Source organism: Haemaphysalis longicornis, unplaced genomic scaffold (genome assembly GCF_048455015.1).
Source record: "Haemaphysalis longicornis isolate Haplotype H1 unplaced genomic scaffold, Haemaphysalis longicornis Haplotype H1 scaffold_1, whole genome shotgun sequence".
Lineage (NCBI taxonomy): Eukaryota > Metazoa > Arthropoda > Arachnida > Ixodida > Ixodidae > Haemaphysalis > Haemaphysalis longicornis.
In genome coordinates, this window is record NW_027526203.1 from 165,368,404 (window position 1) to 165,512,582 (window position 144,179).

The window sequence follows — 144,179 nt, forward strand, 5'->3', positions numbered from 1 at the left end:
CTTGGTCACTTCGACCAGCAATTGCCCAGTTCTTTGTTTCTTGGCTTTGTACGCCTCACCAATTATACTCGTCAGGAACTTCGATAATAAGAAGACAGACAATGAAGCGACAGATCTTTCTGTGTCAGTTGACTCAACTACAAGAAAACGGGAATAGTTGTTTACAGTTGTTGGAAAGACAGTTGTTGAAAGAGGTGGAAATGGAACTTCGGTGCGGCCCCTTTTCGGGGGCCGATCACGTCTAGGGGGGGGGGGGGGGGGTTTGAAAATGCCATATAGCATAGTATAAAAGCAGGGAGACGGGGGTACTTTCTTCTCAAACCTTACCCTGATAGCCTGAGAGGTCCCGGAGCTCCCTGCCTGGTAAACAGACAGGGAGCCCATCCGCCGGAGCTTGACCTGGGCTCCGACGGCCACCGTTTGAGGCTTGTACCCTTCACCTTTAAACACATCACCACGGTAGGTTACAGTTTATGTTGGGGGCTCGGGGTCCGCGGTGTCGCCAACACCGTCACCATGAATACTCAAGGTGCCCCGTGCGGGGTCTAGCTCATATGTAAGCCAGCGTTTTATATAGCCCGGTAACCACAAGCAATTTCTAAACAAATCGGCGGAAATAATTTTAATTTGGCAGCAAACTTCCTGAAATCGGAAGGGTGGCGGTTCGTAGTGTCGAAACTTGGCACTACAATATGTGTCCCTGTCACGTGACCTACAAACCTAGCAGCTACTGTAACTGCTGAAACGTTTATTTACGCATTGAAAACCTTTTAACACAAGTATTTGTACAAGGTTAAATTGTATATGTATTTCTAAACATTATTTTGAAAATTCTAAAGACACGCCGCCCGCCGCCGCTGGGTTGCTCTCAGTGTGGCTAACTGAGCCACCATGCCCAGAATCAACGGCAGCGTTCAGCAAACACACCTAGTGAAGGAGCTTTGACGATTCTGCCTGAGGCAGAGGCGTTTGTTCTGCCAAAATATTTGATTTCAGTTCCCAAATACGCCAACGGCAGCTTAAAAAAAAAAAAACGGTGCGCCCGGGGAGAATCGAACTTCCCACCTCCACAACGTGAATCGAGATTCTACCTATCGTCTATCCCAACAGATGGCGCATTCGTGCACAATAGACCGTTGCATTAAAAACACATAACGGAACCGGAAAGCCTGCGATTCAAACTTTTTTAGCTGGGGACAAGTTTTTAAATATCGTTTTTCATTTCGCATACAGACAAAAGTATGTTGCCGAGCTACTGTATGTCATGGTTGCCAGCATCATTTTTGAGAGGGACACATACGGCTCGCAGATCTAAAAATTTCGATTTAAAAAGTTCTAGGGCATTATCAGCAAAACCGTTTCTCGTCAAGGTGCTTTAAGTGATGCCCTTTCATTTGGGATAGAGAATGTATACTCGACAAAAATCAGTTGTCTGTCCCTTGATACACGACTTCATAGGCACACGAAAAGCGAAGCAAATTATTGTCACTTTAGAGAGAACTTCATATTGATGTATATGTCATCATATATGTCTTTGGCATGTTTCTGAAGAGACCGGGTGTTGAGAAGAGAAGAGTCAAGGTGAATTTCACATCTTCTTTAACGTTTTTCTTGTAGATACTATTTAGTGGTGCTGGGAAGTCGACGTTGCTCCAATTTTTTTGAATTTTCGTCAGCCATGCCTCGGTCAATGTTCTCAACGGAATGATAGAATTTGTGATATAGCTCGGAGTCACAAGATACAGTTTATCTATGTTTGTACATCTTCTCAGAGCAACGTATACAAGCTTTTGAAGGTGTTTTTTACTGTAAGCATATATAGACGGGTAAGTTCCTTTTTGGGATCTGTGTACAGTTGCACACTGGTCTGGACTAGGGGCACTGTTTTCTTCGGCATGCAACTCTGGTCTTAATTTCGATCCATGGTTTGTGGGAATCCAGGTGGACTCAAAGGGTCTTGGTCTGAGGACTCCTCCCCAGCTCACTCTGGCCTCCCGGGGAACGAGAAGGCGCATGACGCGGCTAGAAGCTTCACCGACCGGGCCGACGTCACCAACACCCTGGACACACTTTCGCTCCGCCGGTCGGACAGGGACAAACTGGTCACCCACCGGGATGTCTTAAATCACTACAGGCTGGGAAGGGCTAAATACCATGCCGCAGACAAAACTTTGTCACCCTCTACCATATTATGTGGGGCTGTAATAACCCCAACCTACTCCCCCTGCCTTTCCCCTCCCCTGACCACTGGGAGAGAGTACTGTCCAGCTCGGACCCTCACGACCAGCTTTGGCTGGTGAAGAGAGCCCAAGAAGCCGGACGGTCTCAAGCGGTCCTGGAAATAGATGTCTTCCCCAAGACTAACGGCTCCATAGGGACGTTTATTCCTCCTCCTCCTCCTCTGCCAAGATGGCAGGCAGTGGCGTGGCGCCTTCTCCAAACAAACACGTTCCCCAACCCGGTGTTGTGCAACCGCTGCTACCCGGCGCTATATTCCAGCACATGTAAACAGCGGGGGAACTGGGCGGACCTGCAACATATAGTCTGGGCTTGCCCCAGCAAGGGAAACAGAAATCACAGGAATAAAGGTTACAAGTTAGCGTTAAACATTAGAAGCTCTTAGCAGTGGGAGACCGTGTTGCTCAGCTCGGACCCGGGAGAGCAGGTCCGTCTGGTCGGCACAGCGGTGTGCCTTCGCCTGGAGTGACGAGCATCAACGGACGTTGCTATTCCTTAAACAGCTCCGTTGTTAATACTGCTGCGTTTCTTTCATTCAGTGCCAGCAGCCTTGGAAACACACAAAAAAGGAAATTTACTGTTTGCGTCACGATTTTATTTCTACCATCAGAAAACTCGTCTGTTAAAACAATATTTTCGTGATGTTTCCGCGGCCCCTACAGAGTTAATCTGGTTTTTTGCTCTAATTATCATTGCATTGCTAAACTAAGTAGTTGTTTACAAGCCCTGGCCAATCTCCCTCTGTGGGCACGAGCCGCCACATTAAGGTGAAGAAGAAGAAGTGGGCGTTCCGCCATTTTGGATTCCCCCACCGGTTTATCCTTCCACTGCGCAGCATTGTAGAGCTTCTGCGCCTTTCATTATGTTCGTGCCACAGCGAGCCAAACAAGTCGGTCGCGGCCACGTTCCAAAGTGTCGTCGTGTTCTCACCGCGGATTCGTGCCTCTGCTGCGTCGCCTGCTAACGGGAACCGCGCATGCTTTCATCGACCCGACGAGGTTGATCATGGAGGACGGAGAGCCACCGCAGCGCTCCGAGAAAGGGGCTTGCGACGACGGTCCAGGCGAGCCGCTGAAGGAGACGCCGGGCGACAGCAACCCGGAGAGCGGAGAAATGCCCGCGGTGTCCGCCAAATTATCGGAGCTCGAGTCGATACTGCCAGGTGAGGCGGTTGTTTCAGGCACACCGGAAGAGGAGCCTTCGGAGCGTGTGTTGGTGAAACCAGCGGAAGCAGGAAGTCTTACATCGCCATTTCAGCCAACGTCTCTGCCAACCAGAGGCGCAATCACTATGGAAAAGCCAGAACCAGAAAAGCCTTATGATGTTCAGTCGGTGCAGCTGAGGGAAGATCCTTGTAGTGCGTCACCACTGGAAAAGGCAACTACGGATGATACACAACCACCGGAAGACAAAGCTGCTGAACCACAAGCACAGCGGGAATGATTGGAGCCTGTCAAGGATGATACCAATTCTCAAACGGTCACTAGAGACTCAACTCACCCACCTGAAGCGGATGTGGAAACTGCCAAGTCTGCTTCGAAATATCTGGAAAACACCTGGACGCCGGATGTATCTTCACTACAACTTCCTTTGGAATTGCGAGAAGACAGGCCTACATCGCCAGGCAAGAAGAAGGCCTTAGAGGGTAAGTCACCCTTACCGGTGGATGCGACCAGCCATGGCTCCCCAGAAACGGCAGCAGCTTTAGATTCTACGTCGGCAGCATCCACAGATCCTACGTTTCATCCGCCTGGGCCTGTTCAAAGGCATCGAATCCGTCTCCAGCGACAGCTATCGGAGGTGCCAACTCACGAAAACCGACTGCACAGCGAGGACGATTCGGTGAAGCTCAGCTCCTGCGATCACGCAAGCCACCGTCCCCGTGCACAACTGGGCGCTCTTCCATCTTCAATGCCTATGAAGCCTACATGTTGTGGACACACCAGTCCGTCGAGAATCGAGGAACGGGATCACGCCAGCTCGTAGCCCGCCACGGCCATGGGCCCCGTTCCGCACGCCGAACCTGTCGAGGTATTCACCTCGCGCAAGGGACCTTTGCTCACCTTGTCCCTAAACACTGCATCGCTCGCCGCTCCGGCGGAAATTCAGCGACGTGCGTGATCGCGTACTTGGATCCTTCGCAATAGGGAAGAATCCCGTGACATTATGCGTGCGAATATCTTGGAAAACTTGCCTTAGAAGGCAATATCTTATGAAACAATATACCATGTTTGACCGGCTGTATGGCTGCGCTGAGTATTTTAGAATTTCTAATAAGTATAATTGAAAATGTAGCTGTAAACGTCTGGAAATTCCTTCCGCCATCGTTGGGCCGGGCCCGATCTGTCGGTCCACTGAAACTCGTGTTCATCATACATATTCTAGAGCAAATTATTCTAGGTTTGAATGCTCGGACGACTTCGTAACCATGGAGAGGTTTATCTCAGTAGGTATTGTGGTTAATTAGCAGCCGCAGTGTTAATGTTAGCTGCCGCTTCCAATGTTGGCCGTGCGAGCAGCCACGTTGCGAGCAGCCACGTGCGAGCAGCCATCATCAGCACCTCATCGCCTGGGCGCGGAACGCTCGATCATCATCATCGTGGTTTGAAGTCCCTTCTCGGGTTCGGGCTGCTGCTTGCCGAATAAAGGGCCTTCTCGCCTTCAACAAAGCCTTCTCGCCGGAGCCTCTCAAGCGGTGGAGGTGCAGTTCGACCCCGCGACGTCGTCTACAACGTTTCCTTTGGAGCTCCGGTCGGGTCGGCGAATATTTCGGCCAGATTCCGACATGCAAACGGAGAGGATCAACTCCGCTGCTGGCAGTAACCCTGGCGGCCCACCCACGCCATACTGGACGATCAGCAGCAGACCGCGTGACCCACCGGACTTCACTGGCCTCCGCGGCGATGACCTGGAGGACTGGTTGGACACTTACAACCGTGTCAGCGCTTTCAATAGGTGGGACGACTCTTTCAAACTAATCAACGTCGGATGGTCCCTACATAAAGTGGCGAAAACGTGGTTTCTGAACAACGAAGCTAAACTCACTACTTGGTCCGAATTTACTACCGAAATACGCAAGACTTTTGGGACATCGGCAGTCACTTGTTCACTTTGACAATACATGTGTCACATAATTCGTATACCGTGTGTCTGTCATTGAAGCAGCAGTAAGCATGATAATCAAGCTAATAGACAAGCAGGAAAGCTAAGAATAACCAGCTGAACCTTAGCTCACGCTACGTATATCCTGGTATAGCCGAGCTAAGCCACTGCTAATTTTTTTTTTCGGTGCCTGACATGGATAGTTTTTTTTTGTTTTTTACGTTGGCCGAGGCTTCCAACTGAATCTTAAAAATTACCATTTATTTTAAGTAGCGGCTCCTTATTTACTTGAAGGTCGTACATAAGTGGCATTCGAATTCGAACTGCACTTGCATGCACTTTAACGCGTGAGACTGTCGACGTCGTGAATAAATACATGGGAAAGAAATAATATACTCCTCCTTTCAGGAACAAAAACTCTTGCAATAGTAATCTGCCAGTAAAATGTTTCGAGAAGAAAAGAAAAGAGGGGAATTTCGTTTGTACGTTCCGGCAAAATGACTCATTCTTATTGGTCCTCGCGCTTTGGACCGCTTTGGAGCTTCTTAGGTTTTAGAGCCATGATTTGCCAACTTGTGCCAAGGCCCGGGGGTTGGGGGGGGGGGGGATCTGTTGTCAAAAAGAAGGGGCTGAGCCCTTTCCCTCCTCTCCTGGCCTCGGCACAATTTGGCAAATCACGGCTGTAAAACCAAAAAAGCTGGCTGGAGTGGTCCAAAGCGCGAGGACCAATCCGAATGAGTCACTTTGCTAGAACGTATGACCCGTCTGCTAAGGCTAATCGCATGCTTAATTCCCAGTGCGCCTTGTTGCTTTTCTTCTTGCAACTATTTACTGACGCATTACCGCAAGAGCTTTTTTCTGTTCCTGTAGGATTAGTAAATGATTCCCTTCCCCCAATTTTATTCACCATGTCGATTGTAGCACGCGTGGAGGTGCTAGCAAGTGCAGTTCGGGTGTCACGCGCCCGAAGGTACGATTTCAGTTTCCTAACAAATCAAATAATAACCTTAATATTGCATTACGTACGATGTTGAAGGGGATAAAAAGCTTCTAGATTTAATAAATGGTGATTGAAGATTCTGTTGGGAAAGCCAGGGCCGACCTCTGCGAAAAAAAAAAAAAAACTACCCAAATCAGGCCCCGTAAAAGACGCACCTCCACTTTCAAAACACTTCCGAAACCTCTGACAGGGAACGTTCGAACACCCCCCCCCCCCTCCCCCTTCCCCCCTTTCCGGAGCACCCGCTTCACAAAACTGTGAATGCGAAACGCAAAAGTTGTGAACAGTGTGTGCCGCGTGATACACGAACGTGATGACACCTGATCGAGTAGAACAGGTGCACACCACCTGCACAGAACCCTGATTCTACGGAAGCTGTATACGTGCGCGAGATTCCGTTCCCTTGTAGGTACAAGCCTTGCTTTTCCTGTGCCATCTACTGATTCGCTTGGAACATTTCTATTCTTATATGCAACTGCAAGAGAAAGACCGCCGTTCTATCTCAGTAGCCTATAGGATCGTAGGTTTTAGAACGAACGCCCGGGTTGGATCCATAGAAATTGAAATATTTTTTTTAAGGCCCGAGACGTATCCATTGTAAAAGCCCGATTCCGCGCATTCCTTTCGTAAATAAAAGTGGTTCGGTATCTTTTAGGCCAGTTAGGGGTGGGGCGTGGCATATAACCACGTTTAATTAACGACCAGTATGTTTCGAGCCTAATTAGTTATGATCTTGAGATCCGCTTCTCTCCACGTGAGCTTTGGTTCGTGTAGAATGCAGCTGGCAAGCGTGTAGGGGCTGATTTTACTCAGGGCTAGGCCACTGCGTGGGCAAATCACCATCTTGCAGTCGTTTTCCGCAAGTGGCGGTGGCTTTGGCTTCCTTGAAACTAGGCTGGAGTTCCTGGTCGGTTTGATCGCCGGCTTGAGTGGGGTTATGCCTTATGATGATGATGATGATCTGGAGTGGGTAGGATTCTGCTTCTTGCGTTGTGCACGTCGGGTGGCTTCTATCTATGGTGCAGTGCGCTTTCATCGTCTTCTTTGGAGCAGGAAAATGGTTCCGAGGACTGCTGGTCCATGTCGTCTACGTCGTCAGCAATGGTATTTGGCTTGGAACGACGAAGTACGAAGCCTCTGGGGCTACCTATTGCGGCGACGTGGCATCTATAGGTGACGCTGAGCCCCGCCGGCGCCGTTAGGGGTAGCGGTGCACCACCGCCTCGAAGCTTCAGAAGACCGTAAAATGGCGAAAGTTTGACTTACTGCCTAAAGTATGATATTCGCACGATCCGCCGGCGGCTTCAAGTGCATGATGGTAACACTTTTAAGTGATACTCAGGGGCATTTCACAAATATGCAAGTTTTTCTGTATAGAGCTGTCGAGAACGGACCAGGGGCGGTATTCTCGTAACTGTCCCTTTTAAAAACGTCCCTTTTGAGTCCCTTTCATCGTGACGTACTTCCGGTTAAGCAGTGGGCGTTGGCAGTAGGTTTGTTGCGCCTGCGTACGTCACTTCCGGTTGTTTGCTTTTAGCCAATCAGGGCTTGCCAAAAGGGGCACTTTTGAAAGGGACGCAAAAGGGACAAAACTCGAGAATACCGCCCAAGCTGTACTCTTCTTCTCTTGTTGCCCTCTTTTTTCCGGGCCCGACCCACTTGAAATGAAATCATCCGTACGCTACTGGCCAGCTCTTTCAAATAAGGCAATCATAAGTGTGGCCATGTATGTTGCCTCCATGGCCCCTTTAAGGTCCTGCAGTGTGTTTTTCGTCCTCAGTATTGGATGTTATAACAATTCGATAGATAATGCAAATACGAAACGAAAAAAAATTGTCTATAATTTCATTCTGAAATTACCTTTAGTTGGTATTTTTTTAGTTTATCACTCTTCGTGTCTTCGCTGTCTTCGCTGAAGAAGACACATTCCGGCCAGTAAGTTTAGAGTCACTTATATTATATCCCCAAGCCGCTGCATGTGCAGCAAAATGAAAGCCCCCGCCCCGTGACCGCCACCTAAGCGTCATACATTTACACCAACTACGATTCAGTGGCCACTGGGCCGATCCTCCTCGAGCCTTTCCGCAGACATTCATTGCTGAAAATGACGATAACCACGGCATTGCCTGACGTACTTACAGAGTGCTTTAGCACAGCGGGTAGCGTACGCTACGCTAAAGGCGGTGGGTACCCGGACCCGAGTGCGCGTATTCGTTCCGGGAAAGGGCGACCGACTGCGCCATGCCCTTGCGCGCATGCGCAGTCGGGTCCCTGTACCCGCCACCGCTAGCGTAGCGTACGCTATCCGCTGTGCTAAGTACATAAATACGGAAAGGGAAAGGCCATTCCGTATACGCAGGTGCTTGATCGCAGTGCCCCATTCTGGCCAACAGGGCTTTCACAGCCGCTCTCGATCAGTTCCAGTCCACGCTGGCAGCGCAAAGCACGCGACTCGGAGTTGGACCATTTGGCGGCTGTCAGTCTGCGGAGGTAAGCGTGGGCGGCAGTCATCGATGGCCGCGCAGGCCCGGGAGCCGCGATTCGATCTCGGCTGTGCACCTGCTTGTCACTCGGCCACGGCGCGAGCTATTTTCAGGCGGAGGTGCTCCTGGGGGGCGCGCCAGCGGCCTTGCCGGAAATAGCTGGGCAACACTGGGCACCTGCCACACACATTCTGTGGGCTCCCCGCTAACGGCCGCGCGATGCGGGATGGCCGGTGGAAGTGCCGCTCTTTTCACATTCCCAAAGCCTGTGCCGAACGTTGTGTGAGTGGCATGTATTCGACGGGAGAAGAACAATCTCGACATCTACCAGCGTCTGTTTGAATCGAGAAATGATCACTTATAAAATACCTTTCTACGTCACGTTGTTTTTGTTTTTGCGCACCACTTACGGAACACCCCCGGCCGGAGTTCTTAAGGCCAGTGAACTGAACTGAACTGCGCAGAATCGAAGTGAACTGAATGGCCGGAAGCCGGGCGAAAATTGGTCACTTTGCTGGCACCCCATTTGAATTAAGTTACCTATTTTATAAGGGCGGGAACGGCGACGAGGGAGGAAGGTGGGTGAAGAGGGCGCGGGGTTAAATTGTTCTGACAGCTGACATCGGACTTGAGTAAAATAAATATTCCAACCAATTTTTTTCTCCGCACCCTGATTACTACAAGTGGTCGCACTTTCCAGAAACAGAAAACAATAAAGAGTGGGAGGCGGAGGAGAATGAGGAGAAAAAGGAGGAGGGGTGCACAGCCGTACGTGTTTTATAACAATTTGGTCGTTCTCTTTAACTGGACTTGTTTCAAAGAAATACAACGATGCGCTCGTATACGGTGCGGACCTGGATAGCATGCGAAAAGTTGTATTAAGAATCTTTGCTTCTTGATGTGTTGCTAGTAACTTTGATGTTTGCTGTTAATTGTCTTCTAAGCACTGAAGAAACCGTAGTGAAGTTGCGTAATTGTTTTGGGGTTAATTTTGGCTCGCACAGCCAAAACGTAATCATCGGAAAACCTGCCGTATCAGAAGAGGCGGAACTTGCCAGCTGATCGCTCTAATGAAAACTCCCTTTACGTTACCTGGGCACGAATAAAAGAGAAGGAAAAAAACGCACACGCGCACACTGCAGGAGATTACAAAGAAAGCATGACTGCCATAATTGCAGCTCGAGAAGGGCCCACTGGTATCCTATCGCACCTGTCTCGAGCCCTGCCGATATAAGCGGTTAGATTGATTTGTTTTTCATCAAAAGTTTCCGCACATCCGGGGACTGTAACTGAAGGCCATGGGACGTACAGGATTTCGGAATTATAGTTACCCTGTTCTCTCCGCTGCACCATTTTGCCGTATTCGTTTCTAGTTTGCTTAAATCCTTCAATGCCACGACGTTTCGAATAGTGCACGCACTTTTTTTTTTTTCGTTATTTGTGAGGGCGACTGCCCTGGACGCAGCGATTCGTCACCAAGGTGCATTGCGACGAAAATATGTCCACGGCGGTTTTGTTAGAGGGTGAACATACGCGGCTCATCACCTCGTGCGTGGCAGTAGCTTCGCATCGCGAACAGTATTTCGGCCCAAAGCGTGCAGCGACGCAGTTTGAGAAGGCGGGCGCGAAAGTTTCTTTCCTCCGTGGCTGCAAATGAGCAGGCGCCATGGGCGGCCGTCCTCGGACCTTCGACTCTACTTCGACGGAGGCACCTCCCCCGGAATGGCGCAACGCTGTGCGTGCACAGGTTTCACGGCGTGGCGCAATCCACTCCCTCTCGCTCTCTCGGGGAAGAAGCTGTGCGCCAGGGGCAGGAACCGAGGTTCGCGTACATCGCCGCTCCGTTGGCTCGCGCGCGCGGCGGCCAAGCGCACTCTGGAACTTAGGGCAGGAGCAAAAGTCGTGCCGGTTCTTCTGGGCAGCGTCACTTCTTTTTGTTGTTGTTTTTTTTTTCTGGCGTGTTGTAGCACGCTAGAAATTTCCCGCCAACATGCTTGCGTACAAGCCGGGGGACCTGATCGTGTCGTCAATGCCGTTCGCGTACGTAGTGGACCCGCTGAGCGGAGCCGGCAGGGTTTGTGATTTCTGCTTCAAGAGGTGAGTGCACGCACTATGCTTGGCAGCGCGCAACCGTGCCTCCTAACGAGTTGCCAGTATCGGTATTTCGTAATTGCTGAAGGCGCAACGAGTTAAACCCGTTTCTTTCACCTGCCAAAAGCGCGCCTATTTCATGCAGTGGGTGCGCCCACTTGTAGTCGCTCTTTTGACGCTTATGTTACCCGCCGTCGCAATACCGGCAGGCGGAAAACGTCAGAACGGACAACGCCGACACAGTTTCGGTTTCTGTTCTGGGCATGATTTCCGCTTGGTGCACGTGAGAGATTAGCGGTCAGATATAGGGGAGACCGCTCTTGTTATCTGATTATTTTTTCTTTATTCTAATCTTGTTATGAAACGAAATGTTCGGTGTATGTCGTTCGACTGTCGCTGTACTCCATAGATTTTTTTCACTAACATTATTTGTTTTCTTTATCGATGAATGGGTTCATGTGTAATGGTGTCAGCTAAAGTTGTCTGAGCTAGCTTGCCGCCGGTCTGCGCACCGTTTCTTCTGCGAACTTTTCTGTGAAATTATCATCACCTCCCATATTAATCTTTTTAACCAAGTGACAAAAAGAAATGAAAAGGTACTGACACAGAGAAGCTGCACGAATGTGAACAAACTGTATTACCACTGGGACGAAGGAAGCGGTACTGAAACGCAACTTCGGCCTCTTACGTACCACATTATGTTCTTATATTGCATGGGCGTATGAGCGGAAGGTTTCATTTTAAGGCGTCAAACATATTTTCCATGAAAGTGTCCCCCAAGAAGTTCCTTAAGTACCAAGTTTTATTCGGACGCTCTATATCTGCACTTACATTGGCGTATGCTCTGCCTCACCGTATTCTTTGTGTTGCCCCTTTTCCCTTCCCCGGAAGAACTATGGTTAAAGCAGATCCTTCAACTTCCCTCACTTTCCTGAAAAAATCCCGGGTCATCTCCAACGTAAAACGTGGGAGAGGCGAAGCATGCAGTGTATAAGTGTATTCTTGGCGCCTTGGCGTTTTTGCCAACGGAGATGAAACCGTTGGGGGGTAGAGGTATACAGCTTGACTGTCTCGTGTCTTCGAAGCACGAAGCGTTCCAGCGCGAGGCGTAAACGAGTTTCGCTGTGTTTTTTTAGTACGCGTTACGAAGCGTTCCAGCGCGAGGCGTTAACGAGTGTCCCGGTGTTTTAGTACCATGACTACATGAGACGACCGTTACGACGACGACATGAGACGCCCACAGCCGAGCCCCTAAGGGGCTTCGATCCTAAAACCGGCTTTTCTTTTGTTCCGCTTAACTAACACCTGTACAGATAGGAAAGAGGACCCTGAAAAAAACAACTGGAAACTGACAATTTCTTTTCTTTTTTCTTTAATTTTTCTTTGCTTTGAAAGAATGGCGACATTTTTAGCTAGAGAAATAGATTGGAAATTTCGTTTGTGTACCATTTTTCACGTGGAAGTCGGAAAGCTGCTTCCATCCCTCGAGCGTTTGATATGCTTGCAAAGTTAACGCTTGAGGTCGCCCACAACGGGCCCTTTCGATTTGTCTGCACCGACTTGCTCCATTCCGCTCTTCGATTTACCAGCGATGCGGGCGAGTGCACAACGAGGGTCGGTCGTCCGCACTCCCGCAACGCCACGTGGAGGAGGCGAGGGAAAGTGCGACGCTTGCTGTGGTTGCTGTCATGAACCGCTGATAACATCACTGTCCTCAATTTGATCACACCCACAAGCATTCGTTGTGCAAGGGCACTAACGATGCTTAATTGTAAAAACAAGTTATTTGCAAGTTCTTTTTTGAACTTTTTAAAAAGAACACTAAATAAAACCGTTTTTTCCTTGTCGATCAAAATTTCTGCAAGTTTTGCTTGTCTTGCTCCCCGCAGAAATTTCAATTTACGTTTCCCGTAAATTTTATTGCAATGTGGCTTTTATATTCTAAATTTAAACGGTTTCTAATAGGTGCTGTCATATGATATAGCTGGGTACCATGATACGGGACTGATGTTACCATAATTATGTTGCGACAGTAAGAAAACGTTGCAGACGTGTATAAACCCGGAGAAGAGTTGGCTCTGCTACATTTTTTGAACAGCGCAATACTGACGGAAACACGAACGTAACAAGATTGGACACGCGCCGTTTTCCAACTATAAAGCAGCGTCTACATATTCCGGCACTGAAATATGCAGTTCCTAAATCCCCCGCTTCGCTGATTGAGTGGGCCTTAAAACTTTTTCAGTGCGACAGCTACTGTAGGGCAATATACACACGACTCCGGATTTACCTGGCAGCATAATTTGAACTCGCAGACGCTTCCGCATTTTCAAGAGGGCGTATCTGTGGCACGGGGCCAAGAGTCGGAGACAGGAGTCCGTAATTGCCAACACGACGTTATCCAAGGCTGCGTACCCGTGCCGAGTGCTGTCACAATTATGGTTAATTCGCATAGACATTACTCATCGCAGTATTTAAGACAACTGGCTTCGTAACCGTGGCGTTGGCTGCCCGATGCTACGTGCAAGAAGCTGCTTGATGAGCCGCAAACACGTGGTGCACACTGTTGACCGAATGACGCCTATAGAATCTCGGAATTGCGGCGACAGTCATGTAACTGCTGGCACGCTCAGCGGAGCAACCTGACTGTCGTCTGGTAACAAAGTAAATGCCTGGAATTCACTGAGAACATGCCGTTCAACGTCCGCGCTCGGGGTTCTCTGCCAGCCAGTTCCATGCCGCGGGTTCAGCGTCCGCACGCCACGAAAGGAAACGAAGAGAACGGGGCGCTCGATGCCGACCGAAAGCATGAAAAAATGACTCGGGGACACGTGAGTGTGCACTCACCCGACGCTCAAGGTAGCAGACGAGAGAGCGCTGCGGCACTATTCGCGGGCTCCTGAAGCACTGACTGCTGTTCCGTCTCCTAAACCAAAATAAACACCCGTTGCCGCAGCGCTGTGTGCGCGCGCGCTTGTTTATTTAGTGCATCCGCGCGGGCGGTGATTTTTCTTGTCCTTGGCACCACGTCAGACAAGCCAGGCTCCTTCGCTGCCCGTCCTGGCGCTGCTTTCAGCCGCTGCCTAATTGCGGACGCGCTTTTAGCGTGGTTTGAGGCGTACCTGACGGTGCTCCGTGGTGACGTCAAAAATAGATGCTGAGCGATGTCCGGGCGTGTCTCTGCAGGGCCCGCACGCGACCTTGATTGCTCGCAACCTTGATGATCGTCGCTGGCCCCGACCTTGCACTCCTGCAGCGGATCACAGGCCCTCAGAACGACGGCGAGCGGCGGGCGGGCGCGAAGATCGAATAAGCGGTCTTCCCTTATCTCGCCGTGTTCTTCACGCTATATAACTCGGGAGGATCGCCTATCATTGACCTTGAATTCGTCACGTAGGCTCTATGGGACGATTTCATTGTGCGGTTTAACGCGCCGAAGCTACACCTGGTCTATGGGGCGCGTCGTAGTGGAGTTCTCCGAATTAATTTTGACCACCTGGGACATTCTGGGGGCTCCATTCCGTCCCAGCAGTTGATATATAGGAGCTCCATCTGACTTTGAAGCGCGCAGTGGTGAAGGTTTCCCATGGCTTCTTGGGAGATATTCATTCTGCGCCGAAATGTCGCGCGCAAGGGTGCTTTCTTTCTTTTTTTTTTTTCAACCTCCATCATAAATGCAGCGGCTGCGACCGAGAAACGAACCTGCGACCCCACTGGAGGGTCATTTGTGCCACTGCGATTGGAAATACGGATAATGTATGATCGCTATGCATGGCTGTTCTTTCCAAAAACAAAGCAAAAAACGCAAGGAAGGAGAGAAAATGATAAATGCATGATTATGCACCGTAAAGTTTAACAAAGAAACAAGGTTGCGGTCATCACGGTTGCGAGAACGGCGTTTTGGCGATTTTCTTGCAGCCAGTTCAAGCCATAGAGGCCGCAACATGCACAATACACCAAGGAACCCCGAACCCACCAAAATGAACAAAGCTAAAGTCATCGACAATTATTGTATCTAAGGAACGTTCAATGCGCAGACTCCACGAAGACGAAGAAGGAGAAGAGACAATGCGCATTGTCTCGTCTCGACAAAAGCGTTGTCTCGTCTCGACATTGTCTCGTCTCGACAAAAGCATGCGCATTGTTTTGTTTTCTTTCTTAGTCTTTGTGTAGTCTGCGCATTGAACGTTCAAGTATGATATACCAACTCGCCCAAACCTATACCTAGTTATGGTTCTAAAGGGAATGCCTGTAGTATACTGCAGGGCCATGAAGACAAAATGCAAGTTTGGTGATTGCCTCCTTAAAATAACACTGACACCGCTTTCAATGTAAACTTCGCTCAAACAAGCTATATAATTAGGAAAATAGAGAATGGCCGTGCGACCCACTAGCTCGCACTAGAACCTATAACGTATAACGGCAGCTTTGGGATTGGTTGAGGCCGGCAAAAGCAAACAAAAGTTAGGCAGGGCTTACAAGTTTGCAGAAGGACCTATTTACGCTTAAATACAATGCAATGTACATTCTTTTAGCAGCAAGAATGGTGGGGTCAACGATGGAAGTTACGAAAGTACACGCTAACATAGAGGCACCAGTGCGTACTGCGCTCACTATATGCCGGTTATAAGCTGCACAGCCGCCCGGCGCGTTGAGCTTACACTGGCCAACTGGCGTAAGCGACATTGTCTTCTGGGACTCTGTTCGTCGAGCATACCCAATGTTTCACGAAACGATTACTATATTCCGTAACAAAAATTAGCCGGGTAAAAATCCGGTCAAAAACAAAGCGAGTGCGGACAGCGGTCCTGAGCAGTATCGTGGCGCCATGTAGGAGGACTGACGGCAAGCAAGCCGTTTCGCCGTTCGCTGCATCCATGGCTGCAGCCCTAGTCACCATACTTACGTGCACAAGGACGCGGGTTCGATTCTCGGCCGCAGCGGCCGCTTTTCTGATGAAGGCGAAAAGCGAAAACGCCCGTGTGTGTGTTCGAGGTTTCGGCGCCCGTTAAAGATCCGCAGATGGTCAAAATTAATCCGGAGCCCTCCAATACGGCGCGCCTCATCGCCTGTGCAGCGTCGCCTAGTTAAACATTACAATCAAAACCATTGTGACGGTCGTGCGTGTGTCCCGACTTCTCCGAGCCACATGGAAAAACTTTGGCCGCAGGAAGTTTTCCCGTGGGAACGCGCCGCAGCATCGGAAAGGACACGTGTTTCTTTTTTGCCTTGGGGCGAGCCAGGCTTCCCTCCGCTGACGCGTCCTTGGCGGGTTCGCGGACAGCCGCGTCGTCCACCGCCGCTTGCAGCCGGCCCTTCTCGCCCTCCTCCCCGCCGCTGCTCGGACGTACGAGGAGGAGGAGATAAAAAATTGGCCGCGTATCTGCTCTTTCCGTTGCAAATGCCGTCAAAAGACGATAGTCTTTATCGGTTTTTGCGAAGTAAATGCCTCCCTTCGCTTTCCTGCTCACCTCTCATGTTGTTCCTCTTGCGTCGCGCTCCTCCCATGGTAAAGACCACGGAGCAAGATATAAAGAGGAGCGCCGACTGTGGCCCAGAAAAAATCTTTTGCTCGGGCCGATAATGTCCACGCGCCGCCGGCCGCCCAGCTTTCCCTTTGCTCTCTTCCTCCTTCGTTCGCCCTCTCGTCGCTGTGCCTCTGTACATGGCTCTTCCCTTCTTCGCTCTCCCCAGAGGCATCTTTTCTTGCGCAGCGACGTCTGTCTTATGCCTGTCCTACTATGCAGGAGGCATGCGTGCACGCGCGGAATTTAAACACCCGTGCGCGGCCGCAATAGACGGCGCAGATAATCGCACGCCGCCGCATACATGGCGATCGCTTATTCCCGGAACGTTTAGTCTGACATTATGAATATCCACTAAAAATATTGTACTAACCCAGCAATGTAAGATGCAACTGAACGACGACGACTTCAGAAGCACCAAAGAATGAGCAAGAGTAATATGGAACGCCACAACATAGTCTAGCGTGATTCTGCTTACGACGAATCGATGCAGCGCAAAGGTTACCCTCTGTTGTTATCCCGCTCTCCGGCCGCGTGCTTAATTATTTATGCTGCGTCTGCGCACGAACAACGCTTACGAGGGTCGCCCGGAGACTCCATCGGCAAACGGCAATGATGCACATTTCTGTGCCAATGACTGAATTGGACGGCTGCCCTGTTGTATCGAGTGTACAAAAACACTGTCAGCTTGATAAGGAACCCAAGAATATCAAACGCATACTTCATTTTAACTCATGCCGCAACTTACCGCCCGATGTTCACTGTCGCTCTACGGTTGTGTTATCTCGTCGATAACACCGCGGTCTCCAAATAAAATGCTGCGATTTGTATGGCTGCAATTTTTTGGCCTACCAGGGTTCCCGGCGTTTGTTTTTTTTCGTTAGGCGGCTGACCAGCAAAACAACCGGCTCGTTAAACCTTTTCTTTCGGCGAGTTATCGCGAAATGAAGGCTTGTGAAAAGACCGCACTGTCAGGGACTTGATCTTGAGCAGATTGCTACGTCGCGGGTGATGTTATCGCATTTCTGTTCTTTTCTGATGAGCGTGTAAGTGCCGGCCCGTGTTCTAGGCACACTCTGTTTTGGACGCAAGTTGCAGAACTGAGAGAAAGCTGAGGGAACTTTTATAATAGCCAGTGATCAGAACCAGTTGCTCCTTTCGCCTTTTGTAAAACCTGTTAAAACACAGCCAAATTGGTATTCCCAAATTTACAAAACGGAGCCACATTTTCGGCAAGCACCGCGCAAGAGGTAGTGTTTGTATAGCAGCCATATGTCTATATGTGGTCTATTTCCCGCCATGCAAACCAATCCTTAACGTATCTTTGCCGTACGGCCACTCAATTCCTTCGGGTCCGGGTTACCCGGGACGTGCTGTCGAACAAGTTAATCAACTGTGCGAAGGAGGCGCGCAATGAAAGCGAAGCGGCGCCAAAGCAGGCCCAAAGCAGTCCGTGCCCAAAACTACCGTCGCCGAAGCAGACGACAGAGCCGACGAAATGCGTTCCGCCAACTCGCCCGCCGGCGCACGGGGAACGCCGGCCGCTTAGCCGCCGGCTAAGGTCCCTTTCGCTGCGCCATCTACATTGTGCTCCGCGAGTTATGGACATTAAGAGCCCGCCGGAGAGAGCGAAGTCGGCGCTCCTGTTTATCTTGCTCCGTGGTAAAGACGCTAAAGGTTTGCTTAAATCATTTTAAATTTCCCGCGTTCCACTGCTCCAAACCGGGTGTCTCGATGCCAACGCTGCCGTACGGCGAAGACGCGCGTTAATCGAGGCGCCCTACTTCAACGTTTGTAGAACCGCGTTTCCCTACTCCACGTGCGTTGCAAGCAGAACGTGGAACCTATCTAGTGGAACCTTGCGTAACTGTTGCCGGTTGATTTCTTAAAATGGCGCCAGAAGCTACAGTGGCGCGGGCGACAGCAGGCGACGGCGGAGTGAATTTTTTTTCTGCAGTTGATGAAGTATTTAATTTCGCAAAAGTCAAGCATGTTTGATTTTTTTATAAAGGAACACTGCAAATATCACTTCTGTATTGATTTGTTGTCTCATATTTGCGTAATGTCTTGTTCTTCTTCAACAATGTTGACAAGTATGAACATTACACCGGACATAGACGGGTAGATTTAGCTGTGACTATATAAGACTATTGCGCAGGCATTGTTTTGCTTTGGCCGGGTGGCTGAATCGAGTCACAGATGGACAGACAGACAGACAGACATACAGACAGACCAAAATTACTCCCACCTCCCCTCGCGGGAACCCCTGTGTAGATGCGACGCATAGAAGGTTCTGTTGTTGTTTCCGTTAGGTTGATTCTCCCATCGCGTGAAACGTGCCGTGAACCCCCTGCCGCGGCTATGACGCAACGTGGCGCGGCTATAACGCAACACAATCCCACACAATCCACTTTAATCAAATCCAAATCCAATCCGATCCAAGCCAAGCCAAGCCAATCCAATCGAATCCAATCCAATGCCCCTCGCGAGAGAGTGTTCGCTATTGGAGAGGAAAGGGTGTGAGTGGCGGAGAGAGCAGCTCGCGCGGCGAGGAGAATGGGGGAGGGGTGTGGGCGGACAACGACAACGACGGATGGAGGGACAAGGCGAGTGAATGAGATGCCGTCGCATCTAAAATTTCTGGGTTTAAGTAGCCCGAGAAAGACTGTCGTCTTTAAAAGGAGCGAACGGAGAGGATCGGCGTTGAACTTGGGGCGACCGTCTTACCATTCGGACGCAGCTGTAGGAGCAATCCGAAAGCGCGCCCCTCCCAGGAGTTCGCGCACTGCCAGCGTTTCCTGACCTGGGGCCGAATTCTCTAAAAAACGGGCATCGCTTTGAAACGACGGGGTAGCGCCATGAAAATGCATGTGTTCTGTGGTTGGGTCCGTCGCTTTGGGGTTCCCTGCAGGTAGAGTCAGCCGCAGAAAAGCGCCGTGGCAAGGGCGCGAAGCGACGAGTGAAACGACGGGGGGGGGGCAGTGGGTGTCGCTTCGCGCCCTTGCCACAGCGCTTTTCTGCGGCTGACTCTACCTGCAGGGAACCCCAAAGCGACGGCCCCAACCCCAGAACTCATGCATTTGCCCCGTCGTTTCAAAGCGACGCCCCGTCGTTTTAGAGAATTCGGCCCCTGGTCTACACCTCGAGCCCCCCGAGCTACCGGTCCTGCCCGGCCTCCCCTTCCTGACCGCGGCCTACAGCTCGAGCTCTCCGAACTACCGGTCCGGTACTGCCTCCCGTTTCTGCCCTCGGATTCACCGCGCAGACCTTTCGAGCCATCGGCCCCGCACTGCCTCCATATCCTGGCCCCGAGACCCATCACTTGGCCCGTCGGCGTCCCGTCGACGTTTGTACCCCACTACATCGATGACGAAGGTACCGTGACTCGGTGCTACATCCACAAGCGAAAACACGAGGTTTGCTCGGCCTGTGGCAAGCTGGGCTATCGAGCCGACGTGTGCCCGTATTCTGACAGAGCTTACTGCGCTGCCTGCGGCCTGGCCAACCCCATGGAAGAGCACGAGTGCATCATCAAGTGCGCACTCTGCGGCCTAGATCATCCCACTGGAGATGCAGTCTGCCAGCAGAGGTACCGCACCCCCTTCGCTCTTCGACAGCGACAGCAACGGAGGGCCCGAAGCCGAAGCCGCAATCGCAAGGGCGACCCGCACCACAACCGTGATCAGACTGGCTCCTTCCCAAGGCTCCCAGGTGACTCATCTATGCCTGCAAGCAAGCCTACCACCCAGTCGACTGTGCAGCGGCGTCGATCCCGGTCGAAGTCCAAGCGCCGTGGTTCCGACCCACCCCCTCCGGCTACGGGTGCATCCAGTGACCAGCGACCGTCGTCTCAGGTGAGCTGGGCAGCAGTAGCCTCCCCTAACCGTGAGCAGCCTTCCCGCTCCCCTGCTTTGCCAGCCCGTCATAGCTCATCCAACCCACCCCCTCCTAGCTCAGAACTTGCCTACCTTCGCACCTTGCTTGAGAGTTTGGTCGCCGCTCAACGTCAGCTTCAGGCTGACGTAAAACAATTGCAACAGGCCATGCGTACTCCTCCCACCTCCCAATGCTCCTCTCAACTCACTGCTCCCAGTGTAATGAGCGCATCTCAGCCTCCCCTCCCGCCCCCCCCCCCCCAAACGTCGATCTGGTGACACCACCACTGAAACCTACTCAACGGTATCCAATATTCGGGCTCTTGAGGAGAAATTCGATGCTGCCAACACTGCCCGTTGTAAGGAGCTTACTGCGCTCGCCAGTCAATTCGCGGACATTAAAGCATCCGTTGCCACCACCCAAAATATGATTGCCACCCTGAACACACAGTTAGCCAATGTCCTTCCCAAAGACGCACCTGTCCGCAACAAAACTGCAGCCCCAGGCCCTACGCGTCACACTCCGTACACTCGCATTCCAGTCACCTTAGTTTCTGGTAATAATGGCGACTCTTCTGCAGTTTCATCCTCCCCGGCTACCCCCTCGCCCTCCAAGCCCGTTTAGGGTCTGGCAGTGGAATTGTCGCGGTTTTCGGTCGAAGCACGGCAATCTCCAACAGCATCTTAATCACCTACGCCAACGATCCCTCCCAACCCCTGACGTGATTGCCCTGCAAGAGACAGAGGTCCCTGCAAAGTTACCCGGCTATCGAGCTTTTCACTGCCAAGTCACAGAAACAGATGCCCTAGCATGGAGAGGTGTGACTATCCTGGTGCGACGTAACATCCCGGCGTGCCAAGAAAACCTCATCGCTTTGGGCCCGGAATATGTTTTCGTCAAAATCTTACCTGCCCTCAAGAAGAAAAAGCAACAATGCCTCCACATACTGAATATTTATAGTGCCGTCAAGCAGTCGCAGAATCTCACGTTACTTCTGCAAAAGGCCTGGTCCTACGCCCAGGGCCAGCCGCTGCTTATTGTCGGCGATTTCAACGCCCCGCACCCTGAATGGGGGTATCCGCATGTGTCACGCAAAGGCCGTGGAGTGCTCTCTACAATCCTCTCGCATCAGATGCGCCTCCTTACAGACCCGGCACACCCCACTCGACAAGGCAACAGCGTCCAGAGAGACACCACTCCTGATCTGACCATCACACATAACATCGCCAACTCAGTCTGGCGCAACACTGGTCATGATTTGGGAAGTGACCACTATGTGGTTGAAACCCTCGTTCAGGACGGACCCCCACAGCCGAGCACCCGTTCCCACAAGCTGGTTGACTGGGACGTCTTCCGATCCCTCTGTGATGCTAACTTACCTGACACCTTAGAAGATTTGGATGACTGGACTGCCAAACTCATCGAACAACGTGATGGTGCAGCCAAAACTGTCCCTGAACAAGCTCACCTTGACGTAGTTGATTCTCGTCTCGTCCACTTATGGGAAGCCAAGGAGGGCCTAGTGCGTCGACTCCAGAGGCAGAAACACAACCGCCCTCTCCGTCGCCGCCTGGCTAAGCTCAACCAGGACATTAGCAGACATGCAACAAACTTGACCACCCAGCATTGGAATGCCCTTTGTGACCGCATGGAGGGCAGCATGAATGTTCCGCAGACCTGGAATATTCTCCGCGGCCTGCTAAATCCGGAGAAGAAAAGAGAGCACACGAAGAATGAGATGATCGCCCTCCTCCACAAGTCGTCGGGTTCTGCGCAGGAGCTTCTTCGACAGCTTCAGGAGCTCTATATTCCGTCCGCTGCCTCCGTTCCTCCCCCGGATTACACCGGCGGCCCCAACGAGACCTTACATCGCCCCATCACGGTTGCCGAAGTAAGGGCTGCCCTTACACGTGTCAACGTTCGATCAGCCCTGGGTCCTGACGGCATCACCAACAAGCTTCTTCGGAACCTCACTGGATCCGCAGAACAGGCGCTCACTGACTACATGAACACAGTGTGGACGTCGGGCCATCTTCCCGCGTCCTGGAAAACAGCGAAGATCTCTCTTATACCCCAACCAGGCAAGGAATTGGCTATTACAAATCTCAGACCCATTTCCCTAACATCTTGTCTGGGTAAGTTACTTGAACACGTCATCCTGGCGCGTCTCCAAGCCTATATGGATGATCAGGGTCTGTTCCCACACACCATGCTGGGCTTTCGTCCCAAACTGTCTGCCCAAGACGTTATGCTGCAGCTTCAGCATCAAATTTTGGATAACCCCTTTATCTCCCGGCAAGACACTAAAGTCATCATGGGCGTCGATTTGACTAAGGTATTCGATAATGTCACTCATCAAAGTATACTGACCGGGCTTAACCAACTTCACGTAGGACCCCGCACCTACCAGTACATCGCCAACTTTCTCACTGGTCGCACAGCATCCCTCTCGGTCCAAGGCCTTGAATCGGACCCCATGCCCTTGGGCAGTAAAGGCACACCTCAGGGGTCAGTCATTTCCCCTTTTCTATTCAACGTGGCTATGCTCCAGCTCCCTCCCCTCTTGGAATGCACCCCGGGCCTGCACCACAGCATCTACGCGGATGACATCACCGTTTGGACAGCTGGGGGCAGCGATGGTGAAATTCAAGACCTCCTTCAGCAAGCTGCCAACATCATCGCCACTTACGCCCATGAACGGGGACTCAGCTGCTCATCACAAAAGTCGGAGCTCTTCTTCTATCACTCGAAGCGTCGCCATCGTGATGCCAGTGCCCATGATATTCAGGTCACGTTACAAGGCAACCTCATTCCGCACGTGCCCTCCATTCGCATTCTCGGACTCCTAATTCAAGAAAATGGGGCTAACACTGAAATTATCCGCAGTCTCGAAAACACCACCGACCAGATTGGCAGACTCATCGCCCGCATAGCCAACCGCAACCATGGTCTCAAAGAAGCCAACCTCCTTCGCTTGGTGCACGCATTCATTACCAGCCGCATCACATACGCCACTCCCTTTCTGAAGTTTACCCAGACCGAAATTGGACGCCTCCAATGCACCATCCGCAAGGCGGTCAAGCTGGCCATGGGTCTCCCTCGTCATACCTCTACTGAAAAGCTTCTCAACACCGGGACATACAACACCTTCGAGGAGCTGGTTGAAGCGCAGCGTGTTGGTCAACTCCACCGTCTGGCCTCTACACCGACGGGTCGCTCCATCCTAACCAGACTGGGCATCTCCTTTGCTACGCAGCATGGAGATAAGGTCAGTTTGAGCGACTCTCTACGATCCCACTACAGTGTGGCCCCCATCCCACGGAATATGAACCCTGCCTTCCATCAAGAACGCCGCCTTGCCCGGGCCAAGGCCTTACACAAAGCCCACGCTTCGCATCCCACTACCCTATACGTCGACGCAGCGGAATATCCCGACCGTGCAGCCTGCGTTGCCGTAGTGATCAACTCCCGAGGAGCTTTGTAGCTTCGTGCTCGGTCTCCACGCCTCACTTTGAAGTTGGTGAAGAAGTCGCCATTGCCCTGGCCCTTACAGCTGCCCCGGCCACCGCAATAATCTCCGACTCGCAGACGGCTCTGCGGAACTTTGCGACGGGTCGTATATCCCCCATCACCGCACGTATCCTGCAGACTGCACAGACTCCGCCTGCACATTGTCCACGCCTGATATGGACTCCGGCCCATACGTCCCTTCCGGGTAACGAGCTGGCTAACGAGGTAGCCCGAGATTTCTGCTGCCGGGATGCTTCGGATGCTGCCTCTCCACGTCGGGCGGGAGGGAGGGATCGCCTGGTTACGTATCGGGAAATAACGCAGCACTACCGCCTTAGTCGGATGCACTTCCCCGGCCCCGCTCCCACTTTAAAACGCAGGCAGTCTGTTCAGTGGCGTCGACTGCAGACTAACACCTTCCCGCATCCCGCATTGTGCCACCTCCACTTCCCCACGCGATACTGCCACAAGTGCACATGGTGCGGCGCGCCTTTTGCTTCCCTCCACCACATAGTAGGCGCTTGCCCCTCGCGACCCACCCTCCATCCTACTCTGTCCCTGCCCCCTTACCACGGTAGAGCAATGGGAGGCTACTCTTCTCAGCCCCGACCACCAAGTTCAAGAGTGTGTGATTCAGCTGGCCGAACTCGCCGCTAGGGCCCACGGGCTCCTAGCCGTCGACTAGGGGACTGTAGTGTGCCGGTGCTCCCAGCCGGTGCCTCTTTCTTCACAGCTCTGGATAAATAAAGTTTTTACCACCACCACCACCCCTGCAACCCGAACGATTCCGCCCAACCTTGTGAGGAAGTCGGCACCACTGAGGCACCCCGTTAAACTAATTGTTAATGTTTTTTCGCCCGCCTCAGTGTGTCTCATTTCCTCCAAGCTCTGCGTGGACCCACCTTAATATAAGTTAGTGACTAACCAATTAACGGGCGTCACACCATACTTACGTTCATTTCAGTACCTGCCCTAAATACGTCATCGCAAACGTCGCGGAACACACGATTCAGCGGGAGATTCAAAATTTTAGCTTAAATCGTGTAATTTATGAGCGAATAAAGCATCGTTTGGTAGCCTCGCGTGACTACCGAACAGTTTCTACATTTCCTGCATTGAAAATTTCTCGTCCATATAAATGTTTCGTTAACGAATTCCTTTAGCTTTGGCCAGGTGGCTGAATCGAGGGACACATTCAGACAGACAGACAGACAGACAGACAGACAGACAGACAGACAGACATGCGGGCAGGCAGGCAGACAGACAGACAGACAGACAGACAGACATGCGGGCAGGCAGGCAGACCAAACGTTTCGCGTTTTGTTTCGTCACACCCACACAGAATCCAATACAACAAGTAAACAAGTAACGTTCAACGGGCGGGTAAAGCAGGAATAAGAAGAGCCTCGCTGAGTCTGTTGAGAAATTTAGACACCCTTACGTTCCTTGCCCCTAACTTTGGAATATGTATTCAAAACAACCGTGTATAACAAATATCTTTAGTGAATTAAGCTCTCGGTATACACAGACGCCTCCCAACATCGAGGGCAGCAGTACGCCATCATCGTGGCTACCACCAAAACCAACCTTCTTGCGTGTACCTCACTCAAGACACAAGACATGACGGCAGCACAAGAGGCAGCCATCGCCTTGGCTCTAACTCAACCAAGGGTTCGGAAGGCACTCACCGATTCCCAACAAGCCTACCGTAATTGCCAGCCGGGGTGGGTGTCCCGAGCTGCACTGCGTGTGTTAAAAGGTCACTCACTAATCGGTCCCATTCTGCAGCTCATCTGGACGCCCGCTACGCTTCCATGGAGGGCAACGAATGCGCTTTTACCCCACAGGCTATGGAGCTGCACGAGGACCCGCTTGTCACGTTCAGGGACATAGCCCATCATTATCGCCTCCGGAGACAGACCCTACCTTCGCCTTACCCTGACCTTTCCGTAGAACAACAAACTACGTACCCTACAGCTCATACAATCCGGCTCCTTTCCACACCCGACGCGTCTTCACTCAATGCGCCCGAATCGCTACGACGCTGAATGTAAATTTTGCCCAGAAGTAGGAACACTCTGCCGCATAATCGGGGTGTGAGACTTCATCGTTGAGCACCCTCCTCTCTACCCGTCAACTACCCAACAAGAGCAATGGGAGATCCTGCTGTCCAGCCCCTCCTACCTACACTGCTTCAGCTGGTGGACAGAGCACAGGCGGCGCGGACTGCATATGGTATCAGGGGAAGAAGGAACCGACCTCGGCTGCCCTCTGTACCGTTCAGAAATCTCAATAGAAGTATTTCCTCCTCCCATTACGACAATTTCATCAGGAACTTAAGTGTGTAACCGGGCTGGTTGGTTGGTTGGAGCCATAACAAATTTGGAACGTACCCCCTCTAGGGGATTGGCCAAGTCTGATTGTGGTCTCATTGTTGAAGAAGCTTACGAATTCAAACTAAGGGAAAATAGAAGTTGGATAGTAGTCGGGATAGTTACCTCATGCCGTGTTTGTAGTTTTCCTCGTCCTTTCCAGCAGCTCTTTCCGCAAATTTTACACTGCAGTTTGACGCAGGAATTAACAAACGGTGCATTGTAAGTTTTACTCAACCCTAATTATTGCAGAGTCGCTGGCCTCAATATTTTGTAAACTCCGCCATACCATTATTACAGTAAATTAGAACTTTCGCGTGGTTCAAACGGACCCGATAAAGTGAGGCCAAAATGGTGTCAAAACCATTTAGGGGCGCTGCGATCGTTACCCCTGATTGCTGTGGAGGGACATGGACTGAACTTTGGCTCCCCAAATAAAGACCTGGCTTCCAAACACGGTCACGCTACAAATTTTTACTTTATATTTATTCTTTTGTGACGTTTAGCATTTTTTAACCATATTATTTTATAGCGGTCCACGCAAGCAACACAAACCAGGGGCGCACCGAGCGCGCAGTGCACGCCTCGCGCGCGCAGTCGCTGGTCGTGCCACGAGCACCCAGCGCGAGATAGAACCAGCGGCTAGTTTCAGCCGCGACCAAGACAGAATCTTGCGTGATTCTGCGCCGATGTAGCGGCTTTATCATTGCCGGTGCACAAATATCCAACCGGTTCACGACGCGCCAGCCGTGTCGAAGCGGAGGGGCTGCTCGAGCAACGCTGCGGTGAAATTCCTGAAGAGGCGAGTGCAGTCGAACCAGGGCATCTCGCTGCAGTAGCTGAACGACCACTTGTCCCGTCTGCCGCCTCGCATGAGGACAAAGTGCGGCAACCCCGCCGAGTCCCTCAAGAAGTTCCTGCGGCAGTTCCCCAAAGTGCTCGTCGTAGGCAAACAGGGCAAGGTGTACGTGCGGCGCAAATAACGCGGGGCGATTTCGACGCTCAACGGCACAGGCGTCATGGGCACCACGTCGCACAGCTGCAAGGACAAGGATGACGTCGCTTGCCAGACCGACCTCACTGGCAAGGTATACCGAATATTCAGCGTCTACGGTTTCATCTCTGTCAAGTATCCCATCCGTACGAGCGTTTACTTCGACGTGAAGGTCTTTGAGAATGCCCAGCGCAGGAGCCTGCGATCCTCCCGGCTGCGGGTGGGCAGCTGCGTCACCCTCATCGCCAAAGTGGGGCCCAAGAAGTGCGAAGCCCGCTGCCGACCCAGCCGGGTCACCCGTGCCCCCGTGACCCCGCCCTCATCGTCACCTTGTCCCTCACTCCACGGCGACAATGACGGAGGACGACGCAACATCGTAACGAGAACTGTCAACCAGCACGGTGTGGTAGGAACGGTCAAGCCCAGCTATGGCTTCATAAAATTCGACCGCAATCACAGGGACCGGGCCACCTTCCATGCGGACACCGTGGACAAGCCACTCGGCCCGTCGATCAACCATCTCGCAGACGTGTTCCCCGTTGGAGATAAGGTCCGCTTTAACGCCAAACGCATCAAAAAGACGTCCGGCAACCTCAGGTGGGAGGCCGCAACAGTGCACCTCTGCCGCAGCGACGACCGCAGTTGTGCCGGCGACTCTGGAGGTCAGCCGAGCGGCAACGAGGTTTTCATGTCCGATGAAAAATGCGACATCCAGGACCTCCGTCAGGCCAAGCTCGATGAATATGAGAGTCGAGAAGCTGACCTTGAGGAGCCTTCTACGGGATGCGCAGAATGGGATGCAATCTCAGTTAACGCGGACTCCAGCATCTCCTCGGTAAAGGGAAAGAGGAGTGCGAGGTGCACATTGCCGCAGTGGGAAGGCAGGCGGAAGTTGGCCGGGGAGTGGGGATTCTTCTACCCCGTGACAGTCGGTCGGTACGGTAAAGTTCGGACACCGCAGTGGCTTGATGGCTACCTTGGCAGTCGAGGTCACGTACCGCGACATGAAGGTAATCGAGAACCTTCTCTAGGAAGTGGCAGATGGCCAGGAAGTACGCTTCGATGCCGTACAAGCGGAAGACGAGAAAAGGATCGCTGCGCTGGTGTGGATCGGGAACAGGCCCCAGAAACCACCTGACGGTGATTGCGAGGACTTTTTTAAAAGAATCCCAAACAAGATCTTCGAGTGTGAAATATCATTGCCAAGAGCCGAACCGGGACCGAGCGATGATTTTAGCGGAGAAAGAGACACCCGAAATGTGGGCCCGGGATCCCCACCTGCCCAGCTTTCCATCTCCATTTACAAATATTGGAAGGAGACCATCGTTAAGACCTGGGAGTGCTCCGGGACTTGCGAGGTTCGGGAACAGACAGCCACGAGACAGATCGAGTTCACGAGCGGGTGTTTCTACAAGAGCGGCACCATGTTCACGAACGACCTCAACGAAGGGCTTCGTTTGGGTGACACTGTGTTTCTCGACTACATGGTTGGCGCCAAAGGAATGAGGGAAGAAATGCGCTGCGACCTCGTCTGGCAGGGCAGGAGACCAAGAGGTGTCTGGCAGATGAGTGCTGAAGAATTTGGGCTCCGGCTTCAGATTGACACGGAGGGCGCGGAGAACTCGCTCTGCTTTGAAGACCTCGAGACAGAAATAGGAGCTCCCGTGGTCCGTTCCGTGTACCCTCGGACAATGAACAGCCAGTGGACACGGTGGCCATTATGGGAATTGTGAGACGAGCAGCTCGGCCTCTGTGGCTGCCGTTCTTGCTACCTTGCCAGCGCCAACGAGCACTCCTGCCCACAGGCGGTCCCCTGAAGCACACAAGGAGCCGTCAGCATGTGGCGGTACTCCGGAGCGGTCGTTCCCTTCTGCTGGTGTAGACGACCATGTGCTCATTCGGCTGGCCAGAATAGTGGCGGCGGAGCTCGTAGCGCAGAAGGAGAGTCCGCGAGTCGTCTCCAGGCTGTTGACGAAGGGCAATCTTCCGGGCAAGACAGCAAGCTTCTTGTCTCTGCCTTCGTGAACGCCAGCACACAGTCCACCTCGACAGGAGAAATCAAGTCGAAGGAACTGTTCATTAACTGATGGCCATGATGCTCTTACTGGACAACTTGGCGCGATTTCATACTGCTCCTGTCATTTCTTTTTTTAAAGACGATAGTCTTTCTTGGGCTACTTAAACCCAGAAATTTTGGTCTGTCTGTCTGTCTGTCTGTCTGTCTGTCTGTGACTCGATTCAGCCACCCGGCCAAAGTAAAATTGATGTTGCGCAATAGTCTTATATACTCACAGTCATGTAAACGTCTAAGGCCGGTTTATATGCTCATACTTGTCAACTTTGTTGAACAAGAACAATACATTACGCAAATATAAGACAGGAAATTAGTACACAAGGGATATTTACAGTGTTCCTTTATTAAAAAATTTATGGATGCTTGGTTTTCCGATAGCAAATGATATTCTACATCTACTGCAAAAAACCGCCGCCTCCTGGCGGCATATGAGAAAGAACGCGGCAACAGCAACGAAAGGTTCCAGTAGCTAGGTTCCACGTTCTGCTTGGAACGCACGTGGAGCACGGCCAGGCGGCTCTATAAACCTTCTAGTCGGCCGCCTCCATTCACGCGCGTCTCCGCCGTACTGCAGCGCTGGCATCGAGGAACCCGGCCTGTAGCAGTGGAACGCGGTAAATTCAAATCGCCTTGCGCAAACCTTTAGTGCGTTTACCTTGGAATGAGCGCGACGGAACAGGAACAGTATGAGAGGTGAGCGGGAAAGCAAAGGGGGGCATTTCCTTGGCAAATGTCTAGAAAGACTATCGTCTTTTGACGACATTTGCAACGAAAGGAGCAGATACGCGGCCAATTTTTTTTGCACTGTGTTTGTTTGACAGAAATGCTATTCAGAAAACGGTTATAAAGAAGGGGCTGGTCTTGAAAAAGCGAATTGATATCTGGTATCTGATAAGCCCTGTAATTTCAGTTTGTGCTATAGATTCTGCAGGCTCCCTATGCCATAAGACTATGTTTCGACGAAGCCTTGAGTCGCGGACGCGGATTATTCTATAAACCCGTGTCCGCGCTGCTCGCGGAGGATATATGTAGCAGATGATGAATGTTCGCCGGAGCTCACCTCAGGACATGATGATGATGGTTTAAGTTTAATGGCGCAAGGCCGACATGAGCAAAGAGCGCCAAATACAAAGTTATTAGATAAGGAGGGAAATCGGATAAAGTCAGTTAAATACTACGAGCACGTCTGGTGTAAAGGGCCAGGGTGAAGAACGTGAGTGGTTAAAAAATAAATACGGTGGCTGGTGTATAGGACCAGGGGTAAAACTATGGGTGATAAGAGATGAGTTGTAAGAAATGAACTTCAGATAGGAACCTTAAGGTTCGCTGAACAGAGAACATGGCTTCATCTCCTAAGAAGTATGACGGGTGTGGTGGAATATGTCGTGTGTGTAGTTCTGGGAAGTGTTTTCGTCGTGTAATGTCGAGTGCCTTACATTGTATGAGGATGTGGATCACGGATAGGGCCTCTCCGCACCTGCTGCACAGAGGTCTTGGAGACCCCGTGAGAAGGTGCGAGTGCGTTGCATGAGTGTGCCCTATCCGTAATCTACCCAAGGCGACTTCAGTGTATCTATTACGTGTGTCGGTGGTGTATGGTCCCAAGTGTGGTTTTATTACGTGTAACTTGTTGTCTGTTTGTTCACTCCAGTGTGTTTGCCATGTTTTACGAAGTTGTTGTCTGATGTGTGGTTTCACGTCGGTGTAGGGTAATGTGGTTATGTCTACTGTATTCGAGAGTGTAGCAGCAGCAGCCATTCGGTCCGCTGCTTCGTTCCCGGCTATACCACTGTGGCCAGGGACCCAGCAAAGAACCAGTTCAAATTTGCGTACATACACCGACATAATACCCTTGACTATTAGATTTACAACGTGATTTTTTGAAGACTTTGTTGACGACAACGCCCGCATGACACTGAGGGAGTCTGTATATATAATGGATTGTGGGATGTGACTTTGAAGGATATGATTAACAACAAGAAGTACACCATAAGCCTCTGCCGTAAAGATACTGGTATTACTGTTAAGAGTTCTAGTGACATTAAGGCCGGGCCCATGCGCCGCGCAGGACACCGAGGTGGCAGTTTTAGAGGCGTCCGTATAAAATTCAGAAAATTGATACTTCTGCTACAAATACAAGAAGTGCTGCAGAATTGCACATGTGGGAGCTCGGTTTTTATCTACATGTGTGAAGGATGTGTCGCATGATACAGGGCGGAGATGCCATGGTGCTATAAAATCTGTTTGAGAACTTTGTATGGTGTCTAAAAATGAGACAGAAAGCTCTGACGCTTCCTCTCTAACTCTGTAAGAGAAGGGCGCAGAGAACGATGGTCGGTTAAGGAGTAGTGCAGTCTGAGACGTATCATAAAAAGCCGATTTAAAAGGATGGTGCGGCATAGATGAAATTTTAAAAGCAAAAAGAAGATCTGTGTATGCTCGCTGACGTTGTAGGTTCCACTTATTACACTTCACATAGAGGCTTTCGACCGGGCTAGTCCGGAAGGCGCCACATGCCAACCGGAGCCCCAGATGAAGCACTGGGTCCAGCATTTTCAGGGATGTCTTACTTGCTGACCCATAAACAACGCTTCCATAGTCTAATCGTGAACCTATCAGGCTGGTAAAAACACGTAAAAGAAGTTGTTTGTCAGCCCCATATGAAGAGTGGGAGAGAACCTTGAGTATATTCATGGCCTTTAAGCATTTATGTTTAAGTTGTTTTATGTGTGGAATGAACGAGAGCTTTTCGTCAAGGACTACACCTAAAAACTTGTGTTCATTTCTGACTGGAATTGAGACACATTTGAGTTTGATGTCTGGATCCGGCCGAATGCCGCGCCTTTTCGAAAACAAAACACAAGTACACTTCACTGGATTAAATTTAAAACCGTTGCTATCTGCCCAGCCAGCTAGCTTGTTAACACCAAGCTGGACTTGGCGCTCGCAGATAGACAGGTTACAAGACTTAAAGGATAATTGCACGTCGTCTACATAGATTGAGCAGGAAATGGTTGGTGGCAGAGCCTTCCGAAGAGAGTTCATTTTTACAATAAACAACGTGCAACTCAAAACTCCACCTTGCGGAACACCGTTTTCCTGCACATGAACTCTAGAGAGTGCAGTTCCAACTCGCACGCGAAACGTTCTTTCAGAGAGGTAACTGGCAAGCGTGTTCCACATGTTACCCGACATACCAAATGACTTCAAATCGCTGAGGATGCCGTACCGCCAAGCAGTGTCGTACGCCTTTTCAAGATCAAAGAATACTGTCATACAGTACTGCTTATAGAGGTAAGCATCTTTAATATATGACTCTAACGCAACGAGTTGATCGTTCGTAGATCGCCCCGCCCTAAAGCCTGCCTGACAGCTCTCGAGAAGACCGTTGTACTCTAAGAAGTACACGAGTCTCCTGTTTATCATCTTCTCGAAGAGCTTACACAGGCAGCTTGTCAGGGCAATGGGGCGATAACTGGCGGGAGAGGAAGGGTCCTTCCCTTCCTTTAGGAAAGCCACTACTATGGCCTCCCTCCAAGAGCGTGGGAAGTGCCCCGAAAGAAATATTTTATTGTAGAGGTGAAGAAGTGTTTCAAGTGTGTCTGCATGTAAGTGTTGTATCATTGTGTATGAAATCCTGTCTGCACCTGGAGCTGACGGTTTACAAGTACCGAGTGCGACCTTCAGCTCATGAAGTGAAAAGGGGGTGTTATAGGATGAGTTCGACTTATTAGTGTCTCGCAAGGACTTCTTCTCACATGATGCTTTGTGTTTAATGAAAGTGTTGGTGTAGTGTGCTGAACTGGACACGTGTTCGAAGTGTTGTGCAAGTGTGTTAGCCTGGTCTTCCAGTGTGTCCCCTGTTGTACTAACCAGGGGCAGGCTGTGTGTCTGTTGTCCTTTTAGTTTTCGTATTCGTGTCCAGACTTTTCGCGTGTCAGTGTATGAGTTGATGGAAGTGAGGAAGGTGCGCCAACTCTCCCTTTTCGCCTCACGACGCACTCGCTTCCCAAAAGCCTTTGCCCGTTTAAAAGAAATGAGGTTATGTGACGTGGGGAACCGGCGAAGGACACCCCACGCCTTGTTCTGGGCCTCTCGCGCCCGCCTGCAGTCCTCGTTCCACCAGGGCCTCCTTGGGGTGCGGGACCCACTGGAGGCCTGGGGAATGGACTTTTCGGCAGCGTCGAGGATGTGCGCCGTGACGAGTTGGGCGGCTTCCTCCACGTGTAGGTGTTTTATGGATGTGTGGTGTAGTTGAGATGTTTGTGTGAATGTGCTCCAGTTTGCTTTTGATTCATTAAACCTTTTATGGGAAGATGGACTGCTCGAGCCTATACCTATATACGTTAATGAAGTGGGGAAGTGGTCACTACCATATGGGTCCGTGCCCACACCCCACTCAAGACATGGAAAGAGAACTGCGGAACCAATAGCCAAGTCAAGATGCGAGTATGTATTGTGTCCTAAGTTATGGTATGTAGGCTGTTTTTTGTTGAAAAGGCATGCTCCTGAAGATGTAAGAAACTTCTCTATAAGGCGACCTCGGGCATCCGTTCTGGAGGAGCCCCAAAGAGAGTTGTGCGCATTAAGGTCGCCTGTTAGTATGTATGGTTCGGGCAGCTGGTCGACCAGCGCCTCGAAATCAGAGCTGGAAAGTGCATGATCAGGAGGAATGTAGATGGAGCATACCGTTATCAACCTATTAAAAATTATTGTGCGTATTGCTACAGCCTCAAGGACGGTGTTGAGAGCGACAGGGTGGCATGCTAGGGATTTCCGGGCTATTATGGCTACACCGCCCGAAGAGTGTGTGCAGCCATCCCTGTCCTTTCTGAAGACCATGTACCTATTTAAGAAATTTGTGTGCCTGGAATTCAAATGCGTCTCCTGAAGACACATCACACTTGGCTGATTAGCATGCAGTATTTCGTATACATCGTCAAGATTTTTAAGAAGGCCTCTACAGCTCCATTGAATTATGTTTTCTCTTCCCATTATTTAGTGTGAGAGCTACTGGAGTGTGTGTGTTTGTTTATGTGTCGTCTTGCGGGGCTGTGACTCTCACCTTTTTTGGCTTGTCGGGAGGCTTTGGCGTCGGGACGCGTTCCTTGCGCTGCGTTGCAGGCAGGAACGGCCCGACATCCATCTCGTCGTCGGATGTCCGAGGGGTGCCCGACGGACCGGGCCCCCTGGACTTGGCCTCCCCTCGGGAGCCCTTCGTTTGAGCCACCACCGCCGAGGGCGTCCGGGGCGCCAGAGGTGGCACGGGCGGTGCGGTGGCGGTGGGAACCGGTGCGGGGCCCGTGGTGTCCATCACCTCTGTACCCTCCAACGCACTGGAGGGCGGGGAGACAGAGGCGGGAGCGGCACCGGTCCCGACGGAAGAGGTTGCCACCACAACCGCTGCTGCCTCAGCAAGCGGCGTGGTGGCGGGTTGGGCTGCCAGAGGCAACCCAGGGGGGGGCGGGCGAGGGACCAGGTCAGACTCGCTGAACTGGGTCCCTGTGGAAACGAGACGCCGCTCCGCCCCCCGGCGAGCTGCGTCGGCGTACCTCCCCAGGGGGAAAGAGGCGAACCTCTTCCGCGCCTCTGGAAAGGTGATGTTCTCGGTTACCTTAATGTTTATGATCTTTTTTTCTAGTTGAAATTTTTCGCACTTGCGGGAGTATGCCGCATGCGGCCCCCCGCAGTTTACACAAGTGAGAGTTTCGGCTGAGCAGTTCTCGCTCGGATGATCGTGCGCCGCGCACTTTGCGCACGTCGTTCGGCCACGGCAAGAGTTCGTACCATGCCCGAACCGCTGGCACTTAAAACAGCGCCGCGGGTTCGGGATGTACGGACGGATGGAGCAACGGATAAAACCTGCATTTATGTATTGTGGAAGAATTGCGCGGTCGAAAGTCAAGATAATGTGTTTGGTGGGAATCTCCTTGTCGTCTCTGCGGATGGTGATGCGTCTCACGGCAGTGACGCCCTGATCCTTCAAGCCGGCAAGGAGATCCGCATCCGTTTCGCTCAAGAGATCCGTCTCGGATATCACACCTTGCGAGCTGTTGAGGCTCCGATGGGGTGTGACCCTGATGTCTAGATCAGCCAGTCTAGTCTGAGCTAGAAGCTTCGTGGACTGCTGCTTGTCATTTACCTCGATTAGTAGTTCACCAGACCTTTGTTTTTTGCACTTATATGATTTTCCTATTATGGCTTCAAGATATTTTGCGATCAAGAAGACTGACTGAGATGCAAGAGGGTGGGTTGGATTGAGGGACTCCATGACAAGAAATCGAGAGTAATGATCTGGTTCAGGAAATGCCAAAGATGGCAATGAAGGAAAAGATACTTCGGTGCGGCCCCTTTTCAGGGACCGATCACGTTTGGGGGGGGGGGGGGGGTACAAATGCCATACAGTATGTATAGAAGCAGGGGACGGGGGTACTTTCTTCCACAACCTTACCCTGATAGCTGAGGAGGTCCCGGAGCTACCTGCCTGATAAACAGACAGGGAGCCCATCCGCCGGAGCTTGACCTGGGCTCCGACGGCCACCGTTCGTGGTTTCTAACCCTCCACCTATAAACACATCGCCACGGTTGGATCCAGCTTATGTTTGGGGGCTCGGGGTCCGCGGTATCGCCAGTACCGTCACCAAGATTGCTCAAGGTTCCCCGTGCGGGGCTCACCTCAGGACAAACTATCGATCCAGCATTAAATTTTTTGCCGTGTGCGTATCCCCGAGTATGATTTTGCATTGCCCATCGTACTTATTTCGTCGAATGTTCGTGAAATCTATGCCACACTGGCTTGTCAATGGTAGTGATGAACATCCGAGGTATGATGGTAGTGATGAACATCCGAGGTATGACATTGGCAAGCGTAACTGGCTCGCTGACAGGTATATGAGCGCTCCGCAAGACTATGCAAGCGCACAAAACCGATTTACAGCATTGTGTATACCGTAGCACGACCATCTGAGATAATGCTGGTTACGGGCACACTGTTAGTAAATTTTAGGGCAGTGGAATTACAATCAGCTCCATGACTACGCCGGTTTCGCGACGCCGGCCTGTGGCGCACAGCTGGCGCTTGTACAGAACGAATTAACCCCTCTAAGATTGCGTGAGAAATATTTATGCCCTCGTATATGTTTTCGAACAGAGTGACTGCTTCACATAAATATGTATTTCTAGCGCATACAAACGGTAAATCTCAGTCGTGAACATGCCGCAAAAGCAGCGGCGAGAGTGGGGAGCGGGCCGGAGTCTCCCGCGGCTGCTTTCGAAACGGGGCGCTAGGGGGATTTCAGTGGTGCCCCTACAGGCAGCGCTCGAGTCGTATAAAACACAACATCTTTCGAATAGACTAAACTTGTATTTAGTCTCCATGACCTATTTCACAAAAAGAATATGTTCAAATACACAATCCGCAGAACTATAAGCAATGAGAACATTCTGCTATGCTGATATGTCTGTATGCCCGGTGGTGATTTCAAATAAATACTTTGATCGATTGGTAACTAAATGATGGGGACTGATTTTGCAACCCCGGCATTTTTCAATAGTATGGTGGCCTTGGGGTGTGATTACAAGATGTTGTTTTAGGAAGGTCATAATGCAGGCATGAGTTGATGAGTTGGTTGCTTGTTTTCCTTTTTCTTACCTGGGGGGGAGCGGAACTAAAGGATCTGAAGTGCCTGTCCTTGTGTCATTCGTCTTCTGTGTACATTTGTTGCGATTTAAATTTGCACTACGGAGTACCAACTAGCTCGAACCCTCACGTTTTGAAGTATAAGAACACACATGCTAGCAGCTAGCACCCCCCCCCCCCTCCCTCCACCCTGTAGGGGTGCTAGCTGCTAGTTTCAGTACAAGAAAAAATAGTTACCAAACGATTTCAGACTTTCCCTCGTGTAGTTTCGGGTGATGATAGGGGAGGCGATGAGTCCCGTGTAAATTCGTCCCCTGTGCGTTTTATAATAGCCACTGCTCTCGCGCCAACGACAACGCCAGCTAATAGCTAACGCTGGTGCTGTGATGCAAGGTGAAATGCACTTATGGACCGTTTACAGCGAGCAAGTAAGCCCCGCCTAAACTATAGACTGCCTTAACGCACGCGGCTGTTTTGGCTTCCACCGTTGACTGCCAGGGTCCGCAGCGAATTAGCGCTTATATGGAATTTTTTCGCTGTTCCGTTCACTTCAGTATAAGCAGGGTTTATGTGTAGAAGTAAGGTAGTGGCTTTTCCATTTTTTATAAACTCGCGCGGAATACGTTCGTAGCTCAGGTTAGCAAAAGTGAGAGGAAAGAGGGCCCAGGAAAGAAAGCCCGTTCTACATGGTTACCTGCGAATTCGCTGCTGCCGTGCCGCGCTCGCGCGGCAGAACGACCCACTTGTAGCTGTGGCAATATATCGTTTTGCCGCACGTACGGCGCCGCAGGTAAATTCGCGCCATGTAGAACGGGCTTAACGCCTGACAGTGTCTGCAGCTGCCGTCCCTCTTCCCGGCTCCGCTCGTCAAGTTGCGGGAAAGGCGGTCGCTTTTCTTATCTGTTATCCTTAATCAAGGAAATCCGGAGCACGATAGTCGGGGAGCTTGGTTGTACCCCCCCCCCTCCCCCCCCAAAAAAAGCCACTGCATTTATTAGTATAAATGCGACAGGCATGGAAAGCGCATGTAAACGACGGCACGGCATCCCCTCCTTTCAATCAACAACGATACGCGTTTCCTTCACGCAGGTCAGACAACCTCAAGCCCTGTCCTCGGTGCCGCGTGGCACACTACTGCAACAAGTTGTGCGAGGTAAGGCGCAGGGGCCAGCCCGGGAGCTATTCTTATCGAATGCTCTTCCAGACAACAGCGCACGAACTTGGCCCCGTGGTCTCAAGATTTTTTGCCGAGTGAAGCTTTGGAGTGTAGTCTATAACGATGAGTCATGTCAGTCCAGTTGAAGGATTTCGTAGGAAGGGCTGGCCTTAAAAAAGCATTACTGCTGCTCTTTCTGTGGCAAGTTGATACATTTTGTTATTTTGTTTTTCCTTATCACACTTCGCATTACTTTTTAAAGTACACCGGAGGTGTAAAAACAACACCAATAAAAACATTCAGCACAATATGTCGACTTTACTGTCACTTGGGACAATGGCTCATAGATGCAGTATTCAACTAGGCAGCTGGCGAACATACTATGCTCCGTTCTTCCCCACTCCACGGCCTTGCAGTGCTTCGATTATAGGACTGCATGATTATCTGCATGCCGCATTTTCAAAGGGACACTGAACTGAATTTGTCAAGCTCCTGTTTCTGCTTGCACTATGTAGACTGGCTCAAATAAACACACTTTTTATCGTTTATCCGGGCGATAAAGCGGGAGATAAAGCGGTAGAAGAAAAACTACCATGCGCGGTCTTCGGCGGCCGCACCAACTAAAGCAGTGACGTTCATACGAGGTGCTACGGGATTGCACGATGTCCGAGATTAGAATTCAAATCACTGTCGGTTTCGGTTCTGTGAAACAACAAACATGCTTGGCATCCGACGTTATCGTTGGCTGGCCATTCTCGATATCTCAGTAATCGGCATACCGCGCTTTCCGGCTGTAAAATTCGACAGATAAGCCTGTAACAGCACGGCTTGGAATCGTAACAATTACTAGCTGAGGCGTATGCAGTGGATGAACGCCCTCCGCGTCACCGGAGGCGCTCAAATGCGATGCGCTTTTCCCCCACCTTTGGAGCTTGCCTGGCTCGTGCCTGTATCGTAAGAGGCGTGTTCGCACCAGGCCAAGGGTCAACTGATTCGGGTCTATGCCCGCAAGCAGTCGGTGCTTATGGCAACACCAGGCCAACGAGAACTCGCCAACGCGTCAGTGTCAGTCTGCACGCGTTCTGCGAACTCGCTCGTGGAGCAATTAACGTCACAGCGCAAAAATGGTGAATGCAGCATAGAAAACATTGCCCAAAAACAAATAAATCCCCTAGAATAAACATGCACTATCGGGGATTTGAACTTACGAATTGCAAAACCATATGCTAGAGCACCAGACTCCTCGGCCATAAGCCAGGAGTGGCAGGGGCGGAAATATGAAGTATATAATGTATAGCCATGGTTTACATTTTTATTTAGTTTTAGTATATGAAGCAGTTTATGTGACTGTTTCTTCAAGAGCGCTCGTGCAATAAGCGTTCCCTTTCCCCCCTTTCCACAAATGTCTCACATCTATAGCGACTGCATTCCTTAGGCGGAAAAGCGTTCGCAGATGTGTGGTCGTGCTGCTGACCGCTGGGATAGTTCATACAGAGCAAAAAGTGCTTCCCGTACCTTGGCTTTACGCTGAACGATAAAAGTTACGGTTGATTTTAATTCTTTAGTATCTATATTAAGTTCGCTGACTCTTCTCCCGCCTTCAATTGTCCTTAGGTTTTTCTACTAGCGTACCAGTCAGCGAAGCGTCGCATGTGCGCTTGTGTGAAGCGACTTGGACTTAGAGCTCGATAAAGTATACAAACTAACAAACTAAAGGCACATTCTTCCAAGCACAAACGTGTCGTGGCTTCGTTTCGACTGAGCGAGCGAATTGCGACGACCCGCTGGCGGCCGGCCTACTAAACGCTGGGCCAGCTGATTCTGTCGGAGGGTCGGTGAGCCGTGCAGTAGTGCAGTCAAGCCAAGCCATCTCGTTTTGACGTCGTACGAAAAGTAATAGGAAATCGGCAAGGAGGATGCAGAGAGGAGGACAGCATTGCCGAATTGATTTTGCTACTGAATAAATTCGCGTAAACGCAGCGAGAGTGGTCTAAACATGACCTAGAGACTCCAGACTACAATTTGCGCTAGTAATCAAATCACTTCAGTGCCCTTTTAAGACACAGCTGCGATGCTTGCAGGCGTCCGACCTGTCCGATCACCTGCCCGAGTGCTGCTACTTCGAGGATGTGTTTCCCTACATTCCAAACATCACGGTTCGCCTCATGACTCGCATCATGGCCAAACTTAAGGTGAGACCAACATGCGCAACATGTCTTATGAGCATAATTTTGTGTGTGCCTTGCTGCCCCGGAAAAATCTGTCCGCCTCCCTCCATTCCGCTGGACACGCCATGCCCTCCGGCTAAGGCGTAACGGCGGTATTTCTTGCGGAGAGGATTCCTCCGCACCTCAATCCCTCTTGCAGTGTTACTTCACAAAAGAATGTGCAGGATTAGGGTGCAGTGGGGAGGCCTCAACGTTGCCAGTAACCGGGGTTGCATTTTACGGCGTTGGCAGTGGCAGTGTCATTTCGCGAAAACCCGGCGCCGTTGTTGCTGCCTCTCTGAGGCCCCGGCGAAAGAGGACCGGAGGGAAGGGAGGTGAGGAGGCCGGAGAAATTTGATTTGTTTGTAGGGTTTAGCGCGCCGTAGGGGACACCTCCGGGATTAATTTTGATCACCTGGGGACCTTTAACGTGCACACGGGCGTTTTTGCTTTTCGCCTCCATCAGAAAAGCGGCCGCCGCGGCCGGGAAGCGAACCCGCGTCCTCGTGCTCAGCAGCACAACGCCTTAGCCACTGAGCCACCGCGGCGGGTAGGAGGCCGGAGTAAGTCGAGTAAGCAGGGGGAAGGGATGAGGTGAAATGAAATCAGCTCGTTAACACAAATACGCTACATAACCGTAATCGCACTGCTAGCGCAGACCCACCACATCAATCAGAGTGATCGCGTGTAATTATCGAGGACCGTCCGATTCATCGGCCAACGGCTGCCGACCTTTCTTTTGATATATGATTTTGGGGCTCGAGATTAATGGAGTCTGTAACCTGAGAAGAAGAGGAAGAAGTCAGTTCGGCGTGCTGGTTAGTCTAGCTTCCCTGCAATTTCTTCGCTTTTTGTGCCCTCCCCGCCTTCAGCACATCTTATCCTTCACGCTGCCTCCTTCTAAACGCTCGGAGATGTCCAGGCGGCGGAAACCCCGCGTATAACGACTTGCTGAGACCAGCGAGCGGACGCTGCTGCTCGGTAGGGTGCCGCCGTTGCCTGCGCTCTATGCCGTTGTCATGGACTCTCTAGGCCAGAGCATGGTCGCTCCCTCCAGCCGTGTCATGCGACACACCTGCCTCAACAACCCCCCAGTGCCCATCAGCCCCCAAAAAACGTGCGATCGACCTAACTCCAGATGTTGACGCTCCTGGTGGCAACGTGGAAGAAATGGACCAGACATTCACTCTTTTCTCCTATAAGAAGAAGCGAACCATGGGAATTCCGGTTGTGTTTCAACCAGCAGAAGCAGGATGCAGTCTCTGCAGAGCCAACGCTATCGTCGTCGCAGCGGAGGTCGTGGCCGCGGCACAAGAAAACGTTTTAACTCATCGCTTGAACAAGGGTGGCAGCATTATTGTCAACGTGTCTTCTCTCTGTGCGGCCAGTCGTGTCCTCCAGGTGTCAACCTTTGCTGGCATTGCGGTTGAAGCTCGTGTTCCGCAATCCTACATGGCTACCTACGGAAGGATTCAAGGCGTCCCTCTAGAATACACGGATGAGGATCTTGGAAGCTACCTACGTGACCAAGGCGTCCTATCTTCTCGCAAGCAAGTCCCTTACTCGCGTAGCGAGGACAATGGCGTTTCTGAAACCCGCCTGTGATCCATCATTCTAGAGTTCAAGCCTGGTACGCCACTTCCTGCATGAGTATTCCTTGGCTTCTGTAGCTTTCCCGTTACAGAATACATGGGCACAGCCACGCAGTGCTTCAAATGCGAGAGGCATGGCCATATCGCCAAAAATTGTAGAGGGCCCGTACGCTTTGTTTGCTCCGGGCCTCACTCATAGATTGCACGTCACGGGTCCAACCCCGATGCGCGAACTGTGACGGCCCACATCTTTCGTCGTATGGAGCTTGCCCGAAGAAAAGGGCCACGACTCTTGCTCGCAATATGGGGCAAATTCAGGGCAAAGTTCATAGTCGGCGTGAACCTTTCCCGAGCCCCGAGCCTCTAAAACTGCGATGCAATGGTCGCATGATCCGCCACCTCAGAGTAGCTCGCCTCCGAACAAATCCCATGCGCGAGTAGTCCAAGAACAGTCGTCGACCAAACATTCAAAAGTCCCTTCTGATGCTCGTTCGAAGGACGCATCCTCTCCCTCGAAACGGCGCTCTCAAGACCGTGACGAATCAGCAAGTCAGACCGGCCAGGCAGACATTGTGAGTCTGCTTATTCCGAGGCTGTTTGTGGCCATCAAGGCAATGTTACGTGCTAACCCCTCCTGTCGGTGCTTCCCTGAAGTCGAGGCTGTCCTGCCCTTAGAGCGCCTCTTGGCCTGTTCCTGCATATCCCAACGGTGTAACGGCCGATCACAACAATGATGACCCAGACCCATCCACGTCTTCGAAAGTGTCTCTAAACGCCCATCTCAGGGACTGTACCATTTTTCAATGGAACGCCCGTGGCATGCGTTTGAAACTTGCCGACTTTCGTGAACTTGTACATTTATATCAGTTCCCATTCATAGTGATATCTGAATCCCATGTTGGGGGATCCCTTTCGTTGAAAAGATTATCACATCCTTCATTCGGAACGTTGAAACAGCGTCAGCCGGATGTTATAGTTTTTCGCAACGACATGTCTGCTGCAGCAGTGGCCATCCCACCTCATCACACCGAAGAATACGTCTGCGCTAGACCTTTAATTGCGAAACGACCATTTACACTCATTGGGGCTTACCTGGAGCCAGGGACTGCCTTTGATGTTTCCAGGCTCGAAAGTATACGCACACAACAAAATTCGGGGGAGTGATTCTACGAATTCTCGCTGAGCCAGACTCGCCGGGCTGATGATACGGCATTCTATGGAACCGCTCAATGACAGCAGTGTAACGTTCTCAAAAAACGCAAACGTCACCGGATGCACTGATATTTCGTTCGTGTGAAGCCATTTCATCCGAAAATTTGCTTGGTGTACAGACTTCGAAACAAGAGGGAGTGATCACATACCCCATTCTGATATTTTCACCCGGGGCAGCTATCTTTCGACGCGGAATGAGGGTTAAATGGTCGAACTGGGAACGCTACAAGGCATCTGTGGACATCAAAATCACAGCAGCAACTTCAGATGAAGACATCTTACCAACTTTGACCAACTGCCTTCAGGAAGCCTCCCGAGCCATGACCAAACGTCTCAACATGAAGACCGACCAAGTCTACGAAAGATTACGAGGCGTTCGCAGGTGGACAGAACGAAAGGCGCGACTCATTAAGGCGTTAGAAGACGTACGAGATGCTCGAAGAGCGCAAAGGCAGGGGAGACGTAACTAAGGAAAGTTGAGCAGGCAGCGGTGGCGGAATTTATGCTCAAGATTAGACGACCGCAAACTACTGTCGAGCATTTAGCGCGCGTTCTCCAGCTCTATACCATTCAGGGCGCTATTGTTGCACGACAGATTTCCCCGAAAGAGGTGGCTGAAGAGTACTGTAGGCTATACTGTCCGCAAGATCACTAGTTTCAAGTTTATTCCAATTGTGGAAAGTGAAGCAAGAGCTAAAGGCTACAGCCTGATACAGGCCCTTGCTGCACGGGGCAATCCAGCAGTACAGCAATCACAACAATAACATTCAATTTCATATACACAAAAAAGTATACTCGAAACGTGAGTAGGGTGAGGGGAGTGGGGATGAATACATATATTCACAGGCTCTCTCGTACAGCTGTAGAATACTTAAATACAACAAAAAATAGTTTGTAGCGGGCAAACACACAGCTTATTGTTGAAGGTACATCTTGTATACATACAGTAAACATATAATAAATATAATAATACATGTACAGACAAAAAATAGTAATAACACGCAGATTAAGAGTATTCAATACAAAGTTCTAGCATAATTTTTTAAATAAATTTGTTAAACAACCGCCTGCTACAATCATAGTTTTCCTCAATTTTATTTGAGAGTCATGGTATCTGGAAATCAGTATGTTGTTTACCGTAATTAGTACGGATTTGTGGTGTTTTTCTAAGCCTACCACGCAGGAAGTACCTCCGACATGCCCTAGAAGTGGCCCCTCCAAAGTACCGCCAGCTGCTTGCCCCGCCTTGGACCTCTCCTTTTCCGTGCAAGAACTCAACGCAGCCATTTCCCGGACCAACAAACGTTCTTCGCCTGGTCAAGACAAAATCTACCATAAGCCCATTTCTCACCTGTCCCACCACTCTCGATTACCTCTCCTAGAATGCTACAGTTTAATTTGGCTCACTCGTACCGTACCTTTTGAATGTAAATTACCAAAGCTAGTGGCCATCCTGAAGTCTGGACATCCGCCGAAGTATGGAAGTATGAATGTATGGAAGGCGAAGTATGGTTCTTTCCGACCGATAGCTTTGCTAATCTGTGTCGGTAAAATTATGGGAAAAATGATATTCAGGAGAATGACCTGGTACCATGAGAGCAAAACCGTTATCCATCACAAATGAACGGTTTTCGCGAGAATAGAGCAGCCATCGACAATGCAATTGCACTCGTTTCGTCTCGAGAAGACGAACTGCATAATAGATATATTCCCATTGCAGTATTCTTGGGTATCAAACCTGCACTCGATTCAGTTTTTCATGATGCAATCCTAGCATCCCTTGCTGCTCTTGACGTCGGCGGAAAACTTTACGGGTGGATATCAAGCTACCTACAGCGGCGAGAACTCTTCATGTAAGGCCCACGCTATACAAAAATGAGTGCCAGAAGGAGATGTCTTGAGCCTCTCTTATTCAACATGACACTTATCCACCTAAAGCAAGTACTCCCGCCTGGCGTACATGTCACACTTTATGCGGACGACGTCTGCATTTGGAGTGCGGCGCGATTACGCCGCACCGCACAACAAAGACTGCAAAAAGCTTTCGCGAAAATATCTGCACACCTTTCACCCAGGGAACTGCATCTATCCTCAAAGAAAAGTGTTTTGATGGCTTTCACTCGCAAGCACATGAAGAGATGTCCATTAGCCCTCGGAGGCCGTACCCTGCAGTATGTCCGAACTCAAAGATTATTCGCGATCTTAATAGACCGTAATCTTTCGTGGGCCCCGGAGGACTTAGAAGGCTCTATATGCGAATATCTGCGATGATAAAAATCGTTGGATACCTTGCCGGTTGTCGATGGGGCAGTGACTGTCCCTCCATGATACTACTCTGTAAAGCCTACATCGACGGCGTACTGCGCTACGGTCTCCCTGTCCTCCAAAAACTGCCACCTACAAACAGAAAACATCTAGCTGTGGCAAGAAACTATTGCCTCCGTGTATGCCTCGGACTTCTAAGGGGTCGTCGTGCTTGGGTACTGCCACTGAAGCAGGCATGTCTGCCCTTGGACGTGATTAGGCTCCGAGAAACCGTGCGGATACATCCGTGACATCGGATGCACTCCAGAAACCATATATTAACGCGCGTAATAGAAAATGACAGCTCAAGTCTTGGTCAAACGTTGACGACATCACATCTTTCCATTCCCTCCCAGGCACCAAATTCAATGCCGTCTTATTTCTCACCCTCGCCATTACACTGTAGATGCAACATCCCAGAATTGACTCTGAGAAGAATATGCCTCAAAGTGGTCTGTAACCACTTTAATCTGTAATCTGCAAAGTGGCTGTACTCTGGCACAAACCACTTTTTTTACACACCGCTCATGTCTACTTGAGCGCAGTTCCTCTGGAATCTTTATTTCATCCACTCCAGACGTTCTCTCATCCCCTCGAGCGGGTAACATCATCTACCTATCTCAGCCGAGCTTCACGCCATCGAGGAAGCCATCCGGCACATTATTCGCCAACCGCCGGGGCAATGAACCGTCTTCACAGAATCCAAGGCAGCTCTCCAAAGCCTACTGCGGAACGACTGCTTCAGCATTCACGAACACTCATCTCGTGAAATAACATGCTTGCACCATCTAGCCAAAGACACTGTGGACACCAAATAACATTTCAGTGGTTTCTAGGACACTGCGGTGTTCCAGTGGACGAGAAGGCAGATGAAGCTGTTCGCAGGGGCCTTCAAATGCATAATATGAGGGAGGCATTCTTCACCAAGCATGATGCCTCAGCTATGACGAAGGCACTTGTTTTAATGGAGCGGAACCGTCTCTGGTCTCTTCCAGAGAACCATTATGCTTTCTTGCACTCCAGAGACCCCGAGCTCAGGATGAAGCTGCGAGAGCTGCTTCCGAGCCGAATAGAAACTTTATATCACCGATTACACCTCAACGCACTGCTTGCGGAATTATACCTGTTTCGACTCGGCGCAACCTCGAATTCTTGTTGCGATAACTGCGGGTCGGAAACCGTGGGACACCTACCGTTAGGGTGCGCCGCTCATATGCTCGCAAGGTGCCGTTTGGTGCAGCAAATCGAGCACCTAAGCCCAGGACTAATTAGCTTAAAGGTACTGCTGGGTCCATGGCCCCACCCATTCAGATCAACGCACAGCCCTGGTGGCGCTATTTGAATACCTGGACGAGATCGGCGTCACTGAAATGATTTAAAATACTGCCGTGATGTTCATCCAACTGCTCACACAAACTGAACGCTGTCTTCCTTTTTAATGCACTTTATAAGCGACCCCAAACCATCCACCGCCGGCGGCGGCGGCGGCGTCCGCAGTGCTCCTCTATATTTAAAAAAAAAACAGCATCCGGCGCCAGGTTTCGATCCGAGGACTTTGCGGCCGCAGCGCGACGCGCTACCGACTAAGCCACGGACGCCAAGCTGATATCAGTGTGAGTAACGCGCCTTATATCTTTAACGCATTCAAACTACGTCGTCAGCGGCGTGCGTTGGCGACTCAGCGGCGTTATAGCGGCTTGATAACTGCGTGGTGTACACGTGATACTACAAACCCGATGGAAGAGATGGAAGAGAAGGCGGCGAGGCGGTGGGCTGCGGGGGCCGAGCGCAAGCGCCGCAAGCGGGCCGACAACCGTGCATTCGCACTTTCACATTCTCCCCCTCGGGGAAATGCGGGGGAATTTTTTACTATTCCTCCTCTTATTTCTTCTGCCTTGTTATATGGGGCCTTTTCTCCTCCCCTACCCTTTCCCCCACCGAGTAGCATGTCGATATCGAGGTTCTGGCAATCCTCTCGGCTTTATTCTCTAACAAAAAGCTTTCTCTCTCTCTCATGTAATCTAACCGTGGTCCCAGAAGCGACAGGTAATCGATCACTACCCCCGCCAAGTAAATCCAATCTAAACGAGATTGCAACGTGCCACGTCATCCGATGTAGCGTGTGGTCGATCCTGTACGTTGCAGCGCCACGTCGATCAGGCCTACTTCCCGAAGGGAAGCTTTCAAAACTCGCGCCGACGCGACAGCGACAATTTCAGCACTTGCTCTGTCGCTGGAACTGGTACGCAGTTAAAGTAGCCCGTTAGGACGAGTCGACCGAGACTAGCCAAAAGTCCTGGAGGGAACAGAAGTAGCGCCGATTGATCATGCGACTCATGAGCACACACGAAATGCGTAAGCTCCCTCCTCACGAGGAAGTCGTCAACTGCGGTTACGAAATCGTTTTTTTTTTTGTTGCTGTTGAGGTTCTTCGTCTCGGGTGGGTGTGCGTAAAAACGTCAATGTGGCCCCCCAAAAAAACGTGCAAAATTTTGCGCCTCCTCTAGAGACGCAATTTCGATTTCCTGTAAAGAAGCAACGTCTACATCTTGTTCATTAAGAAATTCGGTCAGCCAACGTTTTCTTTTTTAAATGCGGAGCATTTCTTAGGCTCGCGATGTCACTCGTCGATGTTGTCGGCGCCGTCCACACGCTCACTGCGCATGCGCGTCGCGTCGAGGCGCAGGTGCGCGTCTCTCCCCCGTACCCTCCTCGCTCTCAACAACAGGTGCGGCGGTGCGGGGGGAGCGCGTCTGTGCATGCATGCGTCGTAGCTACCCGTGCGCTGCGTCGCGCTCAACAGTAAAGGCACATTCCCACTGGCGATGCGCCTCGTCGCGCGACTAAAAGCGACGTCGGAAAGCGACGAGCCGGCCGTCGCTTTTCGGCGTTTTGCGACGGCGGAGCCGATCGCTCTCGGTCCGAATTCCCTCGTCGCGCGACGGCCCCGCAAAACCGGTAAGCCAATCATGGCCGCGGAGTAGGCTGACGTAGCCGGAAACGAAACGTTTCTTTACATCCGGTATGCAAACGCTGCGGGCGGCCGAGGACGAGCCGCCGCCGCCACCGCCGCTGGCTCGCTCGGCTGGCTCGGCCAGGCGGCCAGGCGCTTGGCCTGCTATCGCTGTACCCGCCGGGTCGGGCCGGCAAGCAACTTCCCGTGTGCATCGGTTCTTTGGTCAGTGGCTTCAGCGTGCGCGTGCACTAATCAACGAATAGCGTGGAACTCGTCAGTGTGGAGAAGCGTGTATGGATTGTAAATGGAGCTAGGTGGACAGCGAGACGGTAGGTTGACTTGCAGCCTCTTCGTCTATCGGCGACTGGTAAACACGCGTAGAGTTCGGAGGCGTCAGAACGTTGCGCATGTGAAAAGAAGCGACATTTGTGGGCCGTGATGCGGGTGTTGTGGCGTGAAAGCAAGCGTGTGCATTTCTTCGTGCAATAATATGTTGAAAAGAGCCTTCGTGAGTTTGTTATTTTCTGCTCCTCCCGCAACCCGCAAATGCTTTCGGCATTGCCCCAGGTTAGTAGCATGTGTTTTAGTTTGATTTCTACCTGCTTTTGTCGCGTATTCTTTGACTTCGAATGGTTGACGCACCAACGAGGTCGTATGTACAAGTCGGGAAGCAGCTGCGCTGAACGCAGTCGCATCATCGCTCATCGCAAGTGCGAACACCACCTCAACGCCTCATCGCGCGACGCGCGCCGTCGCGCGACGAGACAAATCGCCAGTGGGAATGTGCCTTAACGGCGGCAGGGCGTGTACACGTGATAACGGCGTGGTGGGTGCGTAGAAAGTTCGCGCGCTTGTGTACGGAAGTGTGCGCATGCGCGTCTCTCCCCCGTACTCCTCTCCCTCGAACGCGGGCGGTGTGTATATAAGCGGCGGAGCGCGCGTTCGGAATTCAGTCAAGGGCGTCTTTGCTTGGCTTTCGCTTGACTTGACGCTTTGCTTGACGGCACCAAGCAACAAAGACAGATTTTAACTTTACGCTCCTTGCCTTCGCTTCTCCTTCATTCAATAAATAAGAATAATAAAGACGAAATAACAATTAAGCATTCCCAAACCATACCCAATTACGCAACATTCACGCGATACCCCCACCACTCTGCGACGCATTTACTCGAGTTCCCCCCGTGGGAAGATGCGGGCGGGTTTTTTTCTGTGATGTTAAACTTACCACATTTCAAGTGGAGGATGTGATTTCGTTATGGTGTGCCGTCATAGTACGGAGTGCGGTTACCGACTGAATAACCTTCAGCTACGTCCGCTGGTTTTAGCTTCCCCGAAGGGTCGCTGACCCGATTTCTCCGGGGCTGGCTTGCTGGTAGCTGCGCCGCCTTGCTTCCACTGCGTCTTTTTTTTTTTTTTTCTGTTGGGGTATCGAAGAGAATGGGCCTACCGCACACGCGGCCGCTGGGTTGAAACACGTCTTTGAAACAGTGGCTCAGGGAAGTATTCGGGAAGGACCGTTCACGCTTTCCACGCTAACTAGGTTTCCCCAGACTCATGTGGACGCATTTTTCCCTCTTCTCTTGACCCCCCCCCCCCCTGTAGAAGCAACGCCCGAAGGACTGCAAAGAGCTGGTGCAGGGCCATTGGAGGACGCTGGAAGACCTTGAATCGCGTACGTATGCATAAACGCGCCCACTGCGCCGCTTTCTCCACACTGCTGGATCTTGCCGCCCTTCCCCCCCCCCCTCTCTCTCTCTCTCTCTCTCTCTCTCTCTCTCTCTCTCTCTCTCTCTCTCTCTCTCTCTCTCTCTCTCTCTCTCTCTCTCTCTCTCTCTCTCTCTCTCTCTCTCTCAAATGATCCGACACCTTTATATTTGCATGACCTTTACGCTCGCGTTTTTTAAAAAAACTAAACAGGCGCGCTATGAACTCGTCATTCGTGTTCGCGGCTCGCAAGGCTTGTGTTGCACTCATACGAAAGCTAGGTTCTGCGTCGACATCGTGAGGGTTAAAGCTTGCGCATCCGTTAGTGGTGTACGCTCCGTTGTTCATGCCCGCGCGCCCTTACCCACTTTATCCTCGGCCATTTTCGCCTGCCATGGAGTAGCAATTTGAGCGTCCAGATGCGTGTTTCCTATTTTTTGGCGACGTTCTGCAGACGCCAACGACATCGCCAACGACCCGGTGATGCTTCCCAAGTTCCACGCCACCTGGGCGACCGTGAAGCACATTCTGGGAGAGGAAGAGAACCCGCCACTCCAGGCATTGGAAATCTTCGGAAAGGTGCAGCACACGCGCCCTTCTGTCCCTTGGCGGCCAGCACAGCGGGTTCGGATTTCGTTTCAGATGATGATCAACCGATTCTGCATAACGGACAACGATTTAAAGCCCGTGGGCCAAGGCTTATACATTGGGTGAGTACACGCGCATATCATGTCAAGACAAGGGGTCGCAACACTAGACAGTGAACATTTCAAAAAACCCGCAGCGGTGGCTCAGTGGATACGATATTGCACGAGGACGTGGGTTCGATCCTGGCCATGGCGGCCGTTTTTCTTGTGGAGGTGAAAAACCAAAATGCCGGTGTGTAGATATAGGTAGCGGTGAACGTTAAAAATGCCCAGTCAAAAAAAAAAAAGAATTTAAATTAACTTAACCCTAAATACGAAGTTATCTAATACGGCGCTCCTCAGAGCCCGCGTCGCACAAGTCCCAGCTTTATTTGATGATCTTGATTTGGAAAACTAAAAATAAAGATAAAATTGATATCTCAGAGTAATAATTGGCAATGCAATAATTGTTAGCTACATTTACCCCCGACCGCCTAAACACGGCCTTTGAAGAAATGTTCCAGTTATTACGGAATATGCCGGTATAACCTAGTGTGCTTACCATTCAGTCAAAGTGACAAAGAAGTGAATGTGCTAAAATGTTATTCGCCTGCGTAGCGTGCTTCGACTTCTTCAATCTTTTACATCTGTGTGCAGCGGATAGTCCGAGCAGTAGTTTCTTTCTAGCTCTCTAGAGAGATAAAACGACAAGCTATTGCAGTGACGTCAAAGTAATTTTAAATCCAATTAAACGCAACCTCAGTATTCTTGATTTCAAAGCTAATCGTATATCACGGTCATTATTCACTTGGTGTTTGTTCTGGCGCTAGATGCAAAGAATATGCGCACTCTCGCGACATGTTCAATTCCCCCTTGCGGACTTGCTAGTCTGTCGACACAGCAAGTTACCAAACCGTCCTGGGAGGCTTTCGAAAGGAAAACGGCATTCTCAAGCCAACAAAGACTTGGTGTATATGTCCACGCGCAGGTGTTGCGCGGAAACTGCGTATTACCACGACGCTTGCCATTCGGAGAGAATTTAGCACACGATGCCTTTTCCCTTTACAAACGGTGTTGATCAGGCTCGCTTTAGGCGTCAAAAAATGCGAGTGATAGCGAGAAAAAGAGAAGAAACTGGTACGCCTTCCTATATATACTTCGGAGCCATTATCCAACGCAATACGCTGGGTTCGGGAGACGTGCACATCCTTTGGAGTGCGTTACGCTCCTCGCCAAAGTGGTGAACGAGCGTGGTTGCGATCCTACTCCCCGCGAGTAACAGCGGCATCTCGTTACACTCCCTTTTATATATGTGAGTGCACGCACGTTAGAACAGGAATGGGGGGTGAAGTTACGATGTCACTCCTCATCCAGTATGGAGAAGCACTGCAGACGCACACATAGAAATATTTGACGCAGTACTAATTCTTCCTGCACTAAAAATGAGTACGTCGGTTATACACACATAAAGAATGCCTTAGTCCTTTCGGTGCCCCTTTAGTTTTCCCGTAATGCTCTCAATCCCATCCTATGTCATGTATCGTCAAATTTTCCTGCCAAACTCGCGCTGGCATCTTTTAGCGAGGAGACGTACGCACCACCGCTGCTATCTGTCACCTAAATATAACTTGTATACGGCTGATTTGCGTACCGATGTTAAAGGCAGTCTCGTCCTATTCGTGTTGACACTCTGCTACCAACGGTGGCTGCCAAATGAACAGTTTTGTGCATGAGCATGGGTCAATGTATTGCCCACATAAACGTACATTGTAGTACGCCATACCTTATCCGACCTGACGCAATAAGTAGTTGCGACAATAATGCCGCCAACAGCTTGACATTATCCCTGAGAACTTGTGGCAAGCTTCTGAAGTCAACGAATGGTCGACCTAAGAAATTCTGCTCACTGATGCTTTGTGTCTAAATTACGCTCAATACTAATAAACGTTGTATACGAATACAGGCCCTCACGCGGACTAATTTATTCTGCAGTGGTTTGTTGGCACACCAAACGAAACTACCAAATTGACCGGCGGTGAAGTTATATATATAGAAACGCCACGGGGTGCTCAGATCGATATACAAACCTTCTCCACAAAATTTTCGGGACAAGCTGTTCGTAAAGTGGAAAGGCCGGTGCCCAATGTCACAGCTTATTCAATCTTCACTGGAATCATTACTGCGCCGTCCACGCCAGTAGGCTCGGCAGAGCCGTACAAGGCTCGCTCGGCCCGCAGTGGGGTTATGGGAGCACTCACGACGACCCCCTTCAAGCTACCGAGTGATTCAAATCACGACGCCAGAAGGGGTTCCGCCGTCGTATGAGCCCCAAAACACGTAACCCCAGAACCCTGCCTCATAATAGATGTAACGTCTACTGCAAGTGTAATTTCGTAGAAGCGGTTTCTAGAGAAGGCGCCGCAGTCTTGGTGGGTGCATATCCGCCAGAGGTAATCTTTTCGCTAATCGCTTCCAGGGCCTCCATCTTCGACCATTCCTGCGACCCGGACGCGGCCTACGTGTTCGAGGGAACGCGTCTCACAGTAAGAGCCACCAGGAGCCTTAGCGTGGACAGCGTGAGAGAGGTACGCACGCGCACTCGCGCAACTGTGCTCGCAAGCTTGCATAAAACCCGCACGTGTGACGGTGCGCCTCTTCCGACCAGGTATACATCTGCTACGTGGACAAGCTGCTGATGACGGAAGACCGGGTGGCTGCGCTCCAGAGACAGTACTACTTCACTTGCAACTGCGTCCTCTGTCAAGAGGTACGTCACAGCCACATCACGGTTGTAACTTGTAACACGCACGCGGACAAGCGCTGGAATGTGCGAATACATCGAATAGATTGTGGCGTCGCCGATTATAACGGCCCACAGGTTCTCAGACCCACGGTACATCAGACCTCGTCAATGTGGCATCACACCGAAGCACAATTTCGGCCTGCTTCTTGTGTAGTGACCGCGACGTGTTTCAGTTCCCTAGAACTGAATCCGCCGCTAGAATAGGCGACACCTGATATCTGTATCACGCTGAATTGAAACAAGATTCCCGGTTGAAATGTGCACACGCTCGTAGAACCGCCCTTTCGAAGCACGCCTGCCTTTGTTCGGCTGCGGTGAACTCGCACATTGCCGAAATATCCCTGCACTTGTTTCAGGGTGCAAGGGAGCCGCTTTGCGAAAAGTGGAGCGGGCTCACGGAGTGCATCCGCAACCTCCAGCTGGACTTGGAGAAGACAGGTGAGTGCACGGACATTCTCGCCATTCGAGCGACCATAACGCGTCCCGCATCCTCCCTGCCGTGCGTTGCAGGCTGGTGCAGTTATGGTGAAAAATAAACGCGTTTTTTTCTTACAGCAAAGCTGTCTATGGCTAGGACGCGGGATGTTTAAAGCGAAAACATCCTCAGTGGGACCGGTGGCGTTCTGTCGAAAAACTAATGTATTTCCCCATAGACCGGTTGGTCGATCGAGACGCTCAGATACGATCTCTGGACACATGGCGCGTGCGTGAAACCGGGATTCCATTGTGTCGAAGTGGTTACTTGAAAATCGCGGAAAAGGCACGGTTCTCGGTAAGACAATACACGCATCGATCATAAAGATGAAGTGGAATAGTATACCTTCATCTCATAAGTACCACGTATCAGTATACATTTAGACCGTTCGTAGATGTGCCTACTTAGTGCGCGAATAATCGTCGCATCGGTTCCTTCTTCGTTTGCGATTTGAGCCTTTGAAGGTTTGAAGATCGATTGGACGCACTTTCAGCGAAGGTTGGACGCGCTTTTAGCTTTCGCGCTTCTCTCTACTTTCTCAAGAAAGGGGTGGTAAATTATGTCGCCCGCGCAATAAACGCCATGTGGGAAAGCCAGCTTACCAAGGCAAACCTTACACGGATAAGGTCCTATCTTTCATATTTTGATGTAAGACGGCTTATATTGCCCCTGGAAAAGTGCATTCCCAGCAATTCATTTGTATTTAGAGGTGAAGTCGACTTCTAAGCGATCGGTGTAAGCTTGGTTAGCTCACAAAATACAAGCTTGCACCGGTAAGGTCCTAGGGCCTTCATATTTTGATATAAGACGGCTTACATTGCCTCTGAAAAAAAAAACGCCTTGCCAGCAATGTATTTGTGTTTACAAGTGAAGCTGACTTTAAGAAGATCGGCGTGAGCCTGGTTCTTGTAAGCTGGTTTTACCCACAATATATGTCGCACAGGGAAGCGTACTCACAAAGAAGAACGCGATGTGAACTGGGCCACGCGAGTGTAAGTGCCGATGGCGTGCCGATACTAATGCGGCATTCAACGAGCGTGCCCGCGAGACGGCATGTAAGCGGCGAGGGAGAACCGACGGTGCATAGGGCGAGTCACAGAACGCCGCAAAGCGCCTTCGGCGCCAAGGTGCCAACTTGTCCGGAAGAGTTCACGGGCGCCCACTCCAGGTCCCGAAGAGACTCTCTCGATCGTCATTTAGGCTTGAGCTGCAGCGTGTGCACCATACAGTCCTTCGATAACGACCTCACCGCAGACATAAAAGTCCCACACACACAGCCCGTCCAGGAAACGCCCCTCCTCCCCCCCCCCCCTCCCCTCAAACGCCCGCAGCTTCGCCGTAGAACCACCTTCACATAGTGGAACGACCGGTGAATTTTTTTTTTTTTGAGTGGAGGTCGAGGGGGGGGGGGGGGGAGGAGGGGGGGAGTAAAGGCATACAGCACTAAGACAGCAGAATAAAAAAAAAAACGGAAAAATTAGGCGATCGTACTATTGACGACATGCGGCAGGAAATAACGCATACACGCACAGCTACACCACTTTAATAATACGGGTGTAGGAAGAACCAGTGGCCCTGGTTTAATAGCCCCAACGTCAAGGTAGGAAATATAGTGGTCCCGGTACAAATAGTATCAGGCTAAACGTTGAAAAAAAAAAAGTTCCCGCAAAATCCGCTCAATATCCTCCATTTTTGTGAGAAATAAAGCTTGCTCTAGTGGAGCTACCAGCTGTTCAAAAAAATTGTCTGCAGGTCATCTGTCAATTTTATTCGATTTCCGAGAAGAAGAAAAATGTCCTCACTGCAGACTAATGTCTCCTTTTTGCGTGCTTGTAATGGCCTATAGTGTTATAACGATTGTACGAGAAGCGTAGCAAGTTGGCGAGTTGGTGCGCGTTCACACTTGCGAGGCAACACACTTGCGAGCAACCTCAATTCGTGAAGCGCACGTTGAAAACGTCTGTCAGGGTGCGCTGCAGAAATTGTCCTTCTTAAAAAGAAAATTGCCCAACACTCCTCCTACAGTATTACGCAGACGGTATTTGGAGCACGCGCCAATAATAATTGGTTGGTAAATTTGAAAATGTGCAGAAACTAGCTTTACGTTTTATTTGTTCTTTTTACTCTGGTAACTGTAGTGCAATCCCGTTAACTGATAGGGCTAGCGTGCAAAAACGTGTGCACAGCAGGATCGTATCTACAGGTTTTTCCGCTCAATTTAGTCCAATTGCCATACAATTTAATCCAGGCGCCAGCCGATTTAATCCAAGCGCCATCTAATTTAATACAGACGCCAGGTTTTCTAATCCAGGTGCCGGCGAATTTAATCCAAGTGCCAACCAATTTAATCCCTTCACCAACCAAATTAATCCAGCTACCAGAAGAGTGTTCAGCAGTGTTTTGTGCGAAATTAGGCACAGCTTTGCGGACTTTCTTGAGCGTGGTGTGGTGAAAACGTGGTGTTTCTTGAGCCATTATGTGCAAAATATCTTATGCGAACAGCATAATGTACATTTACTAACACGCGCAGATCGTTGGTGCAGCGTGCTGTGAGTTGATCGTCTGCAAGAGCACCGTCAATAACACGCGTCAGAAGTATATTCTGCTCTTCGCGTAACAATGCCTTCAGAAGCTCGTTTGATAAAAAAAAAAAACTTAAATTCCCTTTGAATTCTGATTTTACATTAATGAATGCTTTTCTCCAGCGTTAAGCAGTATTTCCATCTGCAATATCGTCAGAAATATCGCCGGCTCGCGACAGTAGTGTTGTCTGCTGGCGTAACGATACGCTGGTGAATCTGCTGGCGTAACAATACGCGAACAGACGATACTTCTGATGATCTCGCAGTCGATCAGCACACGGCAACAACGGATCAAACGAAACCGCCCTCCTGGTCGGCGGGTGTGGCGCATATAATATTTTGCACATAATGAATCAAGAAACACCACGTTTTCAACCCACCACGCGCAACAAAATCCGCAAAGCAGCGCCTAATTTCGCACAAAACACCCCTGAACATTCTTCTGATAGCTGGATTAATTTGATTGAAAGGATTAAATTGGTTGGCACTCGGATTAAATTCGCTGGCACCAGGAATCAATTATATGGCGTCTGGGTTAAGTTATATGGCGCTTGGATTAACTTCGCTGGCGCCTGGATTAAATTGCATGCGGTGGGATTAAATTGAGCGGGAAAACCTGTTGTTTAAAAAAACCAACTTTACTCGAACATCTTAAATTGTCGCGGGAATGTTACCTCCAAGAACCTCTCAAACGTTCAGTGAGGATGCATCATATTAAAACTATTAGGCAACCAATAAGCCACATGAATGCTCATAATTTCGGTTTTTTTTTTTCGAGGGTGATTACTTAGTGGAATCTGTTACCCGAAGCAAATGTGGACTCAGCATTGTTATATTTATTTTCTCCACGTATTATAGATATACGTTCTTGAAGTATCGTGTTCAGAATTAGAATACTCAATGCTTTAAATGACATTTGTTTGTTTTGGCATCCGTTCATCTTTTGTGCATATCGATATTTTTTCCTCTTATGAATGTGCTATTCGTCTTAAAACTACTCCAAGCAGTACTGATGTCATGTTGATCTAGACTGAGTAATTCGTATTTCTTTGTGTTCTCTCCTCAATGGGGCCGAAAAGGGCATGTTGTATCTGAAAAGATATTTTTTTTGGAAAACCCAATGAAAGAGAGTGTGCCATTTCCTTTGCCGGAAATGTGTGCCGAGGCAGGATGTAATTGCGGCGGGCGTCGTTTGTGATGTACGTACGCATGGAGGAATTCCCTCTATAACAAGGGATGCATCTCGTCCTGCGATAAGGCCAAATAAATCAAGTGGCACGTGTTAAGGAATAGAAAAGGGATAATCATCAGTACGAGCTATTTAGTCGCACAAGTATACTAAAAGCCGCTATACAAACATGCAGTTGTTTCTTCCGCTCTTATTGTTCTACACATGCCGCTTGATTTCTTTGGCATTTATTTTCTGTTTCTAGATACAGTGCTTTAGTTGCGAACCAGCGGTGGTCCTGTCTGTATTTGAGTGCCACGCTGTCAGTCTCTCGGCTGTGTTAAAAACCTTCTACAAGACGTCAGAAGTGCTATGAAAGGCGCTGGTGAATTGCTGCTGTGCATGGAGGCACGTAAAGTTCCGTGTTCATCATACAGCAACCGCTTATCACACTCCTCACTCGCGAGTGGGTATCTGGAGGTGGAGAAGGAGGAGGAGGAGGAGCAAAAATTTATTTAGCAGTGAGGTCGAGCTGGTTAGTGGACGGGGCCCTTAGTCCATGGCTGGCCGTTGGTGGCCTGCCGCCTTCGGCATTAATAATCAGCGCAAAACACGCACGCACGCACGCACGCACACACACGCACGCACGCACGCACGCTCAAACAAACAAACAAACAAACAAACAAACAAACACAAATGGGGCTAGAAACGGGCAGGTCAGCGCTGTCCTGTTGTTTCTCGCCCTTTTGTGCATCGTTTTTGCAGCGAAGCTATTATGCTCTCATTGGTCGGAAAATTTTGTGTCGTAAACAATAAATCCAGGCAGGACCCAGCAGTTCTCGCCCAAAACGCCGAACACATGCGTCAGGCTCATCAGGCGCGCACCACAGAGATGAGTATTCGTGTAAAGAAGAAAAAAAAAACACAAAACAAGCGTCGGAACCGCATATAGGCGCCGGTTGACAAAATCTGCCGTTGACCAAAAATATCGGACAGAGAAAAAATGCTCGTCGTCAAAACTGAACTCACTGGGCAAATAGAAGTTTCGTTGAAGGCAAAATGCTAAACAGTATCTCCTAATGAAGGCAGAAAATGTGGCCGCAGTTAGTTGCCCCTTACAAATAACTGTTTACACGGGTGACAGTTTGCGACAACATTTTTGCAAGGGATCTTCACCGGTGCATGGGTGGAGAAAATTACCAAAACAGAACTATAGAGGCATGAGAGGAAATTATACTGAACGCCCTCTTGCCGGCCTGAAGCAATGTCTCGCTGATATTATTCTTAAATTACAAATTGAAGAGGCTAAGTCGTAGCATGGCAAAGGGCACCATTTCCCCAGGACGCCTACAAAGACTCTCACATTCGCGCTATAACAGTTATTTTCGCTTACAATACCTGTGTAGAACGTTTGCGCCTCCTCAGCTACGTTAATTGTGCTAAATATTTTAGTGTTAGTGAAAATAAAAGTTCAGTTCAAAGAAGACGTTGTTAAAACCCAATTTCTCTTCATTTTGCACCTTTAAAAATATCACCTGTTTTTTGCATAAATTTCAATAATTACGAAAACCGCAAAGAATTAAATTCTCCTATCTGCATGCAGCACCCTTGTTAAATTACGAATTATTTCCAAATTACAAAAAACGACTTACTGATCTTTATACGTTTTGATGATTTATTTGGATTCGAAATGAAGTAGCTTCGGCATTGGCTTGTGAATATAAATAAAATGTAAATTAGCTATAGCACCGAACCACAAGGAAAAAGACAATATACCTCCCCCCCCCCCCCCCTCAAACTTCGTTGTGGCTTTATTTTCAAATACGATGCATGACACGGGATGGTGTCGAGCCTGGGACCATTACTTCCGGGGCCATTTGTTGCGAGTCAATTTGTTTCGCGACCGAGATAACCCAGATACCTCACTCGTCGGCTGATTTTCGATTTTTTTTACGTAATCACGAGCACCGTAACATGTATGCCATCATTATTTGTAATCATAAATTTAGTCCCACAGCTCGTCAGGATTTTTTCCTTTGCCATAACCACGCACCAGTGTGCGTGCGTTTGCCTCCTTTTCTCTTTATCTATTGACTACTTCGTATCTTTTGTAACGTGATCTGGGCAGTACCGAAACCCGCCACTTTCAAAGAGTGTGCCCACTAGTTATCACTATCATCGTCATAATACAGGCGGCATCTCTGCCAGCTCTGCCGCCACTGCGTCACAGGGTTTTAAACGGCGTGCACCTTGGACACGCCGCTAGGCAGAACAAGGGACCACTCTCAGCCACGGGCCACCACTTCTCGGCCTGAAGTGGGTCACCAAGACAGGCGAACGACTAGTTAGGCTAGTTAGGCTAGTTAGACTAGTTAGGCTAGTTAGGCGAACGACTAGTCGTATACTATATCCGCCACTTTCGAAGGCCTGCCTCCCGCAACGGGATGAATGAAGCGACGGTTCTGCTTGCGAGCACCGTGCAAAGGGTGGGCTGACATCGTTGATCGATGTACATTAGGAGTTCTTGCTGACATAATCAGTGTGGTAGCATATGCTGCCACGGCAGCTTAATGATGATCACGCATTCAACGAGCCCGATGAGTCAGCCGAAGGTTTTGTTTTGACAAGCAGTTGCACAGGTAGCAGTTGCACAAGTCGAAAACATGCATGCACGTTCTTGCTAGCATGCTCGAAGTAGTGACTTAGCCACCGCGTCAACTACATGATGACCCCACTGTAATCATTGCATCAAACGTCACATGTCGGATAAAACTGCGTACATTCGTGGCCACGTGGTACATTCGGGGTTGCGGCGTCGTGGCTGGTCGCAGAGGTCGTGTCTGGGAACTCCGAGGCATCGTAACTGCCAGCTGTGCCACCGTACCACCATCGCAGAAGATTGAACGCTCACCCTTGTAAACAGTAGCGCATTGTCGCGGCCGCACTCTTATTACAGGGACGAGCGGGGATCTTGATGCAAGGCTTCCTATCTTTCCTTTTCGCCTGGAAGCAGTTCGAAAGCTGCAGCTCAGCACAGAACGGAACACCGTAATTTCCTCTTAGCAGCAGACATTACCGACAGTTTCGATCGAGACGCAGGCGGTTTAGGAGCATGTAGTAAAACCATTTCAGAGAGGTGTGTTTTCCCATTTAGCGATGACAAGCGTTGCCGAAACACGCCGCAGAACGTCCATTAACTTTAGCGTAATTCATCATCAAAAGTTGCCGCCCATACGGTTATGGCTGATAACTTACATGTATACAAAACCTGTTATAACAATGTTATAAACTTTAAACTGCGCACAAAGCAAGCTATCCCGCACGTAAATGCTTTGCATAACACTCGTGAACTCCAGAACAACCAGAAAAAAAAAAAAAAAGGTCTCATAAATGGGAAAGCGGCACCTGTACCTTTTTAAGTCTCTGCTTTGATTTTGTTGGGATTTTATGTAATAGAGCTACCAAGTGCTTTTATTGCTGCATCTGAAAGGACGCCCGCCACCAGCGGCGATATCGCTTCTTTGATGTCAGATATGCGCGCAAAGAATGGTAGGTCTTTGAAAAAAGAAAAAAAAAATATCTTTTCAGCGAGCTCTTACGTTCTGCGCGTAGAATAGTAACCTTTGGCTCGGGTATTTCAAGGTCACCTAATCGAAGGACTGGACGCCCTTATTGAACATGCTGTAAGAACATTTGAGATGTTCGAAAAAATGAGAAAAAAAAATCCCTCACAGAATTTGTATCAGATGACTGTCTTTAAGTGCGAAGCATTCTGTGGCACGGGAGAATTATTGCCTATTACCTCACACGCATCTACGTGTAAGCATGCTTGGATCCTAACGGGAAAGAAATATTTTTGTGCGAGTAGCGCGAGTAAGAAAATTTACTTTGCATAAACCCTAAAGTTTGCTTCTCCTCTATAATGCCCTTTGTGCTGTGGTGCACCCTTTACAGGCGAGTAGGAGATGGGAGAATAAAAGCCAGACATCCAGCAGGGTCCTTGATACTGGGATCAGCATGCGAAGAATGCTTGGCATTAAAGGTTTTAAAGGGCTGCTCACGGTTGAGGACTTATATGCGGAAATCCTCTGAGGAACCGCTGCCGATCAGCTTTCTCATTAAATTCAGCGAGCAAAATAGCCCAGTGACAAGGCTGAGACTTCAACCACGGGGTCTGCACCGTGACATTTTGCATCGCATAATGTCGTAACCCACATCGCTGGTTGCTAAACGTACTCTCGGCATAGTTATTCGCCAGGTATGCCCCTTGGACGCAGCGACCGGTCATTCAACCGCATTGCAAAAAATCCCGGGCCATCTCCACTAATGTGAAACCTGGGGAGGGGCGAACGTATCATGCAGTGTATAAGTGCATTCTCGGCGCCTTGGCATTTTTGCCAACGGAAATGAAACCATTGGGGGGTAGAGGTATACAGCTTTGCTGTAAAGCGTCTCGCGTCTTTGAAGCACGAAGCGTTCTAGCGCGAGGCGTAAATGTTACGAAGCGTTCCAGCGCGAGGCGTAAACGAGTGTCCCGGTGTTTTAGTACTGTGACTACATAAGACGACGGTTACGACGCCGACATTAGACGCCGACAGCCCGAGCCCCTAAGAGGATTTGCCCCCAAAAAAAAAGCAATCCCGCTTTTTAAGTGCTCTGCGCTAGGTCTCTATGATGTCCCGCAAAAGGTTTGAGTTCGATGTATCCAGCGGATGAGCCAGATGATATTTACGACTCTTAGACGATCCCAATATAATTGCAATGGTAGTACTATAATGGTAGTTTGCAAATCCTCTATCAACACGATGTAAACGATGTTAGGACCATCCACTTTGAAAACTAATCTCGGGAAAACCGTGTTCTTTGTTGCACTGAAGTTTTGCACGGCCTGTTATAGTCTATGTTGTTTAAAAGTGACACTAACAACGCCAAGTAATCGATTAGAAATCTGTTTTATTTCGCCAATGAGAGAAACGCCTACCGAATTAATGTTTCCCATATTCGAATACACGTAAAAAAGGCTTAATCTATGTCCATAAACGAAAACGGGTTTTCATTAAATTAAACAATAACAACCAGGGCACCACTGTTAGGTGCCAAATTTAGAAAAAAAAAACGACCATAAAATGCGACCTGCGTGCAGATTTTGAGCAAATCAAGCCAGCCATTTACTTTTTCAAATAGGTTTCTTTATTCTTGCAACACCCCGCCAAAGCAGCTCGCTTTCAAGTGACTACACTGGGTTTATCGATTGTACGCGTAGCTGGGTTAGTCCGACAAATGTGCAGCAATATTTTATACAACCAAGGACAGTATGCTAACCCCGACATTTATGCGGTGGGAGGGATTGATGGAGCTCCCCCCTGTTCGTCGGCAGAGAGCAAGGAAGACGTGGAACGCATCGCGGACCGCTGCCGCGAGATCCTCGAGTGCCAGGGCACGGAGCTGGCGTCCAACGACGTAGCCAAGGTGGAGGCCTTCGTGCTGGGCTTCCAGTGCTTCTCCAGACTGTCCATGCACGCAGCAGCAATCAGCTACGCGCTGCAGGCCATGGAGATGATGAGGCGAGTTGGCAGTCCACCACACCACGCCCTTCCCATGGGGATTGGGTTTCGGGGGGGAGGGGGGGGGGATGTTTCGTGGAAGCAACCGCATCGACGTAGCCGCACATCCGAACTCACGGAGCTGTAGCGAAAGAGTACAAGCACACGGCACGGATTCAGACCAACATTCATTGAAAAATCCAAAGCACATCCCAGCAGGTATGGAACAAAGGAAAACACCAGGAAGAATTTTTTTTTTCGAGCGAAGCGTACATGTTGGTTGGCGAGGCGCTTATGAGGGCAGGGTAACATAGGGAGAATGCAATGATAGCGGTGTAGAAAAAATTAGGGGGCGCATTTCCTGAGCCCCTCCGAGGATGCTGAGGATGTGAGAAGCATATACTTGTTCAGCCACGTAAAGATACTCGCCGTCAGGGATAGTTCGTCTCACTTGATAGAACGAATATGTGCGATATGACTAGTACGAGTTTATTCACAGAGCCTCAACTTATGCCCAAGCACTCTTGGACATGTATAGCGAATGAGGGAAAATAGTAAAGAGTACACCGAGAACGACGACCCGAGCTAGGCGACAGAAAACTTCGAACCGGGGGTGACGTAGTTCTTGGTGGCGATGGATTATGCGAGAGGCGCGGGACCTAATTTTTTAGTGGAACTCCCATTTTACGACTTTCGAAGGACCGCGAGAAAGCGTCGTATGACCGGGGTGTCGTACGATCGGGGTGCGGGTAAATGCCGGCCTAGTAGGCGATCTCACGCGACAGGTGGGCTAAGAACTCATTTAAACTTCTGTATTTTTGGGGGTTCTGGCGTGATTTACGAACCTTTAGCTGAAATCCCAAGTTTAAAAAAGCCACGTTTATGTTGCGCCCCCCTCCCCTTCATGCGTCCGAGCTAGCCCGCCAGCCAAGCGCCGCGCGCTACGCGACACTAGTGCGGTCCGGCGCTATGTATAGCCCGCTAGCCCCACGCCTTGCGCGCGCGAGATAAGCCCGACGTGGTGAAGCAAATTGAGATGGGAAAAGGCGAGTGTGAAACTGCCAAGACCAAGCGAAGCGAACGGTAAGGACGATATTACAAGGCGGAGATGAAAACAAACAAAAAAAGAAAACGGCTTTCCCGTACATGGTGGAGACACCTTTTGAACTAAGGGAGCCGCGCTTCAGCGAGCGTTCCGTCATGCACCGGGCAGGCACGTTACACTTGACCTTGGCATGGCTCATGAACAGGCTGAAAAGTTGGCTCTGGCTGCCAAAAAGCAACACTATTATGTAGAAGGTTCATCAAATTTGTTTTGTTATAAAATTGAACCTCCAAAAAGATTAATTTGTCAGTGATTATGTAGAAGCTCCATGCACGATAAACAAGAAAAAAATGTGTCCCTTGTTGATTTTGGCTTCGAGACAAAAAAGAAGCCATATGGCTAGCTAATCCAAGTAGGCGAGGAACGTCGCTAGCGGCAATGGCGCCGCCCACGGTGGCCCGCGACTGTAGCGACAGATTTCCCTCTAGTATATATTAGTATGAAACTGTTTGAACGGTCCCGTGCCGTCGCTATTGGGTCAAAGTGCTCAACACATAGCTGTTTTCGTTTCCCAGCAACCCGAAATAGATGGTTCAACTTCGCGAGTACACCGTGTTGCGGCGAAAATTATAGCGCGGTCTTGCTACAGTGACTTGCTGCGGCGGCCAGAGATTGACCCAAAATGGCGGTGCCACCGTATACGTGTCCCTTGCGACGGACGCGCGTCAATTGAGACACTGTACCAAAGGAACGGAGTGACAACGCGGCTTTGAAAGACACTGATAAGCATAGAGCAGAGATATAGGGAGAGAGAGCGTCTTGAAAGTAAGAACTTGGATCGAGCGGGCTGGGGAAGCGGGTGTTCGGTCATCGCCGTGGGGTTACGTCGTATGTGTTTTCGCGTTAGTCGGCGGCTCGATGGGAGCTTAAAATTCACAGTACGTTTGCCACCTGAACTTCGACTTCTCGCGGTTGGCGCCTTGGCGTACTGCTGCCGCGTGGGGCCGTCGAAGGTTGACTCCCGCTCACGAGTGCCCGCGTGCTTGCTTGCGTTTGTTCAGCTAGTGGTCTGGCCAGCCTGCGGGCCTTTGCACATCAAGGAGCGTCAAATGGGGGTTTAGAATAAAAACAGGTCGGTACGAGGCGGTGAAGCGGTGTAAAAGATTGAAAAAATACCGGTTTATCCGTGCCAGGGTCCGTTGTATTTAGCGGACCACGTGCACTCGAGCGTCGTATCATCGGGGTTTAGTGCATTATTCCTATGGGGGGGGTTTGCCGGGACCGCAATGATCCGTCGTAAGAAGCGGGTCGTTGTAAGTACGGGGGACGTATCAGCGTGGTTCCACTGTAACACCAGCCGGACGTATACTTGATTGAATCTGAGTGGCCAAAACCACACGAACGCGTGTTCTCCCATTATCAAGATCATCCATTTACATCTTTTAAGCGTTTATTTTGCCAGAGGGCACAAATGAAGGTGTGTGATCAGCTAGGTGATAATGGGGAGGATGGTCAGATTGAACATGAAAACATTCGCTTCCTGGATGAAATTGAGACGCGAAAGATGACAGGGTCCTTGTGTCTAGGCAATGTAGGAGGACGTGTCGTCTACGCAGAGGCCGGTTGCATCCTCTTCGGACGCAAAAGGAATTCTTCGCTCTGTTAATATGATTTGGCACATACCAGCGTTCGCGTCGCCAAGCAAGGAGGACATTTAGCGGGAACGTTCTTGCTACTCACTCAATTAATTTCCACTTCTCATATCATGCTCAAATTGCTCATCTCGGCCACACTTTTTAAGTGGAAGGCCACAACGCATTCACGAGGTCCGGCTTCGGTCAGCTAACATTAGCGAGCGGTGGTGGTGTTGGGGGTGAGTTCTTTTCACGCATTGCGGAGGCTCCGCGTTGGATTCCCACCTAGGCCGAAATTTTCCCATGTTTTTTTCAAGTCAATTATATTTGCGTGCAGAAGCTTCCAGGAGAAACCCGTTTTTTGATTCATTGAGCCGCCGGCCATTATGTGCCGTCTCGCGGCCACGATGGAGCCGAATGACGGACCTACCGAGCAAAATTCTCTCACAATAATATACCCGAGAACTTTGTTCGTCATAGTGTGCGTCTTCAAGCGTACGCAGAGCATGGCGAGAGACCAGCCGCCGAGAATTTCGTCCAGATTGCGGGGTGTCCATATCAACGGGGTCAATATTAAAGAGACATGACTATCGCGTTGATGTGCACCTATAGTTAATGTACGCGAACTCTCGTCAGCACAGACATGCGTCGGTCCTCATATTAGGTGCTCGCAAAATGACTAAGTTGTTTACGGAATGAGACTATACTTATATAGGCGGAGGGGCGGGGCGGGGCGGGGCACCAAATTTTTTAAGTGCCGATAACTTTATGGGCTCGCCTTGTCGTCGTATGCTATCGCTCGCTAACGGTCGATGCGACTGCCGGAATCAGGCGGTGGAGCGAGATAACGGACCCAAGTAGAGCCTCATGTACCGGCGTCAGGGAGTCACGCTGAGGCTTCTAAAACCACGAGGTTTAAATTGTCATAACCGTTTGAGCCTCGTGAACCGTTGGCGCTTGTCATACATCTCCCCGTTATTTAGCCCAAAGAAAACTGCAGGTACATTTCAGCAAACTCTGTCTATATAACCGGCAGCCCCCGCGTTTATTTAGCTAGGAACGCTCGTTGGGTTGGTTTTTACGATAGTAAGCGAAAAAAGCGGCCGTGCAAGAAAAAAATGAAATGCGCAGAAGAAACTTACTCCACCTTGGGGATTTCCCCTAAATCTGGTCGATTAACACAAAAAAAATGCGTGTTCGAAATGACGCAGGAAGGCTCCAGCCGCGCAAGAAAAAAATGGCGTGTTCGAAATGCCACAGAAAGGCTCCAACCGCGCAAGAAAACAATTACGCCTTCGGAATGATGCAAAACAGTTCCAGCAGCTTCAGCATACGAAATTAAAGCAAGCACAAAAAGAACAGAACTCCCGCTGGTGCAGTTACAGGCATGGGGCGCGCGAGCACGGCGAAGGCGGGAAATTTGAAATGCAGCAGTGAGCGGATGACGGCGCTGCAGCCCATTATGGCGAATCACTGCTCTGCACGTGACAGCTTTCACATTGAGTGGCTTCAATTCTTTCTCTGTATATAATGGCGTGTTAGTATGCACTATGGCGCAATACTATAGTACAGCGATAGTACTAGTAGTATCATCGCAGATGCCGCAAAACGCCGTAAATGTGGCTATCACAGCAACAATCCCTGCCCAGATTTTCAAGGTCGTTTCCACGTAAAATGCCATAAGAGAAGCTCGTGATTGCCCGACGCCAGTGCGCTGTTGGCTCCCCGCGACAGGTGAGATAACCAACTGGCGCTTACTAATCACAAACTGCTCATGCAATATGTTACGCGCGAAGAACTTTGTGAATCTGCGCCTACGTGAAGTTGCCTTGGTATTTTGTAGGAATTATCATTTTATACCCCTCGGATGATTCGTAAATTATTTGCATTGCAATCAACACTAAACCTTTTTTTGGTGCAGTTCTGATCTCATAAAAATGGATTTTAGCTGACCTTAACTACAGTGGATAGAAAACACGTTGCTCCAAACAGTTTTTTAAGGAGAGTCACTTCTCTAAATAAGTCACTCGCTGTGCTCAGGGTGAATATAGCAGAAACTGCAGGTAGTCACCAAGCTTTGCATGAGCGCCAAAGTGTCATGGGTTCACTGTAAAGTAGGGGATATTTAATCAAATAATGGGTATACTATGAGTAGATACTTTTGACGGAAGTTAGCCAGCATGAGGGGGAAATGGGCGCGACGCTTCGGTTCCGCCCTTTGCTGTTTCTCGTGCCACACGGCGGGTTCCTTTGTCCTCATTTCGCAGGATTTGCTACGGCCCGTACAGCCCCATTTACGGCCTCCACCTTCTGCACATTGGGAAATCGTACCAGGCGTCTGGAGACCACGTCAGCGCCGAAAACTTTTTCCAGATGGTATCTATCTTGTGCTCGTTGTTGCCTCCTTGACGTAGGGCGTTTTTCGAAAGTGCATCACAGTGTAAAGGAGTGTTTTATTCTCTATTACACGCAAGCCTGGCGGCATAAAGAAATGGGCGGATCCCACGCATGTATGCGGGAATAGGGGTAAAGCGAAGCAGTGGCGAGTGCATGGAGAAATACGAGACGTGCCGGGAAAAGCTCGGCGTCTCAGTCCCCCTGGCGAACACGTGGTCGGCCGCACCACCAGTTCTTGACGTGGCCAGCGATGAGTGGGGAGGGTGACAGCTAAGAAGGTGCACGCGTATACATCTTCCATGAAGGCCAGTAGCCGCCGGTTTGACGGTGCCGTCTTGTCCTGCCGGTTGCCCCACCCAGGAATCCGCTCCCCTGATGCGTAGTGAACGAAGCGCACGGCGATGAAGTTTTCGTGGATGTCAGTCTGATCTCAAAGTTGGCCAAAGCGATTTCTACGCCCCCACACTTGGCCCGCGCAACGCACGCGTCGCCCGTACCGTCATCAAAAGCGACCTGACTGACTTACTGGCTGACTGCGAAATGCATAGCAGTCTCTTCGGGGCGCCGGTATGCGCGGAAACGAGTGCCGTCTGGCGGTGCTGTGAGAAACCCAGCGGCGCGTTCGACCAACCAGCAGCGCCAGAAAAGCTGGGAGGAGAGCAAATAAAGCTTCGCTTTAGAATACACTGTCCGTACCCACGTTTGTTCGCACCTCACGATGTTAACGTCGTCATCATCGGCATAATCGTCATCATAAATAAGAGCTTGGGGGAATATTCTTACCCAATGGTTAACTGTTGCGGATGGTTCTCCCGTACTCTATACTATACACCTCAATGCCGCTTTGTAGTGTCAAGTTTTGAAGCCACGGGAACAGTTGGGGCTCGACGGTGGGGCCTGATGATTGCTCAAAGTAACATAACATTGCTCAAAGTAACAAAGTAACAAAGTAACCCGCAACATTCGGTGTACTCGTCCAATTCGAAGGTCATGGGTTCAGGTTGCATCTGGGGAGCATGTTTTCTCCACTTTTTGTCTTTCAGGCATTTCGAGTTCATCACACACAAAAAATGGCGGGCCAGTTTCTCTATGCCCTCAGTATTCTTGGCATGCTTCTTTTCCTATCTGTATTTATATTGTACTGAACGTGTTTGCGAGCGTATGAATACACGCAGCACCTCTCATAATGAGCGTTCCTACCAATTCAATCGAAGGAGGGACTAGCTCCTAAATTTTCCTCCTGCACTCTTAGCAGAGCCTGAAAAATGAAACAGTGCCAGGGGAATGGTCGACTCCACGGCACGAGCGCACAACTGGCATTGCATGGTCCTGAGCTGACGCCCAGTGCGGCCGCTCGGGTATACCGCGCGTCGTACGGAAACCAATCTTGTGATTTCCCGTAACTGCCTGGTTTCAGCCACGTATCTGAGCGAGCTGTTTGTGACACCATGAATTTATGTCGCCGTTATCTTGAGATTGCAAATTGTTTGTTTTGCGTCCCCCTCCTCTTTCCCTCTCTCGAACAGGCCAGCTCGAGCATCTCCGTAAGCCACGGCACAACACACGCGACGTACCGCGAGCTGCAGCTGCTAAGAAAGTCCAACCGCAGATGCATTGCCGGAGGTAGCAAGTGATACTGGCTGCAAGAAAAAACACGACGTACCATATGTAGCAGCATTTCCTTCGTCTTGGTGTTTAGCCCATCCACAACTGTGGTTGAGGGTCGTGTGGGCCAAATAAACTTCGGTAGGTTGCTTGTTTAGCGAGCAAAAAAAAAAAAAAAAAGAAAGAAAACACGGTGACATGTATGTTCTGACGGCAAATGTGCATACTGACTAAATAAATCCCATGGGGTACACGTTTTGGAGAGGAAAAAAGAACGAATAACATCATTCGTGTCATACGTCACCTGTAAAGGAGCACGCTCAGTCAGTCCTGCTTGCGCGTGGCTTTGGTTGTGTGGACAATCTTCCGTGGCAATAGCGGGCAGCGAGTCAGCTATACGCAGACAAACATAATGCTGCGAAACTTTCCGAGGGAGATGAAGCCTGGTTTGAATCAAGTGCTACCCGCCGCGGTGGCTCAGTGCCTTTGGCGTCGTGCTGCTGAGCCCAAGGATGCGGGTTCGATCTCGGCCGCGGTGTCCGCTTTCCAGATGGAAGCGAAAAGCGAAAACGCCCGTGTGTCGCGAGATTTAGGCGAACGTTGAAGATCCCTTGCAGGCGGTCACAATTAGTCCGGAGCCCTCCACTACGGCGCGCCTGATAGCCCAAGTGAGCTTCGGCGCGCTAGACCCCACAATCAATTAATAATCAAGTGATGTCGCTGATCGTCGTGTTAAAGGGTTAAATGTACTGTAGAAAGTGAGTTTCGTTTGAAATTGAGCGGGAACGAGGGAGCCGCTTGGGAAATGAAATAATGTAAACAACAATGGCGCAGCACAATGTATACTGATGAGAGTGATTCGAAGAAAATAGAAGCAGAATAGATGCAGACACTAGAACAGGACGACGCTGGACTTACAACCGACTGTATTAAAAAACTGGACTTCTTCCAAACGCAGGCTGCGCATGACCAATACTCAAGTACAGTTGCCTTGTAATCGCTTTGTAAGTGAGCCGGTTCACAACAAGAAACGACTAAAAACAATAAAAGACGCGCACATTACCGGCTCAGAAAAGAGAGAGTGAGAGTGAGAGAACACTTTCATGAGTCTGGCGATGTCAGCCGAGCTAAGCCGCCTGGCCTGCTACGCCAGATGAATGCGGTGACAATGATAATTATAATGATGAAGAGGAACACACATGATTTTGACTCTTTACAAAGCTTGATCAAAGCTTGTGGATTTTAGATAAGCCAATAAAGGTTTTGTAGCACGGCAGGCACGTTTAGAAGAATTCCAAGGACCTAATACGTCCCTCAGTTCTAGTCTATAGGGAAAGCGGCCGGCCCAGAGACACTGTGAGACATACTCTTAGCGTACTAAATCGCGCACAGTCACAGATTAGGTGTTTCAGATCTTCACGCACATCACACTGTGGGCACAGTGGCGAGGTGGATTGGTTCATTTTGTAACAGTAGTATCGCGTGTAGGCGACGTAAATCGCTAGTTTTTGAGGCTTGAAGATTCCACGCTGATACACCGCTGATATCCTGTTGTCCTGATATAACAGGCCTCTAAAATATCACGCTCAATCTTGATACAACCGCGCCCTTGACTTCAAAGTTTTTGAACAGTGGTATGCAGCCACACTTACAATGAGCTGGCATATGGCCCTCGAAGCGAAGAGAAGCCCTGGCCCTGTCATTATTACACCGACCAAACAGGGCCACACGTGCCCAGAGCCGGCAGTGATTCACCAGCGCCATGCTGAGCTTTATTTTCTATCTGCTTCTCGTGACAAAGAGCAGACTAAAATATCAGCATCCTCCCGGCAGCCCAACCGTCTTTATAGCTCTGCTAAGCCTACCGTGCGGGCCAGCCCCCCTTCCTACCTCGCCTCGACATGCTCGACGGCAACCACAGAACTAATCCGCCCCCCTCCCACGTGGCTATACTATGGATGGGCTCTAGTTGGGCAGGGCATGTCGGTTAAGGGCGCACGGACCGGGGAAGGTACACACGGTCTTGCACTGAGTGTTCCCGCGTCGATTGACGATAATGCCAACGGTCGTTTTCATGTACAATTCGGACATGCAAAAAAAAAAAAAAACTGCGACGACAACACTGTCGGGTTTCGAATTTCAGCGCGATTTCAGATTTTCACAAGACACTTGCTCAGGTAAGTGTTCGCTTATACGTGGATAGTGGCAATCATGACGGAGTCCATTGTTTCTTCATCCATTGTCCGTTGTTCGTGCAGCGACAATATCGCTTTCGCCAACGATGGTCGATTTTTGCTGATTGCGACGCTGGCAGCTGACGATGCACTGACGCCATGGAATAAACCGTCTTGGCCGTAAAATTGTATGCTATGTGAAGCGGAGAAGTAGGACAACAATGTGTGTAAGCTAGAGCAAAGTATACTGAACGAGAGCAATGACACTCTCGAAGTCGTACGTCGAAGCAAAAAAAAAAAAACACGTGTGTATAGGCAAACATATTTACCACTGACACTAATGGCACGGTTTTTCAAGGAAGGAAGCTAACCACAAATGCATAAACTATGCCAACAGTGTTGTTTAAATTTAAAATAGAGATAGGATTGGTTGCTACGAAAACAAAACATATCATGTATGCCAAGAATAGTGCAGAGAATCCCTGTGCAGATTCTTGTGACAAGAGAATGCAAAAGCGTTGATTCCGGCAAGGTTCGTCAACGAGTCTTCTGCCTATGTCGACGGTAATCCTGCAACCTTGACATCGAAATGGCCCCATTTTCCTGCTGCAGAACGGACTATCCATGCTGTTGCGACACTGCCTCCACACAAGCTGAAGACTGCAGTCGAGACGCTACGACCGTGGCCACGTGTTCTGCTTTATTTCTGGTGCATCGGTTGAGCCCCACCACGTCAACCAGCCGGTTAGATGAGGTAAAAACAGGAGCAAGATAGCTCAACTCAACCTCGCCCCCATCCACGTTGGAGAATCACCCAGGAAAACACCACCTGCCTGGAGGTTCTTTAATCGACGCCCGCCCAATACCCAAAAACATGCACCCCGCGAAGCTCAAGAGCAGGCGAGAAGCACGTGCCAAAGTAGTCAACAAGACGCTTCAATGCCTAAGCCCTAACAGAGTATACCCTACACAGATGTATACCGTACAGGTCCGTACAGGTGAAGTGGTAGGCGCGGCATGTACTGGGGACAACTCTAGAGGCACTTCTCTTCACACCACTACAGAAGAAGAAATCCCTATTGGTGAGCAGGTGGCCATTGCTCTCGCCTTTATCCAGCACCCTCGTTGCATCTACACCGACTCCCGGCCAAGACGCCTGCCGGGTGCATTTGCTGCTAGGCTCAGCCATCACATCTACGACATCCAGGTGCCACATCAGGAGCTAAGCGGACAATTAGCATCATCTGGACTCCGTCCCATGGCGATACCGAATTGAGGGGTCATTCCCGAGCCCATGGCTTCGCACGCGAAGAAGCTGACGCCCGTGCCATGGTATTGAGGGATGAAGGTCCATAAGAACGACTGGACCCAGCCACCCCGCTATTCACCTTCAAGAGCATTTCAAAACGCTATTGGGAGTGTAGAGCGCCGATAAGGAGAGAGAGACGGCATCAGACGTCTTGCCGCAACAGGAACCTCATTTTATTCTCCGCGCGTGGCTCGGACTGCTCACGAAAGCACCCGCGGTAGATGATGGTGGTGATGATGATGATGGAGCGTAGACGATGTTTGTGATGAGCGCTGCTGTGGTGATGATGATGATGCCGCTACAGTAGCAACGGCGCACTCTACCACACCTCACCATTTGCTAGACAAGGGGGAACAAGCCAAGTGGTGCATGCTCCAAAGCAACTCCTACCCAGCACCATCCAAACTGAACGTGCATTACCCCTCACCCTCACGCGCAACTGCCAACAGGCCCGCGGCACCATCTACCACATGGTCCTGGTCAGTCCCAACCATCCGGCACCTCAAGACGCCGCACGACTGCGAGAGCACCCCAACCCTGGGAGACAGCCATCAAGGTCTCGGACGAGAAGGGTCAGCGCCAGCGGGTGAGGCTTGCAAGGCCAGTGTGACCCCGGACGTTGGGACCAGCCCGGCATGACCAACCGAAGTCATCTTATGGCTGCAATAAAGTCTGTTCCTCTTCCTTCTGATGCAGGCGCTAGGGAACGCGCAGCCAACGGAAATTCCGGAAACGGCTTTTCTGGACCCCCAACCAAGCCAATATAGTAGCGCTTTCGCGATGAACTCTGCGTAGAATAGAGGCGAATAAATGCACGGAGTAGGCAGGAGCAGCGCTGCTAACGTGGCCCACCTAAGGCCCCTAAAATAACGCGAAGGTGAAACGAAAACAAAGAGGGTCTTCGTCCCGCCTCTGACGAGCCGCACAACTGGCATACCGCGGGGAAGTGACCAACGGTCCTATGGCAACAGACTACGTCACACATGGTACTGGAGTGGCTGATTGGCCGCGTTGCTTGGCCATAACATAAACAGCGCAGCTGAGACGCGGCAGAAGTAACACGCGAGCGCTAGTAAGAGTCGCGCCTTAGCCCTGTCCACGCCTCGGCCGCGCTGTTTTTTTTTGTTTTTTTTTTGTTAATTACACCACCCATCTCAACGCTATCCGGAGTGGTTAGCACTGATCAACACATTTCGTACTTCCCTGCCTTTGTCAGGATAATCAAGATAATCGTAATATGATCTTGATTGATTGATTGATTGATTGATTCTAGGGTTTAACGCGCCGACGCAACGCAGGCGATGAGGCGCGCCGTAGTGGAGGACTCCGGATTAATTTCGACCACCTGGGGATCTTTATCGTGCGCCGAAATCTCGTACACACGGGCGTTTTTGCTTTTCGCCTCCATCAGAAAAGCGGCCGCCGCGGCCGGGAATCGAACCCGCGACCTCGTGCTCAGCAGCGCAACGCCTTAGCCACTGAGCCACCGCGGCGGGTGTAATATGATCTGATCTGATTGTAGGGTTTAACGCACCGACTCAACGAAGGCGATGAGGCGCGCCGTAGTGGAAGGCTCCAGATTAATTTTGACCACCTGGGGATCTTTAACGTGCGCCGAAATCTCGTGCACATTGGCGTTTTTGCTTTTCGTCTCCATCAGAAATGCGGCCGCCGCGGCCGGCAATCGAACCCGCGACCTCGTACTCAGCAGCACAACGCCTTAGCCACTGAGCCACCGCGGCGGGTAATCTTAATATGATGATGTGCATCATATTTCATGACCAGCGCGTCAAGCTGGTCTAAATATGATGCTGTGCATCATATTTAGATTGGCTTGATTATGTTGACAAAGGCAGGGAAGGTCATGCGCAAATGTTTTTCTTGTCTCCGATATCATACGTGCACTACAATGCGTTTTAACAGCTGCCGTTAGCGTATGGGGCACAACACGCCTCCTCTCTCTCTCTCTCTCTCTCTCTCTCTCTCTCTCTCTCTCTCTCTCTCTCTCATTCACACACGCAACTCTCTCAAGTTCTGTATACTTATAAGTAATCATTGGGTATAAATTATATCCATAACTTTCTTTGGGTGCTCTAGTTTTAATGCGGCCAGTAAAGTCTCTACTGCCGATCCCATTCGACCTAGCCTCGGTTTCGACCGTACGACTCCCGTTTTCTCTTTTTTGTTTTGGCGCGAGTAGCCCTGGTTTCATAAACAAACAAGGCTACGCGTGCTGCCGTAGTTTTATGCACACGATTGAAAGACTTCTTTGTGGAGATATAGAAGGCCACATTTTGCAGCCCCAGGCTCCCACGTAGAGATTATACTCCTGTTTTTTAGGGGCGAAGCTCCTTAGGGCGTGGGTCTGTCCATCCTCGACGTATGTATGTAGCCACCTCTAGTTTAGTTCTTGGATTGTTTACTAGATGGCGTGGCTACCTCTAGTTTAGTTCTTGGATTGTTTACTAGATGGCGGTACTTGTATATGATGAATAGATGCGCTTGGATTGTTTACTAGATGGCGTGGCTACCTCTAGTTTAGTTCTTGGATTGTTTACTAGATGGCGGGGAGCGTTGTAATAAAATCCGTCCGCTGTTGTCGCGCGCTCGGAGTCGCCCGATGGATAAGGCTGCAGATGTGCGAGCCCGCGAGGCAGAAGCGCTCCGTGAAGCTGCGCGACGCCGCCGCCAAGATCCTGCCGTACGAGAGCGGGAGGCCGAAGCGTGTCGTCTGGCTGCGCGACGACGCCGCCAAGATCCCAGCGTTCGAGAACGAGAGGCCCAAGCGTTACGGCAACGGCGCGAGGACCCTGCCGTACGCGAAGCGGCACGGCTGCGGCGCGAAGAGGATCTCCAAAACGTCAGAGAACGGGAAGCGGCGAGAAAGCGCGCGTATCGGCAGGCAGACCCCGATACAGTGAGAGCTCGTGAGGCGTCTACAAAACGCATCAGGCGAGCTCAGCCCCAAGGTGCCGACGCGCGGTTTAAGCGAGACTTTCTAGACGTTACGTTCGGACACAGATGTGGTGGGCGAACTTTCACTGAAGAGTCACGGTTTTACCGATGATTTCCCCTCAGGAGCTTCGCCCACTCATCATCATTCACCCCGTGGATATGCTGTGAATTTTTTTTTTTATTTATGAAATGCATAGCTTTAACATTACATCGAAAAGTGGCAGCTCTGAAGCCTTCGCCGGCCCGCCATCACTGGTACGCGCCACGCAAGAAAGGAGAACGGATGCATTTTGTCACGAAGGGCTAGGACACTGGCCAAGTCACTTGAGTGGGCATGCACCGTTTCCCTCCCGTCTCCCATGCCCTACCCGCGTGCCAGTTTGCAGAACTGTACTGTCAGGTTTAATTCTTCGCACAACAGTGGGCGTCCTGCTGCACACAGAACAAGGTCAGCTCGGGCGCTTTTAACATGACGACGTTTAAACGGTCGACATTATTTATTTCGTAATTTTCGTCATGCTAAGACGAAAGACCTTCTCCCAGACTCGCTTGCTGGGAGGAGGTCTTGCTGCGGAGACTTCGCGATGGAGTGGCCCTCTCTCGGGCTGTGATCCGGGCGTGGCCACCACTATACCATGCCCCGTTGACCAACAACTGCCCCTTCTTTACGGCTCCTGCCGAGGAGGCTGACCCAGAACACCATTTGTGGACGCTCACTTCATTGGATGAGGCGAGAACTCGACACCTTCGAGGCACAGGCCTCCACCCTGGCAGACCACCTGACCTCCATTGGTGAATATGGGGGCTGCACCACCGTTTCCTTCTTTCGTTCCTCCGCGAAACGGGAGCCAACATATATACCTGTAATGTAGGCTTCATGTCATAAGGCATACTATCGCAATTAAAAAAAAAATTCACAGCATATCCACGGGGTGAATGATGATGAGTGGGCGAAGCTCCTGAGGGGAAATCATCGGTAAAACCGTAACTCTTCAGTGAAAGTTCGCCCACTACATCTGTGTCCGAACGTAACGTCTAGAAAGTCTCGCTTAAACCGCGCGTCGGCACCTTGGGGCTGAGCTCGCCTGATGCGTTTTGTAGACGCCTCACGAGCTCTCACTGCATCGGGGTCTGCCTGCCGATACGCGCGCTTTCTCGCCGCTTCCCGTTCTCTGACGTTTTGGAGATCCTCTTCGCGCCGCAGCCGTGCCGCTTCGCGTACGGCAGGGTCCTCGCGCCGTTGCCGTAACGCTTGGGCCTCTCGTTCTCGAACGCTGGGATCTTGGCGGTGTCGTCGCGCAGCCAGACGACACGCTTCGGCCTCCCGCTCTCGTACGGCAGGATCTTGGCGGCGGCGTCGCGCAGCTTCACGGAGCGCTTCTGCCTCGCGGGCTCGCACATCTGCAGCCTTATCCACCGGGCGACTCCGAGCGCGCGCCAACAGCGAACGGATTTTATTACAACGCTCCCCGCCATCTAGTAAACAATCCAAGAACTAAACTAGAGGTAGCCACGCCATCTAGTAAACAATCCAAGCGCATCTTTTCATCATATACAAGTACCGCCATTTAGTAAACAATCCAAGAACTAAACTAGAGGTAGCCACGCCATCTAGTAAACAATCCAAGAACTAAACTAGAGGTGGCTACATACATACGTCGAGGATGGACAGACCCACGCCATAAGGAGCTTCGCCCCTAAAAAGGAATGCATTTTTCGTTAACTTGGCAGCAGTGCGTATTTTTCTGTTGTATTTTGAATGTACTATGACTGTAAACATTGTCTGTCAGAAATAAACTGAATTGAATTGAATTTTGTCACGAAGGGCTAGGGCACTGGCCAATTCTCCCGAGTGGGTATGCACCATTTTCGCCCGTGTCACCCGCACTGCCCACGCGCCAGTGTTCGGAACTGCGCTGCTCTGTCAGGTTTAAGTCCTGACGCAACAGTGGTGGGCGTTATGCTCAATGCAGAACCAGCTCATATCGGACGCTGTTAACATGAGCTGATATCGTTTAAACGGTGGTGATTATATGCGAGGTAATTTTCTCCCGCTGGGTAAGTGGCTTGTCTAACCTTACCTAGTCTGAGTATCTGCGGACGTGCCTGTTTCGGTGGCTGTGACATTGCGACCCCTTGTGAGCTACGTGCTTCGCCAACCTCAGTTGCTGCAACGTTGGGTCGACGAAGCCCACTGGATAGCACGACCGACATCGCCTCGGTGTGTTCCTGCAACACGGAATTGTTCCAATGGCGGACTCCAGGGAGTCCCTCGCCGTCGACGAGAAGGGTGACCCGGGCTCCCCAGTGAGCGAACGGAGTTGTGCAGAGGCGATACCGGTTACACCCAGCGACAGCAGCGGCGTGAGCGGCGACACGACAAACCCGTTTGAAGTGGATCCCGGGAATCTTACGCAAACATGCTCATCCCCGTCGATGTTCCTGTCAAGAAGCCCAGCGACGCCTGAGTTGGACCGGTCGTTCCGTTGGTCCATCGAGCAAATGTCTGCTCTTTGGCCAGTCGACATCGACGAACACGAACTGAGCCATCGGCAAGCGGATGGGAGTGACATGGTGTACGAACAGCGGTGCCAGGAGGCCGTCGACGTGTTCTTCTCCCAGAACGAGATCGTGCCGTCTCCACAGGGGTCAGTGGAAGAGTCAAGTTTCCTGCCAGCAGGCGCGAGCAACGGCGGTCCGGGGCAGACCACGACTGCCACCGTGGGCACCCAAACTGTAATATCTGCGCCTCCGGATAGTGATTTGCTCCGAGTACTCCTCAAGTACCACGCGTTCCGTGTCGCCCATGGCACGCAGGGGCCCGCAGCCGCTCCAAGCGCTTGGCGTCTTTCCGCACCGGGCCAGCTCGTCTGCAGCAACGTCGCCGTGGAGAGGGCGCAGACCCCCGACAGGAGCAAGACAGAATGCAGCCTCCCGTCGGATGCCGCCATGGAGAGTCCGCCTGCTAGCGACGGGCCTCAGCATTCAACTCCCATTGGCCCGTTGGAACCTGAACCCCACTGGAGCCTGAGTCCCATTGGATTGGAGTCCCATTGGAGCCGGCCCGCAAACCCCGAGCGTGAAGGCGCGCAGCGGTCGCCCGCCCGCCGCCAGGATAGGGAGCAGCTCGAAGGGCAGCACAGCAGGATGCAAGTCGACTCGTCCGCTGGTAAGCTGACATGCGAGGAGTCCACCATCGAAATAAGCGACCCAACAATGCCTACGGCCCCCGAAAGCTCGGGCGACATGCTTCCCACCGCTTCCCACTCGCCACGTTGACGGAGGACGAACCGAACAGAAAAATGGACAAGGCCTCAGCGTTGTCCTAGCTGCTAAGAAAACAACGAACTGCCTGCTCATACCTACGCCCATTTTTTTCTCTGCTGGCTGCCCCTACAGGCAGTTAGATCTAGCGCCGCAGACAGCTAGATTGTAGCCCTGAACGTGAGACGTGAATGCACCTGGACTGAATCGGAAGGACATAACAAAACTGAACGAGTCTGAAGAAGGGTTCTGACGTCAGTTTAGAGTTGTAATGAAGCACTTGGTCTGAAGAAGGGATGGAAATAAACTGTTAATGTTCGTTTTTTTTTTCTTTTGGGGATTTATTGCCGCGTCTCAGCACAAAACGAATTTATTAATACTCTGCCGACCTATATATGGTTTTTCAACCGTTTCGAATCCATTTTCTTTTGTTTCTTTTTACTCTTGCGCATTTATTCTGCTTTCGTGCTTGGATGCTCGCCGCGTGTTGCGTTTTCGGTGCGAGTTTCTCGTTTTATGTGCATCTGCGCGCTTATATACCTTCCAACGGCATTGAAAAGCCCTCGTCGTGTACTGTCATGGGGGCCGGAGCTGCACTCAACCTTGGCAATTTATCTTGCGCCGATGCTTAGGTATTTTGACAAGGCCGGAGAAAGGAGGAATAGGTGGAGGGGGGGGGGAGGGGAAGGATCAGTCCAGAGGGGAAGGGGCGAAGAACAACCGTTCATCTGCCCTTTCATTTCTCCCGAGGCAGCCGCGGCATCGCGGGCATTCTATACAGGTTAGGATTGCGTTAATGAAGGGGGTCAACGTCGGCAAAACTTACGCGTAGCTCCGCAGAGCCGCATTGATCTGTCAACCGAGTGAGCGATAAAAGAGCACGAAGGTCGAGAGGCGATGACTGTCACGGCCGCTGATCGAGGGGCCATGGGACTGATTGATTGATTGATTGTAGGGTTTAACGCGCCGACGCAACGCAGGCGATGAGGCGCGCCGTAGTGGAGGGCTCCGGATTAATTTTGACCCCCTGGAGAACTTTAACGTGCGCCGAAATCTCGCACACACGGGCGGGCCGTGGGACAGCCTTCCAGAGAGCTGCCTTCGCAACGATGCCGACGTTGCCAGAGCAGTATTGCGGTGTTACCACTCCATAATTGGAATGACTCCGGATTCATTCCACTATTTCGGATGCCGGAATGAAGTGAGGAAAAGGCTTGGAGGAATAGAATGGGAAAAGAATTAAGCGCCTTTTGTTCGGAATGGAATGGAAATAAAATGCAGAGTTTTAGACGACGGCGTCACCATTGCTGGCGCCTTCCTGCGAATTAAAGGAGCCATGAAGAGAAAACACAAGTTTGGCTCATTCGAAAGATTGCCTCGTTAGAACCATACCGACACCACTTTTAACGCAAACTTCGCTCAGATAAGCTACATAATTAGGAAAAAATGGAACGACCACGCGACCCACTAGCTCATTTCCCGCAACAGAACCTATGATGTCATACTAGAATGCTCTGCGAGTGGCGGAGGCCGGCAAAAGCAAACGCAAGTTATGCAGGGCTTACCAGTTTGCATAGTGAGCTATATGTCCGTGAAACTTACTGCACATTCATTTTATGACACTAAAAACGGTGGAGTAAACGGTTGAAGTTCTGAACAAACACGCAAACATGTACGCCAACGCGTACGAAACTACCGCCGGCCGAGCTGGACTACTCGCCGTCGCGCAAACGAATTTTCGGGTTCGAGGCTCTTCGGGGCTAACGAACCGTTCTACTAGCACGCACAGCCGCGACCTTGCTTGGTATCTTAATTCCTTGACAGGAACTTGGCGTCACATCGCCAACCAGCAAAGGTAAAAATAGAAACGAGGGGAGTAAGGAACAGCAAGCAGCGGCGAGATGAGATAGTGCCACTCGTCGCAGAAGTTTCGGAATGGTGGTCGTGTTGGCTTGCTGCTGTCGTTACGAGCTCGTTTTCAGTTTACAACCACTGAAAACTTCAGTTTGTTCGAGTATTTTACAATAAAATTTCGTTGCTGCGTCCTGAAATGCCTATGTAGTACAGGCAAATCGTCGAGGGAGTGCGACACCCCGCCGGTGAAGATATCTCCTTTCATGCGCTGCCCAACGACGAACTTCGGCGAAGCAAGTGGCTACGTTTATTGAACTTTGCTAACGGAGGAGAAAGGGAGCTAAATGAAGTACGAGTATGCTCGCTTCATTTCCAACGAAGTGATTACGGCAGGGACCCTTACGTTAGCTCACTCCTGGGACATGCGGCCTCTCGTCGCCGACTTCGTCAAATCGCCGTCAAAGTGCTCTGAGCTCGGAAAAAAAAATCCCTACACACCGCGCATTGGCGCTCTCATCTTTCTGGTCGGAGCAGAGAGCTCGCGCGAACGGCTTTCCATACACGACACCGGCCAACTGGCATAAGCGATACTGCTACTGAAATTGAACTATTATTAACCGCAATAAAAATACGGCACATGCGTACCAGTCTGTATTCGTCCGTTGCGATGGGGCTGACGGGGCAGCGGTGAAGACGGCTTGGCGTTCATCTGTTGTGGGTTTCGCGGAATGGTCGCTTTCCGGTCCATCCGAGTATCGCACAACTCCTGTCGCTCGTGCACTTAGAAGCATTGAGCGTTCATGTGGTGTGAGGTGGTTAAATGCAAGCACGAGCTCCTCTTGCGAGCTTTGTTGTCCGGATAAGGCGATTCCATGACTAGGGCTGCGGGTGTACTACGTTTTACTAGTATTTTTAAAATGGCCGCCGTCTGGGTTTCGGCACGAGTTCCGTTTTCTGTTTGATTACCGCGTGTGGGTGCTATATGGAGTCGACATACTAAGCATCTGTTTCATGGACCGGCTCATATGACGCCATTGTTCACGTCACGAAATGTACAATCTGGCGGGAGATCTTAAAATTTGGCTTAAATTGCCTTATTCCTCAGTGAATAAAGCATCGTGTGCTTCCGGGAAAGCGCTTGGGCGACTATGAAACACCTAATCTTTCGAATAAAACAAACTTTTGTTTTGTTTAATGAAATGAAATTTATTGAAAGTGAACTGTTGCTCCTGGCTCTTCGCCGTTGGGAATAGAGGCAGCTCTCTTGCTCGCCGCTTGTTCACCACGCTACCCGCATGACGGAGGCGACGGAGCTCGGTTGTGGGACGCCTTCGCCAATGTAACAGTGTTTAGGTTAATAATGCTTAGGCCTTCAACGCCGTTGTCGCGATGGCTACGACGTGCACTCAGCTGCCCCCGTCGTTACTTGCCTTAATGCGGCAGTTTGAGGTCCACACGAATTTTTATTCATGCTCCTTCTTTCGAGCCAGTGCGTGATCGAACAGGCGCTTGTTCTCGGGTGCCAGGTGCTCATTCCTCATAAAACGTTATTCTTGGGGAAACCAAATGAAGTCCTAGTCAAGCGGGCTCTTTGTACGTTGGAATTGGGAGAGTGATAACAATTGCCTTCGGTTGGTTGGTTGGTTGGTTGTTGTTGTTGTAGAACTTTTATTGTGCGTACCCACGTGGGGGATTGGCCAAGAAGCTGCCTGTAATAATTAGGCTGTGACCCGGTTTATTTTAGAGAGAAAAAAAAAGTACGAGAAAAAACATTGAGAGTAGAAAAAGAAATCTTTGGATAGAACAGGATTGTCAGGAAAAAAAAAAAACTTGCGAATGAAGGCATAGCTATCTAGCAGGGCATCCGGCCTGTCGCCGCAACAAAGGAATGAAAGGCGATCACGACATCTCTGTGGCAATATCCTATGACGGAAGCACCCAGGGAAAGAAGAACGGTTAAAGATAAAGGGAGATTCAGCCGATTAAACGTGTATTCAAGGTGCCTGCGTCGCATCGAGGAAAAGCTGCGGCAATTTAAAAGAAAGTGTTCTATTGTTTCAGGGGCCTTGCAGAAAGGGCATTGAGGAGATAACGCCTGACCAGCTTTGTGTAGATAAAAATTTAAAGGGGGGATTCTGCAACGAAATTTTGTGATTGCGACCTCACATTTACGAGATTCGCAGAATTTAGGCTTCCATAAGTGAGAGAGGTGAATATAGTCGGAACATGAACGAAGGGCATCTTGCCGATTACTTTGTAAAACTTGAAGGCGCCTGAACCTCGCCCCCAAAAGAAAACTGTCAATTGGGCAATTCACGACGGCAGGACCCCCAAGAGCCAAATTGGCTAATTGGTCTGCCATTTCATTGAAGATTATCCCTGCGTGACCAGGGACCCACACTAACCGGATCTCGCGAAGCTGGTAAGGAATGAATGAACGGAATGACCTGAGAATGGAAGAATCTTTATCATTTGTTAGAGCAGTGCACACGGAGAGAGAATCCGAAAGGATAACCACCCCCGCAAATCTGTGCTGTAGTTTATTAAGGGCTAAGATCATCGCCAATAATTCTGCCTGAAAGATCGGGGCATAGTCTGGCAGCCTGATTGAGAAGGACCAATCTAGAGACTGAGAATATATTCCTACCCCAGCCTTCTCATCACTTTGCGAGGCATCTGTGGCAATGACGACATCAGTATGAAGAGTGGCCAAGTGATCTTCAAGTAAATGATTGAGTAATCGGGCCGGCAATAATTTCGCATGCGAAGGAAAAATGTTGCCCAAGCTTATGTCGACAGGCGACAAATTATCAGAATAGGGCTGGAGTAGAAAAAGATCTGCACGAAGAGGCTGCAGCCATGCCTGAACGCAATCCAATTGAGGACGCTGAAATCGGGGCCACGTAAATCCTCGAAAAAGGTCAGGCCTCAAGAGGAAAATGGGTTGAGCCTCGTATAATGGAGATTCAAACAGTTTTAGAAATGTTACAGCAGTTAACAATTTAAATCGATCCAGAAGTGAAGGCAACCGTGCCTCAAGGTACAATACAGAGTTAGCTACATACTTTGGCAACCCTAAACATAAACGCAACGCCAATCTCTCAATAAGAAATAGGGGATGGAGCTTGTACGTCGCGCAGCCAGAAAATAACACGCAACCAAATTCCAATACTGGGCGAACATAGCAACGATAAATCATTAGCAGGGCGTCTCTACGCATACCGAATTTATGATTGCATAGCCTACGCAGCACTCCCGCAGATTTTTCACCTTTGGCAGCAATGTGCGAAATATGAGGACGCCATGTGAGGTGTTCGTCATAAATTATACCCAAATATTTAATTTCCGTGACCTGAGCTAGGGATGGATTGCAACCGGTATGTTAGACGTAATGACATAGGGTTATTGCTGGGAAATACTATAACGGCACATTTACTGACATTTAGCGAGAGGTGTAACGTGCTAAGCCAATTATCCAGGACAACCACATAGTCCTGCAGTCGCTGATATAACGCTTGGATGTCCCTATCAGCCGAGAAATAAGCAATATCATCGGCATACACATAGGTAGATATGCCGTTCTGTATTGGGATAGAACTAAGGAGTAAGTTAAAAATAACTGGAGAAAGAACTGATCCCTGAGGAACTCCACGAAATTGGTGGTACTGGGATGTCGATAAACCGCCCTTGGAACAAAAAAATTTCCTTCCCTTTAAAAACTCACCAATCCAGGAGCGGATGTACCCTGGAATCTCGCTAGATGCAAGGCGTGACATCAACGTGCTGTACTCTACGCTGTCGTAAGCCTTTGCTATATCTAGGAGTACGCTGCGGGGAACCTAATAATGCTGATAAGCAACGCACTTCATCTAATGTCGCTCAGAAGTTGGTACATCTTCGCCTATTGATGCACCAGAACAGGCGAAAATGAGCATCAGGAAACCAACTCGAGTATATGATATCAGAGTTCAAATAAAGGAAAAGAAATGGACTTGGGCTGGTCATGTATAGTGAGACGAACCGACAACAGGTGGACCACCAGGGTAACAGAGTGGATACCGAGAGACGGGTCTAGAAGAAGGGGAAGGCCAACAACTCAATCTAGGGACGAAATGGGGAAGTTCGAGGGCAAAGAATGAACTCGGGCAGCGCAAGACAGGAGCGGGCGGAAATCGAAGGCAGACGCATTTGTCCTGCAGTGGACCTAAGTAGGTAGTTGTTGATGATGATGATCAGACAAGTCACGGCTAAAAAAGCGGCATGAGCAGTCCAAAGCGTGAGGCTCAATTCGGCTGAATCATTTTGCCGGAACATGCGTCCCGTCTGCCAAGGCTGATCGCTTTTTGATTACGCATTCGCGACTGCTTCTTTTCTTTCCCTGGCTTGTTACGGACACATTGCTATTATTAGAATTTTGCCGTACTTGTAATGGGTAGCAAATGATTTTCCTCCTATAATTTTATTCACGGTGTCGACTCTATCAACTGCCTTTCCAACTACGCAGAGTATACGATTGCTCTTTCGTAAGGAAATGAAAATAGCCCGAATTATTACGCTATGTAGGTCGTTCGCAGTGAATTAATTAAAGCTGTTACTTAAAATAAATAGTGCTTAATTCAAGGCTTAGTTGAAAAAGGTAGGCCCGACCGCGGTGAAAAAACTGTTGGGACGCCTAAAGCAAACCCGCTGCGGTTTCAGAACCCCAAAATGCAAAAAAAGGTGTTATATTGGCGCTTCTAAATTTTTATGGGAGATAAATAGGAACCGAGAAAAAGTGTCCTTAAGAATAAAATAAAAATTATTATCATTATCGTTATGCCATCATTTTCATCACCACCATCATCGTAATCGGCGATTGCCTTGAACCCCTTCACCCTTAGAACACTTCCGAAGCGTCTGCTCTAAAGAAATGAAGCATTGTATTATGCGTACCACCATCAGAGGGTTTGTTGACTTCGCGACAGCTTCGCTGTATATGTCCGCTTTCTCAGGGTCGGGATGGTGGCTAATTTTTTTTTCGTCCAGCTTTCTTCTGGTAAGCATGACGGCGATAATTTATTTTCCATGGCGGCACTCTCTTTGAACCGCAACGAAGTCAAGCAGTGCAAAAACCTAGTCACATTTCAGTCCATCTAGCCAGCAGCAACTTTGAGCGAGCATCAAGCCAACCTTTCCGCGCTGCTTTCCCCTACCGTGTGGTTGCTGCCTCTTTTCTCGCTTCTGCGTTCGGCTCCTCTAAGTTCGCTGACCGTTTAACCTTGAATATATTGTATTCCTCCCTGCTCAAGTATCTACCTCAACCGCAGCAGCCACTTCCGTCCTCAGGGATTACATCAGCTGTAAATTTTGGCAAGTAAGTAGTTCCTATTCTCACCGCTGGTGGCTATTGTGGTGCGCCACGTGCATCCAAGCGCAGACGTGGCACGTGTATGTGGAACGTGGCAACTTCGTAGAAAACGTAGCAAAGAACACAGCGATGGCGTCGCGGCGCAATCTGCATGCAGTCTGCAACATAATAATGAGCCACCGCTGAAACGTGGACAGAGTAAGGCCTCCTCCTTTGGGGGACGTGCAGCCGGAAACGGTGCGGCCGTGTCGGGTGCCCCGAGCCATCAGCCCTTGGAAGCAGGGGACAGCGGCATCAACGAGCTGCGGGGCAGGCTCGATGACGTGTGCAGCGACGTCGAGTCAATCAAGGAGAAGTTCGCTGAACTCGAGGTCATCCGACGTATGGTGAGCACTATCCATGGCACAGTAAAGAGTGAAATGAACAAGATGAAGGAGGAGTTCGCGGTGGTCAACAAACGCATCATGGCAAAGATGGAGAGGATGTATGATTACCTCACGGGCGAAATCGACGCCGCCAGGGAGCGGCCCCGTGCGAGCAAGTTCGAGTGACAGGTGAAGAACTTCTCCAAGCTCAAGGACCAGATGCTCGAGGGCAAGGCCAAGTCATTCTTCAGCGACAACTTCTACGTGGGCATCCATGGCTACAAGATGTATCTCGGCGCTCATTTCAACGAGAAAAACGAAAAGGGCGTCTACGCGTACATCACCAAGGGCCCCTACGACCGGACGCTGCAGTGGCCCTACATGAGACGCAGCACGTTTGTCGTTGGGACATCTTGAAGGTAGCGCACTTAAACACGGACACTAGCGAAACGGACACTAGTTTGTCGTTCCTTTCGCTAGTGTCCGTGTTTAAGTGCGCTAACTTTAAGATGTCCCATATGCATTACCAACTAGCCCAGTTGTCACTTCTACGTTTGCCGTTGTCGACCAGAAGACCAACATGCATCACAAGATGGCTGAGGTCGTGCCCGAGGAGCTCAGTCGCAAGCAGGAGCATTGCTTCCAGAAGCCCACGGACGGCCCCAACGAGGGAATTGGATTCACGGCCCTGATGCCCCTCGAAGAGCTCGAAGATCCGCAGAAGAGCTATCTAATGAACGACTCTTTCCTGCTCCATTTCGTCACCTACGACATATGAGGCAGCTCTCCGCCGGGATGCAGATGTGCAGCGGCACATGAGCTGCCGCATCAGCGACCGCATCCTTGTGATTCTGTCCATCTGGGAGCGAGCAAAATTGAGAGGGGGTGAAGAAATCGGTGCATACTGGCGGCTGTCAACGGTTCTCGCGTTCTTCGCAGTGCTTGCTCGGTTGTTCAAGGTTGCGCGAGCACGTGAATGTCGCGGAGAACTGAATTGTTTACTTTTTTTTCTTTTCCTGCGCCCTTTTCTTGCGGGCCTTTTTCTTTTTCCACGGACTTCCGGTTTGGCGCTCGCTCTGAGAAGCCACGTTTTTCTGAGCTCCGTGGAATTTCGTGGTTTTGTGCGAATTTCTGCGGTTTTAGTTTAACGCCTGCCCTCAACTGGATCGCTACCGACGTCCGGAGGACTCTGACCACAAATTGGGATCCCGTGTGCTGCAATCATGGCTACTGACCCGTTCTCATCATCGAACAGGGTCTAGGCCTAACACGGCAAGGCACCTGCAGCACGAAGTGCGTCGGGCGGCGGGCGTTCGTTCACTCGTCTCCTAAGCAACGATGGCCTCCGCGACTGCACCAACTACAGGTATCGGCGCTACGTCCACCAAGGACCAGGATTTCGAAACAGCCTCGAGCGACTCTGATGCTCGGAGCAACACGGGAAATCCAAGCCCCGCTTACCCGAAGAGTTCACTGCACGCAAAAAGTAACGAGAAGAGAGAAGGCGACTTCGGACCACGTCACAAAAGAACCCGAGGCTGGTGAATTTGTGCAATGCAACCTTGCCGCCTTCTACCGCCAGGACATCGAGGCAGACCGCAACGGAATCGACCCAGCAGTGGCCCCCCTTACAGCACGACCAGTCAGCTGTGGATGGGGAGACCTGCCTTTCCACGCCCGGTCAGGTACTTCAGACGAGCGACTTGGGGACTGCCGTGGGTGCAACAAGTTTGTTAGGGGGATACATCGCCCCAGCACGAGATGATCCCGAACCTGAGGATGTCCTATAGGACGTGGGCCACCGTGGCTAAAAAGGGGGCCAAGAAAAAGCTCGGCATTACCATACCCACAAGCCCCACAACTACAGAAAAGAGAAGTGTCACGTACAAGCAGGCTCGTGTCACTCTCGGCGAAAGTGTCATCCGCTTTGAGCCCCGTGAGCAAGTCGACGTGACAAGGATACCACCCGCGGATCTCTACAGGGGAATAAGCGGCGCCGCCCAAGACATGCAACTGCTCCCACTTCTCAATATCAAGACATGCTGGGGGTTCAACACCATTCTGGTGAGAACAAGCGACGAGGCGCAGGCGCTACGACTACTGCGCATGTCGGCCATTCCGCTCAACACGCGACCGACCTTGCCGGTGAAAGCATACCAAGTTACTAACAACCAAATCTCGAGAGGGGTCATCTTCAACTGCACTCCCGACGAGTCAAATGACACGCTTATGACAGCGTTGCAGTGTGAACTTGCTGACATCCTAGCAGCCCGAGCGATAGGGCATGCCGCGGTACGGTACTTATCACCTTTGCCGCTCCAGTGCCACCCAGAACCGTCGTATACTGGGGGCAGACTCGACGGGTGGAACAGTATCAACCAGGAGCCCTCGTATGCCGAAGGTGCCACATGCCCGGACACAAGAACATCACGTGCCCCGCCCAGCACTCCGTCTGTTCTGGATGTAGAAATGCGTCACACACCCAAGAAGGTGAGGAATGCCCACATAGCCGTACCCCCGAGAAACAGTACTGCAAGCAGTGTAATGCCAATGGTCACCTCGCCGTCGATCCTACCTGCCCCAAAAACAAGGCCTACGAGGAGAGAAACGAATTGCAGCTCAAAGAACGCCAGGGGCGCAGCCGTCGTCGCCTTTCACAGTCACGGCTATCGACGGACAAACCAGCGGACGCCGACTCGCATTCTCGAACCCGTTCACTACCAAGGAAAAGATAGACGTCGCGCGTCAGCTTCCGATCGGCATCAAGTGTAAAGAACAAAGGTGTGGAAGAGATTTCGTGCAGCCGCCAGACGACACCTCTCGCCAACACGAAGTCCAGCTCCATTCACGACGTCACTGACTACACGACCGCCATCTCTGCGTCGTCCGAGAGCAGTGACTCCTGCAGTGAGGCGGGAGATAAAGGGCGCTCAAACAACAGGCGCAGGCGGGGACGCAAGAACCGCCGGAAAAAACAAAAACATCAGCAACTTCAGGAAGCTGTGACCGCCGAGCACCACGCCGCAGCGTGGCAAGGTGGTATTGGTGCGCAGCGGAACACACAGTCGCCACTCGATCTAAGTGCCGAGCTTGCGCAGCTGGAGCTTGAGTGTGAACAAGCGGAGGCGGACCTTCAATGAACGATCCAGGCGATCAAAGACGAATACCAAGAACGCATCAAAACGCGACGACGCCGAGTACGGGAGTTACAAACAAGAATCAAGGAACAAGAGCAGGTGGGGCGGCTTAGAACGACTCAATCTCTTGGTCACTCATCCGGAAAGCCAACAGGGGGGCACTCATCGCCGGAAAATTAAAAAAACCCGTCGTTACCTGATGGCTCGTCTGGTGATGACAGCGCCCTGCCGACATGGATGAAACCTTTTATTTGGAAGATACAGCAGCAGAAGTTACAGATCCAGCAAACACAGCAGCTGCTAATGCAGCAGCAACAACTACTGCAGCAACTACACCCAATGGTAGCCCATTTCCAGTCGATGCAGCAGCATGGCCACGTTCTCAGCCAGTAACAGCCACTTGCAGGACACCATCGCCGATGGTATGTCGCCTCCTCCACCAATGCTTCCTATGCCAGACTCACCAACCCCCGACGTGCTTCAGTGAAATTGTCGCTCTCTCCAAATGTGCACTTCGGAGCTGAATGAACTTTTCCAGACTGTTGGGTGACCAGCTCTCCTGCTTCTGCAGGAAACGCGCGGGGAAAGCCCTGGAATCCGTGGATATAAGGAATATTTCCAACCCAGCATTCAGCATAAACTCCCGGGACAAGAAGCACATCATGTTCAGGCGCAGTGCGCGGTGTTCGTCCGCAAAGACATAATCCACACCCGTATCGACACGTCTGCCTTTTGTGACCCGCTGCAGGAGGTTGTGGCAGTGAGGTGCCTCATCCTGTCTCGCTCACGACCGCTTGTGGCGGTTTCCTACTACGCAAGGCCAGCCACTAGTGGCTACCGCCAAGGGAGACGACCCTCTAAGCAGCAGAAAGACTTCATGTGGATTCGCTGACTCCAGGCAGCACACCCACAGGATGACTTTCTAGTATCGGGTGATTTTAACGCACAACACCCAGCCTGGTGTTACACCTATGAGAACAACAGGGGAGCAGCACTTTTAGAGATGATGGCAAGCTGCGGAATGGAGTTGGCCAATGACCTCGACTATCCTGCCCGGTACGGCCTCCACGGAGGGCAGCGCTGTACGGCCCCAGACCTCACATGGACGTCTAGCCGCTCGCTGGTGAGAGATTGGAGGACAAACCCCGACCCTCTAGGCTCTGACCACTATCCTATAAGGACTGAGCTGACCCCAAATGGTCGAAAGCGCGACTTGCGGAGAAAGACGAGGAGTGTGGACTGGGAGAAGTTCAGGACGCTGCTCAGTCAATACGAAGACAACCGGCCTGTCACTGAGGTACTACAGAGGGCAGTAGCCCTTGACACACGCACCTTGGATATCGACCCAGAGCTTCCTACCCCGGATAAGCACCTTGCCAACCTGTGGGCAGCACGGAAACGTCTACAAAAATTTTCATTTGGAATGGAAAGAGACAAAGACCTTATCCGTCTAAGACGCAAAACAGCCGAAGCTAGGCGCTACGCCAAACACCTGGCTCGTGATAGGTGGCAAGACCACTGCGCGTCCTTCGGTGAAAAGACGGGGGCACGTCGACTGTGGCAAACATTTCGTACTATGTGCGGCCAGTCCAAAGCCAAGAACACAGGTGCCAACCTTCGCCTGAAACTCGACATGACTCGGCGACGTATGAACAGAACCTGGCAACCACCTTGTTTCCCGAAGCCACGTACGGCAGCGAAGGGGGCGAAGACTCTATATATGACCCAATGCCCGTTGCTTCCGAGGAAGGCCCAGACTCGCTGTTACCCTTGCAGAGCTCGCAGCGGCACTCGACTCAGTTAATGCAAGAAGTGCACCAGGCAAGGACGGAATCGCGATGCTTCGCAACCTGGACCAATGACAAAAAGAAAAATTGCTGGACAAGCTCAACATGGTCTGGACAAGCTGCCTCATGTCTGACAACTGGCGCCACTCTGTAGTCCACGCTATTCCAAAACCAGGGAAGCCTACTGACAGACTAGGCAACTTGCGACCCATCTCACTCATGTCTACTCCGTGCAAACTGCTGGAAATAATGGTGCTTAGTAGACTCAACCACCATTTGGAATACGTGAAACCAGATTTCTTCGACCCTGGCCAGACTGGGTTTCGCAAGGGACTGTGCACCTATGACAGCATGCACCTGATAAAGGCAGTTTTTAAGCGTAGACATAGGCGGCTCCGCCATGTTCCCGAGCTTTTGGTGGCTGTCGATCTTCAGAAAGCTTTCGATACGGTCAGACACGACTACCTGCTTGAGGTTCTGGCTGAGACAGGTGCGAGTCCCCGTATTGAGAACTTCGTACGAGCTTTCTTGACACGTCGAACCTTCGAGTTTGCGGTTTCAACAACAGGTGTCACCTCGCCCAAGGTATTTCATGCTGCCGCAGTTGGAGTACCTCAAGGAGCCATTATATCACCTACCCTCTTCAACATTGCGATGGCTAAGACCACCCGGGCACTTAGGAAGATACCGGGTCTCGGCTCGACTGCCTACGTCGATGATGTCACCATCTGGGCCATTCCACAGCAGTGTACCCCCACCGAAGCCGCCGTTACTGCTGTTCAAACAGGCCTCGACACACTCTCAGAGTACCTCAGACCAACGGGCATGCAAGTGTCTCCAACCAAGACGCAGTGTCTGGTCATTCGGGGCTCAGAAGCTGAGCATGCCCAGGCCCACCTTACCCTGAATGGAAATGCCATATCGCGACCGACAGATGGCTGGACTCGAATACTGGGCATTCCCTTTCACGAGAATGGAACTCCCAACGAATGGCTACCGCAGCTCCGAAAGTCGTGGAAGTCGATACTACACATAGTACAGAGGATCAGCAGCCGCTTCGGCGGTGCTTGCACCGAAGTACTGCGAACGCTCGTCACCACGGTCCTCACAGCTAAAACGTGCTACGGAGCCATGGCCATTGACCTAACCAAGGCACAAATGCCCAAGCTAGAGGTCTTGCACCGAGAATCCCTTCGGGTGGTCACCGGCCTACCACGTCACGCAAAAGTTGAGGACCTACATAGGTGCGCCCGACTGCCTTCCTTGGCGGCCACGCTCGCTGCGAGAAGAGACAGCAGTGCCTCGAGGCGAACCTTAACTAATGCTGGCAGGCGTATTATACGCCTTGCTGATGAATGGGTCCGTCCCGAGCTACCCCCACTACCGCTTATGGCACCACCGTGGGAGGACACGCTCGTTACTCGGCCAAAACCACTGCCACGAAGACGCAACAAGGAGCGCCACACGAACGAACGGGAGGCTCGTGCACGCAAGACCAACGACCCCGAGCTTCAGGCAACTACTGTGTACACAGATGCCGCTTGGAATGAGGAGACACGGGAGGCCACCCTTGCAGTGCTCACACCCTTTGGGTCATACAGAGGGTCACAGGCCTACAAATATCACGAGCCTACAAGCACACAACTAGAACTCTATGCCTTGTGGATGGCGACACTCGTGGTACGCACCGAGGCGGCGCGCTCACTGTGGACGGCCCGACAAAAAATCACCGTAATGTGCGACAACACAGAAGCCATCAAACGGCTTCAAGGACCAAGCATCGATGGTTCAGTGTGCCACCTTATTAAGAATGAGTGAAGAGCACTAAAAGACAACCACAACATCCAGGTATGCATCGACTGGGTGCCGGGACACACGGGTAGCCTCGGAAACGAGGTTGCTCACGCGATGGCGAGCGCGCAAAACTCTACGCTCCACTCGCTTCCCAAACACCCGGTGCCACCACTGATTGACGTCGACCCGGTCAGCCTCGTCGAACACGAGAGAAAACGAAGGAAGACAAACCTGAGAGACATGACTCCCCAAAATGAGCACCCTCTTCCAAAGGGCTTACGCAGAGGGGCTCAAGTTCTGACCTACAAGGCCCGAACAGGGGCCGCCCTTACCGAGGATGTGCTGCACAAGTGGGGCTCCTGCGTTAAAGTAGCGGCACGTAGTAATTCAGACAGACGCAACGGCTCCGCCGCTCTCTTCGACCCACCGTACCCCTGCTCGTACTACAAGGACTCCACAGTCACGCAGGACATTCGACACCTCCTGTGGGACTGCGGGGGCCTCCGTGAACTCCGAGCCCGACACGCCCAACAGAGGCCATCATACGAAGAGTGGACTACGCCCATGAATCCTAGTCATGCCAAGGAGAGATCGCTTTCCCTTTGGGAGTTCGCCAAAAAGTCAGGCGTAGCCCGAAGAATTTAGGACCTAGAGGAGCCCTGCACCTCCTCCCAAACACCTCCTCCCCTTCTTAGGCCACTGGCCACCCCTTTTCTTAATAAAGATTTATACATACAAACTTTTTTCACAACTCTGGAACATTAACGGCTGCGGGTGCTTGGTTGCCTAGTTGGAAGACCTTTCTTACCGAGACAGCGAGTCAAGGAGCGGTGTCAGAAAATGAACGCTCCACGTGTTCCTTGCAACGTTCTTTTTTTCTGTTTGTGTATGTGAGTGAGTGAGAGAGTAGGTTCGTGTCTTAAGTGCAGTATTCGGGGATTGATTGATTGGATTGATTAAACTTTATTTAAGCCAGCAGAACGACGTTTTTACGCGCCGCGACGCGGGCCTCGGCGTCGTCCTGGTGGCTACTGATGCGAGACGTGAGCTCGCCGTTGCCGACTCGCGAGTCTCATGCCTTGCGAGCGCCCGCAGGACCTGCTGGACGGCCCAGTGTTGATTTTCGTAGGTGTAGCTCCTTGCGGCTTCTGCAAGCCGTGGCGGGATGGTTCTTGACCTCGCTTCCATTGGGCTCGTGACACAGTTCCATAAGATATGTTTCTGGTCTGCAGTCTCCCTGCAGCAGAGCTGGCACTTGGCAGTAGGGTATGCTTCCGGGTACATTCGGTGCATCAGAGCCGGGGTGGGTAGCGTTTTCTTTTCCTGCAATTTGAGTAACCTGTGCTTTCTTTATGGTAAACAGTGTGACGAACGGCAGAAATGGAACAGAGGGGAGTTTGCGGCGCAAAAATAGCCGGCGTGCTACAGATATTGCATGGTTCTCTATATTTGTGCCGCGTTTGAATAAATACCTTTTTCTTTGGAAAAAGAAACGTAGTTTGTTTTCATTTTTCGTGTCAACGGCTTGCTACGGCTTGTAGCTTTTTCCGAAGCTTAAAACACCAAAGTAAAAAAAAAGTCCCCCGCATTTCCCCGAGGGGGAGAATGTGAAAGTGCGAATGCACGGTTGTCGGCCCGCTTGCGGCGCTTGCGCTCGGCACCCGCAGCCCACCGCCTCGCCGCCTTCTCTTCCATCTCTTCCATCGGGTTTGTAGTATCACGTGTACACCACGCAGTTATCAAGCCGCTATAACGCCGCTGAGTCGCCAACGCAACGCCGCTGACGACGTAGTTTGAATGCGTTAAAGATATAAGGAGCGTTCCTAACTCTGAAATCAGCGTGGCTTCCGTGGCTTAGCATTGGCTCACTACGCGAACACCAAATGAAGGTTGCAAAAATCCGGTGAAAAGCCTGGATCTTGAGTCGTGAGCAATGTAACGCCTGTAGGACATAAAGAAGTCGGGTCACAAGGAACGTGTTACACGCCCGAGCACGAGAAAAGATGGACAGCTGCCGTCCCCGCCAGTCATTCACTTGGCGCTGTAGCTTCACCGCCTGCTCCGACCAATGCGAGTCAGTATTGCGAAACTGCGAGAGGGGTACTCCTAAATAAGTTAGGTCTCTATTCCAATTGATTCCGGCGAAACAATCGGGTGTGGTTCCCCATTCTCCTAACCAAAATCCGCAGCTTTTCTCGAAATTCAGGGCCGCACCTGAAACCTCGCAAAATTCTTGTGTAATGGCAAGAGCATTCTCCACACTGGCCTTGTCAGTACAAAATAAAGCGACATCATCGGCATATGCTAAAATTTTCACTTCGAAGGACGATAGCGTGAACCCTCTAACATTATTGTCCTCTATTATGCGCATGCACAATGGTTCCAGATATAAGCAAAACAGGAGTGGTGATAATGGGCACCCTTGACGAACCGATGAAAGAAGGTGGATTGGTTGGGTTAGTCGATTGTTGACTATCACTCTTGTCGAGCCATTAGCATAACATATTTGAATACCTTCGGTAAGCCAAGATCCTGCGTTCACATGCTGTAGAGCACGAAACAGAAATTGGTGACTGATGCGATCGAATGCCTTTGCCAAATCTAGTTGTACTAAGGCTACCTGGGCTGACGTACCCGAAACACACTCCAATATAGACCTTGCTATGTGTATGTTATTTTGAATAGATCGCCCACGGATGCCACATGTCTGATGGTCACCAACTAGTAGCTCAATCACATTTTGAAGACGGTTGGCCAAAATCTTAGCGAAGACTTTATAATCTACATTACATAAGGAAATGGGACGATATCCTTCTACTTTACGCAGTTTGTCAGGATCATTACTTTTGGGGATTAGAACAGTGTGGCCTTCGTACAGCGTAGGTGGAAGAAATCCAGTCTTGTAAGCCTCGCGGTAAACCTCAAGTAAAAATGGAGCCAGCAGAGAACAGAATGTTTGGTAAAATTCTGCAGTGAGACCATCAGGTCCCGGGGTTTTGCCTTTCGACAATGATTCAATGCTAGACACCAATTCTTGAATGCCAATCTCCTGGTCAATGGATTCACACTCGTCCTGGTTTAATTTGGGCAGCAAACTAATGAATTTGTCAATGGAGTCCTCGCTCACTGCTCTTTTGGGAGTTTGGAATACAGTTCTATAGTAATCGACGAAGGCCATCATTATCACAGTAGTGTCATCAGTAATTTTCTCTTTATACTCAATTTCAAGTATTTGTTTAGACAGAGCATGACGGCGCTCATCACCTAGTGACCGGCGACACGGTTGCACTTCAGCAAAGCGCTGTGATCTCGCTCGCACTAGTGCTCCCCGGTATTTCTCAACATCAAAAGCCTGTAGCTGCGCCTTGACATTCCGAATGTCATCCATATATTGACCTGGACATCGGCCTTCAAGTTCATAAAGTTCTCTCAACAATTTATTTAGGTGATTTATGTTGTTTTTCTTTTCAAACGTCATCACTGTAGCCTCTTCAATTGCCGTGACTTTCACTTCTTGCTTAAATAATTCCCACCGTGCGAGCATTGGCAGATCCTACGCGCGAGTCTATTTCTGATGCCCTGGTTTCTGGGCTTTTTCCCACACCTCTATATCGTGTTCTGTACCTACAGTGTCCGTACCAGGATGTCCTCAATAGAGTGTGTAAAATGTGTGTTCCGCCATGTGTTAAAACATTTTTCTTCAAATTACACACTGGCACGCTCCCTGTTAAAACTTGGATGAAAGATCGGGGTCTGTTTATAGCTTGGTCGACAGACTGTCGGCTCTGTACTCGACCAGAGACAATTGATCACTGCTTTGTAGACTGCAGAGATGCTGTCTTTTTCTGGGACATTCTACAGCGAATGCTCAAAAAAGACATGGATATTACGCCTTTCTCTATCCGATTTTTGCCATTCGACTATCCTGGTGAGCCACCTTATGACATGTTCGTGTTGATTGGTTTGTACAGTCTGTGGCGATGCCGCTTATGTGATAGGCATGCTGAGCCACCAAGATCAACTAAGTCTTATTTCCGAGAAACTGTGGCATTTGTACATAGTGTGTATAGTTCGCTTGATCAACCACCTGACTGGTTCCCTCTTTTGAACGCTTGTGTGTGTTTGCCTGAATTTTGATGTATATTTGCTTCTCATAACTTCAGGGTATAATTTTGTTTGCTTGTATTCGTCGTACTGCAACGTCCGAGCGTATTTTCCCATGTAATAAAGAAAAAAAAAGGGCTTCCGTGGCTTAGTCGGTAGAGCGTCGCGCTGCGGCCGCAACGTCCTCGGATCGAAACCGGGCGCCGGATGCTGTTATTTTTTTTATATAGTGTGGTGGCCTGGCTGGCGCGCCGAGAGAGGGTGTTGCGAGCTGGAGAGTAGGCGAGGGGGGAGAGGAGGCGCTACGCGAGCGCCCTCACGCGTCGGAAATCCGGCGCCGTTGCTAGGCACGCTAGCTAGCTCCGTTGCTAGGCTGCGGACGGACGGACGGCGGTGGACGCGTGATTCAGGGTCGCTTAAGAAGTGCATTCGCACTTAAAATGTGTACTGTTGTGCCAGAGCGCCTGGCCCAAAGGCGTTGCACGAGGCGACGCGCCGACAGCGAGGCTGAGTCACGCCTCTCCCTTTGTCGCTGCGGCGCGGCCGAATCCTGCATCTCGAAACGCTGCGGCGCGGCCGACTCCTGCATCTCGAAACGCTGCGGCGCGGCCGAATCTCTCAGCGGAGAACGACCCAAACAAGGGCATGTCGCTACGCCCGGAGGCGAGGTCACGGAGACGGCGGCGGCATCGCTCTCCCTTTCCCCATTGGCGGCGCAGCTGACTCACCGCTTCGCTACCATTCGTCGGAATTCAAACTTCAGGCAGCGAGAGCCCTGATTGGAGCATTTCGAACTTCTTGGGGCCACAACGAACTTCCCGGGCTATAAAAGAAGTCCGGAGGCTCTCATCGTCGGCTTTTCCTCGGCGGCTTCTCTCCGGCACCAGTCTTTTCGGAAGCACCGAGTGAAAGGGTGCTGTCGCCTTTGTGCGAATGATGTAACGTTTGCTTACCCTGTACATACTGTATATAAATGTTACTTTAAGTTTTCGTCGGCTCGAGAACTTCTTCGCTCTGCTCTGCGCCGCGTCGATAGCGGACGGAGCAAGGCAACGTTGCTACACCGGTGACTGCGCTCGGATGGCCAGTCGCAACAGCGGAGACAGCGTCGGGATGGCTGATTCCCAACCTCGGTGACGAGCAGGAAGGCGAGTCACAACCTTGGCGACCGCCCTGGGATCCTCAGTCCCAACAGTGGTGAGAGCGGTGGGATGGTCATTCCCAACAGTGGTGCCAGCGGTGGGATCCCCTTTCCCAACAGTACGGAGTTAGCAACACGTTGCGGTGATCCAAGCACTGTACGCTAGGGCCGCTAAATTAGCTACTGTTGCGTACGGGAAGGCCGACCTGAGCCAAGCTCCGTCGCCTCCGACATACGTGTGGTAGCGTGGTGTGAAGCGAGCGGCCAGCCTCTGTTGCAGCCGTGAAGAAGTCCAGAAGCCGTAGGCTAACGTAACTGTTCACTTCATAGCGAGAGATGAGCCGAAGCCAAAGAACAATCCCCCACGGGCGAAGTTACAGTACAGGACTCGAGCAGAGTGACTGCATTGATTCACTGTCAAACAGGAATGAAACTTTAGCGCTTGGGCGGGGTCTATTTATACTCAAAGCGCTAACGGTCAAAACAAGCGTTCCCTCTAGATTGTGCACACGCCACGAACGTCACAGACACACACAACGCTCTTTCCAGAGTTCGTGAGCAGTCGGTAGTAGCGGTGCACGCTGAGTCCGAGAGAGGGGAGAGAGGAGGACTTCGCTGCGGACGCGGGGCCTCTGTGTCCTTGGGACGCGTTGAAGCTTGCCTCGTCGGCAACCGCCGAAGTTTGAAACGCGCCGAAAGATAGGCGCCAAAGACCCAGGATTGTCAAGACGTGAAAGAATGAGTCACCGACACGGGGGGGTCTGCTTGAAAGGCGCACGTAGTGGAGGCTTCGTCGCACAGCTGAGGAGTGTTGAAACAAAGCCCAGCGCCGGGCTGAGTCGTAACACTACGCTTATCTACGATGGGAATCAGCTTGAATAAAAATGAACACAAAGGAAGAGGGCGATACACAACACACTGCTGCCTCTTCCGTTGTGTTCGTTTTTATTCCAGTTGATTTCCATCGAAGATGTACCAACTAGCACAGACCAGAGCCATTCTGCGCTTATCTAGTGGCTCTATAGTGTGCACTGTCCCGCCGCCCTTGGCAATCTATTCGAACATTCTCCGCATTTCGTGAGAACCGGTCCCGGACGACGCTTCCGGCCACTGCCGCAAAGCGGGCGCACTCCGGGCGCCCTGCCACAGCGGCCGCAGCTGCTGGAGACGGTGCAGCAGACGACGCAGTGAACGCGTCTTCAGCGTGTTGGGGCTCGGGCCGCCGGGGTTATTTCTCTTGTTCTGCTTATCTCTACGGCTACCTAGAATGCACGTAGGTGTAAAACTTAGTTCTGGTGTGTTTGGGTCCTGATGCAGTGCTGCTGAGCGAGTTTAGCGATCCAAACACCACGGGCTATTACCTTAAATTACGCGCTCTACGACTGCTTAACCTGGCCTCGAAACGAACTGAACGACAAAATGTTTTGCGACTTTTGGAGTCTTCGTTTGTGGGGACCCTTGTTTCCTTACGCCTCGCCTGCACATGTTTCCGCGAGCTGGGTGCCGCCATTTTGGGTAGCCGGCGCGTCACGTAGGTCGTGTCCTCTTCATGACCCCGCGCGACGCGCCGAACCGGCTTGCCGCGAACGTGTGCGCGAGGGCGAGTGGGAAGGAGGACCGGTCATCGCCTTCTCCCTCGCCGCCCTCTCCTCGAGCGCCGGGGGAGACCTCCTCTCCCCCCAAGCCGACCTGCGGGACGCGCGAATGTTCCGCGGGGACTCTGCCGAGAGATTCTGCCCTGATCGGTCGCCTCGGGATGCCTCCCCTGCTCCCGCGGCCGTGATGACGGATATCGAGGTCTGAGCCCAGCGGCTTGAGCGAGCGACAGGAGCCACTGTCTCCCCGCGAGCGATAGTCGTGTTGTCTGGTGTATGCACTGTATCTGCTAGGCAATAAAGCCTCATTTTGGATTGCCGGAGCCTGTCTACCGCATGTGAGTACTCGAACCCGTGCGTGAGTCTTCGGATTCCGCAGGGCTAGTGTACGGCGCGTAGCGTTCTCTAGCAAAGCTAGCCGGGGTCCTCTGCTATCCCGTACGTTAGCCCACATTGGCGCCCAACGTGGGGCCAGAACCCACGACCCTGAGATTAAGAGTCTCATGCTCCAGCGTCCTCAGACCGCAGCCCGCTTGACGCGGTTCAGCGACGATCGAGATGCGGCCTCCTGAGCAGGCACACCTGGCGCCTCTCCGAGGCACCTGCCACGGGCGCTTCACTGGCAGCACACGAGCACTCCAAAAGCTGATCTTCTGGGTTGGTCCTTGGCGGGCCTAGCCTGCACACTGTCGGGGCCACGACCCCGTGTCGATGGGCTCTTCTGGTGCCCTCACGACCTTGGCGGCCGTCTCTGCGGCGGACGCTGGTGGCCTTGCCGGACGAACGACTGGCTTAAGAGGCCCCTCCTGTCTGAGGAGACGTCGGCCCGCCTGCTGCCTCGGCCTGCGGTTTACACCTGCCGCCCTCGTCTGCTGTTTACATCTGCTGCCTCGGCCTGCTATTCCTGAGCTGCCTTACCTCCGGTGACTACAAAGACGCGCTGGACTGAATGAAGGTGTGTCGTGGACTGTGGTGTGGTGCTGCTTGAAGATGGGAGAACTGTTAGGAACTTTGCGGACCTTTGTTGACCGGGGGCGAGTGCTGTTAATTTTGGGGATGTGTTGTGCTTTTGCTCGGCAGCGGTTGTCCAAGCGGTGCTGGCTCGGTCTTGAGGAGGGGGGGGTTGTGGGGACCCTTGTTTCCTTACGCCTCGCCTGCACATGTTTCCGCGAGCTGGGTGCCGCCATTTTGGGTAGCCGGCGCGTCACGTAGGTCGTGTCCTCTTCATGACCCCGCGCGACGCGCCGAACCGGCTTGCCGCGAACGTGTGCGCGAGGGCGAGTGGGAAGGAGGACCGGTCGTCGCCTTCTCCCTCGCCGCCCTCTCCTCGAGCGCCGGGGGAGACCTCCTCTCCCCCCGAGCCGACCTGCGGGACGCGCGAATGTTCCGCGGGGACTCTGCCGAGAGATTCTGCCCTGATCGGTCGCCTCGGGATGCCTTCCCTGCTCCCGCGGCCGTGATGACGGATATCGAGGTCTGAGCCCAGCGGCTTGAGCGAGCGACAGGAGCCACTGTCTCCCCGCGAGCGATAGTCGTGTTGTCTGGTGTATGCACTGTATCTGCCAGGCAATAAAGCCTTATTTTGGATTGCCGGAGCCTGTCTACCGCATGTGAGTATTCGAACCCGTGCGTGAGTCTTCGGATTCCGCAGGGCTAGTGTACGGCGCGTAGCGTTCTCTAGCAAAGCTAGCCGGGGTCCTCTGCTATCCCGTACGTTAGCCCACACGTTACCCCAGCTTAATTGAAGGATGGGGGAAGGCTGAGGGTGGTGTAAATTCCGTTCGAAGCACGCTAGTAAAACGCCGAGAGGACGTCGTCGTGGTTCGGTGGGGCATGTGTGTCTCTGCGGCGACTATTTCTTTGCAGTTAATTTAAGGACATATTCCTCCCTGGGGTTAAATCCTGCTGGCCAGAGCTTTCGCATATGTTTCCTTTGTTTATGGCGAAGTTTTGGCCGATTTCAAAACGTCATTTAAAACTCAACAGAGCACACATTTGACGCATCTTCAGAATTACCAATCCCCATCTTCACACATTTTTAGGCAAAGTGAAACCCTCGGAGCTAGGTGTTCCGACGGTTTAAACAAAAACAAACTCGCTGCACGCCTGCCGCCACAAGTACGCCTACGAATGTGCACACTTGAGGCCGCAGCAGACAACTGACGCCTTGCGCATGCATGCCAGTTTTAGTGGAGGTCCCAAACTTTTACCACCCGCCCAACCTACCAAAAAAAAAAAAAAAAAACATCGCCAGCACAGACGTCACAACGTGCTCGGCCCGATCAAAACACCGTCTGGACGGTCGTTGACCATGATAGTCTGTGTTTTTACCGGCACAGGTTTTACCGTCGCCGCCGGGCTTCCTGAGCAGACGTTCTGAGTCTTCGTTATAGCAAACGCACTGCGCTCGGCGCCTACCGCTTGGTACAGTCAATAAAGTAACCTTCAGTTTATGTTTATTACGTCATCGTCGCCAAATAATGCTCAGAGAGACGACAAACGACGATATTTTCTCAAATGGCTGGGTTTGGTTCCCGGCCGCAGCGGCCGCTTTTCTGATGGAGGTAAAAAGCGAAAACTCGCGTGTGTTCGGGATTTCGGTAAAGATCACTTCCACTGCCTTCCACTGCGGCGCGCCTCATCGCCTGTGTAGCGTCGGCGCGCTAAAGCTCATAATCAAATCATGTTGTGAAGTGCATTTAAAGAAAACTTAGGAAAGCTCAAAGGGTCGCGAGAAAATGTCAGGTACCATGTTTAAGGGCAGAAAAGGCACATAATAAGTTAAAGAGCAAAGTGAAGTGGATGAAGCCTCAGCTCTACAAAAAGGAAAAAAGATGGATGGAGTTGTGCTGGGCGCAGTAATCAAAGATTAGATGGTGACACTATGACGTGAGTGTACCAAGGGCAGACAAGATACCTGGGAAAGTTCATATGCGTATGAACTTTCATATATTCATATGAAAGTTCATACTGCAGTAATGCGTATGTCCGGGAATTCATGAGAACATACAGTGACGAAGCTTTTGCCACCACAGATGTAAGCGTCACGCACGAGCATCTGCGACGACGACGAGGAAAGGACGCACGTGAGCTCACTGGCTTTCGTTCCTATTGGTCTCGTGTCCGGCGCCCACAGGTCATTTTAAATGCAGAGCATTTCTTTAACTCACATGTAGCGTCCGATGTCCGTCCGCAACAGCCGTTCCAGGTGCGCCCTCTCCCCCACTCCTCCTCTCCCGCATCACGCTACCCTCCTCGCTCTCAACAACAGGTCCGCACCCCTCCCCCTACACTATATAAAAAAATAATACTTACCGGCGCCAGGTTTCGATCCCACGACCCTGCGGGCGGAACGCAAGGTACATGGTGCTCTACCCACTGCGCCACAAAGCCGACACAGAATGGAAGGTTACGAACGCGCCTTATATCCTTGACTCATTCAAACTACTTCAAGAAGCTGCTGATACAGCGCATTCACGACCTGTGGGCGGAACGCGAGGTACATGGTGCTCTTCCCACTGCGCCACAAAACCGACACAGAATGAAATGCTACGAACGCGCCTTATATTGTCGCGAAGCGGAGATCTCTTGATGTTTTCTGGTTGTTTTTTAAGTTCTGCCCACAGCCAGGGCTCTTCCTCCAAAATGTTGTGTGCGAAAGCGCTTCGGACGCGGCTGGGCCGTGGCCCCCTATTTTTCTGAGAAACGGCTCCGGAGTGTGTGTCGGCCCGTCGGCCGACCCGGGAGACGCGGCTCTCGAGAGAGACCGAGAGTCGACGGCTGTTGAGGAGAGCGAGCCGCCGTCTCGGTTTCTGTTACCGCGGCCGTGGCGTCTCCGACCCCCGTTGCGCGCCTACGCGGGCCGCTGTGTTCTTCCGACGAGCTTCTTCCGACGAGCTTCCCTTTTCCCCTGTTTACTTTAGTGCGTTTTGTCTAACTACTTGCTCTACGCCCGTAATTCTCCAAGCACGCGTTTTCGAGTCGAAACCTTGTGTCTGTGTTTTTGGTCCTTTTCACTTTGGCGGGGACATGTCTGATTGGAGCTAAGAAGCGTCTTCCTGATTGGCTGCGGGTGTGCCTTAGCCTTGTTCCCTAGCGTCCGCACACGCTAGGATGCGCTTTTTCCCCCAATGCGTCCCCCCAAAGCAAATATAACGCGGCCCCTCTGGCCACTGAGCGAGAGAGCGGCGGCCTGCACCAGGGCTCACGTCAGATACTCTGCCGCCCGTCGTCGTGCCCTCCCGCCGGGAGACCGAGATCCAATCAGCCATGTCCCGCTAAGTACTCTCAATCTTTTGACTGTCTTTTTTCATCTATGTAATAAGTGTAATTGTTTCAAGTTCGTATGTGCTAAATGTCACCAATGTCATCAGTAAAGTAAACAAGTTAACCTCTAAAACTTCTTCGACGCCTCGACCTCTTCATTCCGATCTTCATGCTACAGTAGCGGCAGTATGTAACCAAAATACTACGTTACAATATCCTTGACTCATTCAAACTACGTCAAGAAGCTGCTGATACAACGCATTCACTACCACCAACTCCCCAAACACTAAACGTTAACGCAATACACCCACCCTTATGCGACGCATTTACTCGAGTCCCCCTCGCGGGGAGATGGGCCCTTTTTTGCCAATTCGTTGCTTACTCCACTAAAATCCACCCTCCTTTCAGTTCCCGCCTTGCAGTTACCGTCCACAGTAGTAAGGATTTCGTTTGATAATATTTTCCCCCAAAACGCTAAGCTTCTCCCGCCTAACATAATAACATTCTCCTGGCTCACCAGTCCGGATACCCATCCCACGTGGTCATTGCAACTGATGCTTCGAAAAAAGACGAAAAGGTTGGGGTGGGTATTTTCTCTCAGACATTGAACTGGTCTTTTTCATTGCGATTATCAGATTCCATCCCAATTTTTAATGCAGAATTTCTTGCTCTACTCCTTGCAATCCTGAAACTTGATTCGGCGAATTCTTCCGTGATGTTACTCACCGACTCCTTGTCCGTGTGCATGGCTCTCTCCTCAGAAACTTTACACCCTATTCTCAAAACTTTGTATTCCTGCGTCCCCACTCATGTGCGGGAGATTCGGCTCGTTTGGCTGCCCGGCCACTGTGGGTTAATCCTCAATGAAACCGCTGACATATTAGCTAAAACAGATTTGGCCTTACCGATCGTCGAGGTTCTTCCCCCGTTTTCTTGCGTGTTGTTGGCACGTTATCGCAAATACCAGTTCAATCAAGATGCATCCGATCATGGTCTGAACACTTCTCCTGAACTTGGACACCTCAGGTACCGCTGGAAGAGAAGTTTATGCCAAACTCGCTTGTGCGTAGTATTGCTGACTTTTCGTTGTGGTGTGCCGCCACTTAATCGGTATTTATATGGGGCAAATCTGATAACCTCCCCCTTGTGCCACTTTTGCCAAGAAATTGAATCCGAAAAGCATTTCTTTCTTTTTTGCCGCCGATTTTCTAACCATCGGAGAAGGCTGCTGGAGATTCCCCTGCTACGTTTTGGACTGCCTTTGACTGTGCCGGTGCTTTTGTCGTTTGGGGGGACTAGGCTGGACCGATGTCATAGGGACGTGTGCAACGCCATCCACTCCTTCATTTCGGAGACAGCTCGTCTGCAGTGTTAAAAACATTCCGATTAGGCTGACTTTTACTATAGTTTTCCTACTCTTCTGTCTGTTGTTTTTTTTTTCGTGTTTTTTTTTCTGTCTCTCTCATTAACCTAGACCAAATTCTTTCTTCTGCTCCATTATTTTGCCTCGCATGATTTATTGTAATGGAAACATAACTCTTCTTGACCACTCCCCCCTAAGTGGGTATGCGCCATTGGAAAAGCCAGGCTTGCTGATCCTTCGAGTTCGAGGCCACCCCCGGAAAGGGATCATGGAGCATGAAAACGCCGACGAGCCCTTCCAGGTGGTCTTTCGCCACCTGGCCATGGTAGGAGGCGACGATTCCGCAATGTCCACGCCTATCAATGACGACAGCGCGAATGGCTCGCTTCTGGACATCTCCCTCGTCTTGTCCTCCGAGAGCTCCACCAGCGGTGCTGGAGGCGCGTTCTTCTCGAACAAACCAGCCAGCCCAATCCATCCTCGCCGACGGGGAGAGTTGTCGCTCCGAGGATTCGACGACAGCGGGTTCATTTCGCCCAGCATCAGGCGTACCAGCACTCCCAAGCGCGGAAGAATCGTGGAGGAGCTGGACCTTGCCGGCGCGCATCCGTTCAAAGGAGAGAGAAGTCACGACTCAGCTAGAAGGCTCTTGTGGCTTTAGCGGTCTGTGCGGGAATTCCAGTGCTTACATGGAAACGCGTCGGTACATTTGTAGCGCTTGATATGTCACGCTTTCGCCATCATTAAAAGGCATCAGAGCCTTCATACATTGATAACAGATTCCGTATATTGCCTCTCAGAAATGTCTTCCCTGCAGCAAATTTATGTACATTAGCGGAGCACACCTTAAAAGAGGCTTGGCGTATAGCGTCCATACAGATGCATCGAGTATTATACAGACATCTATTACAGGACCCTCAGAGCCCTCATATATTGAAGGATTGTATTTCCCCTTAATAATGTCAACCTAGCAAAGCATTTTGCACAGTATTGAAGTCTAAAGGGGTTGGTCTATAATACATGGGGTCTTATGGAGGTATTTAGTAATATAGCTTATTTGAGCAACACCTAATGATATAGCTTTTGAGCGAAGTGTGCGTTAAAAGCGGTGTCAGTATTATTCTAATGAGGCAATCTTTCGAATGAACCAAACTAATTGTGTTTTGTCTGCATTCTCCCTTTAAGCTTTAGCCGACGTAAGTTCACCATCAGCGCTCGTAGATGACAACTCCGAAGGACTGAACCCGATTAACACGTAGAGAGAGAGGGGGAGAGAGAGAGACCGAATTTGTCCCCACTAATTAAAACGGGGCCACAGATCTTAGCCGTTCGAAAGCGTAAGGTGGAAGCGGATTGCGAAGCAAACTGTGTAAAGCGGCCAAATGATGATAAGAACACAGGGTGGAAGGAAAGCGTCTCAGCCGTTCAATTGGTGACTTGATTGACTGTAGCGTTTAACGCGCCGACGCAACGTAGGCAATCGTCGTAGTGGAGGGCTCCGGATTAATTTTGACCACCTGGGGATCTTTAACGTGCGCCGAAATCTCGTACACACGGGCGTTTTTGCTTTTCGCCTCCATCAGAAAATCGGCTGCCGCGGCCGGGAATCGAATCCGCGTCCTTGTGCTCAGCAGAGTCGTTCAATCGGACAGTTTTTCGAATTCACGGACTGCCTCGGACCGTGAGTTGGTTGCAATCAGTGGCGTAGCAGGGGGGGGGGGGGGGGGGGGGGGGCGGCTATGGGGTTTCAGCCAATCCACCTCCCCCTACCCGCCCGAAATTTCATCGCGCCGTCATGCACGGCGACCAAGGCACCACCTCCACCCGAAACCATCCTAGTAGTTTGTCTAGAACCCCAAGAAACCTGTCCGAAGGGATACCTACTCTCCCTTGGTGGCCCGTTTGCCTTCATCGACGGGGGTGTTGTGGGTGTGCGCGATCCGCGACGCAACGGAGAGCCGCTGCTCGGAACAAATTGGGGGAGAGATTCGCGGGCTGCTTCAGTATTGGCGGTGAGATGTTTGAGTGGCGCCCTCTGGCTCTGACGTCAGCTTAGGGACTCGCGCTGCTGTCGTCTGCTACAGCCCGCTTGTGAGGAGCAGCAGCACCTGTGCTCCGAATCGCCGCCTTTGATGTGTTAGTGCATTAAAAAGAGTATTTCCTGTAATGCACTTATTTTTGCCAGTTTCTGGCAACTCTGAATAATTTCAAGCTGTGTCCCGCACAAGTTCGCAACAGACGAGGAGAGAGAGAACAACTTTCTTCAGAGCATCGGTGAGACGATCGTCTTTAACTCGTACTTTCCAGCTTATTTGCGAGGTTCGGTGCTCAGAGCTTCTCGATAAGTATTCAAAATTTGTAGTCTTCCCTAAAGTATGTTTGAGATGCTCTTATGAAGACTCAACGGTCTAATGCTACGCACTAAGCAGCGGTCCCCTACATGCCGATCGCACGGCAGGAAATAAAGCGGCTGTATTTCTTCTGGCATGTATCAGATGAATGCTTTTTTTTCTGTGCCCAACGCTTCTATTTCTATATTTCTGCACCGCCACAAACGTCTTATTAGGAAGTTTGGGGAGATTTTGAAGGCTCACAAACTTTGTGTGAATATTTTCTTCAGGACTTACGCATACATATCATTCTTCACAAATTGGCTTTCGAGGTCTGCGTGGAAGAAGGTGCATATCCGCAGCGTGCGCTGTTTATTGGCATACAAATACAATGAGGAAGTTTAATTGTGCTACGCCACCGCGACACGCCGCAGACCACGTTGTCCAGAGTACTCGAAGGCGGCTTTATACCCCGAATTTCTATTCTAACCTTCCACGCGTAACGAACAAATCCTGGCCTACTCTGGATGGCGTGCTATTTATTGAAGAAAATTACTCTTAGTCTCTTGTCCTGGACTCGACCACTAACCAACTAGATTTCACTGTTAAAAAGGTTTTCTCCCCCTCCTCCTCCTCCTCCTCCTCCGCCTCCTCCTCCTCCTCCGCCTCCTCATCTTCCTCATCGTCCTCCTCCCCTTCCACCTCATGGGTGCAGTTCTACTATACGCATATCTGTATATTGAAAACATATGGCGCTAGGAAATGTATTGAAATATCCCTGGGGCGCGATCGCGGTGCTACTGGGCGCGATCGCGGTGCTACGCCACCGCGATCGCGCCCCAGACAACGTTGTCCAGAGTACTCGAAGGTGGCTTTTGTGCTCCGAACTTGTATTGCAACCATCGTTATCATAACGAACTGACTCTTAACCCCAACAATTATGACATGATTACGGTGGTAAAGGCTTTATACAATCGCTAACGAACGTAATATATAGTATACGTGCATAAGAATATAACCCGATTAATATTTCCAAGCAGCTCCTAATTTTTTTTCAACCCATCCAGGCGTAAAGAACAAATCCTGGGCCCGTTTGCCCGTACGCATAAGTTCCCGATTAAGTTCACGCTTATGAATAAGACGCCACAAAGTCGAAGTCAGCCACGGCAAATAAGCCGGTTGCCAGAAACCCCAGCGGACACGCTACCTTAACCGAGCGTTTGCATCAGTTTCGGGCACACGACTTATTACCTATACAGCGCTGAAGTTGCAGTTAAGAACTTATTCCTATACTTATCGCGTTCGGGCAAACGGGCCCTGGTCTACTTGGGTAGGCGTATCTATGGATTGAAGAAAATTTCTCTTACTCTATTGTCCTGGAGTGAGGACCCAGCCCACTAATCAGCTCGACTTTACTATTAAATAAAGTTTTCTCCTCCTCCTCCTCCTCCTCCTCCTCCTCCTCCTCCTCCTCTTGACGCATATCTGACTACTGCGGCGATATTCCTGCGAACAATGAAACTGAAATATCACTCCAGGTGTGAACAAACATAGTGTTACTGTATTTTTACAGTAGTAAAGTAGTTCTGCTCAATAGGCCTCCATACTGATTAGAAGCCAGGTATAAATTTAGCACGCGCCTATACACTCAGTTGGTTATTTGGAACTCAACCTACCGTTTTTGCGCCCCATAATGTGTCTCGGCATACTTTGATGCAGTGACAACATATAGTGATGTGATACAATACTTTCGAGCTTTGGATAAGGTTGCTAAAGCTGTTTCACTTTACATACGATTAAATGCCTTCTGCCAAAGCCGAGAGCCCCGGAGGGCTGGAATTTGTTCTGGTCTTGCATTTTAGCTGTTGTCGGTTATTAGCAGCTAGCTGTTGCATTTGTTCCAAAGATTGCTGAATACAGAAGCTGACGCCTAGCTCCGACTCTTTGCGCTCCGCACAGGACCGGCTTCACAAGGAATGGGGCGACGCCGGCAATGTTTGTACTGTACTTCAAATCACGCCTTGAGGTAGTGTATGCGATTTTAAGTCTATTATTATGATAAAAAGATACGCACACGTAGAATCTGGTGCGGAGAAGCATCAAAAGTCAACCGAGTGCACAGAAACAGCAGGGAGAGCGAGCTCGAGTGAAGCAGACGACAAATGCGAGAATCCCTAAGCCGAGGTCACAGAGGCACGCTTCGCAGCGCCACCCGTGGTCGCGCTCACCGCCAATACCACCAGGCAACCAGGGCCGCCGTGGAAAACCAGTGCGCTAACTTGCGACTTCATCTCTTCCTCCCCCCTCCCCCCCTCCTGCGTTTAGGTCTGTGGGAATCTTAATTGTTCCCTGTGGGTTATTTTTATTTGCTTTGATGTGTCCTTTCTCAAAGCGTTTGCCGTAATTTTGTTCAAAGATGTGGCACTCTTCTCCGTAGGGGGTGGTGTCGCGAAGTTGGCGTAATTTTTTTTTTTCATGAACATCTCCCGGAAGTTCCGGAGCCCGTTCTACATGGTGCGAGCTGACCTGCGAATTCGCTGTTTCGGCGCCGTTCGTGCGGCAAAACGATCTAGAAAAATAGTCTACTTTGCCGAACGAGCGGCGCCGCAGCAGCAAATTCGCACCGTGTAGAACGGGATTTTCGTATAAATGTACACTTTGTTGCCAGTGACACTTTTGTTGCCCTGATCAAAATCTAATCTTCCCGCTTTTTCACCACAAGTGTACATTTTGACGTATTTTGTGCAGCTAATTTTGGTGCAATTTTCCACAGTACGCAATGGGTGACTAAGCTGCTCCTACGCAATATATTGGCATAAAAAACAACGTCGTCAAGATTTGTTCCTAACCATCGCATGTGTGCGAAAATGAAAAAAAATTCTTGGATGACAAAGCGACAATAAACTAAATTTTCCACACAAAAGTTGTTTTTGTTTCATGCTTTCCACGTTTATAATATCCGTTGCATGCAATCCTTTGTTAGTTTTAGATTAATGTAGTTCATTACTTCTACGTTTTTAACAGCAGAGCTGCTTAGGCAGACAGAAATCCGTCTAGAGTAGACAGGAAAACCCCAAGCGCACGTGAGCGCGTGCCTCGCGGCGACCGCACGGCGTCGTCCACCATTGCGAGTGGGCTTACGCCACACGAGGAGCTCCCACCTTCGTCGTCGTGCAGCGACCGGCGCGCACGGGTCAGCCGCGCCGAAGACGATCATGACGAATCTTTCAAGCCATCACTTCACAATCCACACGTGGAGACGGTCACCGTAACAGCTGACGAAGAAGTGGAGGTCGACCGAGGCGAGGACGCGCTACAAGAGCATTTGCCCTACGCGGCTGTGTCATCGGAAGACGACGAAAGGGATGACGACGATTGCTACTGCATCAAACACTGTATATACTTTAATGGTCTTTGCTTTACAGTGCCGCCCAAAACTACTTCGCACTGCTGGGATCCGGCTGCTCCCTCTCTCCTGGGATCCGCTGTCAGTGTGGGGAGAAGCTAGGTCGACCCCCAGCTCGGGATTTTTTTTTTTGGTTCCGTGTTTGTTAAGTTTATACGTTTATATTTGTTCTACATTTCCATATTTCTTTAAGTGTTATTCCTTTTTACGTTAAACCATAAAATTGCAAGCAATGGTAGCAGTTTTTCCGCAATTCTCGTAACATACGAATAATTCTTTTTATGAATAAATATTTTCTTTTCCTTGTTCTTGACAATACGCAGTGTTCAAGAATTCGTTCGCAACGTGTAACATACATTCGTATCTGTTAGTGGTTATGTATTTATTATGTATATTTCTAATCGCTTGAAAAATCACTGTATGATGGAGGACGAGGTGTTATCTCAGCCGCCCCCAGCCCCGAGTAAAATTTCTGACTACGCTCCCTTCCCCAAGCAACCACCAGACGTCCGTCGGCCGTCCAACGTACGTCCATTCCGGCTCTAACGGACGTCCGTACGCCGCCCGTTTCAGCGCCGAGGGACGCTTTAACAGTTTGCTTCTCTAAAATCCTCCCTGTTCTGTGGCCCTACGACAAGAAAAAAATTCCCAAAACGCCCTACATGTAGGGCGAAAACCCCACAGTTGGCAACACTGGTTAGAGGTTCTCAATTCTCATATATCCGTCCCCAAAGAGATCATCATTGGAGTCGGTGAGGTGCTTCAATAAAGTAAAAAAAATTAGGCTTAATTTTAGAAATATGCAGATGAAACTTGCAATATACAAGTAAGGGTGCCGATGTACAAACTCTTTTTAATTGAAAAGCAAAGTAGCTTTTTTTGTTTCAAGTTGCCTTTATATTCAATTTAGGCGATTATTTTATGCTCTATGGTAACCTCGTGCGTCAACTGGCGGATGTCATTTGGACTTGTACATCCGTTTCAGGATGTCCGCTGTACGTCCGAAAATGTACATCCAAACATGGACGTACAGTGGCCGTCCAGACTGGGCATTGGCTGTTCGGCTCTATTTCGGACGTCCCTCGGACGTCCGTGGTTGCTGGTCTGCATGATGTGACTTTTCGTGGCGGACAGGCGACCTAACAGAATAACCGAAGGTTGTCACAACCGCAGCGCAGGGGTTGCCGCAAATCCGCTTTGCGAACGTCCATGTAAAGGTACTTTGTATGTCTACGTTACCAACTTAGAATACCAACGGTATCCTTTGCTTTTGTGAACACTGAACAGCACGGTCGACGTGCAGCAGCACGGCTAGCGTACCGCCGTACGTGGTTCAACCCAACGTTACTAGAATAGCTTAGTAACGTTGGTTCAACCTCACTTCTTCTGCAGTTTGCAACGGTGGGCTCTTCCTCTTGTCCAGTGTGTTGCTTCTCTGCAATACAGAGTTTAAGCATAGCGGCTAGCGGAGGCTCACGCTACGGCGGCGGGTTGCCGGGACCCGACTGCGCATGCGCGCGCGGGGAGGACGAGGAGGTCGCGCCTCAGCGAAGGGGCTAAGGTGGCTAGAACACCACCTTACCTCAGCGGAGCGAATGCGCGGGCATGGCGAGGGCCGGCCCGCGGAACGAATCGGCAAGTGCCCACTCGAATCCCGGTACCTGCCACCGTAGTGTTAGCGGACGCTACCCGCTATGCTAAAACAACTGCGGTAGCAATTTACTCCCACGTTGATAACGTTAGAAACTCGCGCGCGAGCGAATAAGAAGCGCGAACAGAAGCGCAAGCTTTTCTTTCCTCCATGAGCGCGAATGGCTGCTTGCCTGCCGTCGGCTGGCCAACACAAACCACCGCGAATCAAGTACAGAACGTCGTAAATTAACTAAAAACCACTAAAGAAATGCTTATTTTAAAAATTAAAGCTTTGAATAAGTACATTTTTTTTGTTTTCATATCCTTATTTTTTTATTCTTACCAGCAATCAGCCCGTGCGTCACTGCATCCTGGCCACATTCAACACTTTTTTTTTCCTCCCACGAAGCGCGTGATCCGAAACAACGCGAGCCGCGCAAGGACTGATCGTGCGACAGTGCCACCGTTTATCGAACTGCCACCGTCATTACAACCGGGCTGTCTACACCAGGGTGTCTACGTACGCTAAAAAAGACATAACATGCAATAGATACAATCTTTCTACGAAATCCCCGTTTGCCATTCTCGTCGATGTAATACCTATGCAAAGGAAATGTAAGAGCCTCTTTGTTCTCAACGTATACAGCCCACCGTCCAGCAACAAGGAGAATTTCGAACCGCTTTTTAGAGCAACAACGAATATAGTCGCCAAAAATAACGTAATCCTTCTCGGGGATATGAACGCCCCGCACAAAGAATGGAATTATAACTTTGACTCTGCCAAAGGAAAAAATCTTGTCAATGCAATGGAGGCACTTAACCTGCACACGATAAACGACACATCCTTCCCCACTAGAACGGGTAACAACCGCAGTGTGGATACGGGCCCCGACCTAACAATAGTTCCCGACATGGATGGCCTCACCACCTGGCTTAGTACTAAAGAAAATCTCGGAAGCGATCATGACATCATCGAAGTGAAGACATGCTCAGACCACTACAGAAGAAGGCCCAGAAAACAAAAGATGACCGATTGGAACACTTATCTCGAAAAGCTAGGGGCCCTCGGTAACATACAAGAAATTGCGCCTGGTCCGGCAACATCAAGGAAGCCTTTCATAAAGCAACCAAAGAGTACGGACAGGAGAACGAATACTTGTACGTTGACAGCTACCTGATCAGTCTGTGGGACAAGAAACAGAAACTGTACAAACGATGGAAGAAGAAAAGACACAATAAGAAGCTGAAGCTTCGCATCAGAAACTAATTAGACAAACGGGCCAGAGATCATGTCAGCAAGCTCGCAAACCAAAACTGGAACGATTTTTGCGAATCGCTTAAAGGCACCCTGAACACCTCCAAAACATGGGCTATTATCAAGGGCATGTTGAACCCCGAAACAAGAAGGAGAGAGACGAGTCACCAACTCAACAAAGTGGCTCACAACTTCAAAGGTACTAACAACGAATTGATTTTGGCTATTAAAGAGCGATTTGAACTGGATCGAAACATCCCACCGGTACGCAGGAACTATCAAGGTAGCCCCAATGACTTACTTGATAGAGAAATCTCGAAGGAAGAGCTACAGCAGGCTATATTGGCCAGCAATACTAGTGCCCCCGGTGCAGATGGAATAACAAGCCATATGCTAAGAAACTTAAACGATGCTAAGATGGAGGCCCTGGCCAAATACATAAACGATTTGTGGCTCGAAGATCGACTACCCCCTCAATGGAAACACTCCACGATAACAACTATACCCAAGCCGGCGAAACCCCTTGAAATAAAAAATCTAAGACCAATCTCTCTTACCTCATGTGTCGGCAAAATCTACGAAAGAATAATTACGACAAGACTTCAAAAGTACATAGAAGAACACCAACTTTTTCCGGACTGCATGATCGGTTTCAGGCAAGGACTGTCCACCCAGGACGCCTTTCTACAGTTAAAACACGATATCATAGACAACGATAACGACCAAGATCAAATCATCCTCGCACTGGACCTCAAAGGCGCCTTCGACAATGTATCGCACGAGTCTATCCTTAAGGCCACCGAGGAGACACAGTGCGGGGAAAGAACATACAATTACATTAGAAACTTCCTATCAGGCAGAACAGCAACAATCGGCATAGGCAACATTCGATCCGACCCCTTTAAGGCACCAAACAGAGGCACGCCCCAGGGATCAATTATCTCACCTCTTCTGTTCAACTTAACAATGATCAAAATTGCTAAGAAACTGGAAGAACGTGAAGAAATTGGAAAAGTCATATATGCCGACGACATTACTATCTGGACGAAAAGCAAAACATTACAATCTAAATTAGATCTGCTACAGGATGTTATCAACGATCTCCAAGATCCGATCATAAAAATGGCTTGAAATGCGCCCCTGAAAAATCTGAACTCATCAGGCTAAGATCGACGAGAAACAACATCACTCCAGGCAGCATTATAGTGGATGGACAGAACATCCCTTTCCGCCCCGCAATAAGAATACTAGGCATGGTCATTCAGGAAGACAATAAAGCCACAAATACTCTCAGCAAGCTTGGCAAGACGGCTCAACAGCTGGCCAGAGTAGTAAGAAGGATTACAAGAGCTAGGAAGGGCATAAGAGAGGAGGACACCCTCCGCCTTGTTCAAGCCCTCATAATGAGCCGCATTGCATATAGCCTCCCCTTCCACCGGATGGATCACAAACAAGAGGAAAGGGCCGATGCAATAATAAGAACAGCTCACAAGACCGCTCTAGGCCTACCAATTTACACATCCAACGAAAAATTCCTGAAGCTCGGCGCACACAACACCTTCAGAGAAATCAAGAACACGCTATTAGATGCCCAGAAAGAACGCCTCCTCAAAACCAGAACGGGCAGAGATATTCTCAGAATATCTGGACAGGAGGTTCATACAGCCTTCATTAACAGGATGGTCGAATTAACACCCGCTCAAAGACACTGTATCAAGAACTCTCCAATTCCCAAGAAAATGGACACCACTCACAATAAGGGCAGAAGATTGGCAAGAACTCACTACATCCGAAAAACATATCAGGACAATCCAAACGCAATCTACACCGATGCGGCCGTAAACAAGCAAGGCAATTCATCAGCCATAGCTACCACCGAACATGGGAAGATGCTGGATATCATCATTACCAAACAACTAAACATTCAAGAGGCAGAAACTGCTGCCGTCATACTAGCAATCAGATGGGCTGAATTCAAGAATAAAGACTCAATAATTATCACTGACTCGACCAGGGCCATAAGGAACTTCATCTGCGGCATCGTCCCAAGGAATGCTGAAAGACTTCTCCCAAAAATTCTAAAACAGAACCACACACTTGTCTGGACTCCCGCCCATCAGGGGCTAGAGGGTAACGAGGCGGCCGATTCTCTTGCGACGACTACCATACACCGCAGAGACCCGGAACATTCGTACGCCCTCCCTGCTTACTGTCACGACACAGACAAATTAACATCCTATAGGCTTCACCGAAGATCAATGCCTAAGCCACACCCCAGCCTAACTGCTGAAGAAGCGAGAAATCTTAGAAAAAGACAGACGACCACCTACTTACATAAGTCCAGACTATCACTCTATCACTTATGTTCCCAGAAAAGTATAATGAGGACTGCAAGCAATGTCACCAAAAGGCCGATTTATTCCATACAGTCTGGAATTGCCCAATTACTTGGGACAAAAATAGCCACGAAACCTCATTAGAGTCCTGGGAGGAAGCCCTGTCCAGCTCGGACCCTGCACAGCAGCTTGCGCTGCTTAGTAGGGCCAGGGATGGCCAAATAGCTTCTGGGGTCCTGGAATTTGGATCCCACCCTTGATCTCTCCCCCTTTTCCCTCACCCCTTTTCACCAAATAAAGTTTACTACTACTACTACTACTACTACTACTACTACTACTACTACTACTACTACTACTACTACTACTACTACTACTACTACTACTACTACTACTACTACTACTACTACTACTACTACTACTACTACTACTACTACTACTACTACTACTACTACTACTACTACTACTACTACTACTACTACTACTACTACTACTACTACTACTACTACTACTACTACTACTACTACTACTACTACTACTACTACTACTACTACTACTACTACTACTACTACTACTACTACTACTACTACTACTACTACTACTACTACTACTACTACTACTACTACTACTACTACTACTACTACTACTACTACTACTACTACTACTACTACTACTACTACTACTACTACTACTACTACTACTACTACTACTACTACTACTACTACTACTACTACTACTACTACTACTACTACTACTACTACTACTACTACTACTACTACTACTACTACTACTACTACTACTACTACTACTACTACTACTACTACTACTACTACTACTACTACTACTACTACTACTACTACTACTACTACTACTACTACTACTACTACTACTACTACTACTACTACTACTACTACTACTACTACTACTACTACTACTACTACTACTACTACTACTACTACTACTACTACTACTACTACTACTACTACTACTACTACTACTACTACTACTACTACTACTACTACTACTACTACTACTACTACTACTACTACTACTACTACTACTACTACTACTACTACTACTACTACTACTACTACTACTACTACTACTACTACTACTACTACTACTACTACTACTACTACTACTACTACTACTACTACTACTACTACTACTACTACTACTACTACTACTACTACTACTACTACTACTACTACTACTACTACTACTACTACTACTACTACTACTACTACTACTACTACTACTACTACTACTACTACTACTACTACTACTACTACTACTACTACTACTACTACTACTACTACTACTACTACTACTACTACTACTACTACTACTACTACTACTACTACTACTACTACTACTACTACTACTACTACTACTACTACTACTACTACTACTACTACTACTACTACTACTACTACTACTACTACTACTACTACTACTACTACTACTACTACTACTACTACTACTACTACTACTACTACTACTACTACTACTACTACTACTACTACTACTACTACTACTACTACTACTACTACTACTACTACTACTACTACTACTACTACTACTACTACTACTACTACTACTACTACTACTACTACTACTACTACTACTACTACTACTACTACTACTACTACTACTACTACTACTACTACTCTTGCTGCAATCGCGTTTCTCGGCTGGCCTCCGACTGCGCCAACCGTTCGTCGCTGGCCCCAACGGCAACAAGAGCGACACGAAAGAGCTGTTTACGGCGCTTACTTTCTTCCCAGGACAAAGCTGTGCTGATCCGTTGTTTCCTTTCCTTTTCGAATGGGAGTGGTACTCTGGGGGATGCATGTGGTTGTTGGAAGCTTTTGAGGGCAGACCCCGTGACTACGTTGATCATGCAGAACCTTGCAGAACCTTGGGGTCATGCAGAACCTTGGGGTGTTTACTGAGAGCCTGTCACTCAGTTTACTAAGGTATATTCAAACTTGCCAGTTCAAAGTTCCTTGGTTTTTTCGCGACTACGCGCTCATTCCCGTAGCTACGACGCCCTCCTTAGCTCCCCCCCCCCCCAGGAATAACTTTAAAACGCTTGCATCTCGACCTGAGCTAGTCTTTGTGGAAGACTGACACGTTTTCGGCGCATCACAGAAGTGTTGCAGTCTGAGAAAGACTAGGGGGAAAATGCAGTGTAATTAGACTTTCGGAAAGTCCCTCTCGCACCAACCGACCTTCCAACTTCCCAAATAGGCTGAGAAGCGATAACTTCACTTCTCACATCTATTTTGGTTTTGTGATGTTCAGCAAGCAAACACGTAAACAAGTGTACCTTTTTTTCGCCTAGTTAGGTTAGCACCAGCGCTGACATGTCCTCGTGACGTTTTTTCGCAGTCCTTTCATTAAATACGTCTTTGGCTATGTTCTGAACCTTATTATAATTTTATGCGCGCTTTGAAGTTTGTCTTATGTGGTACGTTACCTTAAGCATAGTTAAATCTTCTTGAATATTCATTTTAATAACTCTTGGTTTTGTTGTTACCCCATGTCTCTAGACCTGCATGCCACCTTAAGTGTCGGTAGCATTAGGGACACCAAAGGAACCCTGGGTATTATTCTACAGTAAATTTCATTAATGAACCTTTACCTGCTTAAAGGAGCCATTAAGAGAAAACACAAGTTTAGTTCATTCAAAAGATTTCCTCGTTAGAATCATACTGACACCACTTTTAATGTAAACTTCGCTCAAATAAGCTACATAATTAGGAAAAAAGGGAATGGCCATGCGACGCACTAGCTCATTTCCCGCAACAGAACCTATGATGTCATACCAGACAGCTCTGCGATTGGCGGAGGGGGGCAAAAGCAAACGCAAATTAGGCAGAGCTTGTAAGCTTGCCGAACGAGCTATGTGCGCTTAAATTTAGGGCACATTCTTTTATAGCAGCAAGAATTGTGGGACAATCATAATGTTTATTGCACTGGGAACGAAGGGAAAGGGGTGAAGTAGAGAATGGGGGACCGTGGCAGATAGGTGCAAACACATACGCGGGGCTGTCAGTCATCCACACAGGGAGGGGGGGGGGGTACAAGGAGGTGGTGACACGGACCATAGAAAGAACTAGCACTCCACATTGAACGTCCTACCCGTGTCCATTTTTTTCGTGCCTAATTCCCACAGAAATGTGGACTAGCTCACCCAACTTCAAAGTGATACATTATAGTGTGACAAAACATGTTTTGCCAAGCTCAGACAACCAATACTAACTGCAGTGCAGCACATGGCAACTACATGAATTAACGGGTCTAAAGCAAGGACTGTTCTTGCCATAAACAATTTTATATCAGATTCATATGAAGCTCTTAGTATTAAAAATTACGCCCATCTTCCCGCGAGGGAACCCTGATGTGATGCGACGCATCGGGGGGGGGGGGGGGGGTGGGGGGTTCAATTGGCGTTTCCTATGGGTTGATTCTCTAAATCGCGTGAAACGTGTTGTGAACGCGTATGATGCATTCCATCACATGCGGGTGTTGTCATACGCGGGAAGATGGGCGTAATTTTACTTTTCATGCACATACATACGCGACATGAGAAGCGAAGCACAAGCAAAGCCAAGCGCAGTCAAGCGAACGCACTTGACTGAACCGGCGCAGCGCGCTCACCGCTTTATATTCAGCACTTGAAGGAGAGGAGACGAACGGAGGAGAGTTGCGCATGCGCAGCGAGAGCAAATGCGAGAGAGAAGCGTCAGCGAAGCGCGCGCAGCTGTTATGATACTGAGACAGAGAGAGCGCGTTGCACACAGATGTTGGCGAGAAGAACGGAGGAGAGTTTGCGCATGCTCAGGTGGTGTGCGGACGCCGCGACAACGACGCTGGAGGGACATATCCGAGAGCAAGAGATGCGTCGCATCTAAAAGTGCGTATGAAAGCTACTCGAAGAAAGCGATAAATTTTAACACGGAGTTGAGAGGCAATACAAGAAAAGAAGAGGTCCGGAGCCAATGTAGGTTACTTTTCCCAACTCTTTATTTCAAAAGAAAAAACGTTTGGCACCGCTAGACCGGAGGCCTTCGCGGGGCCACTCTCTTGGCCTCCCCCTCCTCAGGGCCGCCAGCCTTTTCGCCAGGACTTCTGGCTCGTCCTCGGAGTCGCTCTCGGAGTCGAACCAGGGCAGCTGCACTGCCGGGAGGAAGCGGATGGTGGTTTTAGGCTGCGGGTACTCCCTCAGCTCCGCGGGGGAAGGACGCGCGCGTTTGAAGAGTGTCTTCCGGCGCGGCAAGCTTGTCAGCGGTAGCCTCGAGGGTGAACCTGGTAGATGCCTCCTGCGGGCTCTGGCTCGCTCCCAACGGCTGCAGCAGGGGTTGCGGGGCGTCGCGATAAGCGCGGCAGTCCGCAGGCCTCGCTCCAATCGGCACAGGGCGGAAGACGTGCTCCTTCGCGGGCGGCCCCCAGTTCTCCGGGTTTTCCCAGTCCTCGGCGTCCTTGTGCCAGAATTCGTCGGGCTCGGGAAGGTTCCTTGAGGCCCTGATCAGGTAGAGGGCGTCCGCCTCGGCTGCGCCCGCTGAGTGGTGGTTGGCCTGGCCGGCGCTGCAGCGGTCGGGGCAGGAAGCCAAGTGCTGCTGTAGGGCGGCTCCTGGTACCGGGTGGCTGGAGTTGTAGCGGCAGTTGACCGGGGGGGGGGGGGGGGGGGGGGGGGGGCTTTCTCCGCGGCACCTAGGAATGTGGATGTCGAGACGTTCTTTTCAGACCCTGTGGTCGGGGTTCTGGCCTCAAATCAAATCTAAGAAGATCAGATCGAAGTTATTTTATTTCATTTGAAAGCTTAAACAACTGTTTTTCCTTCAATACTGAGCACTGTGCGAGCCAGCTCCCTCTCCCGTTGAATAAAAAAAGGTTCGGGGTTCTGATTTTGTAACATTATTCGCCCGGAGCGCGAACACAGTCGGCCCCTGGCGGCGGCGGGACGAACCGCTCCTAGTGTGATGCTGATGCCCTAGTAGCACAGAATGTTGCCCGAACATTTCCACAACGTTTCCCCTTAACGTTGCCAAAACGTGGCTAATGTCCGCTTTTTTTAACGTTAGTGCAATGTTTCCCAGAAACATTGCGTCAACATGATTTTAGCATTGCTCCAACATGGGGGCAACGTTTTAAGGGTGTTGTTTTAATGTTTGGATAACGTTGTTTCTGACGTTCGTCAACGTTGCTACACTCTTGGAGCAACCTTCCAGCCACGTGCGGGACACATTTGAACAACGTTATGAGACGTTTTCTGATGACATTGCAGCAACTTTTCAGCTACATTTTCGCAACGTGCATACCACATTTAAGCATATCCCTGTACCATTCGGACGTTGTGATAACATTGCTACAATCTTGCAGCAACTTTAGATCCACACTTTTAACATGAAGTTAGCATACAAAGAACGTTGCTGCAACGTTCAAGCAATGTTTTTATGAAGTTGCAATAACATTCCTACAATTTTGCGGTAACTTGCCAGCTATATTTTTCCAACGTGCGGGTAACATTTAGAAAACGTCGCTATCATGTTCAAGCGATGCTTCCTACAACGTTACCGCGACTTTACAGATACGTTTTTTCCCCACGAGGGCCGCATCCGCGCACTGTTGATATGACGTTCAAGCAATGTTTCTCTTACGAAGCGATGATATTGCAGCAATGTACAGGTAACTTACAGTTACATGTATCTAATATACATGCAACAATAACTAGATGAAAATATTATAAGTTAACTTTTTCCTAGACAGACGATTGTTGACTGCATGATAAGCGAGCACTTCAAACGTCGTCCTCATAAACTCCTGAAAGGTATAAACTGGCATTTTAGACTGCATGTTTATACATTTGATCCCTACACTGACCAACACACACAATTAAGGCAGTCCGGCAAAATAACAAACTAAGAAATAGCGGAATTTTAAAGCAAGGAACATGCCAGCTAGCGTAAATAACAACACTGACACTCTTTAAGATGAAAGAACATGTGCGTTTTATTTTACCATTAACAATCGATCCGAATACGTATTGTGTTAAAGCAATTGAATTTCGCAAGTACGCTGTTTCAGCCGTTGTCTTCGTTTTTCTACTCCTGGGCTTGCTTGTTCTTCTGCCTTGACAAGTCAGTTTGATGACATACTTGACGGCCATGAACCCAGTAACATGGGGTTGTTACTGCCACGCTTCTGCGAAATGAAAAAAAAAAACTGTAGTTTAGGAGAAGTTGCAAAGTTGTTACAGCATAGACAATGTCTCACCTCTCAGAACACCAGGACTTTTGGCATACAATATGGCCTCATCAATTTTCTTGTACTGGCACTTCAAATGAGGTTTGACTGCCATTCCTGGAAAACAAACAAAATGGCATTGCTCTAGCACACAGGGTGCTCAGAAGCTCACCTGCAGTTTGGATGACGCTTGCTGCCAGATGAGCTTATTCGTGTGTCAATGTTGTGGTGCTGGTAAATCATAAGGTATTTCTGAAACAAAACAGAGTGTATAGAAGTGGTTCAGAAAACTGAAGTGAAGCAAATTTTAGCTAATAGAGAAAACCTTACCTTCAGGAAGGAATATTATAGCAAAACAGGCCTCTTCACTTTTCACTTTGTCTTGCTTGTTTAACTTTTTCTAATGCCCGTGCCAACTTTATGACGCACATCGCTTGAGTTGGTTTCTCAAGCATCCCTGGAAAACAGAAAAGGACAATTTTATATACTGAATTATATAAAATACCTTACAGCTTTCTTTCCAGGCCATTGAGTAATTAAGTGAAAAGACTTCGATCAGACAGCTTGCCAGAGAATTTTCAATTAACAAGAGAAGCCGACCAACTGATGACGACGTGGTACGTCGGCAATCATTGAAAGAGGACGATAATTACCTCAATGGCCATAAACATAAAAACGCAACGAACAAAAATTAGTAAACAGGCAAATGTAAAGAAGGGAAACATTACATGTACAACTAGATGAAATTACAACCGTGTATTTTCTTGGTTGCCTAATTTTACCTTTTGCTCTCGAAAAATGTGCTAAAAACTGGCTTGAGCTGTTTTATTTTCTTATTTTTATTTATTTTTGATCATTTTATTTATTTATTTTTATTTGTCATTTATTTTCTTTATAGTTATAAGCATCCGACGTAGACCAGCCTTTCACATGGAAAATATGTGAATACTACAAAGACGTCAGGCGTTGTTTTACATCGTAAGATGGTTCGCATAAGCAGCTGATAACATATGGCTGAACTGCAACGCTAAATTGTGTTCCGTTACAGCATGCCGCCGAAACTCGTGTGAAATTAAACATAACAAAGTTATATTTATTAGTTGTATTTTTCGTGTTCGTGAGCAGCTGCGGCGAGAAGTAAATTAAAAGCCAATCGTACATATCAAGGTTCTTGCAGAACATATATACACTCGATTTCAGCATCATAACAAAAAATCTACTACTGAGCGCCCACCTGATTTCTCATTATACTCTTTCCATAAAATTTAAGTGAATACGTGTTCCCCTTTTACAACCGTACGCATTCACAAAAGCAAGGATATGCTTAGAAGTTAGAAACGGGAGGGCAATCCTGTTCCCGCTCTTTTACGAAGTAAACTGCATTCGAAAGAACGAGGCGAGCTCAGAAAATCGAGCGCTTACCTTCACTGGTCGGTTGCTATGAACTTTCCGGCCCGCAAATATTCGCCGTAACATGCGGCCACACAACAATATTTCGTATGACATGGTTCCTTCTCCATTCCGTTTGATTGTCACTATGGCTGCTCCTTTCTGAAAAAAGCGCGCGCATTTCGTCTACTCTTCCCAACCCACCGCCGGCTGCCAGTCGCAAAGGAGCATGAGGGGAGGACCCCTCTGCGAGGGGCGCGCACGTGTGCGCGTGTGAGAGGAGGGTAGGACGCTGGCCAAGGACCATGGAGGAAAGAAAAGTTCTTCCTCCATGCCAAGGACGAAAGCGTTTTCTTTCTGTCTTTTTTTTTTTTTTTTTTTCGGCCATCCCCAACTCGCGCTCGGCTGCTGAAACTTCCTTCGCGACACACAGAAGGGACAGGACGGGACGGAGCGTCGACGAAAACAAAAAATAAGGCATGCAGGAAGAAAGGAATGCGCGAGACAGCGTGCCTGATTCCCAGCTGAAGCCTCGGAAAAAGGCGGGGTTCCGAGAATGCCTGGCGCCCTGCTGTATTTCGTTTCGCGCCAAGCAGAACGCGACAAGTGTTCGATGCATTGGAACCTCTTACGAATAAAAATTACACCAGGAAAAATCTGAAGATAGTGTGTGCAATGCTATTGGAAGGGAACAAGAGCAAAAATTTTCAGGTTACTTGGAAGGTTCGTTTGTATAATGAGAAAAGATCCTTGAAATAGGCCAATGAGCTTTCGTACAGGCAGTATCTCCTGGAAAATGGGTGTCACACCAGGGTTAGGTCTTTGTTTTGTTTTATTGTTTCATATATGTTACAATATCATGGTGCTCTGACTTTGGCGCTCGAGGTAGGTGAAATGTCTATGGGGAAGTTGAAATATAAAACAGCCCACTTCATGTTGTCTATTACAAACAAAGGTGCAAGGTGTGGACTAGTTGGAACGTTCGCTGATCAGAGGGGCTATAGCAGTGACTAAATGTCACAAGAAGGGGGCAATTTAAAGTACATGAACTTTGGGCTTGAATCTATTTCATAAATCAACCGTAATTACTGCGGCAATGTATATATGAAGGGAAAACACACGATTGTAATTAGCTGGCGACATGTATACGGCTCGCACACCCATATGATGCACAGAAATTTATATAGCTTGCATATAAAATTTCTCCAGTAAATTAATTTTTTCGAGCAATTATGAGGATCCAGCAACAAGGCAATGTTTGAGCCTTCTATCTAGATTATTTTTGTTTAAGGATATACAGGCGGCAACATAAAACAACCCGGCCATGCATGCTTTAAAGGGGCCATAAATAGGCTTCTTAAGGTCGCCATTGTAATCGCGCAATCGCTAGAATACCCATTCACGGCAACATTTACCAAATATTACACCTATTACACCTAACGAATAAAAACATGAAGCAAAAATTTGGTGTCAGTACTCCTTTAAGAGAGAAAATTAACAGTGCGAGTCGCTTGTGAAAACTTAGCAAAATGGAACTGGAAATTTTCCTTGTCGATGCACGATTACCTTTTTATAATGCAACCGTTTACTGCCAAAGGAAGGCGCGCAATGTTTTTACAATAGGAAAGGAAAGTTGGGAAGTCATTTCTGGATGCTGTTTTCAGGCAGTTATGAAAGAAATGTGCGCGAACTTCTTAAAGATACGGCCAACACGTCGAATGAAAAACACGGCGTATACCCGATCACTTTGTCTTTCCATATGGTGCACGTTTCCCAAAAGAACACATCTCCATTGTAAAGAGGCCGCGTTAAGTTTCGGTATGATGTCATGGTGAAGTGAGCGGCTATGGAACGTAAATGAAGCCAAGTCGGAGTAGATACCATTTGACGATGGCATAAAAAGCTATTTTCTTGTTGAAATTCCAGTTTGTTTATTTATTCATCAAATAATGATTGCAAGATAACACACGGCAATGAAACCCAAGTTCTCATTCGTGCCTCACGACGTCGAAATGCTGCGCCGTCCGTTTCACGCGCGCGTTGGGTTAATTAGCAGGCGCTGTGCATTTGGTCAGTTTCCTGGATATATGCGGCATGCACATGGACAAAAACGCACCCGAGTGGCATTTGTAAAACACTCACGAAAACAGCCCGATAGTTGGCCATACGTGACAACGCACAGTTGAGGGTGAAAGCTGCGCGGCTTTATCGGTGCTCAGCAGCTGTGTTTTGCTCTTTAAGTTTAATGATGTGTTAAAATCGCCCTAAAATATCTGATTTGACTGATTATGAGGTTTCATGCGCCGACGCTACACAGGCGATGAGGCGCACCGTAGTAGAGAGCTCCGGATTAATTTTGACTACCTGGGGATCTAATTAACGTGCACCGAAATCCCGAACACACGGGCATTTCCGCTTCTCGCCTCCACACACACACACACACAAAAAGCGGCTGCCGCGGCCTGCAATCGAGCCCGCGTCCTCGGGCTCAATCCTTGGACTCAGCGCTAGCACAACAGCCACTGTGGTGGGTTTCTAGAATAACTAAATCACACTATAAGATGAGACAATCGGTATACCAATTGCATGAGCGACACGGCCTGCAGGGGCTGGTGCGAACCGTTGAGCGCACGGATGTTCCAATAAGAGCGCATTCGCAAAATGGAAAAGTTGGTTTCGTACATCAGTGAAATTCTGCTTAAAACACGTCATTATTTGGGTGTCATTTACACGGATCTAAGTTGATTTACACTGCAGGTATTGATTTTTCAGAGCGTGACTGTCGTGCCTAATTGATTGGCTTTTTACTAGGTGTGGCACAGCGACGCTTCATTGCACACGTTCACAAATTTCGCGGGGACTGGACTTCACGGAAACGCGTCCATAGCCAACAAAAGCGGCCGCTTAGAGTTATTGTAAGTCCAATCTGTCCTCAAGAAACTCATGTGTCAGATGCACGCCGCCAAGAAATTTTTGCGTGTATACGTCGTATGCGTATATACCTTTAGGAAAAGTGAATGAAAAAAAAAAAAAACGGGTATAGAAATAAGGTGCTTCGTTGTTGAGTCATATCTTCAAATTATTGTGGGCACCTCACCGTAAAAAAGTAAAAATTTGTTCATCAACTCCCTAAAAAAAGTGCGACTAGCACGACGAGTATAGAAAAGTCATGATTGCTTTTGAAAGTGACTGTTTTTGAGCGATATTACGAAGGCTGAAGTTCAAATGGGACATATAAATGGAGCAGGGATAAGCAACAAGTAGGGGGCGAGGGGGAACACAAACTTCTTGTTATTGCATGTTTACTGATGAAAACAAATAACGCGCTGCAAAGATTGGCTTAAACTGAGCTTGCTATTCCGTAAAACTAAGAGGAAACATGTAGAATACAGATACAGTAATCCCTCGTTATAGCGAAGTCAGCAAGACGGCGAAAAATTTCGTTATAAGCGGTATATTGATATAAGCAACCACTCGAGAAAAGCTAAACCAGTTTAGCTTATTATACGCCACAGCTGCGAGGAATCAAACCATAATGTATTCACTGAAGCAAAACGTTATTCAGAATAAGCTGTGGTGGCTGTTTCATGTTCTTGCCGGGCGAGAGCAACCCCTGCTACAATTTGACCATTTGACCAAGCAATGCAGGAGGCTATGGTCGCCGCCCACAAAAATTGGCAGCGGCAGTGCCCCTTTTATAGGGGGGCGTGCGGGCGTCACGAAAAGCTATACGAGAGTTTTGCGCTGAAAAGCGCCGCAGATGCCGTGGCTCGAGACGGAGGTTGTTTGTTGAGCTCAAAAAATAAATAAATAGTAATAATAAAAAGATTAACCGCTAATTGGGCGTACAAAGCACAATCATGAAAACTGATCGGTTTCGCATTAGGGGCATTGCATGATCACTGGGAATTGTTTTCCCGAGTTGTGCAGCCGTGAAGTTTGCAACACAAGAGTTCTTCGGCGCCTCGTTGTCGGCGACACTGCCAATTCTACGGTTCGATTGCCAGTGTTCGCGCACCGTCGTGTCCACGCCCTTGACCAATGTGTTGCGACGAAGTTCAATGACCCTACCACGCATTTGGACCGTTTGCCCAAAATGGGGATCACCCGAATCGAGCATGACCGGCTCGAGAAAACCGCCGGCGAAGTACCAGCTTGTGTTGACCTGCCATGTTGACAGCCTGACTCGCCACTGGGTCACCGCGGCACGGCGACGCCTCCGCTCGCCACTTAACCCACACCCGCCATGTTGGAATTAGCTCTTCTGGCGCTTCGAGTAATGCGGCCTAAAATGCATCCGTTTGGGTTGGGACCAGAATAAATTTCGAATGAAGCGATATTTCGAATAAAGCGATTTCGTTATAACGAGTGACTACTGTATTTATATTTATTGGACGTAGTTTTTCGATGATTATAATAATTACGCCTGCGTGACTAATAATAGAAGTTCGATTTCTTACACGTGGAGGAAATCGCCGCGGGCCCATGTGCAACACAAAGAAATGCCACTGCCAACACGATCATTGCGGGGGAATTTGCGGATGACGCGAGCTCACGCACGACACTGATAACTTACTGAGGCTAGAAAGTATTGGCTATGATCGGGAATCTGCCTGCCTGACCTGTTAAAATTCTGTTCTCCAACGTAAACGAAGCCTGTTAGTGTATTTTTTTAGCTTTACAAACTGATACAGCAATAAATGAGTGTTTTTGTAAGTTTTTCCTGAACAAAAAAATATTTTGTTCGCGCTCAACCTTCAATCGAAGGTGCCATATTTGTGGTATATTTTCATTAACACCAAGAACGGCGATGAGATTTACCCGCTTACTAAAAAAATGAAATAAAAACGAATTTCATTCATGGAACAGCCGACGGCCATCTTGAAAAAAATGACCGTCTTAGAACGGTGCAGCACCTGGCTTGTAACACACGATGCGCGGAATGGCGGTATTATTTTATTCGAGGCTGCATCCACTCTAAGATAATATTGTGTGATCATCCAACAAATGAGGGACTAAAATAAACGGATCTGCCGCCGAGTTTGGCTACGCCATCCGTCGGACCGGCACCACGCGTTTCTTTCGTTTTGAGAAACGTTCAAACGTTCACGGTTCCTTTAAGATTTCATGGGGGAATCTACACGCTCAGCGTGACACTTCTCCACATGCATTTTTGCAGTTTTTCGAGAGCTGTGTTTCTAAATGATCACACATCGATGTAGGGTTTTTGCGGTCTGCCTCTGAACCCAGCAAACCACGAAAGTCCATAGGATATCCACAAATGGTCACAATATCCAATGTCATTTCAGGACATTCATGTGATGTCCATTGTTTGGTTCTTGCGCGATGGAGTGGCGGGCCTCGTCCAGTCTTGTAACGTCGGGGGAGATGAGGGTGACGGCCGAGTAATTTTGCAGCGTTTTACTGCATCGTGAATAGCCTCGTGGCGTAAGCGGTCGAAGGCTTTGCGAATGTTCAAAAGGACGACAAAGGCCACGGTTTTTGGTAGCCTTCGCGTTTTCTAGTGCAGAGACAAGGTCGGCAATTGAATCCAATGGCACTGCGCTGGCGAGGAAAACCCGTCTGCGGCCCAGGGTTCAAGTTGCAGATTCGTGGATTCAATTGCCGACGTAATTCGAGGCGTGCGAGCGCCATGGATTCGAGAATTTTGGAGGCAACGCTCGTGAATGAAATAGGACAAAAAGAGGAGAAAAGTTTGGGAGATTTGTTCTTTTTTTAGGATGGGAGGGACAAGTTGGAGGCCAAATTGAGCAGGGAGGGTGCCGGAAGACAAGTGGAAGTTGCAAAGTCAAGAAGGCGCGAGTGCTGCCTCTCGGCTACGGGCGCACTTTTCCTTTTTGCATTTTGAATGACCCGCACCAGCTCGGCCGCCATGAAAGGAGCTTCAAAAGCCGTGCTCAGGGCGAAGGAGGGAGCCGGCGCGGGGGCGTCAGATTCTTCGTTTTGGGCTGCGGCAGGGTTTGCGCGAGAAGAGAAAGCTCGGCCACGTTTTTTTCCCTTGCGATGGAGCGGGCGAGGAGGGAGGGGGGGGGGGGGGGGGGAGGTTGTATGTCGGGGCAGGTCGGGGTCGCGGAGATGGCGCGAAGCAAGTGCCGTGCAAGGAGGAAAGAATACTTTTCTTTCCTGCATGGGTGAGGCCCTCGTCCTGCAGTAGATAGGCTGACGATGGGGATTTCATTTATGTGCGTGCGTGTGCGTGTAAGTGCCGTATTATATGCAGCTAAAGTACAGTAATTAAAGTACACGAGGCGATGGTACAGTGAACCAACATTTTCTAAACCAACCTAATCTAAAAACGTTGCAGTGAACTGTGGCGAAGACGTCCATTGGGCATTACCATTTGAACTTTTATAGGCGACGTAATTTCTCCAAAACATGGGTTAGTGTAGTGTTTAACATAATAAATAAATGGAAAGATACATTCAACATTCCTCAATATTGCGGCAACCTAGATAAACATGTACACAGACAATGTTAATTTGAAGGTTTTTCGTGAGCATTGCTAAATATGTAGAAACTGTACGTACGCGTTGATCACTTTTGACCACACTCCCGAAATTAACGTATCCTGTAACTATATCGCAAACATTCAAGTGTGCTGTACGGGATCATTTGAATTTTTAGGCAGCTTATGTAACTCCACGTGAAATCGTTTATCATCATAAATATGACATTTGCCAACATTCGGCAACATTGCTGCAACGCGAAAAAAGCGTGTAAATGGCAGTTTATGCGTTGTTTTTAAACGTTACATGAATGTATCCAACGTTGGCCCACATTTGGCAACATTGCTGCAACGCAAGAAAATGTGCATGTGGGCAACATTGCCTATGCGTTAAACGTTGCGTGAATGTTGTTGGATGCGTCCTATTCTAGTTCACTCTAGTCCAACACTGATTTTACGTTGGCCCACATTTGGCAACATTGCTGGAACGTGAAAACACGTGCATACGGGCAACGTTGCCCATCTGTTGTTTGTAAACGTTGCATGAATGTTTTTGAATGGGTCCAACGTTGGCCCACATTTGGCAACATTGCTGTAACGTGAAAAAAATGTGCATACGGGCAACATTGCCTATACGTTGTTTGTAAACGTTGCGTGCATGTTGTTGAATGTCTCCAACGTTGGCCCACATTTGGCAACATTGCTGCAACGTGAAAAATGTGCATACGGGCAACGTTGCCTATACGTTGTTTGTAAACGTTGCGGGAATGTTGCTGAATGTGTCCAATGTTGGCCCACATTCGGCAACATTGTCACCACGTTGTGTAACGTTGCCTAACGTTACACAACATTGGCAACACGGCAGAAACGTTGCGGCAACAATTTGTGCTACTAGGGTGATGTTTGGAGTTTAATGGCGCAAGGCCGACTAAGGGCAAAGAGCGCCAAACAATATTGATTACATGAAAGTGACATGGAAGTAAAAGTAGAACATTTCAGTAAAAATAAACAAAGTAAAACACAACGTAATGAAGATGACTGGTGTAAAGGGCCAGGTTGTCAACATGCATGATAAGAAATGAGATGTAAAAATTTTACGTCGGTAAGAAACTCGAAAACGCGTTTGTTTGAAAACATGGCTTCGTCTCCCAAGAAGTATGATGGGTGTGGTGGAATATGTCGCACGTGTAGTTGTGGGAAGTATTTGTGTCGTGTTGTGTCAAGTGCCTTACATTGTATAAGGATGTGGATCACGGATAGGGCCTCTCCGCACCTGCTGCACAGAGGTCTTGGAGATCCAGTGAGAAGGTGCGAGCGCGTTGCATGAGTGTGCCCTATCCGTAATCTAGCCAAGGCGACTTCAGTGTATCTATAGGCCTCCTGCGCTGGAGTTTTGGCGACATGCAGCGCCCCTAGCGGCCGACGCCTCTGGGTAGTACAAAAGCAGACGACCCTCGCCGCCCTCCATGTGTTTTCAATTACAAGCCAGAGGGAAAGTTGGTTGTGGCGCTTTGTGGCGCGTTTAAATCACTGCATACTGTATGAAATAGCCCCTAAAGTAGCTGCAGAGGCTAAACAACATAATATCCGCAAAAAGAAGCCGATTTGTCGGCTTTCTTTTGAGCGAGCTGTCGCGGTGGTCGCGGCGTGGGACAGTATATCGACAGGTCGGGTGGTTTAACTGTTTGACGACAGTTACAGTTTTTTCTTCTTGCGTGCGGTCGACAAAGGAAAGTTCACGAGTAGCATAAACACGGAACGCTACTCATCTTACATCCTGAGGTAACTGCAAATGTTGCTTCATGGGGAGCATGCAAGCGAACGCGAGAATTGCGCAGCCGACTCAGCTGACACTGCTGGCCTGGCACCGCCTTTTGAAACGAGTGGAAATTTTGTTTCGTATTTTCGCAAACTAAATGATTCTTGCGTAACGTTTTACGCCGCACGATTTACGAACGGCAGGGTACATAGCGAGTAGGTGGGGCAATAGCGCCAATTAAATAAACAAATTTAGGACGCAAAACACGCACCAAATCACACGCCCTGCAGAGATGTGTACTTCTATACCATCACATAACACAGCCGCATACACGGCGCGGGGCCCCGAATATTTCTATACGATCATCACTGACAAAGTTGGTTTTTTAGTGCAGGGGTCGTACGCCGACACGCCAGTTATGACTACAAATGGAGTTAGACAGCGGGACAAGAACAGAGAAGTGGCGTCCTCCAGTTGAATTGCCCCCCCCCCCCCCCCCCATCTTCACACTTCGCCAGATTATTGTCAAATATTATTAGAAATTCGATGAATTTTTTCTCTTTGCATTCAAAGCCCCCCTCCTCCTCCTCCTCCTTCCCCCCCCCCCCCCCCCCCCCCTATTTGCCGTCCAGCCCTCGGCTGTGTAGGCTGCATGGAACTCAGCCGTTGCTGACCCTGATTCTAGGCTATTAGGTGCGAACTGGGAATGTATGCTGCAAGAGCGTAATTAAGTAAAGTGAGAGCAAACAAGGAAAGCGAGCGGCCTCTTAGATCGCCCGACCACTTTGTTTTACGGCCACTAATTTCGGAATCAAAAACCGATTTCACGCTTCTGACGGTCGCGGCATTTTGTCACTGAGACACGCAACAAAACGGCTAGCTAATGCTGCACCATGTATTCGTAACGGCGACGCAAACGAGCACTGTTTAACTCTTTCGTTACCACGCCTATTCAAAGCGATCACCGGTGATCGATGATTTATATTGCCTATTTCGACATGTTGTAGTCGTTTCTCGTACAGCTAATGCGGTCAGTGGTTAGTTTAGGCACTGCCCTTTTAGAATCAGTTTAAATTTTCCCGCTCCGGCGATATTAAGATTTTTGGCGACGTTTTTTGTGAGTTGAGGTGCGTGTGTTTTTGAGGAAGGGGGCGTGGCTGCTGCACTTGGGAAAAAAGGATGTAGGTCGTGGTTAGGCTGCATTACCATAATATTTTTTTTGTCAAAAGGCTCCTGGCAAGTCAAATACCAAATAATGCGGTCAACTTTGTAATCCGACAGCATTGAGAGGTGATAATTACTTCAAAATGGCCCCAGCTATTCACTAATGATCTTTGGTTCGGTCAAAGGGCAGCTTTATTCTCCCATAGCTTATTTTTGATGGTCCCCCGCATGTCTAGCAAGTGTGCCTAACATTTTCAACCAGTTTCCAGCAGTTTCGGTTTCGTTTTTGCATTGCAAAATTCATATTTGGCGCTACTACGCAGTTACCCAACTACAAGCTCATTTGCCACGGCGCCTCCGTTGCCCGCTACTGCTCCTCAAAACAAGCATGCCGCTCGCACTTTCACTTTATCTACGCCTTGCTTCTGCGATAAGAGCTTCCGCTGAAAGTCAAACGATAACACCAAGTCGTCGGGTATCAGTTCAGACGAGGAGAACGCTTCCAATCAGCCTTGAACACCGCCAGCTGTTCACCGGCCAGTTTCGGTTTCATACGAGGGTATTTCCGGAGGTCTAGTGTCGCTTCTCAGTAGTACTGTCTATTCTGACAGTCTCCAACAGCCTTGTATTTGTTTCTCTTCGAAATTGTTAGGTGGCGCTGCAATGCAGTAGGCTCGTAGTGCTGAACTCGCTTCACAGCCCGACGGCGGCTTGGTGAAAGCTTGCTGGGCATGATTCTAGTGCATCGTACCTTATTCCTGCAAGCAGGGCTACCATAGTGAGTCAGAACATGATAATAAATCGCAAATGAATGTTCTGACTGATAAGTGATCATCAGAACGTCAACAAGCATCCACCAAAGAGTTTGGTTCTCAACTCCAAGCGGATTTTTTCACATCGCTTGCTTGCCTTCAATATTGTGCCGGTCATAATCATTGACAAGGTGTTTTTACATCACGTGGAGGCTAATTTGGGCCTTTAATAATGTCAAACCACCAGATTTCTTCTAGAGAACTATTCAAAATAGCAAAACTTGAAATAGAGGTTGGGCTTCACCACATGGCACGGGCACCAAGCGGGCTAACATTTTTTTTTTAATATCAGACAAATTGTACTGCGCAACTGAATTTTTTTTCTAGGACGGGTTTTTGAAATGTCTACCTACAAAATGTATATTCTAAATTTTTTCTACTACTGGTGGTTTATTATACACAACTTACTTATTTCTTATTTTCTTCGACGCGTGGACAAAAATTTCGAATTCGATCATTTTTTTCGAAATCATTATTTATCAAAACAATATAAAACTGGTGTCGTTGGAAAGCGCGTGGAATAATCTGCATTTTATGTCACTGCAATGTGTGCCTAACCAATATGTATAGCACAAAAAAAAATGTTTTGTTAGACCCTTCAAAATTGGTCAATTTCCCGCGGTAACGAAAGAGTTAATGAAAGCGCACGCATAGTGTGCAGGTACGCAAAAGAGCGGCGCACCGCAGCAGGCGTGCCTGCGGTCCGTCGGACTCGCTGGCTTTTTAAAGCGCGATCATCGCCGATTGCGTCACTCTTCTTTTTTGATCAGCTGTTTTTGAGAAGTCTTTGTCACCTAGAGTATTAGTTTAAACTAGAAATTTTACTTAAAATTTCACTTCGTACGACCATAGATCGGTGAACCTGCGAGTAGCAGACGCCGTCACCGTCCCGGCACTTTCGTCGGCGCTGTAAACGTGTTTAGCGCCGCAAAGCTTTTTCCCCTAATGCCAAGTTGATCGCTGAAATAGATCGGACGCGTCGGGGATGAGCTGGTGACCACGTCGCGAAATAATCGGGAGCGTCGAGCTCATTTTGCTTCTGTCAACACGGGATCCTATGGGACCCGCGCAGCTTTGTACTACCCGGAAGTACTGCCCGGAAGCCGCTTGCGCAGCGCCCCCTGGGCAGCGCAGGAGGCCTATTACGTGTGTCGGTGGTGTATGGTCCCAAGTGAGGTTTTATAACGTGTAACTTGTTGTCTGTTTGTTCACTCCAGTGTGTTTGCCATGTTTTGCGAAGTTGTTGTCTGATGTGTGGTTTTACGTCGGTGTAGGGTAATGAGGTTATGTTCACTGTATTCGAGAGTGTAGCAGCAGCGGCCATTCGATCCGCTGCTTCGTTCCCGGCTATACCACAGTATAGCCAGGGACCCAGCAAAGAACCAGTTCAAATTTGCGTACATGCACAGACATAATACCCTTTACGATCAGATTGACAACGTGGTTTTTCGAGGGCATTGTTGACGACAGTGCCCGCACAACACTGAGGGAATCTGTATAGATAATGGATTGTGGGATGTGGCCTTGAAGTATATGATTGACAACAAGAAGTACACCGTAAGCCTCTGCCGTAAATATACTAGTATGACTATTCAGAGTTTTGGTGACACTAAGGCCGGGCCCATGCGCCGCGCAGGACACAGAGGTGGAAGTCTTAGAGGCATCCGTATAAAATTCAGAGCACTCATACTTCTGCTGCAAATACAAGAAATGCTGCAGAATTGCACATGTGGGAGCTCGGTTTTTATCTACATGTGTGAATGATGTGTCGCATGAGACAGGGCGGAGATGCCATGGTGCTATGAGATCTGTTACAGAACTTTGGATGGTATCTAAAAAGGAGACAGCAAGCTCTGACGCTTCCTCTCTAACTCTGTAAGAGAAGGGCGCAGAGAACGATGGTCGATTTAGAAGGAGTTCAGTCATGGAGGTATCATGAAAAACTGATTTAAAAGGATGGTGAGGCATGGATGAAATTTTAAAAGCATAAAGGAGGTCTGTGTATGCTCGCTGACGTTGTAGGTTCCATTTGTTGCACTCTACATACAGGCTTTCGACTGGACTAGTCCGAAAGGCGCCACAGGACAAGCGGAGCCCTAGATGAAGCACAGGGTCCAGCATTCTGAGGGATGTTTTAGTGGCTGACCCATAGACAACGCTGCCATAGTCCAATCGTGAGCCTATCAAGCTGGTAAAAACACGCAACAGAAGCTGTTTGTCAGCACCAAAAGAGATGTGCGAGAGAACCTTCAGGATATTCATTGTTTTTAAGCATTTATGTTTTAGTTGTTTTATGTGTGGGATGAATGTGAGCTTTTCGTCAAAGATTATACCTAAAAACTTGTGTTCCTTTTTGACAGGAATCGAGACACCGTGGAGTTGAATGTCTGGATCCGGCCGGATGCCACGCCTCTTGGAAAACAAGACACAAGTGCACTTCCGTGGATTAAATTTAAAACCGTTGCTGTCTGCCCAACCAGCTAGCTTGTTAACACCAAGCTGGACTTGGCGCTCGCAGACAGACAGGTTACAAGACTTAAAGGATAATTGTACGTCGTCTACATAAATTGGGCAGGAAATCGACGGTGGCAATGCCTTCCTAAGGGAATTCATTTTCACAATAAAAAGGGTGCAACTTAAAACTCCACCTTGTTGCACGCCGTTTTCCTGCACATGAAACCTAGAAAGTGCAGTTCCAACTTGCACGCGAAACGTTCTTTCGGACAGGTAACTGGCAAGTGTGTTCATCATGTTACCCGACATGCCAAAGGACTTCAAATCGCTGAGGATGCCGTACCGCCAGGCAGTATTGTACGCCTTTTCAAGATCAACTAATACTGTCATACAGTACTGCTTGTGGAGGAAAGCATCTTTGATATATGACTCCAACGCAACGAGTTGATTGTTGGTAGATCGCCCCGCCCTAAAGCCTGCCTGGCAGCTACCGAGAAGACCGTTGTACTCTAAGAAGTACACGAGTCTCCTGTTTATCATCTTCTCGAAGAGCTTACACAGGCAGCTTGTCAGGGCAATGGGACGATAACTGGCGGGAGAGGAAGGGTCCTTCCCTTCCTTTAGGACAGCCACTACTATGGCCTCCCTCCAAGAGCGTGGAATGTGCCCCGAAAGCCATATTTTATTGTATAGGTGTAAGAGTGTTTCAAGAGTGTCTGGGTGTAGGTGTTGTATCATGATGTATGTAATCTTATCTGCGCCTGGAGCTGAAGGTTTGCACGTGCTCAGGGCAGCCCTCAACTCATAGAGAGTGAATTCAGAGTTGTAAGAAGTTTTTGATCGTCTTTGTCTTGTAAGGACTTTATTTTCTGCAGATGTTTTGTGTATGAAAGTGTTCGTGTAGTGTGCTGAACTGGACACGTGTTCGAAGAGTTGTGCAATTGTGTTAGCCTGGTCTTCAAGTGTGTCCCCTGTTGTGCTAACTGCAGGGCAGGCTGTGTCTGTTGTCCTTTGAGCTTGCGTATACGTGTCCAACCTTTGTGTGTGTCCGTGTATGAATTAATGGATGTCAAGAAGGTGTGCCAACTCTCTCGTTTCGCCTCAAGGCGCACACATTTTCCGAACGCCTTGGCCCGTTTGAACAAAATAAGGTTACCCGACGTGGGATACCAACGAAGGATACCCCACGCCTTGTTTTGGGCCTCTTGCGCCCGCCTACAGTCCTCATTCCACCACGGCCTCCTCTGGTTGCACGGGGCACCAGAGGCGTGGGGAATGGACCTTTCGGCGGCGTCGAGGGTATGCGCCGTGAGGAGTTGGGTAGCTTCTTCAACGTATAGGTGTCCATTGGTGTGTGGTGTAGTTTCGATGTCTCTGTAAATGTGTTCCAGTTAGCTCGTGCTTCATTGAACCTATTATGGGAAGATGAACTGCTCGGGCCTTTACCTATATATGTTAGTGAAGTGGGGAAGTGGTCACTGCCATATGGGTCAGTGCCCACACCCCACTCAAGACATGGAAAGAGAATTGCCGAACCAATAGCCAAGTCAAGATTTGAGTATGTATTGTGTCCTATGTTATGGTATGTAGGCTGTTTCTTGTTGAAAAGGCATGCTCCAGAGGATGTTAAAAACTTCTCTATCAGGCGACCTCGGGCATCCGTGCGAGAAGAGCCCCAAAGAGAATTTTGTGCATTGAAGTCGCCTTTTAGGATGTATGGTTCAGGAAGCTGGTCGACCAGCGCCTCAAAGTCAGAGCTCAGAAGTGCAAGATCAGGAGAGATGTAGATGGAGCATACCGTTATCAACCTATGAAATATTATTGTGCGGACGGCTACAGCCTCAAGGACGGTGGTCCAGGTGACAGGGTGGCATGCTAAGGATTTGCGGGCGATTATGGCCACACCGCCAGAAGAGTGTGTGCAGCCATCCCTGTCTTTCCTGTATACTAGGTAACTATTCAAGAAATTTGTGTGTTTGGAATTCAGATGTGTTTCCTGGACACACATTAAACTTGGCTGATTGGCATGCAGAATCTCATACATGTGCACGTCGTCAAGATTATTCAGAGGCCTCTGCAGTTCCATTGAACAATATTTTCTCTTCCCATTATTATGTGTTCAGAGCTACTGGAGTGTGACTATTTATGTAGGGTATTTCGGGGCTTGGACTCTTGGAAGGGGTTTTTTTTACCTTCTCTACTGACCTGGACGTCGCAGCCCGTTCCTTCCGCTGCGATGAGAGCCGGAAGGGCTCGACGTCCATGTCGTCATCTGAAGGCAAGGGGGTGCCCAGCGGACTGGGCCCCCTTGACGTGGTACCCTTTCGGGTGTTCTTTGCCTGCGCTGCCAGTGCCGAAGGCGTGGGGAGCACCACAGATGGCACAGGCAGTGAGGCGGGGGAGGGGGTCGCTGCGACTGCCTCCATCTCCTCCGTGCCCTTGCGTGTGCTTTGGGCCGGTGGAGAGGAAGCAGTGGATGCAGCGGCATCCCCAACAGACGTTGTTGCCACTACAGCCGCTGCTGGGTGAGCGAGCGGTGCAGAGGCTGGTTGGGCTTACCGGGGCAACCCTGGGGGGGGGGGGAAGGGGGGCGGGACCAAGTCCGACTCGCGGTACTGGGTCCCCACCGAAACCAGACGCCGCTCCGCCCCCCGGCGAGCAGCGTCGGCGTACCTCCCCAGGGGGAAAGAGGCGAACCTCTTTCGCGCCTATGGGAAGGTGATGTTCTTTGTGACCTTGATGTTTATTATTTTCTTTTCTAGCTGGAACTTCTCGCATTTTCTGGAGTACGCCGCGTGTGGGCCCTGACAGTTAATGCAGGGGAGTTGTTGTGAACTACAATTATCTGTGGGATGGTCATGTTGGGCGCACTTGGCGGATATTTGGCCCCGACACGAGTTAGTACAATGCCCGAACCGCTGGCACTTGAAACAGCGCCGCAGGTTCGGGATGTACGCTCGGACGGAGCACCGGATGAACCCAGCATTGATGTGGTCTGGAAGGAGAGAACGATCAAATGTAAGGATGATATGTTTTGTGGGTATTATTATGGTTATGCACCTGACAGCCGTCACACCTTGACTTTTCAGGCCTTCCAGAAGATCGGCCTCTGTCTGGTTTGCTAGATCTGGCTCCGAGATCACGCCCTGGGAGCGGTTGAGGCTGCGGTGGGGCGTGACCTTGACGTCGAGATCGGCAATTCGTGTCTGCTTCGGGAGTTTCGTGGCCTGCTATTGATTGTGTACCTCTACCAAGATCTCGCATGTTCTTTGCTTCTTAGCTTTGTAAGATTCTCCTATAATACTTTCTAAGAACTTCGAAATCAGGAACACGGACTGTGAAGCAATAGGCCTGGTTTCTTCAAGAGATTCAATTACCAAGAAATGTGGGTAGTTTTCAGGTTTTGGGGTTGTCATGGTCGGAAGGGGTGGATAGGATACTTCGGTGCGGCCCCTTTTAGGGGGCCGATCATTGGGTTTGGGAAATTTAGAAAAAACCATAGAGCATGTATAAAAGCAGGGGACGGGGGTACTTTCTTCGCTCGGGTTACCCTGATACCGAGAAAGGTCCCGGAGCTCCCTGCCTGGTAAACAGACAGGGAGCCCATCCGCCGGAGCTTGACCTGGGCTCCGGCGGCCACCGTTTGTGGTTTCTGCCCTTCACCTTAAAACTCGTAGCCACGGTAGATTACAGCAAGAGTATGGGGGCTCAGGGTCCGCGGTATCGCCAGTACCGTCACCAAGGTTGCTCAAGGTGCCCCGTGCGGGGCGCTCCTATGGATTGCGCTCTCGCGTCGTCTGCTTTTTCACGTTGCGTGCGGCGCAAGACGCGTGCTGCACACGACAAAACAACCAATATGTGTGCTCGTTTGGCAGTAAGCAATGACATAGTTACCTCTGCTTGCGCATTTCCTCTAGAAACGCAATAATCAGCGGCCGTTGCGGGTTAATGCGCTGGTTTAATTCCACGAAATATCTTCGCCCTGGTCACCGCTTGAGTGTGAAACTTGTTATAAACATTGCTTCCACACGGCAGTTATTGGCCAAATTTTGTTGTTACATACTCTCTCTTGACTATTTTCTCGTTTCATGTAATAAGTGTATTGTTTGAAATTTGTATGTGTTAATGATCTGCCAATGTTATTAAAACTTAAAAATACTGAAACTTCTCGACTGCTTCCCTGCCGATCACCATGCTACGGTAGCGGCAGAGAAGGGGCAATATTCGTCGTTACATAATAGTCAACTGTACTGCGAAGTTTTTTCTCTCTGCATTTTTGTAAAAATAAACGTCACGAGGAGACTGCACGTGCTTTACTCTTGGCTTTACTTCATCAGTGAAGAAGGCATTCAAGAATGCTTTAATTCTATTTCCTCCCCAACCTGATCTCCCGTCATCCCTTCCTTCCAATTCTACTTCCAAACCTGGGTCCGGGGCTTCGGGCAATGGCAAAAGGCTTCGCGTATCGTCTTTTTTTTATGTGAAGGTGCACCCATTATATTCCTCCTGCAGGCGAATTGTGCAGGTTATGGCGGCTGATTTAATGCTTAATTTTTTCCCGTAAAATAATAAAAACTCGCCTACTCATTATAGTTTTATACATTTCCTGCTTTATGGTTATTTATTGCTATTTATTTGTATTACTTACATTTGTCTTTTTTATATTTCTACATTTATATATTTTTATAGTTTATATTTGTTGTCAAAATTTCAACCCCCCCCCCCCAGACAAAAATCCTGGGTGCGCTAATGGCCCAGTCGGTGGTAGCTAGCTCAGCAGACAGTCTCCAGCCGTGCCCGCAACTAATGCCATCACACCAAAGCGTGTCTCCACCAGAAGATCAAAAATATAAACTTCCAGTAATTCATGCCATGAAGCTACCCATGGGCTACTAGGCATGTCATAGTAAAAGCATCCGGAAAAATTTTGACCACATTAGGATCTTTAACGTGCGCCGAAATCGCGGCTCACTGAAGTTTTGCTTTCTGCTTCCATCAGAAAAACGGCTGCCGTGGCCGGGAATCGAACTAGCGCCCTTGGGCTCAGCAGCGCAACGCCTTACCCACTGGACCACCGTGCTGTTTTCCACCGGGACCTATGCCGGCACCACCAGTGGGTGACCCAACTAAAACGGGGGACAAAGGATTAACGCCGGTCTCTCAGATATCAAGGAAGGCATAAAATATAAGCCGAAAATAGCTAAAATAAAGCCCACTATATAGCGTCTAATCACATAGCTTTCAAAATACTTTTCAATATTCCCACGGTTATGTCTCCGCTGCAAGCTCGGTTTAGTAAACAACAGATGACGCCACGCGGCCAAGTTAAAAATCACCATAAAAATGGTTACGAATATCATCTCAGGGAACAGCCAGGGAAGAATGCTCGGCGGGGTTCTAGACAAGCGGGTAGTCTCAACTCACAACTGCCAAAAACAGAAAATCTTTATTAAGCAATTACTGCCCACAAGGAAACGTCCAAGAGAAGAGCAAGAAAAAGAGAAAAGAAATGATAAGACTCATGAAACCACTGATCATGACCAGAATCTTGCAGAACCTGCCGTGCCACAAATTTACCCGCCCCAAAGAAAGTGAAAGAAACACCATAGTTAGGAATGCATTTAACGCAGTTCTCAACCTCGCAATTTTGACCGTGAGACGAACTAACAAAGGGCGAACCACCAGGGTAACAGAATGAACATGCGTAAGCTGGTCTAGAAGAAGGGGACAGCCATGTACTCGGTGGAGGGTTGAAATAACAGTATTCGGAGCAAAGAATGGACTCGGGAAGCACAGGACAAGAGCGGGTGAAGGGCAATGGGAGAGGCCTTCACGCTGCAGTCATCCTAAGTAGGATGTTAGCGATCATGACTATGAATAGGTTCTCAACCTGTGTCTTCCTAACGCATTTCAAGAAATCAGAGAAAACCTAGCACCAAGAAAGCGGATGTAAAAACATAATCGGGAGGGGCCATCATACTATACCCCCTTTGAAAAGCAACAGTCATCCCCAAACAGAAAAGAAAAGACAGGCACCCTCCCCCCCCTTTGAAAGGAAACCACTGCACACTAAGACAGACGTGGCACCGATCCAGTGACCCCGCATAAAAACTTTCCTCTACCAAAATTATGGATACAGTCCAACACAAGAAGGGGCGGTATGGCAGGCTCAAGTTCATTCGGGGAAAGTTTCAATATCATGAGACCACAGTATACACCAACTCCTGGATGTACGAAAGCATGGAGCCTCAATTGTCGTCGTTGACTACTCTGGCAATTGACTGCGTGACTGCAAGAAGTGGACGTTGGAGCCATCCTCTTGGCAATCCGAGGTATCAAATAGAAGCTTAACATCATTACAGACTCACAAAGGCCATTATACAGTTTTCTGGAGGCAGAATACCAAGCGCTTCGGTAAGATATTCCCATCCATGATGCGTGAAGTTGTCACCTGGACAGCCGGACCCAATGGTCTGGAAGGGAACGACGCACTACGCAAGAAGCCCACCAACTCACATACCGTACTCCTTGTGACCAGGACTACCACACTGCTCTCTTC

At 49.7% G+C, this 144,179-nt stretch overlaps 1 protein-coding gene, 1 long non-coding RNA gene and 1 pseudogene across 2 annotated transcripts; 2 read left to right on the plus strand and 1 right to left on the minus strand.

The window, feature by feature from the left end:
• The first annotated feature begins 10,372 nt into the window (after positions 1-10,372).
• Positions 10,373-70,195, plus strand: LOC144138927 (histone-lysine N-methyltransferase SMYD3-like). Its single transcript, XM_077671446.1, has 12 exons — positions 10,373-10,920; positions 37,994-38,057; positions 40,142-40,252; positions 49,934-50,003; positions 50,490-50,614; positions 50,678-50,745; positions 53,138-53,246; positions 53,327-53,428; positions 53,821-53,902; positions 63,067-63,253; positions 68,179-68,287; positions 69,835-70,195. Exons 1-12 carry the CDS (start codon positions 10,814-10,816, stop codon positions 69,940-69,942), a joined length of 1,242 nt encoding a protein of 413 aa, XP_077527572.1. The 5' UTR covers positions 10,373-10,813; the 3' UTR covers positions 69,943-70,195.
• Positions 70,196-85,729: 15,534 nt separating this feature from the next.
• Positions 85,730-87,959, plus strand: LOC144155574 (TNF receptor-associated factor 1-like; annotated as a pseudogene).
• Positions 87,960-123,080: 35,121 nt separating this feature from the next.
• On the minus strand, positions 123,081-125,255 carry LOC144167127 (uncharacterized). Its single transcript, XR_013321852.1, has 5 exons — positions 124,999-125,255; positions 123,907-124,033; positions 123,749-123,828; positions 123,607-123,693; positions 123,081-123,534 (listed from the first exon to the last, which is right to left on the minus strand). It is a non-coding gene; the product is annotated as an uncharacterized LOC144167127 (long non-coding RNA).
• Positions 125,256-144,179: the final 18,924 nt, after the last annotated feature.

What these genes read in the sequence shown, in the direction of transcription:
- LOC144138927 (XM_077671446.1), top strand. Translation starts at nt 10,814, where the DNA reads ATGCTTGCGTACAAGCCGGGGGACCTGATCGTGTCGTCAATGCCGTTC. An exon ending in GCATCATGGCCAAACTTAAG is followed by an intron (nt 40,253 to 49,933) that starts GTGAGACCAACA and finishes CCCCCCCTGTAG; the next exon opens with AAGCAACGCCCGAAGGACTG. An exon ending in CCGAAAACTTTTTCCAGATG is followed by an intron (nt 68,288 to 69,834) that starts GTATCTATCTTG and finishes TCTCTCGAACAG; the next exon opens with GCCAGCTCGAGCATCTCCGT.